Below are 138,160 nucleotides of genomic sequence, written 5' to 3' on the forward strand. Positions count from 1 at the left end.
ATCCGTAAACTTTGCGATTATCAACCATATCTTTCTGTGCCACAGCGTAACGGTCCCTAAAGTACTCGCAAGTGCGATACAAGAAGAACTCCACGATCCCAACAAGTGGCAATAATCTTACACCACGCAGCACCCAATTGTATACCTCGGCTAGGTTCGTAGTCATTAAACCGTACCTAGCACCACCTTCATCAAACAGTAAAGCCCATTTCTCTTTTGGTTCGTGCTCAATCCACTCCGAGAATGTCTTAATTGCCCTTCTCCTTTTGCGCCTGACATTCGGACCGTCCAAGCCCACGTCTTCAAGTGAGACCTAGTCGTCCTCCTCTGTATTGACAGATCTCTTCGCTAGCTCCGCCGTTTGCTTTTTTGTTAGCTCATCCAATTTTTTCCATAGGAAGTTGAATTTCCTTTCCTGATTCTGGCTGCATAACAGCTTGAATAGCTTCATAAGGGTTTTCTTCTTGAACTGGCTATGAAAGTTTGCCCCCATATGCCTCATGCACCACCTACTCTTTAGGTCCGGCCAAAGTGCAGTCCTACTACGCTCAGTAGAACCATTATGTATGTCATCGATTGCTTGTAATATACCCTTGTGCCGATCATGAATCAAACACATGTTCTCTACATTTTTGACAATCATCTGCTTCACCCTCTGCAAAAACCAATACCAAGTATCCCCTGATTCTTTCTCCACAAAGGCAATTGCCAAAGGCAACAATTGTCTGTTACCATCAGCTGCAACAGCTGTGAGGGTTGTGCCTTTATACCTTCCTGTAAAAAATGTCCCATCTATACAAATGACTGGCCGGTAGTGCGGAAACGCCTCAATGCAAGCTGATGGAGTACCTGCTTTCCAGGCTTCTGGGCACATGGATACGTTTTCAAGTCGTAATAGCTACCAGGATTTCTAAGACATATAGTGTGCAGCAATGCCGGCATATTGTGATACGAAGCTTCATACGTCCCCCACCTCATCTGCAGCGCTTTCTGTTTCGCTCTGTAAGCTTTGTTGTACCTAATTTTATATTTAAACTCCTCCTCAACAGCACAAATGATTTACTTAGGTTCATAAATAGGATTGTCCACGATCAAAGGGTACATGTAGTTAGCTATGAAACCTGCACTGAGGTTGCGGTGCTGTGGTTCTAATTGCTCAAGTAGGCATGTGTGCTCCACAATTTTTTTGACCTCCCAGAAATCCTGCCACTTGCCCATAGAAGCATACACCCTGAAAGGACATTCGCTTCTCACACAACGCACATCATATGTTCTCGGACTGCACTTGACAACTTTGAACTGTCTTTGCAAAGAGAGAGTCGACCAACGTTTTATAGCTTCCTTCATGTTGTCACTGTTGGCATACACCGAACCGATGCATACCTCATTTTGCCTGTACTCCCAAGGCACCGCTTCACCTTCATTTACACTTAATTTTGAAAAATCATACCCGGACCAGTTGTGTGGGACATGATAATCTTCGTCGTCATCATCATCATCATCATCCGAGGAGTCATCATTCATTGCATTGTGATGTTCTTCACCCTCCCTCTGAAACTCTTCAACTATCTCTGGAATGTTTTCCCCTTCATCAGCCTGACCAGTTGCTTCACGAGGTTCGTGTGCAGCATGTCTATCATCTTCTAAAATCTCGAGTTCACCACCTTCTTCATGAGGTTCACGCATCGTCTCAGTTTCTTCCGATACATCTCCCTGGCCTTCATGATCCCCGCCAGCTTCAGTTCTAAAACTAATCTTCTCGAATGCTTGAACAAACAACACAAGCGGTAAGCCTCGGCTACTACTTATATTGACATAGTTCCTCCAGTTTTGCGTCCCTCCAAGCGGCAATAGCTCCCAAAATACTGGTTCCCTATGACTGACCACTGTCATGACAGAGATCTCATGTTCATCTCGACTAAGGCTGAAAACTTTATATAGCCAATTGGATATTGAAATCCAAGTCCTCTCTCTAGCTCGGGGTATTTTTTTGTGATCGAGCTAAACTCTGACAAATCTATCCCTTCAAGGCCATATCTAACTTCTCCTGACCCATAGAACACTTGAAAATACAAATCATCTGACATGCTTGCCAATATTTACGACAATAATTACTTGTCCTTAGAATTTAATCAACGCTAATAAATAATTCTGCTATTTTTACATTTATCTTAATTGTTTCTCTACAATTTCTATTACTATTTACATCTATCTTAATTTCTATTACTATTACTGACATATATTCATAGGTTTTCTATGTAATAGAATATCAATTAATAATATTTTTATGACACTAATATGTCTGTTTGGACTCATTAATATTTATATATGAAATTATATTCGTCTGTAAACTAATATTTTCAATTTCAAGTTCTACGATTTCATATTAAAAATTATTTCTACATCTAAAACTAAAAATAAAACTATTTCTACATCTAAAACTATATCTAAATCACTAATATTTCTAATACTAATCTACAAATTATTATTAGTATAACTAAAAATAAAAATATACCTGACACTAGTGGGCGCGCGAACCAAAGGGCGAGCGCACGGCCGGGGGAGCGGGGGCCGCGCAAACCCCGGCGCGCGGGGGCCGGCCCTCACCAGCCGCGACGCGGGCGGCGGAGCGGACGGGCCGCGGGGCTGGCGGGTGGCGGCGCGCGAGAGCGAGCGGCGCTTGGCGGGCGGGCAGCCGCGCGGGGAGTGAGCGGGCTGGCGGGCGGCGCGGGCGGGATTAAGAGGGGGGCCTTACCGCCGGTTGGTCCGGCGGTAGGTTCTTACCGCCGGCTCATCCGGCGGTAAGCGCCAGCTACCGCCGGTTCAACAGGCGGTAAGTTATCGGCCCACGAAGGCCCATTGGTCTGGTCTCTTACCGCCGGATGAACCGGCGATACGTTGTCAGGCGGTGGGCCAGAACCCTTACCGCCGGTTCATCCGGCGGTATCTCATTACCACCAAACGAACCGGCGGCAGGGTGACATTTTTGCAAAAAAATTAGATATATATTTTTGATAAATCGAATAATAAAAAAAAACTCCTTACCAGCGGAGCCTTCTCTTGGGCCTCACCTCTCATGCCCATTAGAAGTGCCCTCCAGAAAAGAAAAAAAAAAGGCCCAGGAAAAAAAGGGTACGCGACAGGCGACACCTCTAGTCCCCTACTCCTCCCGGTCCTACATCGACGTCGCCTGCCCCGCCGCCGACGGTCGAGGCGACGGCTACCGACGGTCAGCCATCTAAAATTTTCTCCTTCGCCCTGGCCTGAAATCTGATCTGCTTCTCGCAGGCGCAAGCTGCCTCCTGCTGATCACGACGCCAAAGGTGAATCCGTGCCATTCACTTTTTTTTTTGCCCCTTCGTCCTGGCCGTCGGAGGCTGTACGTGGGAGTACGAGTCCGGTTCGGCCACGGGATCTTCCCCATCATCGATTCGATCGGGACTCCGTCTCACACCACGGATCGAGTCGGGACCACGGTTTTAATATCCGTCCGGTGTTCGGTAACCGCCGGCCTCCGGTACCGGTATACCGGTCCGGTTTGGTCGGTTACCGGTCGGAATCGGTGGAATTCAAATTTAAATTCAAATGGCATAGTTCAACCGGTTCGTACTGGTATACCGGCCGGTTTGACTGGTAACCGGTCAAATTCATTTTTTTTCTTTTTTGTTTAAATTCAAATGCCCTTAAAGTATACTAAATAAATGTTTGTATAACATATTTTAGTCTAAATGAACCCTCCAATCCTCTTTTATACTACTTTTACATTGTATTTGTATACTTTTGTATGCACGTTTTTTTTGTTTAACTTCAAATCCCCGCGAACTATACTAAATGAATGAATTTTTGTGAAAATTTGACACCATTAGATTCGTCGCACCTTGAAGTATTTTTAGGTATTTTTTGAGAATTTTTCATTTTTTTAAATTTAAATTTAAATTTTGAATTTGGACCGGTTTGGTACTGGCCCGGACCGTAACCGGACCGGTTTGACCGGTAACCGGTCAAAACCGGACCGGTTAGGTGAACCCTCGGGACAGCGAGATCCTCCCCAATTTAAAGACAGAGAAGAGGCCGAGCCAGGCGAGAGCAGCGCCAGATTGGTTTCCGCAATCTCGCCTCTGCCTGTGCGCGCACTCGTCGGCTTCGTGCAAGATGGAGTCGACGGCCACCGATGATCTCGCCTCGCTGGCGGCGTCCTTCCCGCTGCTGGTGTACGATCACGGCGAGCAGCCGGACAACTCTCACACCATGCTCTCGGTCGCCGACGAGTCCTCGCGCACCTGCCGAGTTCCGGAGCTGAGGAACAGCCGGTGCCTCGAGACTCCGTGCGGCCTGGTGCTCGTCGCGGACTCCACCTCGTCGCAGTGCTCCTTGTGGAACCCGCAGACAGGGGAGAAGATCGCGCTGCCGGCGCTGGACAGAGCGCTGTCGCAGTTCTGCCGGTGCCTGCTCTCCGACGCGGTCTCCTCTCCGGACTGCCTCGTCCTCATCAACGACGTCAGGCAGCTAGAGCTGTTGTTCTGCCACGTCAGGGGCGGAGAGGGGAGCGCGTGGGTCATCCAGCCCTACGACATTGGCTACTACACGGTGCCGGAGAGCCACTCCGCCCCCACCAAGAAGGAGATCTGCAACATGGCCGCCGTGCAGGGGAAGTTCTACTACTTCGTGGGGACAGTGGATGAGGTCGGGGTTCTCAGCCTCGCTCGCGATCCGGAGCCGCGCCTGGAGATGAGCAGCTTCGGCGCTGCCATGCCCAGGTTCGACGGTCACGCCGTGACGCTGGGTGCCACCATGACCTATCTCCAGGAGTCCTCCCAGGAGTTGTTGCTCGTCTGCCTCTTCTTCCTCGACTGCAACTTCGACCACATCGAGGAGGTTGGTGCCTACAAGATGGACTTCTCCAAGAAAGAATGGTGCAGGGTGATCGACATCGGCGACAGAGCGTTTCTTCTTGGTCCCCATAGCTTCGCCGCCTCGTGCTCGGCCGGGGAGCATGGTCTGAAGAGGGGTGCGTCTACCTTGCGTTCGACTTCTTTGGGGAGACCAACGATTTCTACATCTTTGACCTCAGGGAAGGCACTCGTGTGAGCTCACCGGGCCAGACCAGGACGTTCCGCTTCCCGCGCGCCAGATGTTTTGGATGGTTCCCGTATGCCCGTAGTGCTACTCTCTCGGTGGCGAGGAGGCGCCGCCACTGGACTTCCTTTTGCAGTGTAAGCAGCATGTCAGGGTAATACAATGCTCACGGGTCGGCATATGTGGATTGAATTTGCGATGCCTAGTTTATCATAGCATAGAAGAAGCACTGGACAAATGTATATGATCACAGAACAAAGGCATTCGGTCAGTCTATCGATGTTCAACAACAGGACTTCCAAGTTCCAAACAATACATTATGCAGCACCTCAAATAAAATAATCAGCTGCTCATGGCTACAATATTGTACATGACACTGACACACACGGCACCCTGAGGTCCGTTCAATGTTCATGCCGTCCCGTTGCGCTTATCCTTCCGCCACTCCCATGGTTTCTGCGGCTTGGACGACGCCCACAGGCCCTTCCGGCCAGTCTGTGCTTGTTTCTCCCACTGTCAGGGAAAAGACATTTATTTTTCAGATAACTTCAGTTGTAGATGCACGGTTGCAGAGAAATTCAGTCTGGGGAATAACTTGCTGTCTTGCTTACCTTGGCTAGCTCCGGGCGTTGGTCATAGGCGGTGTAGTGCCATGCAAATCCCTTCTTCAGCATTTGCTCCTACGAATGAACCAAGAAAAATTGATTACATCTTCCTTGAAGAAATTAGCGCTCAGCACTAAGAGCGTGACTTTTTCAGTTTTTTAGTATAGCACGCCCATTGCCGTGTGCTGAAATGTCCCCAGCTTTAGACTCATTGCGCATTGCAGAAGCAAAAAAAAAAACTATAATTCTAGCACAAGACTTGGTACAGCTGCTATTGAGCTGCCGTAAATTGCAAGAGCCAATGGAAGTTGGCCGTACAAGCCGACGGCACATGGTGCAAAACTCTGCACTATTTTGGCCCTGTTTTGTTCCCTTCTAGAATTCCTAGAACACACCAGTCGAGAAGGAAATCTTGCATGCATAAAGTACTAAATGAAGTCTATTTGTAGAACTTTTTCACGAATGGGTGTAATTTTTTACGATGAATCTAATAACAGTAATTAATTGATGATTGGCTACAGTGATGCTACAATAACTATTCTTTAATCACGCGATCAAAAATCTCATTAGATTTGGCAGAGTTCTTACGCAGGGTTCTGAAGTTGGTTCTGTATATTGCATTTATTTAATACCCATAATTAGTTGTCAAAGTGTCTTTCTATGAATTCTAGGAAGAAACGAAACGGGGCCTTTGCAGGGTTTCCGGTTTTTCTAGCCCTCGTTTAGATGCAGGCTGTAAACTTTTTGGAATGAAATCTTTTCAAATAAAAGTATTAAATATAGACTAATCCCAGAACTAATTGTAGAACTCGTCTGTAATCTACGAGACGAATTTATCAAGACTAATTAATTCGGCATTAGCACATGTTTACTATAGTAGTTACTGTATCAATTTAGTGCCTAATCATAGTTTAATTAGACTCATTAGATTCATCTTGTAATTTATAAGCAAACTATGCAATTAATTTTTTATTTCATCTAGATTTAATACTCTATACATGTAGATTCTCATTCGATGTGATAGTTTTAGAATTTTGAATTTTGCATCTAAACAAGGAGTTAGTGCAAAAACTGTGCCTCCCAACGGCAGTAGATGTCTCGGCAGTAGATGTCTGCAAGTGCAAACTGTGCAATCTTACCTGCACGAATACGCCATCGCAGTAGATGTCTCCGACGCATCTACCGTACCGGTCCTCGTCGTACACGTAGACCTTCAGGCTCTTTCCCTGGACAAGCTTCAGCAGCGCCTCTTTGGCCTCCTTGCCGTACGGCATCGCGCTCTCCGGCGCATCGATGCCCCTGCGCACATGCCACATTCAACTCTCGCTGCATCAGGTTTAACTGAATGGTCCTCTAAAAAAAGGTTTAACTGAAGGAATCAAGGCACATGTTCCTGATCATTGGTCAGCTCTTACGCATAGCACAAACCTTAGCCTGATCCTGTACTTCTTGGCGAGCACCTCTTCGCCTCTCGCGTTAGGGACTGGCCTGCATTGCAGAGATGTCAAACTTCAGCTGTCAGGACCTGAACCATAGGAAAGATGTCTTCTCGAGAAAAAAATGATAGCTGATGAAAGAAACCAACTGCTACTATGGTAGATAGAAAAGATGATCGATATGAAGTTCAACAAACCTGTATCCTGCGTCCACTATGACCTTCTGCAGCGCGTCGGCCTTCTGGTAGTTCTTAGCGGCCCGCGCCTTGGCCCGCTCCGCCGCCGCCTTCTGCACCTCGCGGGGCACGCTGCCAGACTCTCGGGGGTCGGCCGTGTCCACGTACACGTTGATGGTGTCGCCGTCGGCCACAGACTTGGGGTCAATCTGAAACCGGCAAGAACACCCGTTACTTCGTTAGCCCGGATACAAGACCATGGAAAGATTCAGGAAATGACTGATGGAAAAGGGAGCCGGCCGGAGTCTTACGGGCAGCGTGTGCAGCTCGAACTTGGCGCCGTGAGGTTTGGGCGGCGGGTGAGCAGGAGCAGCGGGAGCGCCTGCTGCCGCGTTCGGATGTGGCAGGCCGTAGAAAGCCAAGAAGCCCTGGGCGAACACAAGCAGAAACCAATGTTGGGTTATTGACCGTAGATCACCATGGTGGTTTGTGTCAATTGATGCAGTTTGGAAGCTTAGTTACCTCCACATCTGCTTTCTGGTGGTTCTTGAGCGTCTGCACAACGAAGCGCGCGGCTTCCTCGGGCGTCTTCGGCGGCGGCCGGGCTTTCTTCCATGCCACCAGCAGCTTCTTGTACCTTACGTGAACGCAAGCAATTTTAGCATCGCAGTAATTTACAAAGAACAGGATGTTGGTGACTGTTACTGCAAGCATTTTATTCAGTGTAACTGCATGGTAATTTTTCGAATAGATTGTAGACTAGTACTAGTACTCAGTACAAATACTTTTGACCACGTGTCCTGCTCAGACTTTGCCATATAAGGAAGCACTGAAATCCCTCGGTCACTAAAATCGAGCTGCACACTAAACTTTGACCACGTGTCACTAAAATCAAAGGAAGGCTAATTCCATACTGCCACTAAACTTTGCATTATTTTCAAAGAAAAAGCGTCGCTTTCATAGCTCCACTCGTCGAATCCCTCGGTACCACGGCAGCGATGTATACAAATCGGAGCAATCAAGCAAGAAGGAAAAACGAATAGAAAATCGAGCGCAGTTCAGTTACCAATTCGCCTGCGCTTTCTTGGAGGAGACGACGTGCCGGCTCAGCCCGTCCGGAACCTGAGAAATCCCATCCCCAAAGCGCCCCCCCAAAATTAGCGAAACTTTTAATAAGCTCATACCAGACTGTGATAACAGCAGATCCAGCACAGGGCACGCACGACGGCAGCGCTAGTGATCGAAATTCTCAGCTGGCAGCTCACCTGCGAGTTGGTCCCGAAGCTGAGGATGTCGCCGCCGAGCGCGGCGACGGCGGGGTGCGCGCCATGGAGCCCGTGCTCCGCCGACGAGGACGCGCACAGGCCGCACAGGAACCGGTATATGCTGTTCCCCATGGCCGCCTAGCTGGCTCGCTAGCTCGCTCGCCGCCATGGAGCCCGTGCTCCGCCGACGAGGACGCGCACAGGCCGCACAGGAACCGGTATATGCTGTTCCCCATGGCCGCCTAGCTGGCTCGCTAGCTCGCTCGCCGCCTCACCGGCGCGGCAGGACGACGAATTCGAAGACAGGATCTCGGCGCGGCGCGGGGTGTGCTTCCAGCTCTCTCTCTCTTTCTCTCTGGCCGGAAATCCGCCCCGGGATTTGAAAACCTCTGCGGCGGTTTTGTCTGTCCGTGGGTTGTGTGTGGATCTGCGCCGCGGCCGTTGCGACTTGCGAAGCCGTCCCGGGATGGAAATGGAATCGGGTTCACTTCCCCAAATTCCTCCAAATTTTTCAAACTTTACATCACATCGAAATCACATCGAAACATTAAATATAACAAATGACCCATGCATGAATACTAAATGTAGGTAAATAAAAAAATTAATTGTATAGTTTTGATGTATGTTGCGAGATGAATCTTTTGAGCATAGTTAGCCTATAATATGACAATATTTACCACAAACAAACGAAAAATGCTATAATATGCTACAGTGTCCGACATGGCCTTTTCTACCCCATTTTCGCATATCTAAACACAACCAGGAAGGAAAGCCAGGATGGGATGGGAAAGCTGTCGCAGCTGACCTGTTCATCGAAGCGAGATTTGCTACGTGGAGGCGCGCCATTGGCTGGCGGCGCCACCCGGGCCGGTGGGGGCGGCCGGCCGCGGATCCCGCGGGTTTGGATGGGGTGCTCACGTGTGCTCGTTGACGCCGATAGCGAACTACGTCTGCGTGTCCAGGGCGTCGGCAGTTGGTAGTTTCGCTGCGTTGCGAATGCTTTCGTAGTTTCGCTGGCATTTCGTAGCTGCTCCAGGTGGCACGCAGTGGGCAACGACAGTTTGGGTAGGTACCTGTACCACTTCTACGGTCGTGCCACGGTGCCAGTGCCGCCTCCAGGGACGTAGTAATACAACAATCATTGGATGCGGGTGGTTACAGCCATCCTTGCAGGCAAGTAATTTCAACATCTGCAGCGCGTGTTTGTTAATAAAAAAAGGGTCCGTCAGGGACACGAGTTTCAGTGGGCTGTCACGACTCGCAACGTGAACCGAAGAGTGCCACGATCATCGATCGGTCGGTCGGTGTGTGAGCACCAAACTTGCTGGAAGTAACCTACTGTATGCTGCATTGGGAATGCTGGCTCCTTCGACGCCTCGTCCCTGCAAAGCTGAAGCAAAGTTGTTCCAGGCTTGCAATTTAGGCTCACCTGCAAGCGGCATGGTGCGTTTTTTGCACCAATCACGCGCAATTTGGACAAGAGATTTGCTCCTTTTTGTTGAAACAAAAAAAAAAAGAAAGGGAGAGTCGGAGAGAGCATTTGAGGCGTTTGTTGGCTGTGGCAGCTCAGTGAGTGATGGGCCTGCAAAACGATTTGTTATCGGCCAAGTAAACATTATGATGAATGACACTGACACCTGGGCCTCTTTCAGCAGCGTTGCTTCCACAAATAACTTGGCGGTTTTTTCTTTTTTATATTTAAAAAAATTAAAATTTCAAAAATATATGTCCGTTTTGGAAAATTTCAAAAATATACCCCGGTCGCCCTATGGGGGGCGACAGAGCTCAAATGTAATTTTTTTCTTCTTCAAATTTGCAACAAAGTCCCTGGAGAAAAAAAGAGGGGGCCTGTCGCCCGTTGGGGGGCGACAGGGGCCTTCCCTTCTATTTAAGCCCTGGCCGCCATTCGCCGCCATTCCCTTTGTCATTTGAGCCTAAAAATTCAGGAAAAAAGAGAGGGGTGAGGAGAAGAAAAGCGGCGAAGCTCTGCCGAATTGCGTACTACTGATCTACAGGTAACTTCCGTATGAATCCATTGATATTGTATAACAATTTAATTTAATTAGTGGATTAGCTAAATTAGATTTGGTGCTTTAGAACACTGGTTTAGTATTACAATTTGAGTAATATTACAGACTTTTTCAAATAAAATAATTATACATTAGAATAGAATTATGACAGTACCTTATTGATATTGCAGAATAAGGCAATGGCTGCCTCAAATTGTGGAGGATTTTCATGGACCGAAGAAAAATCTAGTATAATACTTGATTTCATGACCCATCTTGTTATCAGTAAGAAGTTGGATCCGTTAGCGGATGGTACGATAGAGATGGTGTTGTCCAAAGTAGTAGAGTTTAAAGATTTCACATTATTTCGAGGTATTACGACGCAAGATGTAAATGGACACCTGCTAGAACGTCGGAAGATATACATGAGAGTATGTGAACTAGCAAATCATCCTAATATCATTGGATTCTTACAAAGTTCTTGTAAGATATGGATGCGGCCAGAGGTGTATGAGATGCACATTAAGATAACTCTCATTCAGTTCTAATCCCGTCCGTCATTTCAAATCCATATTTATGAAACAGTAACATTGTTTTTTAATTATATGCTAGGATTACCCCGAGGACACGGAGTTGATTAACAAAATGATACCAAATTTCCGTAAATTGGTATGTATCTTCGGTGGTGGACTTATGCCGCAAACTAGACGAAGGAGGCGGATAAGATCTTCGGGTGATAGTACTTGGCCTGCGCAAGAACAGATGCCCGGAGGTTCGTCGAGTCATGCTTCAGCACCTCAACCACCAACTTGTGTTAACTGGGATGACGACATGGATGACTTCATGCCCCCCAAACCATGGCCTCCAACACATGATGTTCCTCCCCCTGTACATGAACCTAGAATCAGAAAGGAGACAAAGGGAAAGGCAAGAGGTTCGTCAAGTCATGTTGCACCACCTGCAGCACAAACTTGTGTTAACTGGGATGACGACATGGATGACTTCATGCCCCCCAAACCATGGCCTCCAACACATGTTGTTCCTCCCCCTGTACATGAACGTAGATCCAGAAAAGAGAGAAAGAGAAAGCCAAGAGGTTCGTCGAGCCATACTACACCACCTGCAGCACCACCATCTGTCAACTGGGATGACGACCTAGATGATTTCATGCCATGATCTATAACATATGATGTTCATCAGTTTAAGATGTATTCGCATTTAATATTGTTAATGTTGTATTATGCTTGTTTGTATGTCTCGTACCTAACTTGCATTCACTGGACATATACATAATGTCGAGTTTGAATCGTACTTAGTCGTAATGGAGCATCGAAGTATAAACATACCATCTATTGTATGTAATGGAAAATACGAGAGTGATCAGTGACGAACGTTGAAGTGTATAAATAAGTGGTCAACAGCTAACATCACACAAATAAGAAATAAAAACTAAGAAATGCATTACGTAATGTGAACCACCAAATTTTACATCATAATACAACGACAATGAAAACACATCACACATGCAGTGGCATGTCAGAACCCGTTACAAACTACGGTAAACAGATTCTGGACTAACCTAACATGCCTTAGGTAATTTAAAAAAAAAACAGAACAAACACAGCGATGCAGCATGTCACTAGCACTAGAGAAGTCCTAGTAGCCGTACCCCCACGTAGCAAACTGCGTTGAGCCTTCTCCGCAGTATCCACCCATTGCAGGTGGTGCAGGCGGTGGTGCCGGAGGCGCAGGGCCCTTCTTCTTGTGACAAGGGCAGTTGCAGTAAGGAATAGTGCATGGTTCATCCTGTGAACCGGCTGCATTGCTGGTATCATCAACTTCGTCGTCTTTGTTACCCTCGCTCACTTCCTCATAATGGTTCACCTTGCATTCCAGATCAAAGATCTTTATCTGGAGGTACTCGATGAACTCCTAAACAGAATCAATTGGTGCAAGATCTACCCACCTAGTAAAACCACAGTTTTCTGGAGCATCGGAAGACTGCAAAACAAATTTCATGTAAGGTGTCTCATTGAAGATAAAGAAATGAAACAACCGAGTATTACCCATGCGTGTGGACATTTAAAGAAACGCCGACTGCCATCCATCCCGTCGGTGCACATCTGCACTAAGCAGTCCGCACCATGTCTGCATTTTGGCCACGGTTCTCTACGATTATCGTATTATCGAAGAGGAGTTTCATTGGTAAATTCACTCTTGTGCTGTGGCGGAAAATCAAACACTGGTTCCGGAAAGAAATCAGGTCCAAGAGGCCCCTCCCAAATTATGGGGTCTCCCTTTCTTCCCTCTTTTCCTTTCTCAAAACCATAGTAATTCTTCCCGCTAGACCCACCTCCAGACATTGGGTATACAATGAGGTTTGGTGTTTGAGTTGTGCTGGGAGTTCACAAACTTGGGAGTATTTATAGTCGCACAAAGGTCTGATACCCGGAGTGTGGAGTGTAAATGCACCTAAAAAACCTACATGACAACACAGTGAAGAGGCTAGCTGACCTAACACTGAAAAGGCTAGATTCGATGCTCGAAATGACTACTCGATGCATCTCTGTGCATGCAGACTCACAGCACTGCATTGCTGCCGCTCGGTCGATCGCGCCTAGATGCCGCCTTCCCCACTACATGCCACAGACCTTCGCTGTAGAATGACAGGTCCGTCGTCCTCGCCAGAGAGACTGCTTTGAAGGTGTGCTGGTGTGGTTGCCGTCTTGTCACATCTATTTGAAATGGTGGAAGAGCACTACTATTTGAAACCCGTGATCGTCGTGCTGAGCAGTGGCAACCTGTGATCTCGTACTCGCAGCTAGATACACTATGGTTCCTATTTTGAGCTATTCGAGCGTGTAGTCGTCATCATCGTCGGCGGGTGAGGTCTCCGGATGCTTTTTAGTATTCTGGTGACATCAAAATGTGTGCTTTTTAGCAGCAGACCATGATGTATTTCTTAGTTCTTAATTTTTATCGTTATATTAATAAAATGTGTGTTTTTTAGTATTCTAGTGACATGAAAAGCTCCTAAAATATTAAGGACAAGTGAAAAAGATTTCGTAGACTCCCGGCTACAACTACAAATTAATGGTAAAGGCTACAACACACAAAGTTAAGCTCTCAACTTAAAACATAAATAATTAATTGCAGTGGCATGTGCACGCGACAAGATAATTTCTTGTTGCATCTAAACCTACCATGCCTTATGGAATGTAAAATGCCGGGATTACATGGTACTACTCTACTGAGTGCACCTAGGATATTTGCCCTTCCTAATTGCTTCGGCCCTGGCTTCATTCGCACGACGTGCCCTCTCTCGCTTTCTCTCCTTGTCAGCTTCACGTTCGGCCGCCGCCTTACGATCCACCTCCTCAATTCTCTTGCGGATCTCTTCTTGCTCTTTCTTGCGCTTCTCCTCTTGCTGTTCCTCGTGCTTCATTCGGCGCCAACGTTCTGCAGCCCACCTTGCTTTTTGTTCCACAATGTCCTTTGCCTGCTGCGACTGCACGGTGTCGAACCACTGCATAAAATCACAAAGAGGCGGAGGAGACTTTGTCCAACACAAGTTAGAATCATAACTCAATGTTAGGTCACAGAGAAAAATAGCGTATGTTCTCCTGTTACTTTGGCCCGGTCTTTGCTGTATCGCTTAGGTGGATCATATTCGTAGTTCTCACACAAAGAACCTCATGCCGTAGTCATCTCCTAAAACCTCAGATTGCATGAACTTGCATAACAAACCGCAGAAGCACATTGGCACATCAATTCCTTCGAGTACGGTGGCTTTACACTTGCTCCACGGAATGTAGGTTGATCCTGACGAAGACATTGGCGCTATTGTGTGGTGCGCCAAATAAAAAAAAACAATGATTTAAGCAATGCACATATCGTATACCAAATCGATGCGTGAAAATATAGGTACTGTCATAATTCTATTGTCTTATACTGCAATATCAATAAGGTACTGTCATAATTCTATTCTAATGTATAATTATTTTATTTGAAAAAGTCTGTAATAGTACTCAAATTGTAATACTAAACCAGTGTTCTAAAGCACCAAATCTAATTCAGCTAATCCACTAATTAAATTAAATTGTTATACAATATCAACGAATTTATACGGAAGTTACCGGTAGATCACAAGTGCGGAATTCGGCAGAGCTTCGCCGCTTCCCTTCTCCTTACCCCTCTCTTTTTTCTGGATTTTTGGTGGATTTTTTGAGGTCAAATGAGGAGGGAATGAGGGGGGAGGCCTTATATAGGGAGAGCTGACCCGGTCGCCCTCGGGGGGGCGATAGGCCCCCCCAGTCGCCCGCGGGAGGGGCGACCGGCCCCCTAGCGCCTGGAGGCTGAGCCCACTGGTCGGTCGCCCCTGGGGTGGGCGACAGGGGCCTGTTGCCCGTTGGGGGGCGACAGGCCCCCTCTTTTTTTTTCTCTCCAGGGACTTTGTTGCAAATTTGAAGAAGAAAAAAATTACATTTGAGCCCTGTCGCCCCCCATAGGCGACCGGGGTATATTTTTGAAATTTTCCAAAACGGACATATATTTTTGAAATTTTAAATTTTTTTAAATATAAAAAAGAAAAAACCGCAATAACTTGGGCCTCAAAGAAAGAGGGGAACTATAGCTTTGGAAATAACTTTTATGCAATGTATGGGCGGCCATGTTAAAGAAAGTTGGGCGTAAGAACCGTAGGCGTCGCCGGCCCAATGATCACTCTTTTTTAAATTTGACGGCCCAATGATCACGAGATCCGGCATGGCCCGGGATGGCTCCATTGTTGTGTCACGGAACCTCGTGTCACGGTCCAACTCCATTGTACGGCTAGCCGGATACACGGCCCATAGCAGGGGACTCTACTGCACTCCAGAAGTCCTGCACTGCTGTGTCACCTGTCACAGAAATGTAGGCCCATGTCGCATCGGTTTGGTAACTGTGCTTTTTACTCTCTGCGCCTGTGCTCGGTCACCAAGCGCGGAGAGCCGGCCGGAGACTGTAAAATACTATTACGGAACGGGAACGTATGTAGTGCAAAACAAGCATCTTGTGTAAATTCGTGCAAATCTACTAAAAAATTTCAAATTTTTTTGAAAAAAATCATGAATGTGTTTCTCAGCTTACCTCATCTATATACAAAATTTTATGATCAAATTCATCTTACTCTAAAAGTAAAAGAAAAACAAATTTTCTGACAACAATAATGGTTCAAATGCATCTCAAATTTGTCTTTTTTGTAACTTTTAGAGTAAGACGAATTTGACCATGAAATTGTATATATAGATGATGTAATCTGAGAAGCACATTCATGCTTTTTTTCAGAATTTTTTGAAATTTTATTTAGTAGGTTTACACAAAATCCTTGGTTTGCACCAGAGATACGTTGCCTTATGGAACAGCTCGGCCTAGTCTGACACAACTAGGCATCCTCCAACGGAGCTTTGCCGCAGTTCCTGCTCCTCGCCTCCACCCTTTTTCTCGAGCGAAAAAAGGGCCTGATCTTGAGCAAACTGCAAACCCCCTGCTGCGATGCTGGTCGCGAGCACGGGGGTGAGGATCATGGAGTCCCAGCTCCTGTGGGAGTTCATCGCGTTCCTCAAGGCCCGGTGGTCCGCGCGCTCCCGCGTCGACCAGCGCCGCCGCCGCCTGCGCCAGCTCGTGGCAATGGTCCGCGCCGTCGCCGACGCCGCCGAGGGGGCCGCCGCCGTCCGAGACGGCTCCCTCTCCGCCTGGCTCCACGTGCTCCGCGCCGAGGCGCTGCGCGGGCAGCAGGTCCTCGAGGCCCCCGGTTGCGACGCCGCCGCCGTCGCGGGCTCCACCAGGCACTTCCTCGCGGGCCTCAGGGCGCTGCTCGCCTGCAGCGCGGAGCTGGACCGCCTCACGGACGCCGTCGAGGAGCTCGAGCGCCTCGCGGGGCCCGGCGGGGACCTCGACATGTTCGTCAAGGTGCTCCGCCTCGACACCGCCCGCGCCGACGAGATGGAGGTCGACGGCGACGCGCGCGGCGGCGCTCCGGACCGCCAGGAAGAAGGGAGCAGCAGCAGCAGGGCCGGCTCGGTCGCCGCCTGCGCCGCCGGGCTCCCCGCCACGGGCGCCAAGAGGAAGCGCGCCGCCTGCAGCTCCGGCGCCGACGGGGGCTCGGCGTCGCGCGGCCAGGTGGACACCGCGGTCCAGCTGCCAAAGCGCCGGGTGCTCGCGTGGATGCGGCCTCACCAGTGGCTCCCTGCCGCCTTCGGCGGCCTCGTCGCCGCGCCCCGCGAGCCGCCGGTGCCTCGCTCGCACCGCGCCCTGGCGGTGGCGAAGGCGATGTCGCGGGTCCGACGCCGCATCGGCAAGCCGACGAGGCGCCGGCAGGAGCTGCAGCAGAGCCTCGGCCGTCGCCTATCGCGCATTTCGCTTTGGTGGTGGCCACTGCCAGGATCTGCTCCTGCATTTTGGTAGCAGAGTGAGGACTCCCCCTGCAATCTGAGAGTTTCGGTCGATGCAAGTTCCTACTAGCTAGCTCTTCCTCCTCGAGCTTAGAAACATAGAATCCGTGAGCCGCCTAGAGTTCTTCGACGATTGACTTGTGATTTTGTCGTCTGGAAGCTGGAGTGGTGATTTCAGCCTAGTGCCAATCCTACATTTCTGCTAGTTGCAGTGGATGCAAATTACGAGCTACTAGTTCCTCCAACTTCTGTGAGCCGCCCGGAGTTCTTCGTCTCGACTTGTGATTTTGTCAGCTGGAAGCTGCACTGTGGTTTCAGTTCAGTGCTAATCCTACTATTGACCAACATGGAGGTTAATGTCGAGTTGCTTTGCTCTTCCTCCAGTAGAGGAGGAGCATTGCCGTCCGGGACTCTGGTCCCGCGAGAACTGCTCTGGCAAACGAACAAAGAGCACGCCTGCAGGCCTGGCTGCGCCTCGTCCGAGGCCTTGCGAGGAACGGTGCGTGTGACTGACAACCCGTCGGCGTCCTCGCGCTGCCTGCTTTTCCCTCGTGTGAAGTGTGAACGCTGAGGCCGTGGCCGACCGGTCAGCTGCCAACCCTTCCAGTTCCAGTCTTCCACCTCCTCCATTGACTACAGCTACCGTTGCCTTCGCGAATCGTGAGCTATGCGAGCCGAGCCCCCGGCCCAACTGAAGCCGTCACAGGCCTACCTCCTCCTAGCTGACCCGGCTTGTACAAGAGGTGGGCTTTGCGTGGTCGTGTCTTATTTTTGGGCCAGGGGATTTGCTCAACCAACTTGCTCCAATTCATCATTTAAAAAAAAACTGATTGCTGTTGAATTTTGTCAAGATTGCTAACAGACGTTGAGATTTAAGAAGGCAACAGCCCGTTTGTGCTTGCGCTAATGATGCGTGCCTTCACTATTAGCGCCCAAATCATTGCGCGGAATCTCAAAGGGGCGATCGAACTAACATTATTCCCTGCACCTGCAGTGCGGTGCTATGATCGGGATTGGTGGTGGATCCTCTTTCTGTTTACGAAAATAAAGTCGCAGATGAAAATGACACGTCGGGTACAATATAATGAAGCTTTTATGTACAAGTTCAGGTTTTGAATTAATACATGTTGAATTTGGCCTCTTTTTGTCACTGTTTCAGCTAGTTCCTCAAGAGAAAAAAAATCAAGAACACTCTTCACCACCAAACGAAATAAAAAAGAAATTACAAAAGATGTTCAAAAATCGACGCAAGAAGATCAACTCGCGACGTTTGAATTTACACTTTGAACGACAGAACAAGCAACCAATCCAGAGACGACACGGACGAAAATTTACATGGGAGAAGGAAACGGGAACCACGGCATCGACCGATCAAACCACGCGCGCGAACAGCTCCGACTCAGAGGTCCTCGGCGATGCAGGCGAGGTGCGGCTGCCACGGCGCGGCGTGGCTGCCGGTGCTCATGCGCCTCCGGTGCTGCTGCGCGGCCGTCCGCTTCTTCGCCGGCGCCTTCTCCGGCGGCGACGCGCCGGCGCCGGCGAGCCCCAGCTGCCGGTCGCTCACGACGACGCTGCCCTCGGACTTGCTGCGCACGTGCCGGGTCGGCGTGCCGCCGCCGCCGCCCTTCTTGGCGTCGGGCACGGACGCCGCCGGGATGAGGAAGTAGATCTCCCCGCGCTCGAGCTCCGAGTCCGGCGACACGATGAGGATCCGCCGCACCACCCCCTGCGGCGACGAGCAGGGCCTGCTGAGCACGTGGTTGGGGTGCGCCGCCAGCACCTCCCCGGCCGACACGGCGCGGCCGTACTCGTCGACGCGGCCGCTGAGGTGCACGATCCGCACCAGGTCCAGCGCGCCGCAGGGGAGCACGCACGCCAGGCAGCACCGCAGGCTGTTGCCCATGCTAGCCGATCGGCGCCGTGATCCCGCGACGCCCGCGCGCCGGCTTCCTCCTCCCGTGGCCTCCGTCGTCTCTTCCACCTCCTCGTCCTCCTCGCCCTCTCTCTCTCTCTTCACTGTGGCGATGTGGCCAGCACGTATATATAGTGGAGTTCAAAGAAAGGGTTTTTTTTATCCACGCCATTATAATTCTTCGAGTTTGGAAAAATACCATTACAATTCGAGTATTCTGAAATATGCCATTACAATTGTTGGACTCCCTGCTCTTTGCCATTTTCTACGTATCCCAGCCGCTCGGGCCCATTGTGAGGCCCCGAATACGTACGCAGAGAGCGTATGAACGCCGGTACGTCTACGGCGTTAAGAGCTCCGGATCTCTCCGTCCAATCCAGGGCGAGCGGTAGCATCCGGCGACCTCGGCGGCGAGACGAGCGTGCTCGTTGGGGACGAGGACGTGATGCCGGTCTTGGTGAGGGAGCTCTCGAACGCCTAGCGGCGGAGCGGCGAGCCATCGTACAACTCGGCGAGCGGCGACGGCGCGGCGCCGGGGGGCTGGACTGCTGCGGCGGCAGGACGCGGAGCTGGTCCGGCGTGTGCGCGAAGAAGCAGATGCGGCGGCGGCAGGCGGTGCCGTCCTTGCAGGGCTGCGTCCAGTAGCATGCCGGGCGGAGCCAGCACTCGAACACCCCATACGCGAACTCGCACGCGTCGCCGCGCTTGCACCAGCCCTTGCGGAAGTCCGGGCACGCGGTGCCGGAGTATTGGTACCGCCTGGGGTCACGGCGATGGGCCTTCTCCCCGGGTGCACGTACGGGCAGTCCGTCCAGTCGCTCTGCCCGCGCAAGCACCGGCGCATCTTGAACTCTTACATCCGGAACTCGTCGCAGGCGTAGGCGTCCACCGCGGCCGCCGCCGCCAGGGCCTCCTCGTCGTCCTCCTCGTACGCTGCCGGTGCGGCCTCGTTCGACGGCAGGTAATGCCGCAGCGCCGCCAGGAGGCTGTATGGCGACGTGTCGTCCCCATCCATGCCGGCGTTGGCCGGCGGCTACTGCTGCTGCCACGGCGGCGCGTGCGCGCCCTCTCCCATCATCATCATGGTCGGTTACACTTCTCGGAATGTCGGTGGCTGTTGCTTTGCTGGTGGTATGTAGCTGCGATCTCGAACTCTCTTTGAGGAGGAGAGGCTGCTTTGGCTCGGCCGTAGACGGGGAAGAGGAGGCCAAGGGAAGCCGCCGGCGCCCGTCGCTAGTCCCCCGCAGTAGGTGCTCCTCTGCTGCTCGCCCGCGCGCAGCCCTGCTGCACCGCGAGCCGCCACTACTACTGGACCTGCGAGCCGCCTCTGCTCCTCCTCTGCTCCCGCGCGCATGCTGCTGCAGCACGCCACTGGCCGCTCCCGCACGCGTCCTGCGCACCGCCGGGGAAGGCTCTGCCCGCTCGCCGCCCGCCCGGCCGCCTGGTCCCGCCGCCGGCTCCCCGCCCCCCTGCGGCCCCTGGTCCGCGTGCGCCGCTTGCGCAATACCCGCGCACGCAGCCCTGCTGCGTCGCTCCCGCTAGTAGCTCTGCCCGCGCCATCCGCCCGCTCGCCACTCGCCCGCGCGCCTGGTCCTGCCGCCGGCTCCCCGCTCGCCGCGCCACCTCCGTCTCCCCCCGTGCGGCCCCTGGTCCGCGCGTGCCGTTCCGCTTCCGCCTCCGACCGTGCGCGCCGAGCACCGCGTGGGGGGAGGCACCGCCGGAGGGGAGGAGGCGGCCGGAATTGGAGGCAGGGGAGAGGCACCGCCGGAGGAAGGGGGCCGTGGTTTCTCACATACGGTGATATACGGATACGACGCCTGCAAGTGGGTCCAAGTACGCGCCAAACGTAGAATATGGCATGGACCCGAGGGAAATAGAATTGTAATGGTAAATTTCTAATAAGGTGAATTATAATGGTGTTTCTCCAAACTTAAAGAATTATAATGGCGTGCATCAAAAAAACCCTCAAAGAAAAGGGCCAGAGGCAATTAACAAAGCTGATCGGGATTAACAGTTTGGTGAGGGGACAGTGGAGATGGGAACTCACCACCCATCTTATCTAGACTCTGAACCCTGAACCACACCCAAATTCATCAAAGGGGAAGGTATAATTAATGGTAATTGTATGATTTTTCTGCGAGGATTAATTATAACTTAATTAGTGCCCATGTTCTGGTGATGATTTTATTTTTCTCTCTCTTTTGGAGCTAGCGGATGCGCCAATGATTCGCACACGGCACACTCAGGCGCACAGCCATGCTGCCCTGCTGGAGCTTGGCTGTGCTGCATCCTTCCTTCCTCTTCCCTCCCCTCACTGATGATGTGTGTGGTTGGATTGCATGAGTAGTGCTGCGAGCGATGCAACGAGAGGGCTACAAGTGTGAATGCACGATTGGATATAACTAGAGAGCTTATTACCAGGTCTGAATTATTTTAGGGTCATTTTAAGCAGAATTATTTTTAGAGTGCAATAATTGTTTAATAGTGGTTCTGAAGTTGTGATTGATGTTTGGTTTGGTAGTGGTATACCTATACATACATATATGCTCCAAAACGAACCCGGCCGTGCAACGTCTTTTTCATGAGAGAGGGTGGTGATCACATTTCAAAAATGAAACTAATGAGGAGAGGGTGAATGGGGTTGGGGTCAAGCAAGGCCGGCGACTAAGGTCAGTTTCAGTGAAAGTTTTATGGGCACAGTTACCAAGATTGGAAACTAGATAACTGTGTCAGATGGGTTTCACTACTATAGAAAGTGCAAATAGTCCCGGTTGGTAAGGGGCTTTTGTCCCGGTTTTTCAACCGGGACTGCTCATCCGGGATAAATGTGTCCGACATTTTATCCCGATGGCTATGGAACCGGGACAAATGTAATTTTTAACAATAAAAAAAATTCAGCCTCCATCAGCCAGCCCGTACAGCCGCGGCTCGCCGGGTCTGTCCGCGCCGCCCACCGGAGTTTGGCCAGGCCGTCCACGGGGCTTTCATCCCCTCCCATTCCTCTTGCATCCCCACCAATAGTGTCGACAAATTATTCAAAGAATCAATCACCAAATATTGAATCGACCATACAAAATCAATAGATCCAGCAAATCATTCAAAGAATCCATCACAAGATACAATCCATACAATCCGATAAGCATCTCTATTTCTAAAAAGTAAGAAAAAAATTGACGGACGGCTCCCGCGGCGCCCGGCGCCCGCTGCTCGAGCGCTCCCGCCGCAGTGGCCGGCGGCGGCCCGCTTCGGCGCGCTCCGCGCGGCGGTAAGCTTCGCGCTTTGTGGTGGCGGCGGGCCCGCGTGCTTCGTGTCGGCGGTGGCAGCCGGCCCGCGGCCAGCTCCTCACGGCGTTCGCGCGCTCCGTGGCGGCCGGAGCCCTCCGCCGCGGCGCGGCCGGCGGCGGCCCGCGGCCAGCTGCTCGTGCGCTCCGCGGCTGCCAGCGGCCTCCTGCTTGCGCTAGCAAGACAGAGAGAGGGATAAGGTAGAGAGAAGTAGAGAAATAATAAGTGGCAGAGAGGAGTCACGGACTTCGAAACTATCAAGTGGGAGAGGCCGACCATCACCTTTTGTCCCGGGCTGTTGTTTCAACCGGGATAGAATCTTAGCCATTGGTCCCGGTTGGTGGCTCCAACCGGGACAAAAGGTCCGCGCAGTCTTTTGTCTCGGTTGGAGGCACCAACCAGGAAAAAGGCCCTCTTTTTGTCCCGGTTGGTGGCTCCAACCGGGACAAAAGGTCCCTGTCCCCCGCTGGCCCGGCTAGCCGTTGGACCCGGGACAAAAGCCATCTTTTATCTCGGGTCCAAAGACAGTCGGGACAAATGGCATGGAACAAAGACATGTTCTGTAGTAGTGTTTCATGGTGATGAAACTCTCTTCACATCCCATGAAACTCCATCATTCTCTCTTTTTGCCATGTCAGCAAAACTGATGATATTTAATGCTATGAAACCCTCCATGAAATTTCCATTGAGACTGACATAATACTTCTGTTGGATCATTGAGTAGCTAGGTAGCTCCGAAGCTGATCTATATAATTGTGCTGGAACTAATCGCGTGGTTAGCCTCCCGCTTAATACATGCCGACGAGCCAAGCTGGACGGAAATTATTGTGCAGGGTTGGTTAGCTAAGCTGCTTAGCTAGCTAGCTAGGTTGCTTGCTCTCTGGTCAACCCGGCTGGAGCTTCGGTGCGTGCTCATTGTGGCCTGCCACCGTGGACCTGCTAGATTGCGTTACTGGACAAATTAATTTTGTCGATCGTTTTGGTATAATAGAATTATAGATCGACAGGACTGACGACTCTTAGGTCTAGAGCTGAGTAACTGAGTTGAATGCCCTGTAAATGTTTTGGCCCCTGACAAAAAAAAAAAAGGTTTCACGATGTTCACGAACTTCTTGGGTTTATTCGAGGCGTCCTTTTAGCTGAGTTTGTTGTTGGCCTAATCCAATCCAACCGTCAGTCAGCTGCACAGTCAATTAAGTATCATTAGATTTTTTATTAGCTATATTTTTATAGTATACCTATTTGATGCCATAAATTTTTGTGTTTATCTCTATAATTTTGATCAAATATTGAGATAGTTTGACTCTCCAAAATTCTTAAAATGACTTATAATTTGAAATAACAAGTTGCAGTGCTGGCGTATGTGCTATAGTACGACGAGTGAACTCACTAGCTACTCTCTTCGTTGCCGTACGTGGGTACATTTGCACGTGGAGCCCGCACGTGGGAGCTTCCCACGGGAACAGCGATCGATCGAGGAGCGGAGTGGAGATGCCCCGTCGGGCGATCCGATCCGCCGCGGCCGCCCATCACGACACGTGGCCCCCGCGTCCACGCGGGCGCTGTCACCCCAGCCCGTCCATCGATTCGACGGGCCGGTACACCGAACACGTTCCCGAGTTCTCTCCTTCGCGAATCATGATCCGGAGGACTCCCCACCCATGTCCCACGGTGGGAGAACGGCCGACGACGACGACGACGTCACGACGACGGGTCTCTCTCTCTCCAAACCGGTCTCCGGACTCGCCGTGCCCCGTGCTCCCGAGTCCGGCGATGCTCCGCCCCTGCCTCCCCTCGTTCGCCAGATCGCAGAAAGGCGGCAGCCAGTTAGCTGGCTTCCATGACTCACCCTACCGTTCTTGGCTGCTCGCACGCGTTGCGTCTTCACGAGGGTAGCCATTTCTGAAGCGGTTGTTCGTTCCTCGATGGAGACGCGATCGGCCGGCCGCCTGTGCTATTTAACCTCGGCGCCTGCTTTCGCGAGTGCTCGCTCGATCAATCTCGTCTCTTTCGGCCGCTTGATGCGTCAGGTGCTGGACCTTTCTGCCTCTCTCTCGGCAGGTATTTACTCCGGCGGCGTCCATTGCCATCGACGACGGGTCGAGAGAGAAGCAGCTCGGGTGGAGTAGTACAAACAAGAGTAGTGAAGAACCTTGCTAGCTAGGTAACCTACTAGGTACTAGCACGAGCGTGAACGGCCGGGATCGACCATGGGCGACGGCGACCACGGCCGCTGCCGCGCGTGCTGCCTCTGCTGCTGCATCTGCTGCGCCAAGGCCATCTTCAACTGGTACTCGTTCCTCGTCGGGGTGGCGCTCACCGCCGTGCTCGTCGCGGCGTTCGGCGTCGCCCTCCCCGTCCGCGCCGCGGTCACCGACGCCTCGCTGGCCCGCCTCGACCTCATCGACGGCGGCCCCCGCAACGGCACCGCTGCCGCCGCCGCCGTCTCCCTCGCGTACAACCTCTCCCTCACCGTCGTGCTCCGGAACCGGAACTGGGCGATGCGCGCGGAGCTCGCGGCCCCGCTCGACGCCGAGCTCCGCTTCGCGGGGCGGCGCTTCGGCGTCGCCCGCCTGGCCGACGCGGGGAGGAGGATCGCGCCGCGGAGGGCGGAGGAGCTCCGCGTGGTGGCCGTGTCGCCGCCGCGTGGCGTGGCGCTGATCGGCCGCGGCGGAGGAGCTCGCGAAGGAGCGCTCCGCGGGGGTGTTCGAGCTCGAGCTGAAGCTCGCCGGGGAGGTCAGGTTCCGCCCGGTGCACGTCGGCCGGAGCAGGAGGCTGGAGGCGACGTGCCCGGTGAGGGTGCTGATGGCACCGGCGCCGCCGACCGCACCGCCGGGGACGGCGCACTTGATGGTGTCCGACAAGATCGTCACGTGCTATTAACTAGATACCTGCAGAAAGCACCAAACCACACAAGTCACAGGTAGTAGTAACGTACTCTTGCTTAGCTGCATTGGAGGACACAGATTAGGAAGGCATGATCGGATCTGCATGAACAAACCAACCTAGCATGGTTTCAGATGCATTGATTTGTAACTATAAAATCATCACATGTCTGCCATTCCCCTTCTAGTGATGATCGGCCTTCATAGCGTGCACTGTTCCATCCATGGAGCCACCTGCTCGTTCGTGCCTTCAAGATTCGGAGTAATTTTGGTCGACGAGCGCACTCGATTGTGAAACTGCGTGACCTGCTCGTCGCATTTCACCACCTGACTCGCTCGAGAGTAAAGACTGGGTGTTACGCGCACGGATTACTGAAGACCCTCCCTCCAAACAAGGATGTGGAACTGAAAACCTTCCCGTTTCGTGCTCCCAGATCTGGAGTGTGATCGTCGAGAGCGCCCACCTCCAGCTCCAGGTGTCGTAGGTGGGCAATTTTTAGCCATTGAACTCTCCTTGTTCTAGTGGGGGTGGCTACAACTATAACTATCCCAGACAATCGAAAATGTTCAAAAGCACCAAAGAGTTGGCGTGTACGGCTTCAGTTTTTGCCATCTTGGGCAAGTCATTTGCAATTCGTCTTTCCCTAGCTACGAAAGAAATTATGGGATGGGTCTTGACACATCATCGCCCATCTATTTCTCTATGAAGTCTCTCCTTTGTTGTCTTTTTGCGTGCATCCGAAGTACATGCTAACGTCATTTGCCGAGTGTTTGTGTTATTAGTTTATATTATTCAGGTTATTGTCAGCAATAAAGAGGCTAATGAGACGGAGTTAGGGCCTTGTTTGGTTTTCTAGAATTCCAGGAATAGTAATTTTTGACTGTTAATTACGGTGTCAAATAAAATCAGTTTACAAAACCAACTCCAGAACTAAGTTACTGTAGCATGAGACGGATTTAATGAGGCATTTGATCGCGTGGTTAGAGGATGATTACTGTAGCATAAATGTAGCCAATCATCGATTAATTACCGTCATTAGATTCATCGCGAAAAGTACACCCATCCCTGAAGAGGTTTCGCAAATAGACTTGATTTAGATCTTCATGCGAAGTCTAGAAAGACGCACTGTTCCTAGAATTCTAGGAAAGCAAACACGGCCGCCGGACAAAAACTTATTAAGCCATTCCCAGTGGAGGGTTTCAGCGTACTATTTCCAATATAGTCACATCATGTAGAGTACAATAAAACCATGGAGGAAATAATACCCTACAATGCATGATTTCAGTGTTGATGTTTTCTATATGCTCGGTGTATTTAATTGTAAGACACAATATGACTTGGAAACAGTATAGATAGGGTTTCATCTAGATGGAACTCCTTCCATCTTTTTTTCCTTTAAAACTGTGTCACGTCATTCAAATTGCTTATGCGGCACTCTATTAAATGTGTATGAAAGCTTATCAAACTTCCACGGGGAATGGTCTTAGTCACAATGAAGTTTATTGTCTGGATCTACAGCGATTTTAAAATTTATAGCAATACCTTGGGCCTACGTTGAGGAACGAGAGCTCATGGTAAACCAAAAATCATTAAAACCCCGCAATTGACATATATTTATCAACTTCGTATGTAAGGCACATTACTTGAACCTTTTGTTGTTCGATGCATTTTAGCGAGCCAAACCAAGTTCAGTTCGTTTGCATATATGAAAGTATGGAAGACAATTATTTTTCCATGCTATCATATTTTGAGCAGGGGATGATGAAGGTGAGTGGTCTACTCTTCCATTTACCGACACTTTGGCTCACTGTTTTTCGGTTGAGAGACAGACTATAGTTAAGTTGTGTGCAGGACAGATGAAAGGTCAAAGAAATTTTAATGAGTTTGCTTACTTATTTTTTATTTCTAAGAAGAGAGCAAGCTCGTTGAGCATCTCCAACAATTACTCATCACTCTTTCCAATTTTAAAAAATTAATATTTTGGTGATAAAGATGCTCTAACATATTACCAATCCATATCCCTATTACCTTAGACGTTTTTGTGATCACTAAAACACACCCCCTCTCTCCTAAATGACTAAATGTAGGGAGTTTTTTCTCTACCCCATTCTTGGCGATTGCATTTTGGTAGTCTGCTGCAGCAACTATGATCTAAAATACAAAAATAATTATTAGTAATAATGAAAGAATATATTTTGGATGTGAGATATGAATTATCCGGTAGAGATCAAGTTGTGCTAGCGCGGGTACTAGTGCCACGAAAGCGCAGTGCAGGTTCCTTATTCGCGGAACGGGCCCACTGGCAGTCCCCGTCGCCTCAAACGAGCACCCGCGCCCCTGCCTCTGCCTGCGGCACGTGCTGCGCGCAACGCATTTGTTTTACCCACTAGCCCGCACCACTCCACAAGAGCACACGACACGGGCGCCACCACAAGCGCCCGATGGTTGCTGCCTCTCGCCGCTGCCGCGCGCAAGCGAGCCGATCGAACTAGCGGCGGTTCTCAGCAAGCATCCCCGCGATCAACCCCGCTCCCCAGTGCCTGGGCATGTAAGCGACCCCTCCCCTCTTCTCCGCGCCTCCACTTGGGCCCGACTGGTGCTGGTTTCCCCACCGTCTCGGTGGGATTTTAGAAGGGTTTTGTGGTCGGGGAGGATGGGGCACGGATTGAGTTCGCTTGGGTGTGGTCGCTGCAGCTGGCGATCCGGCGCCGTTTTGGGTAGTTTGGGGGGTTGGGGCTAGGGTTTGTGGAGATGGGGGAGAATGCGCGAACCCGGGAAACAGCGGATTGAGGTGGTTTTGGATTTGCGGTGATTTGGGGTTGGAGGTTGCGAGCTTTGTAAGTGCGGAATTACGATTAGACGTCTTCCTACAATCCTACGAGGTGTGAGTTGGTTTTGCGTGTATTTTCTCTTGGTCTTCTACGCACTTGGCAAGGGGCGGTGCCGCTGATTGGGAAATTTGTGGATTATTTCGATTTTTTCAGACCTGCTTTTTGCTGTAACAGTTTGTTGCGTATGGCTCGAATGATTTTTAATAGCTTGGTCACCCTGAATTGCTAGGATTTTGGTAGTTTTGGATCTCGGAGGTTTGCGGCGGCGAGATTGTGTAACTGTTTCAAAATCCATATTTAGTTGTTTACTCATTAGTCTATGTTGCTATCTGTGATTAGTCATCTCTGTACCAATTTGTTTGCTCCAGTGCACCTGCATGTATGCATAGTCTAAATGTTTGCATTTTGCATATTTTTCATGATTTCATAGAATGGGTGCTGGAAGGAAGACTGAGACTTTCTACGCTGGAACACCAAATACAGCAATGCAAACTCAAACCAATTCATCGTACGGGACTTATTCTAATGCTGTTCGTAATCTCCGGGAAGATGAGCTGGGAGGAGTGATTTTTGGCTGCAAGAACAACACGATGAATGAATGTCTCTCTAAACAGTTGTTTGGTTAGTAAATTCCTTTCCCCTCTTTTTTTTTCCTTTTGAACTAACAGGTCCTTTCCACCTTATAATGTGCCATTACTGCAAAAAAAAAATCATCATCCCCATGAAACTATAAACTGTCATTGTCACATTAGTTCTTTTTTTTGGAACATTGATTTGTGCAACATCAGCATTTCATGCTACCTCTTGCCTGACTGGAATGGATTGGCTTGCTGTATTTTGTTCATAGGTTTGCCTTCAGGCCATTTCACATATGTGAAGAATGTTAAACCTGGCATGCCTCTATTTCTGTTCAACTATAGTGATCGGAAAATGCATGGAATTTTTGAGGCAGTATGTGCTGGCCAGCTTAACATTGATCAATTTGCTTGGAGTGATGGTGGTAGAATAAAGACACAATTCCCTGCACAGGTATCATCAAATAACAGCCCTTCCGTATATATGGCACCGTAAATTCATCCATGTATGTATGGTTAAGCTGTTCATAGTTTTATAAACTGACTGACTCGTGAGTGATTTATGTATTCTTCAGGTCCTCATCTCTATGAAGACTCAGTGTTATCCAGTTCCAGAGTCTCACTTCAAAAGTGTGATCAGTGACAATTATTATAGACCTCGGCACTTCTACTTTGAGCTAGACCATGCACAAACAAGAGCTTTGATATCTTTGTTTAAACCTGCCCCTGTTCATGATGTTACCAACAAATGGGATACTTCCAGATATCTTCAATCTCCAACAACTAAAGCATATCATAATCCTGGTCCAACGAAGTCAGAGTCTTATGCAAAAGATCTAGATCCTTTTGGTGTTTCTTCTGAATCACATTGCATTGCCCCTTACAAGTTGGTTGATCCAGATGACGAATGTGCTAGTGCTAGTAGAACATCAACGAGCCACCTTGATGAGGAGTATTCCAACCGGGATTATTTGGATCCTGCTGCGACCAAGGAAGGAACAGAATCTGTCAATGATGACTATCCACACATTAATCCACCATATGAAGAACAGCATGACACAGTGGCTGTTAGGCAGAAATTACAACAGCTGTTTGTTTCACGACAGCAGGAGGTCCAATCCTCCATGGACACTGTTGATTATGCTTCCGATAAATCAATGCCTCAAGAAGCACAATTTGGTGCTGCTCTCACAACAGACCCACCTGATTCCACCTCAAAGGATGATGCACCTATTGAAGACCTGACATCATTGGGACAATGTCACGGAAATGCTGAGGTGCTTTAAGCTAATACTCTGTGACTGCAATTCTTTTCATATTATGCCCCGTATTTTTAACTTTATGTTTTGTAAAAAAAAATGGCGATTATATCCTGCTATCTGACGTGACTCATTGTCTGTAGCTGCTCCACATCATCAATGAGTTATCCAAGAGGACCCAGGCAATAGAGAAAAAGCTGGTACTGCTCTTAGTGGTCGTTTGTATAAAAATCAATAGCACCATTATCTGTTAGAGAAGAAAGTGTGAATAAATGAAGCTACTTTCCTCATTGGTGTGTCCATGGTTTATGGTTACTTAGGTTTTGAGTCTAGCTCAAATGTTCCTAATTGTGGTTGTTCTTTGTACCAGGTTGAGTCAGATAAAGAAAAACTGTTTCTGAGGGAATCGGTAAAGGACACAGAAAGTAGAGTTCAGCAGCTGGAATACCAGTTTGAGAAACTACAATTAAACTATAACTCTTTAGCGCCACTCCTTGGTGGACCACATGATAATGTGGAAGGACCATCAGTATTCCTACTAGGTGGATACAGGGGTAGTACTTGCTTGTCATCACTTGATGCATTTTGCCCCAGAACAGACATACTAGTGCCTTTATGTCCAATGAGATCTGCCCGTGCGTATGCAGCTGTTTCTGCACTGAACGATCGTATCTATATTTTTGGTGGTGGGAATGGCAGCTCATGGTTTCACTCAGGTAAACATTCTAATAGTGTCAAGTACTTTATGTAAGTTCCAAGCTGCTGACAATCTGCATTTCTTTTATTGTAGTGGAATGCTATAGCAGGGAAAGAAACAGGTGGATGACATGCCCACGCTTGAAACATGCAAAAGGGAGCCTTGCTGGGACTATGTTGAATGATAAAATATTTGCAATTGGTGGAGGAGATGGATCTGCAGTTTTTTCAGAAGTCGAGATGTTTGATCCAGCACTTGGGAGATGGATAGATAGTCTGTCTATGCGGCAAAATGTATGGTGTCAGTCTCTCAGTCCCTATCACATTTGTTGTTTGGTTTAGTAGAGTATTCCAAACTTATCTCCAGTGTGATGTGATTTCAGGGCTTTACTATCTGTCTACTCTTTGTGATATTTAATAAGTTAATAAGGTTCAGGATCCATAAGACATCAGAAATAAAAAGGAAATTTTACCTAGCGAAGGTGTTTGAACTATCATATGAATTCATCATCGTTTACCAGTAGAATTTTTGAAAACTGTACAGCAGGGGAAGCTCCCTGTTTACCAGTAGATGTTGGCTGCTTTTACGATAACTTATCATATTGTCACAGCATTGTTAATTAGTATAGTAAGATCTGCACCAACCTAATGCATTTGAATACAGATAGCTATTTGAGCAATAGAATGATGTGTGTTGTATTCTAGGGCGCACATTATTTGGACAAATCTAATTTAATGTATTCTTTAGAACTAACATAGATCCTAGATAGTTTGGTATCCAGGATGTATCAAACTATGATCGCAAACTACAATGCATGCCAGCATATTTTCTGGAGAGGAGCCAGATCATGTGATTTCCACAGGATTTTGCGCTCTGTAGGATAAAGATACTCTGGATCTGTCGACAACTTTATCGTTCTGTGCTCATCAATTGATTCCTTTGTCCAGTTTACCCTCAATGGTTTTGATTTTGGAACTAACATTCGTGCTTTTGTGTGCTATGTTGTTCCAGCGATTTGCTCCTGCTGCAGCCGCATTTAATAGCGCACTCTATGTAACTGGTGGTTATGATGGCAACATGTACTTACAGTATGATCCCTAACCAATATCTCCATGTTGCAATTGTGGCTTAGATATCATTTTGTACTCTCCTATTGAACAAAATTGTTGCAATACACAGATCAGCAGAAAGGTATGACCCAAGGGAAGGTTTCTGGGCCCTGCTTCCAAGTATGAGCGTGAGAAGAGGATCCCACTCGGTAGCTGTCTTGGGGGAAGCGCTGTAAGACTGTCTCTTGACTGGATGCAATCCCTTCTATATTTTATCATATGTGATGTGACCTCACTGCTGCAACATAAAACTTGCATATTTGCCTCATTGCAGATATGCTGTGGGAGGGTATGATGGGAGCAACAGGATATCTACCGTGGAGATTTTTGACCCGCGCACCAATTCATGGAGAATAGGCAGCCCATTCAGCATCGCAAGAGGATATGGATGTGCGGTTATAATGGATGATAATTTGTTCTACATTGGTGGGGTCAACGATGCTGGAGAAACCGTCGATACTGTAAGTCTGTTTGCTGTTACTGTTTAATTGTTCATATTTATCGAACTTGGTAAATCTGTCTGGTGTTACTATTCCGTTCATCTTTCTTGGACTTGAAGGACCCTAAAACCCTTCCATTACTGTTTTTGCAGGTGGAAGTTTACAATGAGAGGCAAGGGTGGTCAATCTCCGGTTGCCGATCAGTAGGGAGGAGGGCCTTCGCCTGTGCTATTGCCATTTGACAGTACGACAGGCCCCATGTCCTGCTATCTTCTCCGGAATCATGGATCTGCCCCGGTTGTGTACATTGACCGAAAACCACTGGGTTGAGAAAAATTTTGCTCCCCCCACCCCTCTGGGTCCACTGATATACAGAACAAAGCCACTCCTTCTGTGCATGTTTCAGAACCGACAGATTTGACACCCGCAGTGTAACACCACCATGCGGCTAAGGCCACCCTTAGCATGCTTCTGATATGCGTCCGTTCAGATAGTTTGCTGATGTTGTGGCAGTTTTGATAAACTAGACATGGTATCTATAACATGTAGATGGCGAGGGAAGAAATTAAACTGTTCATGATCCGTGGGTGTTTCCAGAAGTTGGAAACGTGCATGACGAGATCTTTGCAGCATTTTGGAGCATCATTTCTTGCTCTGTAATTGCTGAATGCTGATGGTCCCTGGAACTGATGGTAGAATGCTCGTCAGGAGTCGTTGGGATCGCTTTTCAGTTCGTGACGGTATTGGTAGCATTTCTATTCTTCTCCATGACATTATAGTCTGAGCGGTTGGTGGAATCTGAGACTCTTGGCGCAGTGCTGGTTTGCTTGTGAATGAAATGCAACGCTGCTAAGCAAGGAATATGGTCCTAACACTCGTGGTTTACCCTGCCAAACTGCCTACCGTAGGACAATGATATGCTGTGCGACTGCGAACATGTTGCTTGTGCGAGATTTCAGAAGGATAGTGGAACTGATCCGTTCAGGGATTCCTTGGTTCAGGGATTCTTTGGATGCCGCGGAGCTTGATTGCGAATTTCTGGGTTTCCTCTTTCGCCTGACGATGCCTGTTTGCACAGGCACAAATAGAATTTCTGATCAACTAATCTTAGCTACGACTAAGACAAGAATGTGAGTTTCGCAGTTGATTTAGCAATGTGTCTGGGGGGAATGGTTATATTAGATGAAGGCAAATGATAAGCAAATGGAGCTGATCAACCTTGAAACCTTACAAAAGCAGAAAAAAGCAAGATGCTTCCAGTGCCGACTGCCAATCAACGGCACAAGTTTCCCGTACAAGACTAGCATAGCATCCATTCCTCGTCCAGAAAAGCAGAACCATCACGGCTCGTTCCTCCACCCATAATTTTGCAGTGCAACACCAGCACTGGACTCGAGCAGACGTACACACCAACCAAACCAACACTGGTCATCACTGCAACCAATTATCCAGGATCTGCACCAACTTATCCGCTTAGCACCATGCTTTCCCCAGCTTTTCTTTAAAGCAGTATATTCTCCTCATTTCAGACAGAATAAATCACCAATCTGAGTTTGAAATTCGTTGCAGCAATTTACCTTCTGCTCTGCACGGAAGTATAAAGAGAGATTCCTCAAGGTCCAATTGACAAAAGGAATTCTACAAACCAGACACTAGTTATCAACCAGAGAATCTGCTTTGCCCCCAAACTTTGCCAGGCCTTACTGGACTCAATCATTGAAGGCCAATATTTCATCCACAAAACATTGCCTTCATTCTCTATAAAACCTCCCTATTTCCACCACCGATCAAAGCACCAGCTTAAGTTTCCAAAACCAAAACAATGGCCTCCAACTTTGCTCCTGATGCATGGGCTTGGATCACCAGTCTCCCCCAGTTCTCCCAGTGGCGCACCAATGCCATGTCCCTTTGTATTTGCACCACACCATCAGCACTGGCGTCATCACAGCCAACGATGAACCTCTCTATTGTGAAAAACCCTCCCATCCTCCAGCCATCCTATGTTACCTTCTCCATCTTTGCAAACTACAATATGCCGATTTCCCTGTGGACGTCAAAACCAGTCCACCTGAAAACAAACACACAGCAAACTCTACATGAACAAGATATGATACAGGTGTTCGTTGACATTGTCAACTCAGTCCTGAGGTATGGTCCAGACAAGAAATCATCCTTTCGGTTCCCTGGGGCACAGCATCATGGCAACTTCAAGGACGTGTTCAACATAGTTTTCTTGTCCCTGGCCTTCCTGGTTTGCATCTACGAGGCTCCTCGTGATCTCCGCCCTGGATGCTTGGATTCACTGAGAGCCCAGCTTACTGGTTCAAAGTGCAGAGATGCTGCAAAGAACCTTGTTAAAATGCTTGGTGCAAACCTTGAGGATCAGTGGATGCTGACAATGAATCTTGCAGTAACTAACTGGGTCGTCGAGCTTAGATCCACAAACCACTCATTTGGAGTGCCATCGCCACTGTTCTCATATGCCCTCTCAGCAAGCGGGCTCTGGAAGGTGCAGCTGTACTGCCCAGTCATAGCCATGGGTATGGAAGAGCCTGCAGAAGCAACACAGGATGAGCGCCTTCTCTTCTCACTCGTTTATCAGCAAGTCGAATGTGTGATTCAGCTAGCTTACAGAATAGTCAGAAGGGACAATTGGATAGATGTTGAGGTGAAGGTGGTAACATAAGGTCAGTGATTTAACATATAAGGAGTTGGCTATTTTTCTCACATTAATCAATAAAATCTCTATTAACTTAGGAACCAATTCTCCATTATTTTGCTGAAGTAGACAGAACAACTTTGATCTTTCAGTAAAAAGGTCAAAGAATAATTAAACATTAACAGAGATAATTCAAAATTTGGTTGATCCCTAAGGTAAGGTAAAATTGACCTGGAGAAAGCAATCATGTATATTTTTGTAACATGTTCTCAGCTATGAACAATATAGATCTTAGTAAAAGTCATGCTTGACTAGTCTAAATCAGAGCTATCTAGAAATTCATTATCATACTGTAATCTAAAAGCTGGATTGTTTCACAGATTACGATTAACCATAGAAAGCATCTTTTACAGGGAAAAAAATACAAATAAAAAGCACCATTTGTCCACATACACGAACTTACCAAAAAAAGGGAAATAAAGTAAAGAACAACACTTACTTTTGGCTTCCGTCACAGGTGTGATGTGGACTCTTTGGTCTCTGAGACCCTCATGGCAGAACGCGGATATGGCTCCGAGGAGAAGCACTTCCCATCGCGTGTCATGCTGCAAATCACACCTATGCAACAATCTGATGTACTGTCTGTATCAGTCGGCAAGTCCAACGATAACCCCACACATGAGTTCAGTATTGAGAAGGGCTTTGAGGGTTCATTCGATCCCCCAAACTCATTTGGTCTTAAGGCATCTGTCACTGAAAGCCTTACACTAGCCATAAGACCCTGGAAATTTGAACAGTCTGTTCATGGCAACACTGCAACCTTGAATTGGTTCCTTCATGATGGTGGAAATGGAAGGGAGGTTTATTCTTCAAAGCCTTCAAAGCTTTCGCTGCTTCAGCCAAGAGCCTGGTTCCGTGACAGATACTCAAATGCGTACCGCCCGTTCACAAAGAAGGGGGGCGTCATTTTTGCACGTGATGAGTATGGAGACAGTGTCTGGTGGAAGATCTGTGGTGCAACATTAGGAAAAACTATGAACTGGGAGATCCGGGGCTGGATTTGGCTAACCTACTGGCCTAACAAACAAAGGACCTTTCACAGTGAAACAAGGTGGCTTGAATTCAGAGAAAGCCTGCAACTTCCCCTGACAAATTTTTCATAAATCACTTGTACTTTGAATAATTATATAGTGGTGTGGTATCTAAGCATTGAAAAATCCATGCATGTATCAGGCACAAAAAGTAAGATTGTCTATTGTAACTGAATGTGCCGTTACAGAGAAATAACTTCCTCATATGACCGGTTGAGCAATTTAATGCAATCCTAAAGTCTTATTTGGTGTTCTCACAACACCTTTTCCTGAGCTAACTTGAATTCTCCCGAGCAAATGTGCAATATTAACAACCAAGAGAGCTCATTAAACATGGACTCGTTTCCTACTATGGTACAGGAACTCAACACACAGGACAACTTCTTGTACTGGTTGGCTCATAGTATAACTCTATGACTCAGTAAGATGAAAACCACAGATGACTACAAGGCTTCAGGTTGAAGCGTTTCCTAACAGCTAGAACAAAGTTATTCCTACTGCTCCACATGGCCACACTTCTAATATGCAAAAAGACTAAATCCATCATCTCCACCGAGACATTCTTCATGTACTTCAATTTTTTTATCTGCATTCAATTCTATAATTATCATCTCAACAACTTCTTCAACATTGAAGTAATCATAACTTACGCTCCCTTCTTTTTGTAAAACACTCTCCCCTGATTGAAGTACCTCCACGGATGTGCACTCCACGTGGATACTTCCCAAGTCATTGTTCACTTGTGCCTTCACATCATGCACCTCAGTCTCCACAGATTCCACCTCATCCTTCTCATTAAACCCATGCAATGCAACAGCTGGTACACTAGACGCCAACAAAGAAAGTGCTGACGTGCAACCGGAGTTGGCATCAGGAGAGTTCTCGGAAAAGTTGACACGTGCCTTGGCACCATACATCGCCTTTGCCGCCTCATCGTATGCATGAGCAGCCTCCACAGCAGTAGGGAATGATCCCAACCATAGCCGCCTGCCACGGTTGGGCTCGCGGATCTCAGCCACCCACTTGCCCCAAGTCCGCTGCCTCACACCACGGTACGCACAATTCCCATTCTCAGGACCTCCTTTCCCTGCCATGCACCCTTTCTTGGAACCCTTGGCGGGCGCTTTCCTGGAGCCACTCTCATCCTGGAGCTTCTGGTTCTGCTCCTTCCACCACTTGATTGTCTCAGCAATGGAGTCAGGGCCAGTGCTTTTCCTCCTCGCTCTCTTCTTCCTGACCCAACAAGGCAAATAATTTCATAAGGCCCAAACCCAAAACATTAAAATGAAAATCATAGGATATGGAAGCCATCTATGATCTATCCAATAAGCTTCAGCGAAACAAAAGGAGTACTCCTCATTCATTTCTCCAAAGGCAAGTGGCCAGCAGCAATCAAACCCAACCAAAGAAGACAAATACGCAAACTGTATAGAAGAGGAGGCTTTTCTTTCCTGGATGCTGTGCACAAATCATCCCTTCCACCATAGCAGCATTCCAGGTAGCAATCGGCGTGCACCACCAAGAACACGAAAGACTTTCACATCCACTACCAAGGACAGTATCACCTCACTCAATTTCACAATCACACACCGCCCCCCAGATCTTTTTGAACTCTAATCCCCCATTCCCCAACAAAGCAGCTCGATGAAGAAACAATACCTCATCGAGGAACATCGTTTGGAAAGCAGAATATTAGAAGCATATACTTTGCAAAATTAGTTGCAGGAACGCAGGGAAGACCGGAGCGATTCGGCCTCACAAATCTACCCCCGCCGCGCGAAACACAAGCGAGATGGACAAAGTTCCAGGCCAGCACGAGCACTCCGCAACGCCAGCAGCTACCAAGCACCAGCGCCGCCGCAACACATCCACCGAATTCACTCAGTGCCCAGCTGCTCCCCGGCCAGCCGCAGCAGCACCGCCCCGGGGCCCAGCAATGCTCAGCAAGTAACTCGGCGCGAGAGAAAGAAGAACGTGAGGTAGAGAGAGACGGAGAGAGATGGAAGAGAGGGACGCTGCTCACCTGACTTGCCCCCCGGAGGAGTCCCCTTCCCCTCCCTGGCCGCCATGTCCCAGGTCCATGGAAGAGCGAGAAGGGAGATCTCCCCTCTCCCTCTCCCCCTCCCCGGCTCCTCCCTAGATTTCCTCCGGCTGCCCGCTCCCTCCCTCCCTCTCGCTGGCGGTGGTATCCTCGTTGTTTCTTCTATGGGCACCAACCAGATCTTCTACGGCCGGCGCGCCCCCTGGCCCTGGATCTCTCCCACCACCTCCACCTCACACCACCGCCCGCCTCGTAACGCGGCAGGTGTCGGTGTCCCGCACCCGCAGCGCAGGCCTCTTCCCCCTCCCTCCTCTGACGCTGCCGCCGCCGCCGCTTCGGTTTTGACGTGGACGCCAGCTCGCGGTGCGGCTAACCTGGCGGTGGCCGGGCGGGGTCAACACAGGCGTTTCCATTCCACCCACCAGCGTCACGCATCCGCCAGCCCGCCCGCCGCCCTACCGCATCCTCGTGCCAGACTGCCAGTCTAGTGGTAGGAGTATCTCTTCTTCTCTTCGAAGATCGTGTCCGTGCAACGAACTTTGGATGGCATTTTTCCATCGTAACATGGCCTTGGCTTACGAGTTACGATGGAGCCGCGGCTGATGGTGTATTGTGGTATCGTCAGATAATGGTCGTCAGATAATGGTTTCCATGGATTGCTTGGGGTGCTTACCACTCTACGATCGTTCTGGGCTTCTTGCGCGCGCGCGTTAGGTTCCATAACGTGGGAACGTGATTTGAAATTGTATGTACTAAGTAGCAATATATTATACTATATTTTAAAAAGAATTGTTGTTAAGTTTTGGAGGTACGGACGGCCTGTTCGGCTGGCTGGTTCTGGAACTGTAGCGGTTGGTTTTACAAGAGACTGAAATATTGTAGTGGCTAATTTATAGACTAGTTTGAATAGTAATATGTAAGAGGGACTGTTGCGGCGGGTGGTTGGACCAGCCAACCGAACGGCGCCAAAGTGGAAACGGATATACCGACAACAAATATGTAATGACAATAAGATTTTAGAACCACAAATAAGATAGATGCTCATAAAGATGACTTTTGTCGGTATTAACAATAATAGAAGCCGGCTGATACTAAAATACAAATGAGATTTTAAGGAATTGGAAAAGATATTCCGTTATAAAGGCTAGATATCCGGATCGGAGACGACCGACATAGCTGGTCCATCCGCGAAGTCAGCGGCTTTGGTTCCATCCCCGGTGGATGTGGTTTCGCTAGAGTGGAAAGTGGTGCGACTGGGAGCGAATTGGGAGCGAATGCTCCTAGTACCTAGCGTCTAGATGACGGCGGGTGGGGGGCCTTATTAAAAAAAAAGACTAGAGGTGGCATAAAAAAAATAAGGGTGTCTGAACAAAGTAATGGCCGTGTTTGGTTTAGACTGAAAAAAATTTCACGAAATTTTTTTGCACTTTTGATCACTAATTTAGAGTATTAAATAAAGTCTTATTACAAAACCACATGCAGAACCTCTGGTAAATTCGCGAGACCAATCTAATAAGACATTTGACATACAATTAAAGGATGGTACTGTAGCATCACTGTAGCAAATTATAGATTAATTACCGTCATTAGATTCATCTCGGAAAGTTATACCCATTCGTGAAAAGGTTTTGCAAATAAATTTCATTTAGTACTCTATGCATGCATTCGTCTTGTTGTGAAATTTTTTTCGTTGCCTCAACCAAACACAAACACGGCAAATAGTGGCGCATGAACGCGTTGATTTTAGCATAAAGTAACTTTTTATGGAACAAAAATAACTAACTGCACTTATCTTTATGTATCTATGAGATGTGATTTGAAGTTGTATATAGAGTTGTAGCAAGACAATAATTTTTGAAGTTAATTATCCAAGGTTAGTGAAGGTTGAAGGAATATATACACACCATATGTTACCTTATCAATCAGAAGTAGAAGCTGATGTAACGATATTGAATATGAAACCAGTAATATTTTTTGGAGCATCCAATTAGATATCTCCTCATGCAAGTAATACTTGTATGTTTGTTGGCATAGTAAGAATGTGGTACTTAAGAAAATATATGCAACTTGTATAACGTGTTATGTTTTGTCACGGGATCAGTAATCAATTGTTGACAGTTAAAATTGGCAAATACAAAAGCTGACCGGTCAGACCGGTCTTGCCTATATAATACAAGTAGATTTAGATTAAGTAGTTTAAAATCTTTTGTCAACACCAATGATAGATGACTTGCTTGAAGACGGAAGGAATATGAAATGAATAAAAGACAACACTGATATTTTCTATTTTTTAAAAAGAAAATATGACATGCTCCGATGCTCGTGTTAAAACTTCACGAGCCAAAACAACGGATAGGGTCAAGAGTTTTCTAAAAGTGTCAAATAATAATTGAATATCTTCATTCTTCCTCTGCACTCCGACTAACTGTTCTCCTCGGCTTTGGTGCCTCAACAATGGATCGTCTGATTCCCATGGTAATCAAGTTAGAGCAAGGGTTATAATTTACTCGCGCCGTCCTCAAATATAAAGTATTATAGGATTCAAAATTTATCCCCAAATATAAAACATTTTAGGTTGAGAATGGACCTAACTATCTTAATTGTGTTTCGTTTTCTGATTCTTCCCAACAGAAAAACTTGCATGGAGTCATGTAGGGGGAGATGCATTGGAAAGAGTATGATAATTTAATTAATACATATTTAAATTATCCAAATAGAGTTCCAATGCTTAATAATTATGGGTAGGAGAGTCTTTTCTACACAGGCATAATCTGTTCTAAAAAATCCAGAACACCTTATTTTTGGGAAAGGAGGAGCCTCCTATTAGATTTAAACTAGTGCCACATCACTTACAATCCACCTAACAGTCAACTCATATAAGGCTAATCCCAGTGCAAGGTTTCAATACACGATTACCAAGAGTGATATATCATCAAAAGACTTTTGAAACTATGGATGAAATGGGAACTCCCAATGCATAGTTTCATTTCACGATTTCATAGGCGAGCCATTGCATTCAATTACTATGAACGTGATTGGGTGAAATCAGATGAGATGAAATTCTCTAGCCCCCAATGCTAGTTTTATCAAGTCTCATAGTCTTGAAAACAGTGTAACCCAAGTTTCATCTAGATGAAACTCATTTCTTCTCTCTCTTCATAAATTTCTTGCCATGTCATTATTTTTGCATATGTGGTGCCTCATTTAATGTGCATAATGTCACAGAACCGCCTAAATTAAACCGGTTTAAGTGCGCTAACTATCATCTTAAGCATTAATCAAGTAAACACGCACTTAAAACAGTGTATTCCGGCAGCTTCTTGGGTTAAGAATCGAAAACACCGGAAGTCTCGCCCGAAGGCGAGCGCAGATGATTACAAGCAGACATAAGTTTCTCAAATTTAAATTACAAAACATAACTTCACAAAACAAGTTTAAAGTAATTATCAGAGTTAATATGCAACGGAATTTAGATAAAAGCTTAGTTTGAAAACAACGTTATCTACGAAGTCGTGAGAACGTCACATCGAGCCCACCGATGTGAATCCTGGTTAGCTTCAACCAGCAGTAGCTACCTGAAAATAGGGTAACAACAAACCCTTAGTATACTAATACTCAGCAAGTCTTACCCGACTATGGTATATACTTAGCCGACTCCTAGACATGCAAAGCTATTTGGCTCTGGAGTTATTTTGCTGAAAAGATACTAATAGTGGATCCTTACTTTCAGTATTTTAGCTCAAGTTTATCATACATATACCGACTAGATTTGCCTGAACATCTAGAGCACGCATGGTTGATCACATTATCCTTTCAGAGTACCACAGCCATAACTCATATTCTCAACTTTCCATTCCTAATTCCATCATTTACTACGATGTGACAGAGAGATCAAGGTTCTCATATCCGCGAGTCACGGCGAATCGATTCGATTTAACCTTGCAAGGTAGACCTAACCAACACGACACATGTAAACCCCGTCGGGCCACACGCATCAACTGTTTCCATTGTTACCACGATATCTGAATCGCGCCTGCTAAAACCCAGGTGTTGGGCCCCTCACGGTGAACTCCCAGAGAACCCGAAGGTGGCATCCATCCAACACCCGCCAACTCCCACGCCCAGCGTAGCAGGTAGGGATTCAAAGTATCGTTGTAAAGCGGTACACAGCTTACCGGTTTCGACTACCTCCTACTTCCGGCATGTGGTTAGTACTGTTCAATCCTCGATCAGTAGTGCCAACAACGGAACGGTCCTCAATCGACACAGGCGGAGACTCACTTTCCATACCTTCCATATCCATAACCAAATTCATCTCCGCCCGGTCTCCATTTTTCCTTTCTTTCCCAATGATTCATTCTCTAGTAACCCTTTCATAAGTAAAAAGGACCTATATCTCGCGAGTGACAGGAATCACTCGACTTCTATCGGGTTCCTACTTAGCACAACATTTCTAACGATACTTGTATACTAGTAGAGACTCATAGGTACCTAGGGAGAGACATGCATACTAGGGTTTCATTCAACTCCTAGAAAACTTAATGCACAATACTTAAATAATAACATTGAATACTGAAAGTAGGGGTTATGCTCCGAGGCTTGCTTGGGTTTGACACAAAGTCAGTGTTAGTTAGATGATACTCGCTTGGCGAGCATCTGCCTTCGATCATGCACATCGGGATCCATCCATCCATCTTCTGGATATGTCAACCAAACATCATCTTCGGGTTCGGCTCCGACTTTATCCTTTAGTTTCACGCGTCGTGCATCTAGCGAACCTATATGATATGCAACGATGCAAATGCATGAACATAAAGAAAACAACACACGATGCATTTAAAAGGCATACAAGATAAACCGAGTCACACCACACAGATTTAAGCACCAAAAGGTGTTTAATTAGATACTACTCAAATCTTCCATAGAAAAATAGCAAGTAACATCAAGTATGGTAGGCAAAGCACGAGAGAGCAACTAAAGACTTTATTTAGCTAACAAGCCAACATAAGCAAGTTTTATAAAAACCACAAACATACTAGTTCTAAATGATTTTACAAGGTTAGCACATGAACAAAACAAGTTGCCGCAATTATCTATGCAGGAAGACATTTCTTAGCAATAACAAAAGAAAAACTATATCTAGGAACCATATAAATATAAAAACTTGACATGCAACAAGAATATGATAGCACAAATTAAATAGCATGCTAAGATACTGATAGGGAGTGTAAAAAACAATTTGCCAACATTTGTTGATAACATAAAGTATTTATTTTGGTCTTAGCAATATAAGATGAATAAAAATAGATTTACAAACATGCACATTGCTTTTGGATCTAAAATTTTTACAGTGAACTAGGAAAGCAAGGATTAAGCTACTGCATTAATTTCATAATTTTTTAACATCCAAAACTACAGATATTAAATAAACAAAGTAAAACAAGCATTAACCATGATTAAACCAATACATCACAGAAACATTAAACAACCAGCAGGTTAAATATTTTTCCTAAGTTCTACATGCCAAAACAAAACTAACCCAACTGGTTTTATATTTTTACCATTTTTTTACTATTTACTATGCATTTTCAAAGCTTGCAACCACTTAAACTAACATTTAAACTAGAGAAAAAATAGTTTAGAAACTGAAGGTCAACCTGTAAGTAAAGTTGTAGATCTTAGAACAAGTAATCCAATAAATTTTATTTTGCATTTTTCTGATGTTTCTATGATTTACTATGATTTTCCAAAGTTTCAGCCAAGTTATTGCAAAAGAGCGCTTCGCAGCACTATTCATATGAGTCTATAGCTGTGCAGAAAACCCCCTGGACTTGTGTCAATTGTTGCCCGAGGTCCCTGGTCATGATTTGGAACAGAGGAGCGCACGGGGAGCTCGATCCCGGCGACGATGCTCCCCTGCGGCGACGGGAAAGAGGGGGAGGAGCAAGAGGAGGTCGAGCTCTACCCGTTGGTGGGTTCGGACGGGGTTGGGGGCGGCCGGAGAGGGGCTCTCTGCTGCGAGGTAGGGGCGGCGGCGATGGTGCTCCGCGGAGGCAGCGCTTCGGCGGCTCTGAGCGGCGGCGAGCGGGCCGAGAAGCTTCAGTGCGCCGTGGGGAAGCTAGCTTCGGGGTCGATTGGGGCCGAGGAGGATCGGGGAGGGGGTGCTCCATGGTGAAGCTTGGGGAAACGGCGACCATGGCCGAGGACGGCGCGCAAGGCGTGCGGGCAGGTGGCGGGTGCCGCAGCGCGATGCACATGCGTGGGCAGCGTGCGGCGGTGAGGGTAGGGCGGCCTCACGGCCATCATGGCCGGCGGAGCTAGGGCTCGCGACCCGCGCGGCCGGCAGGGCCGACGCGGTGCATGGTGGCGTGCGGCGACGGCGTTCGCGCGCGAGTAGGAGAGGCATGGCGTGGTCTGAGCGGCAGCGGCACGGCTCGGCTCGTGGCCGCGACGACCATGGTGGCGCACGCGCGAGAGAGAAGCGAGGAAGTGAGCGAGGAGGAGACGACGCCGTGGACGACTTGAACACAGGAACGTGCTGGCCGGTTCGGGAGACTTCGAAAACAAATATCTGGACCCGTAAATAGTACCCGATTAGCACTAATGATCAAGTTAAGCTCCCACTTAATCCTAATTAAGGTAACTAACACACGGGGTGTTACAACCCTACCCCCTTAAAAGAATCTCGTCCCGAGATTCAGAACGAAAGACTTCCAAGGAGAGAGGAGCAGACTAATCCTCAAAAGCGATAGAAAACACTTACTCCGTAGAGGATTAGAGTTGATGGCAGGAGAGGAGCGAGAAGGTCACTGTTGATGGTATGAGCCGTTTCAGATAAGGATTAAGAATTTATAGAAAGTTTAAGAAGCAAGGTATGAGAAACATGATATCTCCCACGATTTTATCCGATTGGTGACTTGTCCGATTTCAAGTGTTGTATGTCCTCTCGTTCCAACTGCAATGGCATAGGTAGCTTGATCATCTTGGCGAATTAAATAGAGTCGCTTGTTCACCACCTCTTGATGACGACGATGCTTTTAAGAAGGCACCCAAACTTGATTCTGACACGGCTCTTAAACCAGGACGAATACTTGAGTATGTAAAGTTTTCAGATCCAGAAGAAAAAGATAAATTGAACAAGGAATGATGATGAGATAAGTCGACCAAGTTCTCATAGAGCTGAGATCACGACATGAGAAAACAATTATCGTGAGATTCATCACAAGGCTTATCGATAGCCAATGAGTATAGCATGAAAGATAGGTTTAAAAAGGAAAGTTTTCGAACATCCTTGCTCAGGATTTACTATCTGAATTTGTTGCACGATGCTAATTGCAAAACGTGCTTGTTTATGCCAATGCAATGCCAATATGTCAAGGGATAATGACAAAATGCTTCAATTCAGAGTGCAAATGCTCGATACCCATGGCAATGATGCATTCATGAAACGGATGATTGCAATGCCAGTGCAATAAAATGATGGATGAAATGGTGCATATGACACGATGCGATTGCCATGATGCTAGCTCACTGATGCATACACCATGATGCAAAGATGATGATGCTCCTGTTTATGCCTGTATGAGATGCATAAAATATGATGCATACACAGATGAATTTGTGATGCACACAATGCAACACGCGTCTTATGACCGTTCCCTCGTGACTAACCTCGCGTTAACCCTATACCCTTGAGTAAGGATTAGAAGTTAGGACACTAGCAAAGTTGCATAAAAGGGGGTTGCTGTGAGTTATGTCACATATACCTAGACACCAGCGTGCTCCTAGTGGCTCAATCATGTGGCTGCAGCACACATGAGGCTCTAGGTTCCGTCGCGGCATTAGGGTCATGCAACTAAACACCACCACAAGAGAAATCAAGAGTAGCAACCCAACAGGCCAGAAGAGGCAAGATAGGTTAGAGGAAACCCAAGACAACCCACGATGTTACACTTGAACGCATTCCCGTTAGTCAATCTATGGATTCTCGACGATGATACAACACCATGCACTGACCAATGACGTGATGCATGATTGTTGCAATGACTATATACAAAAAGTTATTTTGTCATGAACCTTTTTAATTTATCCAAAACTACTGAGCAAGAATGGAATGTACAAGGTTCTGGTGTTAGAATCAAAATAGCCAACAATATAGATTACGACATCAATGATAGGCCGGTCATTGAACGATGGATTGAAGGACTTTGTTGGCAAAATCAAGGCTTAGCCACGGAAAGTAACATTGGTTTTGTTGGAATAGGTCCAAGACATGGATCAAGATGTTGATTAGAATGACAAGCTAAGATTTACTGGAAAGGTTCTCACATGATCCAAAGCCACTGAGGAAGATATTCTCAACCAAGGTCAGGTTAGCAGATTGTATAGGTCTCACTACTAACAACACAAAATCTAGGTGGAGAATTAGGTACAAGCAACACATTTTGGTAAACCGACGCAACAAGCATGACAATCAAACAAACTCAAGATATGTTATGATGCATACACGTTCTATCGTTCCTCACGAAACAATTGCCAATAACTAGGCATACGGGGACAACCGGTGGCACAATATGTAATCTCCCTATATATACTAGTCGTTCTTACGTTCAAAGCTTACGTAACGTGGTTAGCGTACCTGCAGACAAACACAAGATATAAAGATATATACAATTCCATTTCTGGACCCTTCGTGCCAGCACACACGAACGGTCCCCATGTGTCCTACGCCACACGGGTAACGCATATGCAGTTTCCCACATATTCACACATACATTACCATCTACTATAGAGATGGCACCCAAACGTTCGACGCTGAATGGGCAGCGCTTCATACGTTACCGGGGCAACGTATTCACTTTCCGTACAAATCGCCTTACGGGACACCCAAGGGTACACGTGTCCCAAGGTACACGGTTATGTCTAACCACATAACAGGTCTTCACCTCGTAACATTGCCTTACGAGATGGCCGTGATTACAATCACACGGTGGGAAATCCGCACTCCATATCAGGCGGCAGATGGCGACAGGCTCGTTTGAATTGAACCTTATCACCTCCTCGTATGCTCATCATACGGGACCCGCACACGTATGAAACACGTGAGCTATTCTAAAGGACTACCAAGAATGCTTACCTTGCTCACCTGAGCGTAGGTGCATCGTTACAGAATATTAGATACCAGTTGTGCAAGAAAGTAAGTTTTAATAGAATGTAAAACCTGAATAGGGCATACGAGCTATCTATCTTATTCCTTAACGCATCTAGCGTCAACTTTTCAAAACCACAAATTTGCTAGTTAAATATCAGTTTTAAACAAAATTAAGCATGCAAGTAATCTTCCCCAGTGCATTTCGGCTCTGATATCAGCTGTCACAGAACCGCCTAAATTAAACCGGTTTAAGTGCGCTAACTATCATCTTAAGCATTAATCAAATAAACACGCACTTAAAATGGTGTAATCCGGCAGCCTGTTGGGTTAAGGATCGAAAACACCGGAAGTCTCACCCGAAGGCAGGCATAGATGATTACAAGCAGACATAAGTTTCTCAAATTTAAATTACAAAACATAACTTCACAAAACAAGTTTAAAGTAATTGTCAGAGTTAATATGCAACGGAATTTAGATAAAAGCTTAGTTTGAAAACAACGTTATCTACGAAGTCGTGAGAACGTCACATCGAGCCCAACGATGTGAATCCTGGTTAGCTTCAACCACCAGCAGCTACCGGAAAATAGGGTAACAACAAACTCTGAGTATACTAATACTCAGCATGTCTTACCCGACTATGGTATATACTTAGCCGACTCCTAGACATGCAAAGCTATTTGGCTCTGGAGTTATTTTGCTGAAAAGCTACTAATAGTGGATCCTTACTTTCAGTATTTTAGCTCAAGTTTATCATACATATACCGACTAGATTTGCCTGAACATCTAGAGCACGCATGGTTGATCACATTATCCTTTCAGAGTACCACAGCCATAACTCATATTCTCAACTTTCCATTCCCAATTCCATCATTTACTATGATGTGACAGAGAGATCAAGGTTCTCATATCCGTGAGTCACGGCGAATCGATTCGATTTAACCTTGCAAGGTAGACCTAACCAACACGACACATGTAAACCTCGTCGGGCCACATACATCAACTGTTTCCATTGTTACCACGACATCTGAATCGCGCCTGCTAAAACCCAGGTGTTGGGCCCCTCACGGTGAACTCCCAGAGAACCCGAAGATGGCATCCATCCAACACCCGACAACTCCCACGCCCAGCGTAGCAGGTAGGGATTCAAAGTATCGTTGTAAAGCGGTACACAGCTTACCGGTTTCGACTACCTCCTACTTCCGGCATGTGGTTAGTACTGTTCAATCCTCGATCAGTAGTGCCAACAACAGTACGGTCCTCAATCGACACAGGCGGAGACTCACTTTCCATACTTTCCATATCCATAACCAAATTCATCTCCGTCCAGTCTCCATTTTTCCTTTCTTTCCCAATGATTCATTCTCTAGTAACCCTTTCATAAGTAACAAGGACCTATATCTTGCGAGTGACAGGAATCACTCGACTTCTATCGAGTTCCTACTTAGCACAACATTTCTAACGATACTTGTATACTAGTAGAGACTCATAGGTACCTAGGGAGAGACATGCATACTAGGGTTTCATTCAACTCCTAGAAAACTTAATGCACAATACTTAAATAATAACATTGAATACTAAAAGTAGGGGTTATGCTCCGGGACTTGCCTGGGTTTGACACAAAGTCAGTGTTAGTTAGATGATACTCGCTTGGCGAGCATCTACCTTCGGTCATGCACATCGGGATCCATCCATCCATCTTCTGGATATGTCAACCAAACATCATCTTCGGGTTCGGCTCCGACTTTATTCTTTAGTTCCACGCGTCGTGCATCTAGCGTACCTATATGATATGCAACGATGCAAATGCATGAACGTAAAGAAAACAACAAACGATGCATTTAAAAGGCATACAAGATAAACCGAGTCACACCACACAGATTTAAGCATCAAAAGGTGTTTAATTAGATACTACTCAAATCTTCCATAGAAAGATAGCAAGGAACATCAAGTATGGTAGGCAAAGCACGAGAGAGCAACTAAATACTTTATTTAGCTAACAAATAAACATAAGCAAGTTTTATAAAAACCACCAACATACTAGTTCTAAATGATTCCACAAGGTTAGCACATGAACAAAACAAGTTGCCGCAATTATCTATGCAGGAAGACATTTCTTAGCAATAACAAAAGAAAAACTATATTTAGGAACCATATAAATGTAAAAACTTGACATGCAGCAAGAATCTGATAGCACAAATTAAATAGCATGCTAATATACTGATAGGGAGTGTAAAAAACAATTTGCCAACATTTGTTGATAACATAAAGTATTTATTTTGGTCTTAGCAATATAAGATGAATAAAAATAGATTTACAAACATACACATAGCTTTTGGATCTTAAATTTTTACAGTGAACTAGGCATGCAAGGAGTAAGCTACTGCATAAATTTCATAATTTTTGAACATCCAGAACTGCAGATATTAAATAAACAAAGTAAAACAAGCATTAACCATGATTAAACCAATACATCACAGAAAAATTAAATAACCAGCAGGTTAAATATTTTTCCTAAGTTCTACATGCCAAAACAAAACTAACCCAACTGGTTTTATATTTTTACCATTTTTCTACTATTTATTATGCATTTTCAAAGCTTGCAACCACTTAAACTAACATTTAAACTAGAGCAAAAATAGTTTAGAAACTGAAGGTCAACCTGTAAGGAAAGTTGTAGATCTTAGAACAAGGAATCCAACAAATTTTAGTTTGCATTTTTCTGATTTTTCTATGATTTACTATGATTTTCCAAAGTTTCAGCCAAGTTATTGCAAAAGAGCCCTTCGCAACACTATTCATATGAGTCTATAGCTATGCAGAAAACCCCTGGACTTGTGTCAATTGTTGCCCGAGGTCCATGGTCGCGATTTGGAATAGAGGAGCGCACGGGGAGCTCGATTCCGGCGACGATGCTCACCGGTGGCGAGGGGAAAGAGGGGGAGGAGCAAGAGGAGGTCGAGCCCTACCCGTTGGTGGGTTCGGACGGGGTTGGGGGCGGCCGGAGAGGGGCTCTCTGCTGCGAGGTGGGGGCGGCGGTGATAGTGCTCCGCGGCGGCAGCGCTTCGGCGGCTCTCAGCGGCGGCGAGCGGGCCGGGAAGCTTCAGTGCGCCGTGGGGAAGCTAGCTTCGGGGTCGATTGGGGCCGAGGAGGATCGGGGAGGGGTGCTCCACGGTGAAGCTTGGGGAAACGGCGACCATGGCCGAGGATGGCGCGCAGGGCGCGAGGGCGGGTGGCGGGTGCCGCAGCGCGATGCACATGCGTGGGCAGCGCGCGGTGGCCTCACGGCCATCAAGGCCGGCGGAGCTAGGGCTCGCGACCCGCGCGGCCGGCAGGGCTGACGCGGCATGTGGTGGCGTGGGCGACGCAGGCGTGCGGCGACGACGTTCGTGCGCGAGTGAGAGAGGCATGGCGTGGTCTGAGCGGCAGCGGCACGGCTCGGCTCGTGGCCGCGACGGCCATGGTGGCGCTCGCGCGAGAGAGAAGCGAGGAAGTGAGCGAGGAGGAGACGACGACGTGGACGACTTGAACACAGAACGTGCTGGCCAGTTCGGGAGACTTCGAAAACAAATATCTGGACTCGTAAACAGTACCCGATTAGCACTAATGATCAAGTTAAGCTCCCACTTAATCCTAATTAAAGTAATTAACACACGAAGTGTTACACATAAAACCTCTATGAAACTTGCATTGGGACTGGCCTAATGGTTCCTTGTTGATATAAGCTACATCATTAATAAATGACCCACCTCATTCCCTCACAAGGCACCTTGGAATATGTGTCTTAGCTTGATGCAATTTTGCAGCCCACTTCATACAGTCTGTTTATATGGCCTTATAATATTTGCTCTTATCGGGCTCTCTAGTCGCGACTAAATTAAAGGGTGGTTGATTGTAACAGGCTACAATAAAGTACATGAAGATTTTAATTTTATGCGTTTACATATTAGTTAACAAATTTTTATGTGTATCTACAACTTTTGCATCATTTTGGTCCTATAAGATAAGCAACAATAAAATATAGATGTCAGCGATTTAACGTATCAACCAGTGAACTAGATTTAGATTCCAAATAGACGTCAAGAAGTCTTGCAGAAAAGAAAATTGCTAGCAGTATATTTTGTTGAAAAGTTTGTTGCCAGAAGCTAAAGAAGGAGAAAAGTGACAACATCTTCCATGGTACCTATTCATTTCAGACTCATAGGCTGATTCTCTTTTGTTTTTCTCATTGCACAATATGATAGATGCTTGCGTACTATCCATTCATAATTTTAAAATTTTGATGCACGTGTAGAGGATCTAACCACCGGTAATCAGGCAGGGGTGGTAAAAGATCTAACATTTTAGTCTAGATAATTAAAAGTCGAACTCTTATATTATAATGTATGATTTAAAACTAAAAAAAAATTAAGTTGATTGTAGAAAGATCATAAACCGTTACCACTCCTGCTGGTAACACCATCTATGTTCTCAGACCATCGAGAATCTTTTTATTTTTTGAAATAAACACCATGGAGAACCTTGGTGGTTCGTTTTCTCTCACATGGATAGCGAAAAACGTCAGTCTTTCTGTGATCTTGCGTCGGGCCTTTCCATGAGATCATCACCGCCTTTCCGTCATTGGTCGTCCATTTCGTCCTTGTACATCCACAATGCCGTGCCGGTAATCCAGGCTAGGCGGCGCTGTACTGGACTACTGGTGGCCTGGTGGGAGGAGTCACGCCGTCACGCACGCGGGACAGGTGGGAGAACAACAGCAGGCCGACGACGGACGACGTCAGATGCGGGCCGTGCGCCCGTGCCGCCCCTACCAACTTTTCCCTCAGCGGCGCCGGGATCGCAATTGAGCCCGCATCCGTGGGTTTGAGATTCCACCCGCGGATAACCCGCATCCATCCACAAACAAAAAAACCCAGCCCAACGTGTTTAGATATGGCTCAAACTAACTATCCTAACTATAAAATGAGCACAAAACTTATGAATTTGTTGTTAATTTATCTTTATTATTTTGAACTTATGAATTTATTGTTGGTTTGCCCTTATTATTTATAGAAATATGATGTTTAACTATTTAAATTGACTGGATTTGTATATTTTTATTATATATGTTGTCACACCCGCGGACACTCGAAACCCGCTCGAAATCCGCGGGTGCGGGTGCAGAAATGCACCCGCGGGACTACCTGCGGGCGAGTTTGTTCCAACTCTGCGGGTTTACCCACGGGCGGGTTTTCATCAAATCCGCACCCGCATCCGCGGGTGCCATCCGCCGAGGCCCGAGCGCCGCCGTGCGCGCTGGCAGCAGCTGGTTTTTTTTTTGAGTGCCTCTCATCTGGGTGCAGCTGTAGTATCTGCTCATACACGCACACCCACTCCACACACGCACGCCATACACACCACTCGTGTACAAACAGATCTACAACTACACACAGATCTAAATTGTGTCTTTTTTTAGATCACCGAAATCCACCGACTCCGTAGACGACGGGCGCGTCGCAGTCCTTTTGTGGTTCCACGCGTAATTGGCTGCAGACTTAACTGAAAACTAGGAAAAAACCCCTGTGCCACACCCGGTAATTCGTCCCAGACTGGGATCGAACCCGGGCGGGAGGCCTCCACGACGGGAGCTGCTGCGCGCGGTTTTTTCTTTTTTATATTTTTAAAAAATAAAAATTTCAAAAATATATGTCGGTTTTGAAATATTTCAAAAATATGCCCCAGTCGCCCCCCATAGGGCGACAGGCCCTAATTGTAATTTTTTCTTCTTCAAATTCGCAACGAGGTCTCTGGCAAAAAAAAAAAGGCCTGTCGCCCCCCACGGGCGACAGGGGCCTGTCGCCCGTTGGGGGGGGCGACAGGGTCCCTCCCCCCTATATAAGCCCTGGCCGCCATCCCCTTTGTCATTTCAGCCTAAAAATTCAGGAAAAAAGAGAGGGGTGAGGAGAAGAAAAACGGCGAAGCTCTGCCGAATTGCGTACTTGTGATCTACCGGTAACTTCCGTATGAATCCATTGATATTGTATAAAAATTTAATTTAATTAGCGGATTAGCTGAATTAGATTTGGTGCTTTAGAATATTCGTTTAGTATTACAATTTCAGTACTATTACAGACTTGTTTTTAAATTAATTATGATTTAGAATAGAATTATGAAAGTACCTTATTGATATTGCAGCATAAGGCAATGACTGCCTCCAATTGTGGAGGATTTTCATGGACCGAAGAAAAATCTAGTATAATATTTGATATCATGATCCATCTTGTTATCAGTAAGAAGTTGGATCCGTTAGCGGATGGTACGATAGAGATGGTGTTGTCCAAAGTAGTAGAGTTTAAAGATTTCACATTATTTCGAGGTATTACGACGCAAGATGTAAAGGGACACCTGATAGAACGTCGGAAGATATACATGAGAGTATGTGAACTAGCGAATCATCCTAATATCATTGGATTCTTACAAAGTTCTTGTAAGATATGGATGCGGCCAGAGGTGTATGAGATGCACATTAAGGTAACTCTCATTCAGTTGTAATCCCGTCCGTCATTTCGAATCCATATTTATGAAACAGTAACATTGTTTTTTAATTATATGCTAGGATTACCCCGAGAACACAGAGTTGATTAACAAAACGATACCAAATTTCCGTAAATTGGTATGTATCTTCGGTGGTGGACTTATGCCGCAAACTAGACGAAGGAGGCGGATAAGATCTTCGGGTGATAGTACTTGGCCTGCGCAAGAACAGATGCCCGGAGGTTCGTAAAGTCATGTTGCACCACCTGCAGCACAAACTTGTGTTAACTGGAATGACGACATGGATGACTTCATGCCCCCCAAACCATGGCCTCCAACACATGATGTTTCTCCCCCTATACATAAACCTAGAATCAGAAAGGAGACAAAGGGAAAGGCAAGAGGTTCGTCAAGTCATATTGCACCACCTGCAGCACAAACTTGTGTTAACTGGGATGACGACATGGATGACTTCATGCCCCCCAAACCATGGCCTCCAACACATGATGTTCCTCCCCCTGTACATGAACGTAGATCCAGAAAAGAGAGAAAGGGAAAGCCAAGAGGTTCGTCGAGCCATACTACACCATCTGCAGCACCACCATCTGTCAACTGGGAAGACGACCTAGATGATTTCATGCCATGATCTATAACATATGATGTTTATCGGTTTAAGATGTATTCGCATTTAGTATTGTTAATGTTGTATTATGCTTGTATGTATGTCTCGTACCTAACTTGCATTCACTGGACATGTACATAATGTCGAGTTTGAATCATACTTAGTCGTAATGGAGCATCGAAGTATAAACATGTCACTAGAATACTAAAAAGCACACATGTAATTAATATAACGATAAGAAATAAGAACTAAGAAATGCATTACATAATGTGAACCATCAAATTTTACATCATAATACAACGATAATGAAACACACATCACACATGCAGTGGCATGGAAGAACCCGTTGCAAACTACGGTAAACAGTTTCCGGACTAACCTAACATGCCTTAGGTAAATTAAAAAAAAACAGAACAAACACAACGATGCAGCATGTCAGTACCACTAGGTTAGTCCTAGTAGCCGTACTCGGAGTTTCTTGATCTGCACAATGTTGGATTTCATTTTGTGTCTTCTCCCGGATTTGAACAAGAATGGCCAGAGGCCACCCACGCTCTAGAGCTGCTTGCATGTACTTCTGCCAGTCATCAGTGTTGTGTATCATCATCAATTCCCATAATTCACTTTCTACCTCCCAATTAACAAGAGACTGGACAGTGATCACATGTGTCAACGGATCAACACGGAACCCACGCTGCAGCCACTTACATATGGAACCAAAACTCCTTTCCAGAGGTTTATCTATGCCGCTAGATGTGCACTTAAAGGCAGAAAGATCTACTCCATTTGGCCCATATATAACATTGTATTCACCATAAAATACTTGAAACTACATCTTGCTCGACATATCTGTATATCACATAATACTTATCAAGTTATACTCTTTACTTCACTACCTTATTCAATAATTCGTAAAAACTAAGTATGAAATTCAACTACAACGTATAAGTATTCATAACTACGTGATGACACTCAAATTCTATACTGCATATGCCAAATTCTATTCTAAATCATAATTAATTTATAAACACGTCTCTAATAGTACTGCAATTGTAATAATAAATGCGTAGTACTAATTTTCTAAACTAATTTACTACTACGTAACTACAAACTAAAGTATCATTAAACTCCTACTTAAATGGTTCTACTATACCACTAATTAAATTAAATTACTCACCCCTACTTAAATTACTCCTACTTAAATACGTAGTACTTAGATATAACAATATATAAACTAAATGTACTAACTTGCAGATCACAAGTGCTGAATCCGACAGGGCTTCGCCGCTTTCCTTCTCCTCACTCCTCTATTTTTTTCTGGATTTTTGGTGTAATTTTCGGACTCAAATGAGGAGGGAAGGGGAGAGTTGGATCTTATATAGGGGGGATTACCCCGGTCGCCCGAGGGGGGGGGGACAGCCCCCCTATCGCCCGCGCGGGGGGGGGGGGCAACAGGCCCCCCTGCCGCGCTCGTGGGCTGGGCCCATTGGTCGCCCGAGGGGGTGGCGACAGGCCCCCCTGTCGCCTGTGGGGGGGCGACAGACCCCCTTTTTTTTCCAGGTACCTCAGTTGCAATTTTAAAGAAAAAAATTACACTTAGGGCATGTCGCCATTGGGTGGGCGACCGAGGATATTTTTAAAATATTTCAAAACGGATATATATTTTTGAAATTTTTATTTTTAAAAAATATAAAAAAGAAAAAACGGCCTGCTGCGCCTACCCGGATCATTCCTGCGGGCGGCGGGCCGCGACCGCGGGTGCTGCTGGGCCGTGCGTGTCGCCCGTGCGGGTGCTCCTTGTGGCCCACCGAAAACGGCGAGAGATAAAGCGTCACGCTCACGCTAGCTGAAGGAATTCCACAGCTCCGGCGCCGCTCGATCGTTTCCCTCCCAGTTCTCCGCCAATTTCGAAATTATTTTCCTTCCCCCGTTCTCCACCGTCTCCGTCGCCGCGCTGCTCCGCCTCCTCGCCGCGGTCCGGGAACCATGCCGATCAAGTGGCAGGTCTGGACCCAGCCCGACGGCAGGCTCGTCTGGGTCCCCGCGACCGAGACGCCTCCCACCTCGCCCCCGGAGGCCCCGGCGACGGCGCGTCCGCCTGACCCTGCCCCTCCTCGTTCGCCGCCGCCCGACGGCGCGCCAATCGAAGGTTCGACTCCACATCCGTGTATACCCCTGCATTCGAGTTGGCCTCAATTATGGATGGGTTGCTAACCCCTGACCCTCTCTTCCCCGCCGTCAGAAAACCTAGGCGCGGACGGCGCCGACGGTGGCCGCTTGCCCTTAATGGCCAGCCTACTCCTCCAAGGTACCTGCCTTCTCTCCATACACGCGCGTGCGCGCCCGTTGTTCTGTGTCTTTGTGTGTGTTTGCCGCTTGCCGCGTGGAGCGGTGCGGCGTCTGACTGGGTGGTGGCCGCCTGTTTCCCTTGATGGGATCCGCAGCGCTGGACAAGTTGACTGAAGGAAATGGGAAGGATGCACTGACTGAGGGTGTCAACACGGGTGGATTGTTCTCCACTGGGTCGGGGAGGTTGGTGGCCGTCAGCGAGAGGGCCATAAGGAGAGCCAGTGCTTTGGTCGGTGAGGAGATGGAGGAGGCTACTAACAGTAACAGGAAGAGAAGTAAGAGCTTTTGCACCTGAATGCAGTTTGATTTGATTGAATTGGTGTGTATTATTGGATATTTGGTTGCTTGGAACTGACACTGTTTATGTTCACTTCTCTGTGCCTTCAAAGAGGTGACGAGTTTGTCAATTGCAGAGCAACCATTTGGTGATGATGCCGGTCTACAGGGTGAACAGACAAACTTAGATGTTCCATTGGGAGGTTAGATTTGTTTTGCCTTTTCTGTTCTGAAGATTAGATTGGACATTGCAACTAGAGATAAAGGGTGCAAGTTTTGATAACTTTTATGAAATTATGTGATTCCGTATTGATATAGTGTAATGTGAAATTTAGGTGGTGCACATAAAGATAACTTGCTCCCCATGTTCCAAACTGGATCAGGCAAAATAGTCCCGCTCAGCAAGGACTCGGTTCAGAAGTCAAGAGCTGTTTTAGAAGGTAGGAAGTGCTTTCTTATTTCGCATGTGATGATTTGATGGCATTTAGTATCCCTCTGTGGTTTATGTTTGTTTTATATTGTGTACTAGGCAAACATGTCATTAATTACAAAATACCTTTCTCTTGTTTTAAGAAAATGTTGAGAATGCTGCTGGTGCCAGACAACCAATGTTCCATACTGGTACAGGTAGATCGGTCCTAGTCAGCAAGAGCTCCATTGATAAGGCGAGAGCTGTTTTAGAGGGTCAAACAGTCGCAAATGAAGGTAGTTGATCCTAATAAGAATCTATATTAAGAAGTGTTGGAGATTTTTCTGAATGATTCCAGACATGCCTTATTTTGTGATTAACGAGCACTATTGCTGGAGATGCAGGAGGCATGGAACAGTTTCCAATGTTCCAAACTGGTTCAGGTAGAGCTGTATCAATCAGTATGGCATCTGTACAGAAAGCTAAGGCTGTGCTAGATGAAAATAATGTATATACCGGTAAAGTTGGTTATTGTACTGTTCACATTTATTATAAACCATTTACCTAATTACTTCGGAATGGGCGCTGTTAGAGTATATTGGATTATCTCCATATATGGTAGATTAGGATTGTGTATCCCGACTTGCCTTATCTCTAAGGGAGACTTCTTGCCCTCTAAGCAATGTACTCCTATATAATCCGCCCATGAGGCTCAGCAATACAATCATCCATCCCATTATACACCAATTCCATCTTCCTACATGGTATCACAAGTTTAGGGTTTCAGATCCTAGGCAACCTTCCGCTGCCCTAATCCTAGCGCCGCCGGCGCCCCTCCTCTCGCGCCGCTGCCTTCCCCCTGTTTCCCACGGCGCCCCTCCAGGGCGCCCCCTCGCCGGCCTTCTAGCGCGCCCCCGGGGAGGTCGCCCATGACCTCCACCGGGGGCAGCGCCCTCCATCGCGGCGGATCGAGTTAATCCGCCGCCTTTAGAGGCTCCGGTAGCAGCACATCGTCACGTACCTCGCCATCCGCCATGGAAACCGTCGACGGCGACCTCGACCAGCGCTGCCGTGGTGGTAGCTGCAGTCAACCGTGGCGCACGCGTCCTTCCCTGCACTGCCGTGGTGGCAGATCGGGCTTCCGCGCGCGCCCTCCACCAGTCGTCGACAGGTCCCGTGGCAGCGCCGACCCTCCATCCCGTCGATCCCGGCGGGGATCCGCGGCCGTGGAGCCACCCGGCACCAACCTGGCGGACTCCGCTTGCGCCCGTCGGGCACCGCGCCGCCCGCCAATTCGTAATCTTGCCTTATCTCTAAGGGAGGCTTCTTTCCCCCTAAGCAATGTACTCCTATATAATCCGCCCATGAGGCTCAGCAATACAATCATCCATCCCATTATACACCAATTCCATCTTCCCACAGGCGCTTCTGTGACATGATACAATTCGTCTATTTTTAGGGAATGTTGAGGGTCCTGGTTACCCCGATCAGTCTCTGATATTTGAAATTGGTTCTGGAAGACCAGTCTTGATCAGTGAAAGATCCATTGAGAGATCTAGGTCTGTGCTGATGGATGAAGGTGTTCAAAATACGGGTAAGATATTAAAATTGGACTACATGTATTTGCAGCTTTTAAAATTCAATCTTGACAATAATTGTTACTTCTTTGTGTGAAGGACAACGGGATACTGGCGACCGGCTCCCAATTTTCCAAACAGGAACGGGAAGGCCTGTTGCTGTAAAGCATGGCTCTATTAAAAAGGCAAAGGCAGTTTTAGAGGATGGAGATGTTAAAAGAAGTGGTAAAAACACTCATACAAACTTAATTTCTTTCTTTACTACTCAATGCCCAAATTCATTAATTTTGCTTCCTATGTGAGATTCAGGAAATGGAGACGACATTTGTGCTACATCTTTCCAATTTGAAACCCCGACGTCTGTTTTGATGAGTAGCAGTTTGATTATGAACGACAGAACTGTTACACCAAAGGAAAATACTTCAGTGCAAGGTATATATACCTTTTCCGACTTCACTGTGAAAACCTCTCTTTTGTGCCATTGTGTGTGCATCTATTCAATTTATTAACAGTATTACAAAAATGCCACTATTTATACATGTTAGATGTTTCTCACTTGATAATCTGTTTCCGTGCAGAAAAATGTTACGAGGGTGACGGGCACTTGCCATTGTTCCAGACTGGGTTAGGGAGGTCAGTTACAGTAAGTAAGAGCTCAATTAAAAGGGCAAGTGCAATTCTGGAGCCAAGGAACATTGCAAAAGAATTGGAAGGTACATCATGCTCAAAACATCACATATCATCATTTTGTAATTGCCGTGCACATGTATCTTTTTTTACCTGACAAACATGTTTTCTACTGTGATTTCCTCAGATGAAGCTCATCTAAATGATGTTTGTGCCACCTCGATAATTAAAACTGGACTTGGAAAGTCCGTCTTAAGCGAGAACTCAAAGGAGAATGCACAAGTTGTCTCAGAGGCTGTAAAAAGAGGTACATTTATGTTCTAAATTAAGAGTATCTTTCTCTTGGATTTTACAGTTGCTACAGATGGCTTTTGTGTAGCCTGCTAAATACTGATGTCTTGTGCAAACCAGTAAATAGTGACATTGGGGATGGCTTTGCTGAAACCCCAATGTTCCAGGCTGGAATACAACAGTTTTCACCTGAGAATGGAAGTTCAAGACATAGGGCCACCCTCTTGGAGAAAGGCAAATTAGCAACAAAAGGTATCTCTTGAAATACTGAGTTACACTGTAAGGCTTTTTATACAGCTGATTTTATTATAACTTTACACATTCAATTCCTTTGTTGACTTTTAAACTTTTGTTTACAACATTATTTTTGAAAGTTTATGAAGACTGTGGAAATTCATTGCCAATGTTTCAAACTGGCTCCGGAAAATCGGTCTTGGTCAGTGAAAGCTCAGTGCGGAAGGCAAGGGCTGTTTTGGAGGATGAAGGTGATGTAAACCGAGGTATTTACTATTTAGCATGCATATCATACTTTCCAGGCTACTTTACTGTGCAGTAACTGATATTTCATATTCAGTAACCTCATTTCTGACTTTTTCTTCTGTAGCATAGGTTAGTACTCCCTCTATTAAAAAATATATACAAGGAATATTTTTTATGTTTGCTGTTTAAAGTTAGATTTGTAAAAGCTATATATTGTGAGAGCATTTTGAGATGTGAACCTAGTTGTACTATACACCAAACATACTTCTTAATTTTACTAATTGTAGGTAAAAGTATCCAAAGTTTGACTTTCCCCAGAACAAAATAGGTATTGTATTTTTGAATTGAGGGGTTACAATTTAAGAAAGTTATAATTTTATAATGGCAATTCTGATGAGAACTCTAGCCACGTAGTTACCGTTTAGATGCACAAATTTTAAAAGTCAATTAAAAAAGATCAGACAGAGTATAGAACTAGAGTATATCGACAAAGAATATTTTCATAATGCACACCTCATCACCATTATGATAAGATATCATCATGGTTAAATCTGAGGTCATATTATTTCTTTTTAGTTTTGAAAATTAAGCTAGCAAACACAATTTACAAAACTGCTACCAATGAATCACCAGTTTTCTGGTTGCCGCTCGACCTGGTGGTTAGCAGCGTGTGGTGGTAGTTGTGGTCGCCTTATGTTTAGTACAGGCGCATTTGTAACTTAACCCCAGGTTGCCTGTGGGGGGGGGGGGGTTGTGTTTGTATGGCTATTTTAGCTTTTCTATTTCTGTCTTAATGCAATGATACACAACTCTCCTGCGTATTCAAGAAAAAAAGAATCACCAGTTTTTCTAGTTACCATAAAAAGAAGAAAGAAAAAATGTTCCATCTGTGTCTTTTTTCTCGAATACGCAGGAGAGCTGCGTATCATTGTATTGATAGAAGAAGAAAAGAGTCTTACATAGACCCGACACCCCCCCCCACACACACTCACATACTGAAAAAAAGAGGAACTAATCACCCGTTACACAAGAAAGAGCGACCACATTTAGGTGACAGCTAGCTAACCTACACCCTGAATAGAGAGCAGGGTGAGGCCCCTAGCACCTGCTAAGCGCCACAGCCGTGCTTCATCCATAGCCAAAGATAGAACAGTAGTTACATTTGGGACCGCCCCATTGAAGATGCAATCATTCCGGTGCTTCCAAACACTCCAGGCGCCGAGAATAACCAGGGGGTTTAACCCCTTCCGCATGTCACCCACAGCTGAAGCTTCCACCTTCTCCCACCAGTTGTCAAAGGAAACATCCTGAGGTTGTGGAGTGAGTGGGGAGAGACCGAACCGTCGAAGAAGAGAGAACCAGAATTGTCTAGTGAAGACGCATCCAACAAGTGCTGGATGTTCTCCTCTTGATCACAGAAAGGACATCTGGCCGGGTGGGGGAGACCTCGCCGAGCAAGTCTATCCGCCGTCCAGCATCGGTTGTGGGCTACCAACCACATGAAGAAACGACACTTGGGAGGAGCCCAAGATTTCCAGATCCTATGGGCAGGACCAAAAAACGTAGCACCTTGGAAGAGAGCATCATACGTTGACTTTGCGGAGTATTCTCCTGTAGTAGATAATCTCCAAATATGTTTATCAGGAGTTCCTTCCTGCAGTTGCACCGGGATAAGGAGGTCCCAAATCTTAAGGAATTCCACTAGAGCTTCAACTGAGATTGCCCCTTGGATATCCTCTACCCAGCTTGCATTGGAGAGAGCCTCACTCACTGTTCGCCTACTTGATCTTCTTTTAGCGACTAAGGCATATACCCGAGGTGCAAGGTCTCGAATACTTTGGCCATCCAGCCACTTGTCCCTCCAAAATAGAGTGTTAGACCCATCTCCAACTTCAGTAATAACAGCCATGGAAATAAGGCATTCAACTTCCTTGCTGACCTGAAGGGGCAGGTTTGCCCAAGACTTGTTTGGCTCGGATTTCCTAAGCCAAGGCCATCTTGCTCTAAGTGCACAGCTCAGTCTTTTCAGATCAGAGATTCCCAGTCCTCCTAGTTCACGCCTACAAACCTTAGGCCAAGCAATGAGGCAATGACCACCCTTTGCATCCTTCCGTCCTCTCCAGAGAAATGCCCTTCTGATCTTGTCAATGGCTTTTATTGCCCAAGGCGGCAGATCCGTCGCCATAGCCACATAAACCAGCATAGCGGTCAGGACAAATTGAACCTGCACCACTCTTCCTGCTCGGGTCATCAAGTCAGCCTTCCAGCCCGGCAATTGATCTGCTATTTTATCAATAATAGGCTGAAACTGTTCCTTGGTCAACTTTTTGATGGATAATGGCAGTCCAAGGTACTTGCACGGGAAATTCAGCACTTCACAAGGAAGCAGATTCTGTAAGGTAGCCAGGTCATCATTAGAGCATTGAATTGGCAACACATTGCTTTTTTGCACATTAGTCTTTAGCCCAGATGCATCCCCAAAGAGATTAAGTAGTTGCAAGGTCAGATTGATATCTGATGCCACTGGACGGAGGAAAATGGCCACATCATCAGCATAAAGTGAAATTCTGTGTTGAATTGGCCGTGTGGACAATGGTTGCAGCAAACCAGCTTCTGAAGCTCTTGTTACCATCCAATTCAGCACATCCATAACTAAAATAAATAGCATTGGAAAGAGAGGATCCCCTTGACGCAGCCCTCGCTTGTGCTGTATGAACTCCCCAGGAATGCCATTCAGTAGGACTTGAGTAGATGAAGAGGCCAGAAGCCCACAGATCAGATCACACCACCTTGATCCAAAGCCAAGCTTTCGAAGCACCTCCAATAAAAAAGGCCACGAGACAGAGTCGAATGCTTTGGTGATGTCCAATTTAAGGAGGATTCTAGGCTGTTTTTGAATATGTAAGAACTTCACAGTTTGCTGAACCAACATGAAATTGTCCTGGATGAACCGTTTTTTGATGAAGGCACTTTGGTTTGGTGAGACCATTGCATCCAAGCGACTGGCCAATCTATTAGCAAGGATTTTAGTTACCAATTTAGCGAAACTGTGCACCAAACTTATGGGCCGGAAGTCCTTTACTTGCTCTGCCTCAGATTTCTTAGGGATCAAGGTGATATATGCTAAATTTAGCAGCCACAGGTTCCTGAAATTTCTTCCCCAAATTGTGTGCAAGGCTGCCATGACATCTTCCTTAATTATTGGCCAACAAGACTTATAGAACCTGCCCGTAAAACCATCAGGTCCCGGGGCCTTATCCGATGGTAAATTCTTGATGATATGCCACACCTCTTCTTCTGTAAATGGCATATCTAAAGCTTCTAGATCATGGCTCGGTAAAGCAAGGTGATCCAAGTTGATAGACCGTTCCCTATCGCAATCCCATCTTTGTCATAATCTATTTCTTCAGTTATGCAAATCATTCATTCTGCCATGCTCATTTAGAGTGGTGACATTGATGAAGATGTTAGGCATAGAATCTCAGCTGGCTGGTTGAAATGACGTCAAGCTTCTGGTGTCCTCTGTGACAGAAGGGTGCCACAAAAGCTAAAAGGTAAGTTCTATAAGACAGTGATTCGCCCGGCGATATTATACGGTGCTGAATGTTGGCCTACAAAAAGGTGACATGTCCAGCAACTGAGTGTAGCAGAGATGCGGATGTTACGGTGGTTTTGCGGGCACACAAGGAGGGATAGAGTCCGGAACGAAACTATTCGGGAAAGGGTAGGGGTGGCACCAATTGAGGAGAAACTTACCCAACATCGGTTGAGATGGTTTGGACATGTCCAACGGAGGCCTCCGGAGGCGCCGGTGCGTAGTGGGGTGCTAAAGCGTGTTGATAAGGTAAAGAGGGGTAGAGGTAGACCTAAACTGACTTGGGACGAGTCGGTTAAGAGAGACCTTAAAGATTGAGATATCTCTGAGGAGTTAGCTTTGGATAGGAGCGCTTGGAGACTAGCTATCAACGTGCCTGAACCTTGACCTTTGTGTATTTTGGGTTTCATCTCTAGTCTACCCCAACTCGCTTGGGACAAAATGCTATGTTGTTGTTGTTGTTGTTGTACTTCACTATTTAGACAGTTGCACCATCCTTATTATAAAGGTCCAAATTGAAATGTATGATGTATGATCAAATTTCAAGTTCGTGACATGATCAGTTGGCAGTTAAATCAATTACTGAACTGCTGATATAGTTCTATGGCAAGATGATGATGCGTTGATTAATAAAAAACGTGTTCTGGGAGTATGTGTGCATTTTCCCTTTATTATTGCTGATCTGAGTTGTTCTTGTCAGAGAACTGCAAGTTGGTTAAAATGGACAAAAAGTTTCCAGTCTTCACTTCACCTCTCAAGACAAGCTGTGCAAGAACTGTAAATGTATCTTCAGCTGGTGTTTCTCGAGCTGCTACCTTATTGGGCTTGGAGGAGGATACCCTTTCAACACAATTTTTTGGACATGTGGGCGATAAGTTAGGAACGAAGATAACTGTTAAGCTGGAAAATCCAGAACGAATGCTTGATGTTACATCCGTACATGCAATTTCTGGTGGCCCTCATAAAGGTTTTTGTCCAACAGAAGAACCCATAGTTATAGAAAGTCATCAGCAGTTCGGATTTTCTAAAACTACCTCTGATACTGGTGGGCATTCTATCAGGTTCAGCACTGCTAGTGGCCGATCAATGGCTATTTCTACTGATGCACTACAGCGTGCAAAAAGCCTTTTGAGCGATTCAGGTTCAGAGGTTTCACCAAATGATTCAGTAGGCTGCTCTCTGGCATCAGCTAAAGAGAAGCAACCAGATTCAACTATTTCTCCAAAAGGAGATGAATCTAACTTATTGCACGGGACTAAAGCAATTGGATATGCTGTACCTGATATCCCTGTAACTAAAGGAAATGCTAATAAGTTTCATATGGGGAGGCAATATCTCTCAATCAATGAAATTCCAAAGGTCCCGAAGCTTCCCAGATATTTATCCGAAGGTGACAACGCAATTGACACCAAAGACAAGACCCAGAGGCACCATATGCCAGCTGGACCTTTGGTTGACATCACTAACTACATGGCTACTGGTTCTGGAAAAAATACTGACCACTTTGCTAATGGAAAGAGAGTAATCGGAGGAAGAAACTCCATATCTCCATTCAAACGACCCCGTTCTTCCAGGTCCTTTGATTTGCATCCTGTCTAGCAGTTGTATACTCCTTGATGTCATGCTTCTGATACATCCTTGATAAAACTGGCTAGGTTCATCACACCAATAAAAAGCAACAAACTTTCTTCTGCTGGTAAGCTGATAGTGATATGTAGTTAAGCACATTTTCGAGATTCATTCCTACTTGATGGGCTGGACTGTTGTTCACAGGAGAATCCAAAGTAGCATCAACTCAGATCATCCCCTGTAGGACAAAGCTGTCTGCTCGTTATCCTTTCCAACATCAAAGGAAAAGCTGCAAAGAATATTTTGGTGGTCCTCCTCGCTTCCTACAGGTGTTGTATCCTTGTTTCATTCCTGCAGGTGTGTCGTTTCCTCACTTTATTAACTACGAATCTTTCTTGTGACCAGATTGAACATGTAACTGATGACGTGAAGCTCATGGATGCAAAAAGAGCTGAGAAGTTTAAATTTCAGCATATGGGTACTGGAGCAGAAGATTTTCAGAAGATGCTGCTCACATGTGGTGCTTCAATATCATATGCAACTAAAGAGTAAAGATCGTTCTTGGATGTCATGCTCCATTATTTCATGCTGATGATACAAGATTGACCCTTCCGGGTCGTTTGAATTTTGGGATAGAAAAGATTGAAGGGTTCAACTCACTAGAAAAGAAAAATTCACAAGTCAAAATAAATGCTATGTTAGCTTAACTAACTTGATACTTGATACGGTGCTTTTTCTCAGTAAATGATGAAACAAATGTTTGATCATTAACTTTCCAGTTTATTTTGTTTCTAGTTAGGTTTAATTGATGAATTTTTTATGGACCTGTATATCTAATTCTTCCTTTTCTTTTGTTTCATTTCGGTCATGCTAGGATTAATATATACTGACCTAGATGTCCTACTTGCTGGATGGCAATAAAATTATGAGAATGTTTAGACATCCTGGATATCAAGTCACTTTTGATTTTCTTGTTTTAGATGGGTCAGTAATCACTATAAATGGATTGTGTGGAAACTTGCTTCACTGGAGAGATGCTACCCAACTAGAGCTGCTGGTAAATTCTTGACGGTTGACAATGTTTTTGAGGAGCTTAAGTACCGGTGAGATGATAGCATGCCATCTATTTATCGATTTCAATTGTATGGACACATCTCATTTTGTACATGAAATTTCATGGATTTTAGGTATGATAGGGAAGTGAACCATGGCCACCGGTCAGCAATAAAAAAGATTTTAGAAGGGAATGCCTCACCATCTTTGATGATGGTCCTGTGCATTTCAGCTATTTACTCTTGTCCTGACCAAAGCGACAATAAGTTGGAGGTTGACAAGATAGATAATAATGAAGACAGCAATGGCAATAAAAGCTTGTCAGCCTCTAATAGAAATAGAAACATGTCTGCAAAAATTGAATTAACTGATGGATGGTATGTTGTTGTGCTCACTCTATTGCATTGCTTTCAAACTGAAAGACATCAACAATTTCCAGTGTCTACATCTTCGCAGGTATTCACTTGACGCATCGTTAGATATGGCACTTTCAGAACAACTACAAAAAAGAAAGCTTTTCTTAGGACAGAAGCTTCGGGTACTATGCTATTTTCACTTCTCATGGGGACATGGCTATAATTAATTACTAACTTCTAATGTGTTTGATCTAATAATATGCATTCCACCTTGGCAGATATGGGGAGCTTCTTTATGTGGTTGGTCTGGGCCTGTGTCATTTCATGAGGTTTGCCTGATCCCCTGATCCATAAATTAGCCGTGAATAAGGACTAACATGTAATTATATATCTTTGTTGGCGCCATCATATTTTCAGGCATCTGGTACTGTCAAATTAATGGTCCACATAAATGGCACCTATCGTGCAAGATGGAATGAGACTTTGGGATTCTGTATGTGCCTGTTCTACCCATTCTTTTTAAAGAACAATATATCATTATGATTGCTTGTAACTGAATATTTGCACTCCGCATTCTGCTTATCCCTTATCAAACAGTCCTACTCTCTTTGATAACCATTCATACATATCAGGCAAGCATGCTGGACTCCCACTGGCATTCAAGTGCATAAAAGCTTCCGGTGGTAGAGTTCCTAGGACACTGGTTGGAATCACAAGGATATATCCTGTTCTCTTCCGGGAAAGGTATAGGACTGGATGCAAGCTAAGCACGCCACAATTGTCAGAAAAAGAACTGGGTCCAGGTGGGCTTTCTAACTCTCAATTGTGTACTTCAGGTTGCCTGATGGTCGTTCTATTGTGAGATCTGAAAGGATGGAAAGAAAGGCGCTGCAACTGTACCACCAGAGGTACTTGGTTATGTGACTGGTAAACAATATAAATGAATGCACTGAACGTCACAACTCCTCTAATAGCAGTAGATTAACTATACAAATATCGGAGCACCCTTACAATCAGTGATACTTGTTCGTCATGAGATGGAATGTCTGGCATGAATATTTATTGTTCAGTTTTGAACACATGATTTGACATATGAGGACTATGAAGTTATATTCTCTAAATGTACTTGTGCTTATCATCTACCTCTGCCCCTCATCCTGGTAGCTCAGGACAGGGTTCTCACCTACCATTGCCTTTTTGTGCAATTAAGACCACAGTTGACCTCTTAATATCTAATTAATTGTTTACCTCTGCTCATCCTGGTAGCTCAGGACAGTGTTCTCACCTACCATTGCCTTTTTGTGCAATTAAGACCACAGTTGACTTCTTAATATCTATTTAATTGTTTGTTAGATTAGTTAAGGTGCGCACTACTAATAATTCATGAACACTACTGAATTTGTTTATCTGAACAGAGGTTTTCCCTGATAACCAGTAGACAAGTATGTTGGGGGAGCTATGTTGCAAAATGCACTTGCAAACATTTTGCTTCCCAACAAGTGGCACCTTATAAATGTACACATGCACTCGTGCGTGTTGCCTGTTGGCACCATTGAATTTTCATGCAACATTCTCTAGTGTAGAAATTTGCTTTATTATGTCTAGATTGCTGCATAGAATTAGTTAAAATTCATTCCGACTAGAGCCTTGAAGTTCTTGGATCAAAGTTGGTTTCAATTTTATTGTTCCTTTTTTTTAAAAAAAAAAACTGTCCCCTTTTAGTGCCATTGCAGTAACATTTACTGTTCCTTGTAGAGTATCTATGATTGCAGAAGATATTATGTTTGAACAACAAGAAAACTGTGACAGTACAGATGATAACGAGGAAGGGGCTGAAATTTGCAAAATGCTAGAGCGTGCTGCTGAACCTGAAGTTATAATGGCAGGCATGACCTCAGAGCAGTTGATGCACTTCTCATCTTATAAAGAAAAACAGAAGGTAAGTAGATCTGGCTTCTGTTAGTTCATATTTATATGGAAAGTTGCCCATGCTATACTGTTATGCTGCAGGAGATTATGCAAAATGAAGTAGCTAAGAAGGTTCAAAAGGTCCTTGAAGTTGCTGACCTTAGTTCAAGAGATGTTACACCATTTTTGAAAGTGAGGGTGATGGGGCTTGTCAGTAAACTTTCTGCTTCAACATCCAGTAACAAGGGCGGGCTAATAACAATTTGGAACCCTACTGAGATGCAGGTATGGCACAATCATCTGCAGTGTATAAGTGCGGCAAACATGTTATTCGAAAAGGGGAGACAGGATTTTTGGTGAAAAACATTAAAGCGTCATCATTTCTATTGACAGAAAGCCAATCTTGTGGAGGGACAAATTTATTCTGTTACAGGATTGATGCCTTCGAATAATTGTACTGAAATCCTCTACTTGCATGGTAGAGGATCATCTACAACATGGAAGCCCTTAGCATCAACTCAGACTACAGATTTTGAGTAAGAAACATGGCTGCACTCCGGTTACATTGCATTGCATCATTTAATCTTAACCACATTTCTTGTTCCAGACCATTCTTCACCCCTCGTAAAGCCATTGAACTGTCAAAGTTTGGTGAGGTGCCACTTTCAAGGTCAGTCTAAGCCCAAATTTAACCTTCTGGATCTTCTCCCTGCACCAATGAACCTTTTGAATAATCCCTGTTTATTTCAGTGAATTTGACATTGCAGGTTTTATTTTATATGTTGGCAATATGTATTTATGTAACAACCAGAAAAGGCAGTGGCTCTTTATAACAGATGGATCTAAATTTATCTCCGAACAAAAGTCCGAAGAGCAAGATTGTCTTCTAGCAGTTATTTTTTCTTCCCCAACCACTGGCGAAGACTCTGCATTGTTTAGTAATACCCTCTCTGGAAACACAGTATGTGATATTTTGATTGTGGTTTCTGTATCTTATTTTGAAACCCCTAAATTGAACACCTACATTTAAGGTCATCTGCAGTAGTTATTTAGTTATTACATCTATTCAGCGTTCTCTCTTTCAAAAACAGCGTAGCTTTAGCTTAATTCTAGATCTGTTGCTCAGGTTGGTTTTAGTAATCTGGTCAAGCGACAGAAAAACCAGCTGAGGCACATATGGGTAGCTGATGCAACAGAGAGCTCTACCTACACTCTTTCTCATGAGATTCCTAGAAAATCTCACCTAAAAGAAGCTGCAGCTTCTGCTGAGAGATGGGCTTCAAGATCTTGTCATGTAAGTTTCTACTCCTTACAAAGACCACAGTTAGGTGCTACATTTTCTGACGATCCCAGTGTCACTCATTGTTTTGCCACAACGTGAATGGCAATTGCAGAAAATTCAAGAGCTAAAACAAAGGGTTTTATGTATAGTTGGTGACAGTGGTGGCTGAGTTATAATAAACGCTGCTGCCTGCTGTTTTTTTTGGAAATGATGCAAGAATTTGTTTGGGGGGTTTATAGCTATGTCAATATTTCTCACTGGTGGTAGTCACTGCTGGTTGGAGGCAATGTGTTACAGTACTGAACCAAGATGAAGCTTATTCCAGTGGAATGTTCATGGCCAGTGGGAAGAGAACAGGGTTGGAGAAGTGTAACGACCTAGCCCCAATGGTGATATTTCAGCTTATGTGTTACTTGGGCTATCAAATGACCACCCCTCATCTTCCTACACAAACTCAGGCTGGCCTCTTAACAATTGGCTCAAGCTCCACCACTGCTGATGGACAAGATAATGAACAACTACGATGCGGGGGCAAGTGACAAGGAGAGAGATTTCTTCACAGAAGGTGAAGTGATTTAACCATATCGCTTGTAGATCTCTATAAGTCATGATGTGCTGTGATGTACCACCACAAGATCAACAACTACTGCACATAACATGCACAAATTTCATAAGTTACATGGTTGTAACCACTTGTATTTTTGCACTTACAGGGCTTGCCATCGGGGGCTGGACATATCAGAGAAGTAACCAACCAGAGGAATCTCATGGGAGCTTTATGCAGCTCTCCCGGTTCAACACTCAGCAGGCTGCTGTGATCCGTGGGACCTTGGGCTGCCAAGTTTTTATGCTGCTTAGGCTTACATGAGCACCGCATTTTAAGCGAGTTGCCTAACCAGGCTCTCTTATTATTGTAATGATGTGCAGATACCTATATAATTTGATAAAAAGTTGTATAGCTGCATCAACTCTCCGATGCTATTGGAGTATTGGACCATCGGGTCCCATTTCCTCTGCATGACGCATGACGCATGTATCTGTTGTGGACTTTTGGTGTAATTGCCTGGTCTTGCTTGTTCCAAATTCCTACTGAAAACATATGTTGTTTTAGCTTCTCAATTTCTTTTAAGATAGACGTAATTCTATCTTCTCCCTATCTCTATCTTGCTCTTGCCAAAGAAATGTTATCACTCACAAATAAGTTGCACCCCTCTTTCACGTATTACAAATGAAGGGTATCAAGTTCTTTTGATTCACGTTCTTAGTATTATGCATATTTTGAATAATATATGCCCTTCAAATTAGAGTTGAAAATATACTTGTGTGCAACTCTGCCATGCACTCACGTTAAAGTTTGAAATCACTTGATTATTTTTGTGATGACTTCATATTACAAAAATGAAATGATAGCACAACTGGATTTTGTTGAGAACTATAAAATTGCAAAATACCATTGCGAAATTGCAAAATGAATTAACAGCTGTGTTGTAAGGCACGGCTGACCAACAGCAAGGCGGCATGCATTCCTACTGAACAATGGATTCAAGGAAGCTTATTGAAAACGCCATAAATTAAAATCAATAAACATAAATCAGCTATCATTTTTATCGAATGTCGGCTACATGATACATCTCCGAAAATGAACAGGGCAGGGACGACAAAAAGGAAAACAGAAAAAAGGTAATAGAAACAAAATTCAGTTACACATAATTCAGGAACAATGGAGACTAGTTGACGATTTTACAGGTGATCAGGAGTATATATCTTCATGCAGTAAGATGCTAAATGTATGGCCTTGGACATGATGATTGAGGAAGCGCATTCGGTGAACAAGAGCTGCCATTGCAGCAATTGTATTATTTCAGCCAACAGTTTAGGTGAAGGCATCAACATAAAATTCTTCACTCATGAATTATATCTGCAGAATGTAGAGAACAACATGAGTAAATCTTGGGCCTTCTAGGCGGGTTATCAAGAGAGAATTGCCTATTTGACACTATAAATAATGAAACTTGACTATTTGACACTTGAACTTGAAATCTTCCTTATATGTCCTCAAGTTGAGTTTTTATTGCCTATTTGACACTCCCGTCATGTTCTGTTACCAGCACCGTTAAGTTTATTCGCTGACATGCTGGCCCGCGACTTGCTACAGTGGACGAGCCAAGTGCGTGAGTGCAGCAAGCGGCGGCGGCGGGTACTCGCTGGCCGGCGGGGTCTCCGGCGACAAGGATGGAATAGTGAAGTTCAGGGAGATGGGGCGCACCTCATGACGCTGGTGGCGCGTGGCGAACGCATCGGCCGTGAGCCAGCGCCGTGTGGGCGGCCGCGGCAGCGGACGGACAGGGGCCAGCGAATGCTCTGGACTAGCGCGAGTATGTGCATCAGTAGCGTATGGAGAATCCGTTCCCGACTTTGGTTGAGGTGGGAAGAGGGCGGAGGAGGGGGCTCCTTGTGCGGGGTCGATGGCAGCCATGGAGGCACAAGCGGCGCAGGGGACGCGCGAGGCTCCGGGCGGCGGGCTGGGGGCGTTGGCGGGGGCGTGTGGGGGCCTACTGGCCGGAGGAATCGGGTGGAGGTGGCTCCGCCGCGGCGAAGTCCGGCCGGCGGCGGCTCTGCCCCGAGCAGAGCAGAGCGGGGCGCAGTGATGGGGTTCGATGGCGGCAGCTGCACTGCTCCTTGGTCGAACGCGCAGCGCAGCTAAAGCAGAGAAGAGCCGAGCGGCATGGTGCTGGCAAGGCAGACGCTCGCGAGGCTAGCGGCAAGGATAAGACCGACCTCCATCTCGGTGGTGGATGAGCAGAGAAGAGAAAATGCCTCTGTTTACTTGCTGCGATAGAGCAGGAAGGGGATGGGCTGCAACTCGAGCAAGAGATAGAGAAGAGAGATGATGAAGTGGTTGCCTGGCTCTGCTGTGTTGCCGTGGGGAAGAGGAACAGGTGAGGAGAAAGAGAGGAACGGCGCACCCAGTTTTGAAGACGGCAGCACGACAGGGCTGCCGACGAGTGAGGCCAGCACATGGGTGGGGTCCGGCGACGCCGGCATGGAGGAGCAACCGCGTGTCGCCGTTGCTTCTGGCGCGGTCGGCATGGCACTTTTGGAGCGAGTGGTGGCCGGTATAGGGGTAGGGCAGGTGTCAAACGGTGCTAGCTAACAGAATATGACGGAAGTATCAAATAGGCAACAAAAACTCAACTGAAGGACATATAAGATTTCAAGTTCAAGTGTCAAATAAGCATGTCCTATTATTTCTAGTGTCAAATAGGCAATTCTCTCGGTTATCAACTTGTCGTTCCCACACACTGAGGAATTTAAGGTTTTAGCTAGAAAAATTTGCAAAAGCCAGCTAGTTCCGGCGCTGTATATCCCCAAACTTAATCAAAGACATAAGCACATACATTATGGCAAGACAAGATACGGTACCTTGAACATTTCACCAAACAGTCCTTCTAGAGGGTTCTGGCGCTGGATATTGTAAAATTTTGCAGCTATTTCATCCAGCAACTGCAAGATGCAACCAAGCCATCTCATGAGTTGTAAATGTTTGCAATTTTTCTTTTAGTTTTGACATGATACTATGATAGAAAGTTAGTTCTAGCGATAGTTCCTCAAACTTTGTGAAGCAGGAAGCTACTCCGCCCATATCTTTTTATAGGGCATATTAGGATTCGGAAAAAAAAAGTCAGACTTCATAAACTTTCACTAGTAATCAAATTATATATACGCTTAGACTATGAATAGATTTACATTTCACAAATATTTTAATACAAAGCTGATTTTGTAACACTAGGGATCTATTGTAACTGAAATTGATGGCCAAAGTACACTTCGAAAGACTTCTTGAAATCTTAATACACTACAAAAAAGAAATGTTGTACTAAAACACAATACTAAGAAAGAATATTCCTAGAACTTTCAACAGATTCCTACAGGATCTAGAATCATATTTTACAAATGCTAAATAGCTGTTGTCCGGTTAGGTGTTATTGGGATGTCCCAAAACCACTTTCATGGATTATTGGGAGATGTTTTTACAATCACCCAATAATCCCATCCCAATACAACTAGTTGGGAGAGCAGAAATCATCCCTTTATTCAAGGGAAGTTGGGGTGAAATATTGGGATAAACCAAAAATTATTGGGGAAAGGGAGAGCTATTGGGAAACTGCTACAGCATGTTTTTTCTCAATATTGACAATTTATTGGGGAAAGGGAGACCGCTGGAGGTGCTCTTAATGAGCTACAAAACATTAGATAAACTGCATTACCTCCTGAAAAACAGGGTCACGATCTGTACTTGTCTTATACTTCTGTCGAAGTGTCCTAAAAAGCGGGTAAGCATCTCTTTCAAGCCTGTAAAAAGTGACACATGTAACAAATGCCAGATATGTACGCATCTCTTTTAAGCCTGTAAAAAGCGACACATGTAACAAATGCCAGATAATGCTGGAAACAAGTACCACGTTCCGTATACAAGTAACTGAATTTGAAACTACTATCAAATCACTTTGTTTATAAAGAAAACAGAGCCACCTAGCAAACCTCTTAAGATGGGAAAACATACCACAGAAGGGAGTCAGAAATAATAAAACGAAAAACATGATATCAGCACTTATGGACCTGGCATTCAAACACAACTACATCCTATTAGCTTCAGGAAGCATAGCATGACGCAATCTAACAACAAAACATTACCCACACGGAACAGTTTGAACTGCAGCAATAGAAACATAACCAAAGCTCACCATGAAGTTGTCAGGAGTGACGTGAAACTATTCTAAGAGAGAAAAAAAGGAGTGAAGCTACACTTGTAAGATTGTGATATTAACGTAGTTCAATGCCTTGCATACGTCATAAAACAAATTTGCTCGATCTTAACTATCAACAAGAACTTGTATAAATCCATGGTCCTAACTTTTTTTTTCTTATAGGGACTAGGACATCAACACATCAGTTAAATTGTTACTAATCGTGTCAAATCATCAAGATCAAGACATGAATCTTAGGTGGGAGGATCACATAAGACTAAGCAATCTACTCATTTTGCAGTTGGCAGTTCATATCTATTAATGTAAAACTGCAACATTCATCTTGCAATAACTTTTCCTGTCTGAAAGAAATGACATTGTACGTTGATAAAAGATGAATAAAGAAGAGCCCAAACTTACGTCGGTAACAGATACTTGATGAACTGAATCAGATCTGTTTTCGGAAATTCTGAGTTAGCAGATTTTAGTTGTTCCTTCATCTCATCCATAAGTAAATTTGCATCTCTTAGGTTCCCTTGAGATAGGTACCTTAACAAAAGAATATAATGTCAGAAAACTGAATATCTACCCAACACTAATATATTCCTCCACCAATGAAACAGTCTAGTTTGCTTTAGAGTACGCTTTTGCCATTTGGATACAACCTGAAGGGAGTTTGAGGTGCCACATGTCAGGATATATAATTGTCTATATTCAATCAAGACCGTTGATCCTAGGCAGTGTTTGATGGACTATGGATAAAAGCCCCCCCTCCCACTATAACACCTGGGTTTTATGATCGGGTTGGCTAGGTGGGACGCGCTAACATGGTATCAGAGCCGAGGTCCTGGGTTCGAACCCACCCGGCCACGCATTTCCGCTGCGCGATTTCCCCTGCGCCTCTCGTGTGCTGAGACCTGCTGCGGGCTACGCCGGGCACTAGAACCTGCTGCGGGCTACGCCGGGCTCGCACACCGTAGGGGGAATGATGGACTATGGATAAAGCCCCCACCCCTCCCACTATAACACCTGGGTTTTATGGTCGGGTTGGCTAGGTGGGGCGCGCTAACAGTGTTGATAATCACGTACCAATTATTTAACTCAGACCAATCTAGGAGGAACTAGGCATTGTAAATATAAGAAATAGGCACCCAAATTCAAGTTGAAGAGCATTCAAACCTGGGTGGGTGGTGGGAGTGTCCACCCACACCTCTCACTAACTGAGCTAAGTTCCCTAATTATGAAACTCTTCCTAACACTGTAAGATAGCAGAAACCAGGCATTTCCTGCATTGCAAATAAACTGGACATTTCCACTAATACATGGAAAGGAAATCCTCCCTCCCCCTAAAAACATTTATGAAAGAATATCTTACATTAAGACCCCGCGTGCAATTGCAGTGTCGTCTTCACCAGGGTAACACTGCACATTGCAAAAAAAAAGAGAGGGTATCATATTATGTAAAGGTGTAAAACTTATTTGTTAAGAACAATAACACTACCTTGCCCATGAAGTTCACCAGCATAGAGGCAAACTTTTTTGGATCATTTCCACGCACAAAATGACTTGAGACTTTAGTCATATCCTGCCATCAAGGTCCAAAACATTAAACCTTGGAGCACAATCACACAGTACTACAACTGGTAATGAGTAATGACAGCAGCAACTCATAAAAATTGCAACTCGGCAAGTTACCGTTTCTGGAGATTCAGAATATATGTATTCTGCTAACATAACGTGCAGCTCAGGACAACCATTTCTTGATGCCCCAAACTCAGCAGACCACCTTATAATAGATAAATGACACATTATTAGTATCTTATGGAGACAGCTTGATAAGGGGCGAACCATCACAATACCCAGTAACAGAGTAAGCATGACAATAGTTATTGCATTATAATATCAAACCACAAATATATTTTAGCATAAGCCAGATTTCTTGATATAACAGTATGGCCAACTCTAGAAACAGCAATATTACAATCAATTCTTAAAAGTACTCACTAAAACACATAAATGAGATACTAATATGGAAAATTATCTTTACATTTTGCCTAACCAATTAGATAATTCTTAATTTTCACAAGAGATGAGAGCAAATGAGTCAGAACCATGCATTACCCTATCACTATAATCTCAGTAATTCACTGATCTTATCTGCTAGGTGAACTATGGTTATGCACATAGCACCAGTTTGGATGAAACAATTTGATACTTTAAGTTTAATGGCATGTTTAGTTTCACTTGCATCTAACCAATTTCATGCAAGCCTACCTGATAGCAGCTCTCAGGAATGATGAACAACTCTCTGCACGCGCCTTTGCAGCAGAAATAGCTTCAGATAATTGATGCCCCTCATCATCATAGTCATCTCCCAGGAAATGTGGAACAGATATCCTGGGGAATGCCTCGTACATCTTTTTGATACGACCTAGTTACACAATACAGTTACTATCACAAAATGTGATATTCATTAACCAAATCATGGCTTCATTTACTAAAAAAGGAGTGCTTTATTCAGCTGATTCAGAACCATAAGAGGACCAATAAGATTTTCTGTACGTAAAGACAACAAAGAAGAGGAGCACTGAATGCGCTAAAATCATATTTAGAACTAGAGGTCACTGCCTTCACCAACATTTTAGGCTCTTCAATCTTTTTGCACAACGGGCTAAAAGTGAGGAGCAGCTAAAAGTGGCATATTGTACAAATGGATTAGCTAGGTAATTAAAGGAAAGACAAACTGATAGACTTTAGAAAATGTTTTGATGATCAATTAAAGGAACTTATGTCTTGCACTGCCTTAAAAGAAAAAAACTGACCAAAAGTTTCTTCATTATATGGAAGCTCTCCTGTCACAAGGGTGTCAACAAAGAGGACAGCAAGTTCACCACCACAAGTAACCTGAAATTGTTAATAATAATATAAACACATTGAGATCATTTACCAACAAGTAAAAATGGAAGGATTTCAATGTTCTACATGCTGCTGCAGTGCTGCTTCTACAATGGATTGGGAGGTTGCCACAAGTTCATAAACATAAAAGAGTGAAATTAGTCCCATTTTTCCAGAAAATCTAAAGCACCTCACTATGATATAGCATGGCTGCTTACTACAGCTGCTACCATAACATCTATCTCCAGTTAAAGAGTGAGATGGAATGCAAATTTGTAAAGTATGTTTTCTAAATTACTGCTAAAGGGCAAAAAACAAGGGAAAATAAACTCGAGACATTAGCAGATTGCTGCAGAGGAAGCAACTGCATGCATAAAATAACCTAGGTTAAGCTGTTTTTCTCTTTTTGGTTTTGTAGCTCCTTGATGGAAACAAAGTTGAAGAAATATGTGTTTAGGTAATTCCGAGATAAAAATAGGAAAACTCACATGATGAGATCAAAATAATGATTAATATTGGTAAAATTTGACATTTGCAATTAGCTGCTAAAAATATACAATTATATTAAAACTTGCACTTGTGCATCACAAGGAGAAAGTAACCTGCCCGTGCTTCAATTGTACCAAAGCGCCTGACTCAAGGATGTCCAAGGCTTCTGAATACTTCTGAGCAGCAATGTACCTACACGAGATGTGCTAAAAACAAAGTTAAGATGGTTTTATGGTATATTTTGATCCTTGACAGTTGACACAACATTCTCCCCTACCTGATTGTAGTAAAATTTAAGCATATTATTTGCCTCTTTATTTTTCTAAGGGGCAAAAGCGTTTCTACCCCTGGTTTGCAGCAAAATGGTGTTTTTACCCTCATTTTTTAAACTTTGTGATTTTACCCCTACGATTTCAAAACGAAGGCTGATTTTACCCCTGGTCTGTTAAGTCCCTCTAATGGTGTTAAATTTTGGACAAATGGACAACTTTGCCCATATGTTTTTGTTAGCGCGCCCCACCTAGCCAACCCGACCATAAAACCCAGGTGTTATAGTGGGAGGGGTGGGGGCTTTTATCCATAGTCCATCATTTCCCCTACGGCGTGCGAGCCCGGCGTAGCCCGCAGCAGGTTCTAGTGCCCGGCGTAGCCCGCAGCAGGTCTCAGCACACGAGAGGCGCAGGGGAAATCGCGCAGCGGAAATGCGTGGCCGGGTGGGTTCGAACCCGGGACCTCGGCTCTGGTACCATGTTAGCGCGCCCCACCTAGCCAACCCGACCATAAAACCCAGGTGTTATAGTGGGAGGGGTGGGGGCTTTTATCCATAGTCCATCAGTTTTTACCCCTGTTTCTTATGATAATTGTGTGTTTTACCCCTGTATTAGATCATATAGTTGACATTTTGAATACGTGAATTGTAGAAAATTTTGACAGCATTCCAACTGACAATCCATATAAACAGAATTAAATATCACACAACAAACTAATTTGACAAATATTGCATTAACAACAACAAACCAAATCCATATAACATACCATCTTAGGATCATGTTTGATGACTACATAAAGGTTTAGAGAACATGTCAAACACCAACACATAGGTCCAAATGACATGTCAAACAAAAGTAGGTACTACTAGTGGGTTTCTTAAGCAACTAGTAGTGAGCTACATATCAAGCATTGAAACCCAACAAAGTAGCAAGCCTCCCAGAAGTTGCTCCTTCCTGTTCCCCTTGTTGATGCAGGTGCAAATTAGCTTGCGGTGTTCAAAGTAGGATTGATTGGTGTTCCGCAGTGCAAATTTTCTCCAGTCACACTGACAAAACATGGTAAATTAGCTTGCGGTAGTATGGTAAATGTTAAAGAGGTTTTCGCCCAAAAATGATCCTAATTGAAGTGGCAATTATGTCAGTAACAGTGAGTGACCTGACGCCAACAGTTTACAACATTACTTAACCATTCCGAATCAATTCGAAGCAACAAAAGGTACAAACCCAAAGCTGAGTTCATCCATGACTGTCCTTCCGATGCAGGTGGCCCCCTGCTTCAGCAGCATTGTGATAGTTACTGCTGTCCTTCCGAAGCAGAGCACGGAACTTCCTGGCGGCGGCCGTGCTGGCGCCTGGGAGGTGGCCCCGTGCGCGCGACAGCGCCGCCGGGTGGGCGCGCCGGCTCCTGGGCGGCCGTGCGGGAGGGGCGCGACGGCGCCTTGGCGGCGGCCGTGCGCGGGAGAGGCGCGACCTGGGGAGGGGCGCGACCTGGGGAGGGGTGCGACGGCATTGATGGCGCCAAAGGGTGGGGAGGGGGAGCGCGATGGGGAAGGGGCCACCGGACGCGGCCGTCAGGTGGCCGCCGGCCAAGACCTCCAAGCCCTACTGTCTTTATCGGATTTGTGAGAACCCCATTTCTTTGTGAGACCCACAGGTGAAAGGAAATAAGGCCAGGGGCATAACTGTCTTTTCCTCTAGGTGATTTTTCTTTTTCAATTTTTTTCTTCTATTTAATCCCTACAAAGCAAACGGTGTTACATAGTAGGGGCAAATGGCAGCTTCGTTTCAAAATGACAAGGGTAAAATCACAAAGTTTGAAAAGTAAGGGTAAAATCACAATTGAGCTTTGAAGTAGGGGTAGAAACACTTTTTTCTAATTATCTGGTACATTTTGATCATCGAAATTGCATTGTTTCCCATCTAGTTGAATCTTGCTAGCAACTTACATATACATTCCCAAATAATATTTCTTCAGCTTAAGAAATGCATGCAAAAACCTTGTTCCTTATTTTACTCGAAATGCATTACATGTGCATTCTGACATGAGCACCTTATATGAGCCAAACTAATATCAAGCCAATTCAGCTCTTGCTTAGGGAGTCAAATTCAAGTAATGTAATTGTGCGGAACGTTGATCTCCATCATGTAATAAGAAATTTTGAAATATTGACTGAAGCAAAAGTTTGTTGAAATGGTGCAAAAGGGGATAAAAGAGAGACAACCACTCCTTATTAAGTTACATTGTATGCATAGTACCTTGCACTGGTTGACTTGTACATTTGTTGAGCTTCATAGAAATTTCCTCCATCCACCATAGCCTCAAGCCTTTCAATCGTCTGAGACACACGAGTCACCATTATTAATTGATTAAAAATTCTACAGGATCTGTGCACAAATACAACTTAGAACTGCCAAAGAAGCACAAGCTCGCACAAAAGCTAACGCTAAAAAAGGTGCCGGGAAATAATTTAGAGTAGATAGGACAAGGTTTATTGCTAATCCATTCTCTTTCCAACCTTAGGCAATAGGCTCTATAGTCGCATCACACAAGCCACAAGGTGGCAAGCACTTATGAATATTTTACTCCATTGAATTACTTTTCAAAAATGATGCTACCATCTTAATAAACGACTATAGCTACCAAAAATTCATCAGGTAAACTGAAACAGAAATGTCGAAGGAACTTTCAGAGTTTAGACAGGACATTGGATAAAAGAATATTGGTTCAAGGCAAAAATTGTGCTTAGTTATGTTCCAACAAATCACGCCAAGCTCGAGAAAGAGAAAACACCAATGTCACTTGCTAGGTCACTATAATGTGGCAATCTGGTGGTAAAAGCATCATCATTGGAATCTTATGAAGGATTAATCCTTGCTACCATTTTTAATTGAAATGAGAGAAGTGCGCAGTATCCCGTTTGAGCAGACAACTAGGCTCAACCGAGCAAAACCTAACATTGTTATTGAATTTTTGTCCTCTCGCATTCGTGTCCATGCTGCCCGTGCATTGGAGGCCTTCAGCACGAACCGGTACTTGAACCCTAGTTCCGACAAATTGGACATGAGAGGCGACACCCGGAGGCGCCGGAGTTGGAACCCCGAGATCCAACGCGCCCATCGCGCACACACCTGAAAAACACGAGCGCTCGCACTAATGCGTACGCGCTCACCGGACGCCCGGGGCTCGAGCAGAGAGGCCAGAGGGAAGGAAGGGGATGAAACGCGGAGAAGGATCCCTCACCTTCTCGGGAGGAGGCAGGTCGCGGCGCGACCTCATGCTCCCCCTCATGCTCAATGACCGCGACATGGCTCCCCGGCGGGCTAGCCCCGGCGCCGGCGGCAGCTGAAGGGAGGAGGACGGCGGGCCGCGGTGGTGACGGGGGGCAGCAGCGCCAGGAGCCGGCCGGCGGCCAGGAAGCGGGCGGTGCCAGTGAACTGGGTGGCGGGGTCCTGGCGGCGGGCAGGGAGCCGGCGGCGGGAGCAGCGCCAAGGAACTGGGTGGCGGCGGCCAGTATGCGAACTGGAGATCGATGGAAGGATCCGGCCAGGTATCCTGTGGATTGAGGGGCAATTTCGTCTATATGAAAAAGCTTGGAGGATACATACCCTGCATGTGGGTTCAAGGAGGGGATTGAGATATATCTCAAATATGGTGAATTGTAGTAACATATTTTTAACTTATGAAAGTTGTAATGGTACCAATTCAAATAACTTTTTGTAATTTGGGACTCAAATGGTTCTATTATTTGGGCTGGGGCTGGGGCTGGGGCTGTGGAAAACGCCCTGGCTGCCTGGCTGGAGTTATTGGCTTCACGTTGAAGTTAGGCTGCCTGGCTGGAGTGAAAACTGCAGAGGAGCTGGGCATATCCAAAGTCACTGCTGAAACTGACTCCATGATGTTGAAGATGGCCATTGGGGGTGCCGACTACTCCCTGGCTCCAACGGGAGGCCTGGTGCATGAGATCAAGGCGATTGCAGCTGCAAGTTTTTCTTTGTGTTTCTGTTAGTTTCTGCCCCCGCACTTGTAATAGAGTAGCTCACGAGCTAGCAGCTCACGGATGTGCATGCCCACCAGGTTCTGAACTGGTTTGGGACGGTGTACCTTCGGGTTTGGAGACTTTGGTGGCCGGTGATTGCACCCAGGCGCGGAGCTGCCCTTTGTTATTGGGGTCCGCCGATCCCGATGGATTTGTGAAAACTCTATAGAAAACATTGTGCCGCACTGTTCCTCCAAGACAAAGATCTCGGCTCGCAACAGACAAGACTCTGGTGCCATTTTGATCTGGCTTCGCCCCTGATTGCACCGTGCCCTCGGTTTAATGAAATGCGATGTTGAGTCAAAAAAAAAAGTTATCACACCCATGTAAAGATATTTTTACATCTGTGCTATTTTAGGGTGGTGACGTAGAAGAACATAAAGGGAACGATCAAGCATTGCCGTTGCAGTTGCGTCTGCTGAACAAAATGAAGAATGCTCAAGAGCTAGCCTGAGTTCTCAACTTGCCGGCAGTTTCACTCCAATTTCCTAATTAGCGGCGGATACGCTTTATGATCGACGAGCTTCGTTTTGGGCGAGCAAGAAGCGCCTGAACCCACCTTCACGGATCACAGAATTCGCCTTCAAAGCTGGGATACGTATTAGCTGCCGAGCCGCTTATAACCCTTCGTTCTGCGCGAGCAAGAAACGCCTAAACCCTAAGCACAGTGTTCCCCAATCCCCATGGCCGCGTCCTCGCCGGCAGCGGCGGCGGCCGCACGGGGCGCGTTGACGGAGCAGAAGTTCTCGGAGATGTCCCCCGCGTTATCCGCGGAGGTGGTGGAGGCACTACGCAGCGGCGGCTTCCGGCGTTGCACGCCGGTGCAGGCGGCGACCATCCCGCACCTGCTGTCACATAAGGACGTTGCAGTCGACGCCGCCACCGGCTCCGGCAAGACCCTTGCCTTCATCGTTCCCGTCGTCGAGATCCTCCGCCGCCGCTCCTCCCCGCCCAAGTCCCATGAGGTTGCCTCACAGCTCCTGACATCCCTGCTCTGTTCTTGTGCTATTGAATAATCAAGAAATGGCGAAATTGCATCCTCCACTCACTTTTGAAGTTCTGACCAATAGTCCAATTGATTTTTTTTTGTCGCAGGTTCTTGCTGTCATCGTCTCTCCCACGAGAGAATTATCCTCGCAGATATACAATGTGGCGCAGCCCTTCTTCGCAACACTGAAGGACGTGTCGTCCATACTCCTGGTTGGTGGGCTGGACATCAAGGCAGAGCTCAAGAGAGTGGACGAACAGGGTGCAAACATATTGGTGGGCACTCCCGGGAAGCTTTGTGATGTTATGCAGCGAGAAGACACTCTAGATTTTAAGAATCTTGAGGTGGTGTTGGAGATGACGGAAGCTTATGTGTCATTCTTTTTAATATGAATTTGGTGAAAATGTTGCGGGATGCTGATGTCGTCTCCATTTGTTTTTGTGTATGCTTGGAAGCAGATTTTGATTCTGGATGAGGCTGATAGGCTCTTAGACATGGGGTTCCAGAAACAGATTAATTTCATACTTTCAAAGTTGCCGAAGCTTAGGAGGACTGGGTTGTTCTCAGCTACACAGACAAAAGCTGTTGCAGAACTTTCCAAAGCAGGGTTGAGGAATCCTATGAGGGTTGAGGTTAAGACAGAAGCAAAGCTGACAAGCAAAGATGCTGGTCAGCAAGAGCTTGGTCCATCCAAAACACCATTGGGGCTTCGGTTGGAGGTATCACAAAATATTTTGTAAAAACAGCTGGATGATTTTCAAAAGTTGCCACTGTATATATGGCTATTCATAATACTCTTTGTTTTTTGTAATGATCATGCCTGTTGCCTTTCTCGATTCATAACTGTTTCCTATAAAATCATATGCTTGTTTTTGCAGTATATGATATGTGAAGCATCAAAGAAGTCATCTCAGCTTGTTGATTTCCTTGTACAGAATAATGGAAAGAAAATAATGGTGTAAGTACATTTTGAACTGAATGTACGCGCTCTTATCTTCTTTGTAGTGTGTGTAGCAGTACGCTAACTTTTGAACTCCTCTATCCCACTTGATTGCAGATATTTTGCAACATGTGCTTGTGTAGATTACTGGGCTGTGGTTCTTCCACTGCTTAACTCACTAAAAGGTTCTCCAATAATTGCCTACCATGGGAAGATGAAACAGGTTATGTCAAAGCATTTTGTTTTCATTTACTGTACTATCTAATATTGATATGGATGCTTTCAAATGACTTACTATCCAATGATTTTCTTCATACTGATTGCCTCCATCCTTCATTTTCTAATCTGTAGAGGCCTCGAGAGAAAGCTTTGGCGTCATTCTCTGCTCTTTCAAGTGGTATTCTAGTCTGCACTGATGTTGCAGCAAGGGGCCTTGACATACCAAGTGTTGATCTGATTGTGCAGGTTAGATTCTACTCTTTCTTCTCTATAAACTGAATCTTTATGTTTGGGCATCAGCTGATAGTAAATGTGCATATTTGTTCATCCAGTATGATCCACCTCAAGATCCCAATGTTTTCATACATAGAGCTGGCCGAACCGCACGTTATGATCAAGAAGGAGATGCTATTGTATTTCTCTTACCAAAGGTATTTTTTTCTGCATTGAGTTTTTTCTTTAGTGTTCATTATGAGGTGGAACTCAGTAGGTTTATTTATTTCTCTATGCATGTCCATAGAATTCTTATTTGGAGAAAAAGAAACTTAAGGCTACTTTGCACTGCAGGAGGATACTTATGTTGAGTTCTTGAAGCTTCGAGGTGTTCCTCTCACAGAAAGGGAATGTCCCTCAAACATTGAAGATGTTGTAACACAGGTGGTTTTTTTCCTGTACAAATTAGGCATCTTAGTTTAAGTCCAGATACCACTTGAAATGTCAGTCATATCATGCTGTCATCATATAGAAATGTTACTCTACTTAGGAGGGCAATTATTGATTAATAACCTTCCCTACTTAGGGGGCAATTACTTATTAGTAACCTGTATATCACTTTGGGCTGTAGATTAGAAGCGCTGCACTTGAAGATCGCAATGTCATGGAGAAAGGACTTAGAGCATTTGTTTCATTCGTTCGAGCATACAAGGAGCACCACTGCTCTTACATTTTCAGATGGAAAGATCTTGAGATTGGAAAGCTAGCTATGGAGTATGGTTTACTCCAGATCCCATCCATGCCAGAAGTGAAGCATCATTCTCTTTCACTGGAGGGATTTATTCCTGTTGATGATGTTGATGTTACACAAATCAAGTACAAGTAAGAGCCTATCCAAGAACATAACATAATTTGCATTCTTTTCAGCTACCCTGTTTTTTAAGTAACAGCTAATTTGCTGCCTGTGTGAGAATGGTCGTGCTAGCCAAGGGGTGTTAGATCAGCTGGTCAAAGCACTTCCAAGGCACCCCACAGGTGGGGGGTTCGAATCCCCAGTGGGGCAGATTTACCCCACCTGTGGGACCCCCCCTCGCTGTGCTCCCCAGCTTGGGATGACGACCTGGCACTAGGTAACGGTTTCCCGCCGGCCCGTGGCTGAGATGTGGTTACAGCCTCGTAGCAACGGATATGCCAGGCTCAAGCTCGGTAAGAGCCGGGGTTTGGGGTGTTTCTCGGTCGGGTCTTAGGACATCCTTCTTAATAGAAAATGGTGGGCGGTGGTCTTCCCCCCACCGACCGAGTTTTTATGGTCGTGCTAATTTTGGATCCATGGAATATCCATACTTTGAGTGATAATCCATGGAATTTCCATGTCTGAATAATAATCTGTGAAATAAGACTTATACCTGACAAAATGAAGATCTCAAATATTCTGCGCCAGTGTTTGTGGTTTCAAGTGCAACTATTGTGGTTGTTTTTCTTTTTCCCCATGAGTACACCGAGCCTAAGAGAATCAGCATTTTGTTTCCTATAGACTATAGTTGAAAGCCATTGGTTCTACTTCACATTGGGGTTGACCTGATTAACGTGTTTACCTTGCAGGGATAAAGCCCGAGAAAAGCAACGCAAGAAGGCATTGAAAAGGAAAGCAGAAGAGGAAGCTCAGAACCCAAAGCCAGAGAAGAAGAGAGCTCGGGAGAAGCCTGAGAAACCAAAGCGAAAGAAGACAGGCAAGCAGCGGCAATCCATCCAAACCAAGGAGGACCTGGATGAGCTGGCGCATGAGTACCGGCTCTTAAAGAAGCTGAAGCGTGGAGACATCGATGAAGACGAGTACGAGAAGCTCACCTGGTTCGGAGACTCTGATGGTGAAGCCTCGGATGGGGACGCGAGCGACTTGGACGAGAAGAAGGAGAGGGGCAACAAGGCACAAAAGAAACTCAAGCAGAGAGGGAAGGATAGAGGAGGGTCTAGGAAATTTGAAGGGAAGAGTAAAAGGAGGAGCAAAAGGAGATAGAATTACATACAATGTTTTTGGGAAGACCATTTTTCCGGCAATCATGATTAAATCTTTCCACTTTTCTGATGATGCTTGCGCAGGCAGTATGCATGTTCCGCGACGAACAGATGCAGTAGATGCTAACTGCTAACTGATGGGTGGAGTCGTTGGGAGATTCAGGGGAGCCCCTGCTGGGAAATTTATCTGGCATAGTGGCTTCTGTAAATCTGTTAGTTTAGCTAAAAGCTGAGCGAAAATACTGAAAAGTATGCTGCTCTGCTTACATGTTAAAGTGAATGCTACTCCTGAAATATTACTATTCTGGGTTGCGTTGCCGATTGAAACTTAGGATTGCTAGCAGACAGATAATACTGAATTCAGCTGGTGTGCAGCTTCCATTGGGAAAGAGAAATGAGATGCTGCTGGTTTGTTCAAAACGAGGACGGGTAAAATGGTACGTTCAATAGGAGTTGAAATCCTAAGCTGACTGGGTGGTGACGGGTTGAGCCAATGTGGCTGAATTCGGCTACTTTGTTTTTTTCTCGAATACGCAGGAGAACTGCGCATCATTGTATTAAGAAGAGAATAAAAAATTGTTTACAACCCGCAGAACACACGGAACACATTAGGCACTAATCTAGCGCTAAGAAGCAGACAATACCCTAGGCCAACCCTCGACAGACTACTCGCACTTAAAACAACCCAAGCGACATGAGCGGCAGCACGGGCACATCACTCAGCAGTGAAGCCCATGACCGAGGAGCTGTGAAGCGCTGGCAGGAGGTCTCTCATAGCTTCGAAATGGCTGGCGTCGAGCTTCTCCTTGTACAGCTCCGTGTAGGCCTTCTTGGAGTCTGAGTTCGGCGCAGCCACCTCAGGGATGATGCCGAAGCGGCGCATCAGCATCACCTCAGCGCGCTTGGAGGAAGCGACGCTGGCCAAAGGATGGTTTGCCAAGCGCTCACTGCGCTTCGGCAGCCCAAGTTGGCCTTGCTGAGGAGGGATGGGAGCCCTCTTGGTCTTGACCGGCCGTGGTAACAGAGGTGAGGGGATGGGACACCCGACCTCCTCAATGAAAATCTTGAGCCGATGCTCATGGCTCGCAGCATCCTCCGCCGCGACGTAGCTAGAAGCAATGGGCGTTCGCGGTTCCTCGGAGCATGAAGTGATCTCCGTCTGAAGATCAGGAAGATCAGCACAGGGTTGGGCAATATCCTCCAGTGTTGGATTCATTGCCACTGTAGTTTCGGCCTCCAAATCATAGACTGGGCGAGGCTCCAGCGTTGGCGGCCCAACTGGTGCTCCCTCAGCGGGAGGCACAGACACCGTCGGCTCAGCACGCAGACCCGGGTCAGGATGACGAGCGGCCCAGGAGAAACTTGGCGGAGACAAGCTGGCCTCCAGCAGCATCGGATCCTGCAGTCGGGTAGCCCGCTCCTCCCTGCACCGCAACAACTCGAAGCGGATAGCCTCAGCCGTGGAGGCAGCATCAACCAACACAAAACTGCTTGAAGCCACTCCAGGAGAGCGCTTTTGTAGTGCATGATTGTTGCCGGGACGCGAAGAATTCCCGTTAAGAGCCACCGCCTGCACGTGGCCCGAGGTGCTGCCCCCAGCACGCCGTCCAACGTAGGCACCAACCATTGAATTGTATTCCTGCCCTTCCAAATAAGACAAAAAGGAAAATGTATCACAAGTATGTAACCCTACAAAATTGACCAGTTGCATTCTTCGCTCTGTCGAATATATAATCTGCCCTTCCAAATAAGACCGAAAGGAAAATATATCGCAAGTCTGGAACCCTACAAAGTTAACCAGTTGCATTCTTCGCTACGTCTTAAAATGTGCTTCCCACTAATAAACTCAATTGTAAAATCATCTATCGTAGCTACGCACCACCCATTGTTTGCATTCTGGAGAACTGCACCAAACAAAAAAAAAAGTATTCAGGACTACTTCCACATGGAAGAGATGAGAATACAAAGAGTCATGTCATTTATTCTCCTTACATAATTTTTTTTAGATAGTATCCTATTCGGCTGGCCGGAAACGGCCGGCTGGGGCTGCAGCTGAACCAGCCAGCAAGCCAGCCAACTCCAGTAGCCCACCGCCGCATGCAGTACAAGACGGGTGGGGGGGGGGGGGGGGGGCTGCCGGCGGAGCAGCGGAGGTGCGACGCTCAGCCCAGCCAGCCAACCCAGCCGTTTCGAGCAAGCCGAACATGCAAATAGATTTTTTTTAAAAGTACCATCTTGAATTTGCTGCTTTATGAGCTTGATTTATCTAAATTGTCACAAATAGTCATCATAAACAGTGTGATGTATGATGCACATTTTTTTTCTTTCACAGTATAAACACAGATGTTCGTACAAATAAACCTCACAAAAGCACATTTGTCTTTTACTCCAAAACACATGTTGCTGAAAATTATACCCGAACCTTGTTAGCATGATGCATGGATAATTCCCCAAAAAGAATTAGGGGAAATTTTGCATACTCTGTGACTATATTTTCAAGAATATTTCAAACTTTGTGACCGAGGAATTTAGTTATTCAACTATGTCACACCACAGTTCCATATAATTTTCCTATCATGCTTATTGAAAACGCCTTCCATAGCTAGATAACCATACCTTATTGAAGATGCCTTATATAGCACGATAACTAGATCTCATTGAAGATGCTTAATCTATTAAGTCTGTAGCTTCACTCCTGCAATGTCGATTCATAGACTCAGTGACGAACCCAATAAACCCAATATAGACAACTTATCATGTTTAATAATCATGGATTTTGTTTTTGAGCCAACCAGGCAAGCATGAAAAGGAACTCAAAGTTTTTTTATAGCCTAAATTTGGAAAGGCGATCCAAAGATTTTGGGACTAATCTTGCTGGCAACATATCATTTGCCAAACTTTTGTGGCAAACGTTAGTGATTTTCATATATTATTGTGCATTTTGTGACAAAAAGCTGAAAATCTTCACAAAACAATTGTCCAACCTGCCCAGTCTGTTGTGACGAAGCTGTAAAATTCACATATGTTACATTATCTATGACAATTTGGCTTCTTGTGATGAAGGTTTTCACCATAGAAGGCTGGATTTCGTTGTAGTGCCCCCTTTACTCTTTACCCCAATCTGAATCTTTTCCCTCCATCCTTCAAGAGGCGAAAATTGCACAAGTTTTGTTCACTAAGAGGTGCCTTTTTGAAATAGGCAATTTTTTATGCTGGACATCACGAGAACGCTTATTTGGCTGGAACACACCGCCAACCGGAATTTTGCTGAGTACCACTACAATTTCGCATTTGTTTGCCAGGGGACACCGCATCGATTAGAATAAGCGTTTCCAGAGATCGGGTGAGAGAAACTTTCAAAAAAGACTGCTGATGCCCCTGGACCGCAGTTGGTCGAGCCAGACCCGCACTTGGTCGAGCCAGCCCAGCGCCGGCGACTGCTCCCTCCGGCGGCGCCGGCCCTGGCGCCCCCCTTCCTGCGCCAGCTCCGGCCCAGGGTGGTGGCGCGAGGGCGGCGGCGCAAGGGCGAATCGGATCGGGCCGAATCCGCGCGCCCCCTGCTCGAGCGGATCGGGTGCCGGCAGGCCTCCATGGCATCGACGGGGCGTTGCGGCGGCGGATCAAGCTCCCCGGCATGGATCGAGCTCCCCGAGGCGAGGCGTCGCGCGGATCGAGCTCCCAGGGGCGAGGGGGATCGAGCTCCCCGGCGTGGATCGAGCTCCCCAACCACTCCTCTTTCCCCGCGCTGGCTGCCGCAACAACGCCGCCGACAAGCGCGCCTTGAGCTCGAAGTCGACTTCGACGAACAGTGCCACCAGGGCGTGCAGCTCTAGATCCGCTCGGCCATGGGGGACGACGCGTGAAGCTGCCCAGATCTCTGCTCCGACGAGGCCACCGCGTGTTGGAGCGGCGAGCGGAGTGAAGGGGGCTGAGCTTGGGGAGAGCATAGGGCGGCGGCGTATGGTACATTACCGCCTCCCTAGGATACGCACTCGTGTTGGTCGGTCCCCCCTCTTCGCCAGCTCTCATCCCGCTCCCCACACCGCCGTAGCACCATGGCCCTCGATGGCGCCGTGGAGCGGCTTCTGGGGCGGCCGGGCCGTCCTCGCCGGCGGCGACGTCTACCGCGGCGGCACGCCAGTCGTCGTCAAGATGGACAACCCCAACTGGTCCATCTCCGAGATTGACGGCGACGACCACGGCGCCGGCTTCTTCCTCGGCGAGCGGAGGCTCCGGAGGAGGGGCAAGAACGCGAAGCAGATCACCTGGGTGCTGCTCCTCAAGGCGCACCGCGCCGCCGGCTGCCTCGCATGGCTCGCCTCCGCGGCCGTCGCGCTCGGGGGTGCCGCGCGCCGCCGCGTCGCGGCCGGCCGCACGGACGCCGACGTCGACGGCGAGGACGAGGACGAGGCGCCCGCTACCGCGCCCGTGCCGCCGCGGCATTCCCGCCGGTTCTACGCCTTCATCCGGGCGTTCCTCCTGCTGTCCGTGTTCCTCCTCGCCATCGAGCTCGCCGCCCACGCCAACGGCCGGCGCCTCGCCGCTCCCGCCGCCGTGTCCTTCGCAGCTCTCCACGCGGCGTGGGTGCGCTTCCGCGCCGCCTACGTCGCCCCGCCGCTCCAGCTCCTCGCCGATGCCTGCGTCGTGCTCTTCCTCGTCCAGAGCGCCGACCGCCTTGTCCAGAGCCCCGGCCGTCGCCGCGCCATGGCTCGACCAACTGCGGTCCAGGGGCATCAGCAGTCATTTTTGAAAGTTTCTCTCACCCGATCTGGAAACGCTTATTCTAATCGATGTGGTGTCCCCTGGCAAACAAACGCAAAATTGTAGTGGTACTCAGCAAAATTCCGGTTGGCGGCGTGTTCTAGCCAAATAAGCATTCTCGTGATGTCCAGCATCAAAAATTGCCTTTGAAATATCATAGTGTGTTTCACTGTAGAAATTGGGTCACTAAATTTAGCCTTAAAATATAGTTAGATTCAAGGATGACCTGTTGCATTGGGATTAAGAAAACATTACCACTAATGTTAGTATCTACGCATGCAACCACTACTGAGCATGAGTTGCGTAAGAGATGATTTTCAGGTCGCGCGATCGCGGGTGATAGGATTTTTCAGTCATGTGAGGATTTCTTGGTCATTCATAGCTCGCAACTGTTGAAGCCTGCAATCCTTAAAAAAAAAAAGACTAACTGTAGAAGCCTGCACCCTCTCTCAGTGGTCAAGCATGTTTTCATCTTACTGAGCTACTCATCATTCATCAGAAGTTGAAGTTCGGAACATCACACATTTCATACACACTTGTGATCTATCCTAGATTATTAATGCGAAGAAGCAACACCACGAAAACATAGATGGCAGCAATAGTATTGATCTAATTAACCAAAAGTGATACTGCTAAAACATACATGTTGAAATAAAAATTGTTAAGCAGCACTTTGATTCTATGAACTATAACTTAAACTACTCTGCTCTACGGAGCACCAGACACGAGAGCAATTCTAAGACAAGACACGACGACAGTGATACATGACTAGCAACAGACCAGACGAAACAATGCAAAAACCATAGAACATGACCCAGACACAGATCACCATGCACGAATAGAACTGGCCATATGCATGCATGGATGGTTGGGGTTGGAGCCTGAAGCAACCTTCTCACTCCATGGGGGAGAGAGGGAAAACATCCTGTGTCCATGGGAAACCTGAGCAGAAATCCAGGTTGTGAGGAGTCTGGGTCATGTCACCTCCGTTGCTGCTGGGGCTAGCGCAGCCGTTGCTGGTACTGGCGATGGCGTTGCAAACCACATCCCCAATCCCCCCATCAGCTGGGGCCTGAAGGTCCGTGGGCCAGTCCTGCTGCAGTGGCTGGAGTTCCTCTGGTTCTGCCAGCATTTGCATCTCGGTGTGGGAAGCTTGTGGTTGTGGATGGGCTGAGGATGACGCCGGATGCTTGGGGAGGGCTACCTGACTGGCGATCTGTTGTTGGAGCAGCTCCTTAACCCTGGCCATCTTCTTCTCCACCATCCACCTGAGGTTGGCAAGCTCCTCGACGTTGGAGCAGATGAGGCCCGGACGACCTCCATCCATGCTCTCATGGAGGAGCCGTGAGGTCTCGTGCTCACGGTTCGCAAGATCCAGCTTGCATACCTGGTCGCGGAGCTTGGAGATGCGGCTCTGGATGAAATCCTCCTGGCTCTGCGCCTTCTTGAACCTGCCGACCTCCGGCATGGCCTTGAACTTCTGCAGGACGCGCCTGGCCTCCGGCGGGGAAGGCCACACCTCCGGCTGGGCCCCGCCCTCCCCGTACACCACCACGCAGGCCTTGACGCCGCAGAGCGTGGCGAGCTCGCTCGTCTTCTTCATCAAGCCCTTGCAGCGCTTCTTGTACGCCGCGCGCCGGGCCGAGTCGTTGGTGATCCACTTGAGGTTCACCTTCTTGCGCGCCATTGGCGGCTTAGCAAGAACGACCTACTAGCGAAGCGAGTGAGCTTCGAGCCTATGGAACTCCACAAATGAAAGGGAAAGATTGCTTTGGTGGCGAGGTGAACGGATGGGAACGAAGGGTATTCCTTATATAGATGCTGAGTAGCTGAAGCCTAAACGAATATGTCGTGATGACAAAATTAGCAATAAAAGTGATATCTTGGCAAGCATTTAATTACTTCTTTACAAATCTAAGGAAGGTTGACAAGTAGGAGTAGATTGTTAAGCATATTTTTGCTTCTTAATTGTACCCTTTAATAAGACGAAATATAATGCATTCCTTACATACATCATGAGCATTGCGTGGTAGGGCTAGCTAGAGCGCGGGCCAAATGTTTCATACGAGGGCTCTCAACAAATCACGTGAACCAGCAAGGTGGTATCCCTTAAAATACGTATTTCAAGTTGGGCCGCGTACCGTTATAGTGGTTTCGCCTTGTTATTCTAGAAGAACCATAACCTCTGCTTTTGTTGGTAGCTCTCAAACCCCATCAGCTAAAATTGTGTGCACTTTGCCTATCTTTCACGTGGTCGGTAGAAGTTGAGTAGTTTAGTGGTGGAGGGATAGCCATCTTCCCTTCTTCCTCCCTCCCCTGTCTCCTCTTTCTCCTCTACTTCTTTTCTCTTTGAAAAAATGTGAATCGTGAGAGCCAGCCGACGTTTATTTCTCCTCTACTTCTTTCCTCAGACTTCTTTCGTTGGCCAATTTATGGTTTGTTGCATTGCACTCCAGTCTCCAGAGCTTGGAATGTTGTATGCCTACTGCTAGGCTCGTTTATTTTGATCGGGGATAATAAATGGTGGCTCGAGCTGCCTGAAAAATCCCTTATTTGGTTGGTACAACTGGTGGAAGGAAAATCTTGTTCATCACATAAACGAGGAATGAGATTTACAACTTCAACTCCCACCAATATTCCCATTGTCTGCCAAGGGTGTTCCACCGTTGAAGGTATTACTAGAATATTGCGCGGCGTTGCCGCGCAGAATATGCCCTCCAGTTCAGTTTTATTTTAAAAAATTGAACTACAAAAAGTTCGGAGAGATTTTCGTAAAATTGGTAGACTGCGAGGGTTATTTGGTAAATTTGGCGTCGACGGAGTACCAGTCGATTACTGAAAAGTTCAAGGGGTTTTTCATAAAATTGATGGACTTCAGAATCATTTTAACAAAGTCTAGGATTTTTTTTACAAAATTCACGAAGTACGGCGCGATTACTAAAAATTCAAGGTTTTTTTTGTGTGAAGTAAGGCTCCACGAAGTCGGAGGGGTTTCCCATTAAATTGGTGGACTCCGTGTTTATTTTGACAAAGCTCGGGATTTTTTTTTGCAAAATTTACGTCCCTATCTATTCCTGGCCGTCGGATCGTGATCCGACAGCCGATATTTTCGGAGCCAACGTGGCTGGCCTCCCTGGCCGCGAGCGCGACGCGCTTTCAGTATTAAAAGATAAGCGGAGAGGGAGCATATGTAATGATCCATTGATAGCGTCGTAGCGATGGCTGTATGGAGGCAGCACGCAGCCAGATTCCAGGCGCTGCCGCTACCCTCTCTTCTTCTCTTCTTCCCCTGCAGGGATGGGGCGCGCCTGTGCAAGAGGTATCCGAGCTCGATTTTGATCGCACGCTCCCTGCCACCATTTTCCCCATGCGCGCAGCCACTTTTCTGGCGTCCGCCTCCAAGGCAACACCATAGTCAGCCAAGCCGCAGTGAGTGAGACACCACGATTGGAAAAACGCCTGGCACCTAGGCGACGCCATAACAACCATGCGTACAACACACACTTTGTAAAAAGTCAATCAAGAAATGTCATACAAATAAGAAGCCGAAGACATTTGTTGATGGATGATCTAAATAAAAATACCAAGTAAAATATGCGACTTCAAGTTATCTGACCACTGTCCAGAACAGGAGGTGACTGAAAATGGTCAAAACTCAAAAATGGCAATGCCTTTTACGTTTGAATCAGAACCACCACTTTCTCAATGAAAAGGGCGGATAACGCAGCAGTATAATTGCTGCCAAATTGTGTTGCGCAGATATGGTGCCACACAACGATGCTGTAGCCTCACAACTGATCCAGCAGTTACGTGTACACTGAGGTTTTCTTTACTAGGGCAGCATGAAGTAATCAACACCCAAATGAGAATGTTCTTTCCGACCAAAATTTTTACCAAGACGTTCCTACTATCTACATGAAATAAAAAGTTAGCAGGAACCTAAACTGAGTAAATGCTACATTCTAGTTCAATCCCACGTCAATGTGAACTGCAAAAGATTTGGTGCAGTCTAGTACGCTACTTGATACGTTTAATATATACGGAACCCAAACCTATCACATAACAAAAAAGGTCCTGCCTGTTCTTCGCAGCAAAATCCAAAGCTTACAGGAGTGATCCACCGGCTGAGGTACCATGTGGAATGTAAGCATTAGATAAACACAGAGAAAACACAAATATATAGGTAAGCAATCATAACAGTTCGGCACTCACCTGAAATAACATCTCAAACCTACCAGCATTTGGAGCTTATATCCATCTGCCTCTATGCAAAAATTCACATAACATAGATCAATCACTTTTGGACAAACAAACATCCGACCAAGACTGGTGTATGACAATTTAACATAAGTCTAATAAAGAAAGCAGACAACCTACCTTATGTGCTTGTATGAGAGTACAAGTCCGTAGGGACAGGAATAGAAATGGTTTCACAGGAGACAATCATAGTTATAACATTGGTTGTTTTCATTAGTAAGGTCGTGAACGTGAACCACCACCCTGGTTTCTATTGGGCCCATGCCCACCACCATCTCGGTAATTGTCCCTGCGACCGCCACCATAGCCACCACCACGGCCACCACTGCACACATCACACAGTACGACAATCGTGATTTAGTACACATAAAAACACGTTAATCATGCAAACCAGTTTCATTTCCCCTTGCATAGCAATACATTTATGAGATAGCAATCATAGTTCACATAATATCATTTGTTGCTGAAAGATTTGTTGCAAATGGCAATCCCTAGACCATGTAATTCAAATAAAACATACTACTTGATTCAGAAAAATGTGCACAAGTTGAATCAAGAGGCATTCCGCAATTCAAACCAAATATGAGGTACTTACTTACCCATGACCATAAGAGGGTGCTCTGGGTACTGATTTCTCAGCCATTGTAACGCTGATTTTATAGCCTCTCATGTCATAATCTGGAAAATGAACAAAATAGCTGCATTAGAAACTGAACTGGACTAATGCAGTGGACAAATTGATATCATTACACAGTGCAAACTCGACAGTTATCTTACTGTTATAGAATCCACCAGCTGAATGAGCAGCAGAAGGATCTTCATAAGCAAGGCAAGCATCTCCTTTGGCTTTTCCAGAGTCATCAGTGTAGATTTTTATGTTCCAGGGCCACTGGTCTTTATAGCCACGTTTTTGCTTGATCCTTCCAACCTTTCAAAAGAAATAGTTGCAGGCATTCAAAAAGCAGAACCATGAATGCAAATGACAAAACAAAGATGAATGGCAAAGAAAAATAAAGAAAGATATTGGTTTCACAACATAACAACTCATGTAAAAACAAGATGCAGCACTAAAAAACATATGAATTAACTACTAAGGCTCCGCATAATGTAAAATCAACTGTATTCAATTCAATAAAAAAAGGAAAGAGAAGAGAAAAACTAGTTCTATAACATAGAATCCATACAGTAACAAAATGAAATTCTGAAGAGTATTATAATAGTTAGTTACCAAGGATGCAGTGAAACATTAAAACCACCTTTAATCTACTCAATAAGATTTTTCAATCATTAAGAGTTACAGAACTAATCAATTCAGTTGGAAAATTATGACATATACCAGAGAGTAATCTCGTAAAATATATAAAAAGGAAGTCAAGTAGAATTAAATTATACTTGTCCGATTCCTCCAAATAGCTCCTGTAGTTCGTCAACAGTGACATCAGGGGGCAAGTTTGAGATGTAAATTCTTGCGTTGTCACATGTCTCATCACAGTTTGCATCGCACTGCTTAACCTTTGCAGCTGGCTCAGGAGCAGCACTACCAGTATAACCGCCGCCGCCACCGCCACCACCACCTCCACCGCCATGATAAGGTGGAGGTGCACCACCAGAACCTCCACCCCCAGGCATGGACCGACCACCATAGCCACCATCATATGTAGGAGGGAGACCCCCTTGCCCCCCTGGGGCGCTACCACCATATTGGTTTGGTGGAGGGGCACCATAGCTTGGTGGGTATGAGGCTGGGCCACCGCTATAGCTATTAGGCGGTGGCACTGCAGAGTCTGAACCGTACGCATTGTTGCCTCCATAGGAGTTTGGAGGTGCTGTGTAGTCACCAGCAGGCCCACCATAGGAAGGAGGCCCTTGCGGAGGAGCTTGTCCATAGCCACCAGCATTGTAGCCACCTTCACTGCCCCTTTGGTTTTCCTGATCTCGTCCCCCATAACTGCCACCTCTGCCACCACGGTGGTCATCAAAACCACGGTCATTACCACCACTTCGGTTGTATCCTCCTCTACCCCCACCACCAGCACCATCTCTGTCAAACCCACCTCCTCCTCCAGAACCGTAATCACCACCGCCACGGTTGTATCCCCCACCACCTCCACCAGATCTATTGTAACCGCCGCCACCGCCGCCTCCACCTCCAGCTCCATTTGGGCAAGGTGTTCCACACTTGTTGCACTCAGTTCTTCTTGCAAAGTTCACATTGCCACAGCTGCATCAAGAATTCAAAATCTCTTAGGAAGAAGAGACATAGAAGAACCACTTATACTAAAACATTTAAGCTTTCTGCACCATGGAAGAAGTAAAGCTTCATATAGCTATGTTCTGAAAAAGAAAAACTAGAGGTATATACAAAAAAAACGTGTATAAGAAACTATATTCATAAGAGAAATCCTAAACCATTCTTATAACCATAAACAAGCTTATACATTTGCGAATCACAACTGCCAGAATGGCATCCAATTTGAATAAATTTAGAAAACCACTAGAATCTGCAATTAAAATACCACAACTATTTTTTTTAAAAGATAAACCTCAACTATTTTTCCCCCGAAATTACAATCACATCTAGAACCTAGGCTCCAAAATAAACCTTACATGCATGGGTGCAAATGTGCAAATCAAGCCAAAGAAACATAGAGCTAGTTACTATGCACCATCTCGCATACAAATCATTATTGTGGCCAAATAATTTAATCACCAAAACACCGCATAAAAGAACGGAAACAATTAAACCAAACCTCAAACCTGACAGACCATAATAACATCATTATATCAGTCTAGTCTAACAGAGATCGAAGAGCAAGCAATCCTAAACGCACCTCGCATCAGGGCAAACCCAGTCGCCCTCGCGTCCTCCCCCGCGGCCGCCACCGCCACCGCCACCGCCTCGGCCACCTCCACCTCGCCCTCCGCCACCGAAGCCGCCGCCGCCGCCGCCGCCTCCACCTCTACCGCCCCCGCCGCCGTAGCCTCCACCGCCACCTCCATAGCCTCCTCCATCGCCACCTCCATAGCCTCCCCCACCGCCACCGCCATACCCTCCACCACCCCCGCGCCCGCGGCCGCCTCCACCGCCACCTGCACAAGCGCAAACACTCAGACGCAGATCCAGAGAGACAGAGGCACGCACGCAGGCCGCAGGATCCAAACGCGACCTCGGCCGCCGTATCCGCCGCCGCCGCCGCCGCGGTAGTCGTCGGATCCGTAAGACCCCGACATGGGCTCAGGTCGCGCCTAGGGTTTGGGACCGCTCGAGAAGAGGGTTCGCGATGCGGACGGGTGGTATGTGGAATTGTGGATTAGGGCAAAAGGACGCCGCAATTGGAGCAGGGGATAAATCCCGCAAACACTAGTGGGCTGCTTTGAGGCCGTTGCAGTTGGATTCGGTTTTGGGGACTATAAGTGGGCCGACTCCGTGGTTGGGCCCAGAGTGTCACTCTCGTCGTCAGGAGAGACCCAACTTGTTTTCTGGGCTTTAGATTGCTTCTGTTTGGCCCAGCAAATATGACGGTCGTTAGATTTTTTTTATTGTTTTTGTAGCTTTTTATTTGATAGGATATTGTTTTTGTAGCTGACGGTCGTTAGACACAACACGTCTGGCACAATCTTCGAAAAGCTACACATCTCATTATTGGATGCCGGCAAGCATATTTCTATTTTCTTGATCATCGACGACATGACTTAACAATGTATACAGTATATATAAAGTCTGCAGCAATGGATCAAGTTCATTATGATGAGCACACAATCTTTTTGTTAGATCAATCATTGTCTCTATCTGCAGTGCAACGTGACGCAGTCTCCTGATCTCCAGTCGAAACAAAACTGGGCTTCACGTAGTGCACTGGCCGACAAGGCGGCCACGACTGCTGATCACCCACCGCGCCACGACATGGCCGCACGTTCGCGCCATTTTTTAACATTTTGACCCTCACCCTGTCACGTATATAAACCGTGCGCCTCCCGTCATTTCCACGCAACCAGAGCTCAAACGATCTCCCTCCTTGGAGCGCTCGATCGAGCAGAGCAGCAATGGCGGCCTTCCTCCCCATCGCCGTCCTCGTGTCCCTCCTCGCCGCCGGCGCCACGGCCGACGGCTACGGCGGCAGCCCCAGCCCCTCGACACCGGCGCCCTACACCCCGCCGCCCGCCACGCCGAAGCCCGCGCCGTACACCCCACCGCCGGCGCCCGCCGCCCACGGCGACGGGAAGAAGCTGGTGGTGGTGCGCGTGGAGGGCATGGTGCTGTGCCAGAGCTGCGCGCAGCGGGGCTCGCAGAGCCTCGACGGCGCGGCGCCGCTGCCGGGGGCCAAGGTGACGGTCACCTGCCGTGACAAGAAGAACCGCGTCATGTCGTGGCGGTCCCCGGCCGCCGACTACAACGGCTACTTCCACGCGGAGTTCGGCGTCGAGCGCGCCGGCGACTACTTCGGCGGGGACCCCCGCGCCGCCTGCTTCGTGCGCCTGCTCTCGTCGCCGGACGCCAAGTGCAACGGCGTCACCAACATCGGCGGCGGCATGGAGGGCGCGCGGATCCGCGACGAGGGCAAGCGGTGGACCGACCAGCGCGGCATCGAGAACGTCGTGTACGCCGCCGGCCCGCTCGCGTTCAGGCCGGCGGTGTGCGCGCCCACGCGCCACTACTGAGCGTCGAGAGAGCAGCGTGACACGCCATTGATGATGAGCACGCGTGGGAACCCCGCCATTGATTATTGATGCGGGAAATATAATGTGATTCGTGTGTCGTTCCGAGGGTGATTTCCAGTCTTTTCTTCTGTTTTCGTTGGTGTCGTTTGTGTGCAGCATGACATTCTGTGTAAACTAATTTTGATTTATTGGTATGTGAGAAAATCTTAATTTTTAAGATTTGATTTGAACTGCGCTTTGCACTCCGGCCGGTAGATTTGTTATAACTCTAACGATTGCTGTCCAGCACTTCGTTCAATGGAACTCGCAACAAAACACAAGAGGAGGTGGCCATAACGAATCATGCTTCCCACAACTGAACTGTGGCTAAGTTTTTTTAGAAAAGTTTAAAGCGCAGAGACGGCTGAATGTGTTGAATCTGCTGGGACTCCTATCAACGGAAGAGTTTGTCACCTGCGGGGTTCCCAAGTAATCCCACTCCAATGGAATCCTGTCCCATGTGACGCTTGAGGTAGCTGCCATTGTAGGAATATTGCTATCTTTTTTCCATACTCTGGAACTGGCCGATGCCATTGCAAATACGGAAAAGAATAGCAGCCTTGTGCAGTGAAAGAAAAGGCTCGTGGAATCATCGGAAGAAAAGGCTCATGTGGTGAATGATTAGGTACTTTGCCATGCTTTGTCTTCGTTTCAAGAATTTGAATTTTGAGTAATGTTTGATTGCTTATTTTATTGCCTTGGCTAATAGATTTTTCTCTACTGTTACAGGGCCTAAATTCAGGGTCTCAGGAATTTAGATCGTGGTGAATAAACTCTCCCGTACCAGTTTTGTACAGATCACACAAAATAGTTTGAGTTATAAGTTCAGCTAATCTCCTCGGCTACGGTATCTGTTGCTTTACGAACTTGCAATAGCAGTACATGTTGCCGATTTTTTTCGAGATAAAATAGCAACAAAGGTTTACAGGACGTCAAGACTGTCTTGATTGCGTATCCCCTAACATGAAGTTTATTTCATTTTAATACATCATGGAGAATGGTTTCATATTTCTCAAGTTCATTTCCTAACAGGAATTCTCCATGCCACTACAATTGCAACTGCAAATCCAACACCAAATCTTGTTCCAACAAATAGGAATAATATAAAGTCTAGATATTTCTTCTTCTTGGAAGGCACCACATTTGACTTGCACAATTTTGACAATGGAGGCCCGCACAAATCTTCATTTCCAAGAAATGAACTGTTGGAGAATGTCAAGAAATGAGGTGATTCTGGTATGCTTCCCACCAGCTTGTTGTTGGACAGGTTCAATGTTGTGAGTGAGTCCAACGATGCTAGCTCCCATGGGATCTCCCCAGAAAGCTCATTAGAGGACAGGTCCAAAGATTCCAAGTGTGCCAAATGACCGAGCTGAGATGGAATTGGCCCTGTGAAGGAGTTGTGTGACATGTTGAGCTCGTCCAACAAAACAAGCCCCCCGATATCTGCGGGGATGCTTCCCTGGAAAGCATTATTGGAGACATCAAGGAATCCAAGGGTCCTCCATGTCTTATCAAATTGTTGGTCTAACCCTTTCCATGTGAGTTCAGTGCTAAGCTGGTAGACTTCATCTTGATAAGCGTAATACTCCATCACCAATGTCTCATTACTAACTTTGACTATCATGCCCATTAATTTTGAAAGCCATTCTTTGTTCAGTGTGCCTGAGAAGTTATTGTAGGATAGATCCAAAATCCGTAGGCTTGGGAATCCGCAAGTGATTCTGTCTTTGGCGCTAGATGGTATCACCAATCCAAAGAAATTGTTGTGTTTTAGGATGAGAACTTGAAGTCTGGGGAGTGTACTCATCCAACATGGGAAAGAGCCAGTTATCTTATTGTTTGCGATAGCAAGGACCTCCAATCTTTTGCAAGCCACAAGAGATTTAGGCAACTGCCCTTCAATACGATTGCTACTAATGTCTAGCAACTCAAGAGTGCAGTTTTCGTTGATAGTGTCAGGAAGCTCTCCGTCAAGTTGATTTCTTTTGAGATTTAGAACTCTCAATGGATTGGCATCCTCCATCAGGCAAGAGGGGACTGAACCATTAAAGGTATTGTAAGAGAGATCAAGAAATTCATAAACCATACAAAAAGATGTTGGAATATTCCCCGAAAGGTTGTTTTGAGACGCCTTGAAAACATAAGTATCTCCAAGTTGAGTAGAAAAATTATGTGGCATGGATGAGAACATGTTGCTAGAGTAATCAAGCACTTCCGCACCAGTATACTGGGGTAGGGGTATTGGCCCCTCAAACATGTTGAAACTGAGATCCAGAATTCTTGCATAAATAGGAAGAAAGGTTTCGTAGCCAACACTAGTAAAATTATTGTGTGAAAAATCCAGAAAGAAAAGGCCACCATGTGGGCCAAAGGATGGGTCGGTGGACCAATTTTCCCATAGCCACCGGGGTATGCTCCCATTGAAACGAACATGGCACCATTTATGCCATTTCGAGTGATTTTGGTGATCGAATGACAATACAATCAATGGGACTAATATGATTGTTAAGATGACCATTCTCAGGCGTTTAGGCTCAAGTGATGACAAAGACAAGAGAAGATAGGCGTAGCTAGGCCCGAAGAGCCGCCCCTACGGGGGTTCCGCTACCCGGTTAGCGGACGGGGGTCGAGGGGAAACCGTCCCTCGCGGGTCTCAGGGCGCTCTCTTCGGATCAGGAGCACCGGAAGAACCGATGCCTAAACATCGGTGTATCCGACGCTTGTCGGAAGAACCAACGCTATGATATTTGGTGCAGAAGGGAATCGAAGCCAAGTCAGCCTATAGGCACCGGTTGAACCGACGGTCCAAGAAAGGGCATCGGTGCATTGGGCGTACTGTGTACCAGAGACGATGTCAAGTGCCCAAGAGAAGTTTCTTCAGCACCGGTTCAACCGACGGTGCATCGGAGTATTGCGTCGGTGCATTGACGTCAGCAGAAGAGAAGAGCCCAACAAGTTGCTGTGAGAGACCGGTTGAACCGACGCCATAAGCATCGGTTTAACCGATGGTCCCTGGAGTCGCTGCAACTGTGTCAGAGAAGCCAACGGCTACTTCAATTGCTTAGAGTGACCGGATGAACCGACGCTACCCATGCCAGAGGCACCGGTTCATCCGGTGATGCGCAGTTTTCTGCTGACCGTTGGAGCAACGGCTACAAGACTTGGTGGCCTATATATACGCCTCACCCCGGCCATTTGAAGATTACTGGAGTTGCTGGACATCCCACACACACCCAAAAACATCTCCAAGCCATACAAAAGCATCAAGATCATATCCTTAGCCCTTAGCACACTTTGAGAGTGTTGTGTAAAGGATTAGCTCTTAGTGAGTGAGATTGCAAGGCTTTGAGCCTTCGTGCTGTGGTTCATTAGCAAACCAAATCAAGAGCTTGATGCGCCGACACCTTGGAGCGTGAAGCTCGCCGGCAACGTCATCGACCCTCCAACTTGGTGTGGAGCGGCGACGACATCTTTGTGCGGGGGACGTGGAGACCCCCATCCTTTGTGGAGAAGCTCCTTTGTGGAACCCGTGGCCAAGGTGACCGTGATTGTGTTCACGGAAGAGACTTGGTGGCCGAGTAGCAATACTCTTAGTGAGTGCTACAACAACGTGGATGTAGGTGTGCCTTTGTGGCTAACCGAACCACGGGATAAACATCCGCGTCAAGAGTTTGCTATCTCCTATCCCGCTCATTAAGCTTCCGCATTTCTTACTAGCAATTTGTGTGACTTTACTTTCATAGAATAGTTTCTTGATAGGAAAGGCTATAGATTGATAAACTCTTTTGGGATAGAGGTTTCACACTAGAACTACCTAGTTGCACATCTAGATATCATGTTTTAGTTTATGTTTTGTGCAAACTAGTTGGAGCCATAGGTCTACGTTTTTATTAGTGCCTAATTCACCCCCTCCCCCTCTTAGGCTAGAGCACCCGATCCTTTCACCCATGCATTTGATTATTTGAAAGGTCAAGCCCTATGCAATCATTTAGATGCTTTAAAATGGTAGGGAACTTAATGATGCTACATGACGCCAATTTTAAGAAATTTATGTCAGGGAAGGATACCATTGAAGAATTTTCTTGTCCCTCTAGTACAATTATCTTGTTGTTTGATAGGTCTAAGAGGGATAGGTTTGGTAGTCTCCATAACGAGTTAAGTTCCACTGTCCCTGTGAAATTGTTCGAACCAAGGGCTAGTTCTTCTAATTGTGTCATATTAAAGATGTGTTGAGGTATCCCCCCTGAAGCTTCACATTGTATGAATGCATATGTTTTTAGTTTGATCAAATGGCCTATGGAAGAAGGTATTGGTCCATATAAGCCACATTTAGAAAATTTAAGAACCTCTAAGGAAGTTAAGTTTGTGATCCATGATGGTATAGGTCCTACTAGATTTAAACCTGATACCTTCAATGTGTTCAAGGATTTGAGCTCGCCAATTGATGAGGGCAGGTTTCCAGAAAATCCAGGTGCATCAAGGCCTAGCCTTTTCAAAGATCTCATTTTTCCAATGGAACTTGGTATTGTACCAGAGAAGTTGGTGTGACCAACCAGTAAATTTTGTAGACAACTATCAGCTGAGATATTTGGGAGGCTGCCGGAGATTTTAGGATTACGGTGAAGATCGATAGTCACTAATTTCTTATGTTCAAAAATTTCGGGAGAAACCCATCCTTCGAGGTCATTGTAGCTAAGCTGGAGAACACTGAGCAAGGAATAGTTGGCAAAGAAATCTGGAACTTGACCAGTCAAAGAATTGTACCATAGATCAATCACAGATAGTGAGCGTAAAGCAGAGAGTGTTCCACATATTGGCCCGTAGATATTGCAAAATGGCAACCTAAGGACACGGAGATTTCGAGCGTACATGGATAGAGCATCACACCAATCATTTGACTGGGACAGGTCGACATAACCAAGATTAAGCTCCCTCAAATTGCCGAGGTTTGCAACTAAGGACGTGAAGTTTGTCACGGCTAGCTCCCCAATGTTGTCAGGGAAATCCACCATATACCTATTCTCGTCGGCCAACTCTATGATTTCAATGGAAACGGAGAGGTCCAGAGAGACCAAGTTGGTGAGACGGCCTATGTTGAGAGGAACTTGACCAGAAAAGTTGGTGTTGGGAAGGTTGAGACTGGTGAGATTGGTCAATCGCTCAAACCCGGTGGATGGGAGTTCTGCCAAATTGAAATTGTTCCAGCCAAGGTTGAGGTACCTGAGGGAGGTTAGATCGAAAAGCGCAGGGTCGAGACCTGCGCTCTCCAGGCCCCAACTCCCCAGGTCGAGGGAAGTCACACGACCGTCGGCGTCACCGCAGTGCACGCCTGCCCATCCGCAGCAGTTCGTGCCGACCTTCCATGACCGGAACGCCCTGATGGAGTCGGTGGTGGCGGTAAACGAGCGTTTGAGTCGAAGCAGCGCCGTCTCCTGGTCTCGCAGGCACGGGAACTGCCGTGCCACGGTAGCAGCAGCAGCAGTGTTGTTGCCGGTGAGCGCAACGGCTGACGAAGGGAGGAGAAGCGAGCACAGCATGACTACGAGGTGGATTTGTAGCAGCAGATGTAGCGCTAGTACTGCCGGTGGCCCGTGATGGGCCATGGTGGTGGGCATATGGCAACTGGCTTTGGCTGGCTAAGACCTGTTAGTTGTGTGTGATCGATGAGCTGCTTCTGCTTTTGATGTGGCGAGATTCTTACCATGCCTCGGGTTATTATATAGCAGTAAACCTGCGGTGTAACCATCGGGCGCGCCGTTAGTACCGTGGGCCATGCATGCAAGTTGCGTTGGCCGATAATGATTGACGTATAAGTATATTGCCATGTAGTGCAGTAAGCGACATGTTCAATCCCATTCAGGGCTTGAGTCTAACGTTTGTGTGTAGTATTATTCAAATTACGTGGAAGAACTACTGGTGGCTAGCTAGTATTTTTCAGGCCGTATGGCTTGGTTCGATCTGATCAGTCAACCTCATGAATACAACATGACTAATTTAGCTACTAATTTTCTTCTAGTTTTTTCTTCTGAGATTACAACACCGTGCCCGTGCTAAATTCGGCTCAATCTTTTCTAAAAATAATTGAGCCGAATTTAAATAGATCTTGATACCATCATGAGACTTGACAAATCGAGATTCTTCTATTCTATATATCTAGAATATAGAAAGGTATAATACAATAAACAAATAGAAATCAAAATAAAAAAGTGGGAATTTGCTCTGATATAGATTAGGGCTCGGCCTTCTCACCTAAGTGCAATTACGATAAAAGAAAGGATATGTAGATAGGTGGATAACTAGATTGGCAAGTAAATAAAAAATAAAGTAAATACTTTATTTTAGGATTCTACAATGAAATCCTTTATTTTCCAGTAATTCTATACTACTACGAAACAAAAAAGAACCTTCAAATTCATTTTTGAAAATGAAACTAAGCGTGCTATTCTAAATAGTGATGCCCCTGTCGTCTAGTGGTTCAGGACATCTCTCTTTCAAGGAGGCAGCGGGGATTCTACTTCCCCTAGGGGTAGGGAGTATTATAAAAAGAGGTTAATCATAGATGTCGGTACCCTGTAGCAGGGATACACACTATTACTGCAGCAAGTCAGGACTCGTATAGTGATCCATAAATACGCCATAAGGGGCGGAGCAGCCGGGCCCCACGGGTCAGGCTCTGACCTCACCGGGCCAACGGCCCCGGACCCGCTCCCCGCTCTGGGACGGGTCCGGTGACGCCACATGTCCCTAAGGAAGGGAAGCTCCGAACCAACAGCCAAGGGCTCGGACCCCCCGCGTCCATCCGGACCTCCCACGCCCGGAGAACCAGCATACCGCCGGGGGGGGGGGGGTCCGGAACCGCCACGTGTTCCGCAGGCACGGGCGCGGGCGCGAGACTTCCATTGGAAAACTCGCCCACCCACCGCATTCAATGCGGGTGGTTGAGGCGTGCTCTGCCGCCGCGGCACGCGGGGCAGCCTTTGTCAGGCCTCACTGTAGACCGCATATTACCGAGGTACACAGTGTAGCCGCCTGCGCTGCGGCTGCGCAGAGCCCGTCTACCGCATTAATTGGATACGACGGCATGGCACTTTTCCATCATGCCGCCTAAGCCGCAAGCTACATGGCCCGTTCGGCTACGTTACAGGCGACACCGCACACTACACCCTGACGCCGTTTCGACAAGTTAGGGCAAAGCATGCCGGTCGAAAGATTCCCACGGACAAACCATGGAAATCCGGGGATGAGATCTCCTTCGCCTGCAACGCCATAATGTATGAATAATACGTTATTTTATACTGCATCGTTGGGCCCATCTGTCGGGGTCCCAACGGCCATCTACGCGCCTCCCTTGAGATATAAAAAGGAGGCGCTCGCCGCACACCGAAGAGGGTTTTTCCAAGCTCACCCAGACTCAAGCAATACAACACACAGTGGACGTAGGGTATTACGCTCCGGCGGCCCGAACCACTCTAAACCGGCTGTGTTCATCGTGTTCTTGAGCGAGATCGAACTAGTCCTACCTAACCCCCGAGTACTCACCCTCTGGGCTTAGGCGGGTGCATTCCGCCACCCAGCTGTGGTTTACCACACCACGACGCCAGTGGCCCCCGGGCCCACCTCGGGGGAGGTACGAACCCGCAGGTGGGCCCATTATCGTGATGTGTTCTGGCGCAACTTGGCTATGTTGGCGTGCTCATGTCGCGAGCGGGTGCTCCGGACCACCTAAAGGCCGTAACACTTGTTGCCAGGTTCAGGTACTATAGTGCTCTCCGTAGGGCGGCGAAGATGTAGGCTTAGGGTACGGAACCAAGCTAAGCGGCTGCACGGACCTCGAACCGCCCAGGGAGCAAGCACCACTTCCCCGGACCCGGCTCCAGGCGTCCGTGGCGAGCGGTCTCCGCCGGAGCGGGCCACCGGAGTGGACTTGAGCGACCGTGGCGAGCGGTCTCCGCCGGAGCGGACCACCGGAGTGGACTTGAGCGACCGTGGCGAGCGGTATCCGCCGGAGCGGGCCACCGGAGTGGACTTGAGCGACCGTGGCGAGCGGTCTCCACAGCAGCGGGCCACCGGAGTGGACTTGAGCGACCGTGGCGAGCGGTCTCCGCCGGAGCGGGCCACCGGAGTGGACTTTGAGCAGTTGCCATCGATCCACCGAGATATGTTACCAGACCTCACGGTGGGGCATAGGAAACCACGCCTTACACTAGAAAGGTGTCCGGACCCCTAGTCACGACAGCCTCAGATACTAGGGTACTCGTAACAGGGCAGTGAAGTGCGTAGGCTTAGGGTACATTACCAAGCTAAGCGGCCACGCAGAACTCCTCCACCCCAAGATACAAGCACCACTTCCCCGGAGCAGGTTCCTAGGAGTTCGGTCTACCTTTCAGCTAGAAGGGGTGTCTCAACCTAACCACAAGCCAGCAACTCGATTTGGATCGTTAGTAACAAAAGAAAAAACTCCGTTCGGGAGAAGGAAACATGCAAGCTGAATGGACAAGTGCTATTAAATTAATGTAAAGATAGGACTGAGAAAGTAAATCTCCTTCATTACTTGATTCGTGGTGTACATCAGAGGTCGGGATTACGAGGGCGGACCTCTACCGCTCTGGACCACTTGCTGGTGTCGCCTGTTTGTGCGATGAAGCCAGAAGTCGGGTTTACAAGGGCGGAACTTTACCGCTCTGGACCACACGTAGGTACCACATCATTACAAAGGAGAAACACCCTCAATTCTATCTAGTGGTAACCTACAGCCGTCGTCCCGTAAGGCATGCACGTTCCTGGCCGGAGTGGAACTGCCACCTTGGAGGTTCCTCTTAGTCGTTGGGGGCAAAGGTGCCCTGGATGTGCCTATACAGCATCATCCAGCATCACCTCGGGAGCTTGCAGGGCCCTCCTTAGCACAAGAGTTGTTTCATGCTCAGATAGCATGAGAACAACTTCTTTGGCTTTGAATGAGAGTGGCCCTGCCGTTGCCAGTTGCTGTCGGAAGCCAGCCCGATGGCCGCTCATAGTGAGCTGAAGCTAGCTTGTCACCCTGGCGCAGCGGAAGGATGGGTGTTCGTTTGGACGAGCACGGAGCGTGGAGAAGGGCGGTCGTTCGCCTGCTCCACCTTGGTGCTGGCACAGGGCCTCCGCGCCTTGCGGCGGAGGTCGACGCCTGTCTGCAGCAGCTCCAAGGGAGGCTTGAGCCAGGCGAGGGAGAAGGCGACAGACATCTTCCCGAGCCATAGCCGTCGGCTCCAAGCTCCATTTTGAGAGGAAACATTGAGCCGACGCCGTGCCGCCGCAGGGGACCCCCGGTGGTTGCTTGAGAGAAAACCTTGAGCCGACGCTAAGGTGTCGCAGGGTGACGCGCAGCAGGCGTCGCCCCTGCGCGCCACCGTGCCGGCTCTGAGGTGTCGTAGTGGCGACGCACAGCAGGCGCCGCTGCCGTGCGCCACCGCACCGAGGACACTGCTGCCTCGGTGTCAGGGCATGCGGCGTAGGTGACGCCATGCCACTCTTCATCTTCTCGTCGTCGTTGCAGAGGATGAGCTCAACCTCAGAAGCTAAGAGGTGAGCGAAGATCTGGCCAACGCTTGCACTCCCCACGGACAGCGCCAGATGTCGTGGCTCAAGGAGGAGGGCCACAGCCGGGTGGCGTAGTGCACCCGCCTAATCCCAGAGGGTGGTTACTCGGGGAAGTGCAAGCGATTCGACAGATCTACTTATCAAGCAAGAACACAAGAAGGACTTGAGTTCCCTGTTTCGACTTGAGTTCTTCTCTAACGGGCGTCTCTCTTTTATAGCGCAAGGAGGACGCGTACACAGACGTTGGACTCTGACAGGTGGGTCCAACAAGGATGTATAGTCTACCACGAAAAAGATATTGATGGTGCTATAGTGATGGAGAATCTTTTGCCGGATACGCTTCATCGCCCTGTAGACTCTCTGACCGAGGGGGGTCTTCACCTGTCCCATCGGCGAGGTGTCCGTTGAGGTGGTGTAGGTTGCGGCATAGACTGTTGGGTCTACCGCGTAGGTGTTATGATACTCCATCGCCGAGCTGTCGTGTCTAACTGGCGTTGCAGACTGACGCTCGTGGCGTGGGTGGCGCCAACGGCTGTAATGTGCGCCTTGGTAACGCGCAATCAACAGTACAGCCTGGCAAAAGTCACATCGGGCTCTGTTGTGGCAGAGTGCACTTAACGCCTCCCGTACTGAATGCGGTAGGTGGGCGAGTCTTCCCGAGGAAGCCTCGCAGCCGCGCGCGCATGCCTGCGCCTGCGGATACGTGGCGGCTCCGGACCCCCTAGGCGGGGTGTCTGTTCCCTCCCCGCTGAGGGGTCCGGATAGTATATGGGGGTCCGGGACCCCGTGGGGGGTCCGGGCCCCCCGACTGTTTTGGCTGAGCGCTCCCTTCTCCGGGACACGTGGCGTCACCGGACCCTTCCCTAGCAAGGGACGGGTCCGGGGCCGCTGACCGGGTGAGAAGGGCCTCGGACCGCGAGGGCCTGGCTGCTCAGGTCGTGAGCGCGTAGTCAAGGATAACTATGAGGATCTTGTCTAGACACAGCAACACCTCTAGGACACGTGGTGACACCGGATCCGTCCCCGAGCGGGAAGCGAGTCCGGGACCGTTGGTCTGGTGAGATGGAGCCGGATCCCAGGGGTCCGGCTGCTCAGCCCCTTAGGGCGTAGTTACGGATAACTACGCGAGTCTTGACACAGCAAGAGGGGGTACCCTAGTTCAGAGGTACCGACAATAGATTATCGAAAAGCCTAGAAAAAATTCTTCCTGGGTCGATGCCCGAGCGGTTAGTGGAGACGGACTGAAGTTTGATATAGAATCCATTTCTCAAAGTAATGGAAACCATTCTCTTATAGGAAATGGTTCGAAAATCGCTATTCCACCTTTTAGGTTTATGTATCGTGAAAAGTGATACTTGTGAAGATCGTGCATTTCAGTCACATTCAGATCCTATTAAGCAGAGAGAGAAAAAGTAGTGATTACAAACCCAACGTTGAGGACGCACGCACCCAACACCCCTGTTCCAGCACAAGCGGCCAGATAACAGACCTAGCCTACTCCTCACGATTCAAGCAATATAGCCAGTGGCTCTAGCATCCACCCAAAGCTTGACCTCCAACTTGATAGACTCGAGCAGCTCTGTGTTGGAAGAGCGCGATCAAACAGCCTGGCGTTCCTCTGGAAGAGCTACTCTCTGTTGGAAAAGCCTACAATGTCGAAGTCATTATCATCTATCTATTATCTTATCATTTGGCCAACAATCGGAGCCTCCACGTTCGCTCTCAAGGTCTAGAAATTCTCACGTTAATTAGAGAAAAATAGAAAAATAAAAATTACCCACCACTGCCATTACAATAAAAATTAACCTAAAATATCACTGTGACTAATTAAAAATCACCCACCAACACCATTATGAAAAATTAAATATAAAATATCATTTAGCTATGTATAAGTTACAAATATATACTATTATCTTATTATTTGGCATTTCAAGGTCTTAAATTCCCAGGATAAAAATAGAAAAATAAAAATTACCACCACTGCTATTACGATAAAAAATAACCTTACCCACCACTGCCATTACGATAAAAATTAGCCTAAAACACCCATGTGCCTAATTAAAAATCACCCACCAATACCATTACGAAAAATTAAATATAAAATACCATTTAACTATGTATCAGTTACAAACATATACTATTAATAAAAATTAAAGATAACAACAATAACACAAAATACAAAGAAAACAACAATAATTATATGCATAATATTGTTAAAGCTAAACAAATCAAATTGTTATTATAGGTAGATCATATTTGAATTGTTTTAACCAACAATAAGACATAATTTACGATAATGAATAGTTTTGGGTGAATTCTGCTCACACTTTAATTCAATCAGTTATTTCATCATCCGACGATCAGTAGTCAGGCAACCCCACGCGAATAGAAAATATGTATAGCCATGGACCCTACCAAAGTACCACTGACAGCGAGTCCGACCTCATCTGTGTACGACGACTACTAAGTCAGCCACCCATTAACGGTCGTGTTGCTTCGCACGACTTACTTACTTCGGTCGTGAATAAATAAATAAAAATGAAATTTCACATCAATTTCATTCTATTAAGCCAGATAGAATTTACACGCATCAATCTATTCCGCATCAAAAATGAAATTCGGAATAGGAGAAGGGAGGCAGGTAAACGAACGTGCAGAAGCCACCGAGCGGTGACATCTCGATCGGAGACCATCGGAGTCCTGAGCAGTAATCGTGCAATATCGCAGAGCGAGCCACAATTGTCCACCGAGGCTGTTATCTGCCAGTTAAAACCAGAAAATGATACTAGTAGATGTTTACTGGCTGCCGTGCAATCGAGGCTACCGCCACTGGCCACACACTCTGCATGCTGCACGGACAAGATCTAAGCCGTGGTCTCCTGGGTGACTAGCTCCTGACATTTTTACCATCATTACTCCTCTTAGCCATCCAACAAAACTGGATTAGCACGAAAGAAAAATTGAAGTATTCCCTATTTTCAGATGAGCTGAAAGGGCTTGTCGCCGCCTCGCCGGTCACCAACCGGTCGGGCTGAAAATAAGGTAAATTTGCATATTGGCGCCCAAGCTGACTGAAAGCAGTAAAATCCCAATTGACCTACTTTTATCACTGTAATTGTACAATTTGCTAGCGTTTCAACAAATAAAATGGGTTTGCTTGTATTTCTAATATATCAAAATGATACACTTGCAATACCCTCATACAGGGAATTTCAATTAATCTCGATCGATACACAATTAAGGGGACCTCGCTCGTTCCTTCTCGATCAAGATCGCTTTCTAGTGGGGATTATTCCACATGACATTACAACTGCAATTACAAATCCAATACCAAATCCTAGTCCAACAAAGAGGAATAACATAATATCTACAGATCTCTCTACGGAGTGACGTGACATTGCTGGTGGTGGTGTTGTGCTGATGCACTCTTTTGATAACGGAGGCCCGCACAGGCCATCGTTTCCCAAAAATGAGCCATTGGAAAATGTCATGAAATGAGGTGACTCTGGCACTCTGCCTTCCAACTTGTTGTAGGAGAGGTTCAACATGGAAAGAAAGTCTAGAGATGCTAGATCCTGGGGATTGTTCTTGAAAGTTCATTGAAGGATAGGTCCAGAGTTTCTATCTGGCCCAAACGGCCAAGCTGGGACGGAATTGGCCCCGTGAGTGAGTTGCGTGACATGTTGAGCTCATTTAATATAACAAGCTCCCCGATGGATTCAGGGATACTACCACGGAATGCATTGCTTGAGATGTCAATGTACACAAGGGTCCATAACGTATTAGAAATTGTGAAATCAAATCCTTTGTATGTGATCAAGGTGGTAATCTTATATATATCATTTGATGGACCCACAAATTCCACCACCGGCGTCTCGTTTTCAATTTTACCAATGATGGACTTCAGTTTTGTAAACCATGCCTTTGTTAGTGTACCTGAAAAGTTATTGAGGCTAGATCAAGAATCCGTAGACTTGGAAATTCACAAGTGCCTTCCTCATCAGCAGCAGAAGGCACCAACTTTCCATAAAACCTGTTTGAGTTCAAGACAAGAACTCGAAGTCTAGAGAGTTTATTCATCCAACATGGAAAAGAGTCACTTATTTGATTTTTTCCGATATCGAGGACCTCCAAGTTTTTGCAAGTAACAAGAGATCTAGGTAGCTGCCCTCCAATCCAGTTGCCACTGAAATCTAACGCCTCAAATGAGCATCCTTCCTTGATATTGTTCGGAAGTTGCCCCTTTAGCTGATTTTCTTTAAGTTTTAACGATTGTATCCCGTTGACATTCTCCATTAAACAAGATGGAATTGGACCACTGAAGTTGTTGTAAGAGAGATCGAGCATGTGTATATTGATTCTATGACAAAATGATGATGGGATTTTTCCAGATAACTTGTTTCCAGAGGCCTTGAAGATGTTAACTTCATGAATATGAGAGCTAAAATTAGAAGGTATCGACAAGAACCTATTGTTTGAGTAATCGAGCACCATTGCTGGACCTCGGGGTATAGGTATGGGCCCTTCAAGCCTATTGTTGCTGAGATCAAGCAACCATGATTGCCCAGGGAGGAAAGGACCACCGAAACTAGTAAGTCTATTGTTTGCAAGGATCAGAATAGAAGGAAAATTTGAAGTCTCCAAAACCCATTGTGTTACAGCCCCATGAATCTAGTTATCTGAAAGGTCGAGCCATATGATTTGATCTTGGTGCCTCAAGAAACCAGGATACTTACTTATGTTACAACCTGATAGAGATAAGTAACCAAATTGGGGTGATGATGCTAATGAAGAATTGTTATCTCCTCCCTCAACCACAACTAGATTATTATCGGAGAGATCCAACATAATAAGGTTTGTCATTTTCCTAAAAATGGTAAACTCTATCTTGCCGATGAAATTGTTTGAATATAGCAATATTGTTTTTAGTTGCACCAACGTTGAGATATATGAAGCTATTTCCCCAGAAAGCTACAGTTACACAATGCTAGTTTATGCAATTTAGTCAAATTGTGGACAAAGGATGGTATTGGTCCAGATAAGCCACAATCAGAGAATTGGAGAACCGTTAGAGCTGTTAGGTTTGCAATCCATGATGGCATGAGCCCTTCTATTACCATCCCAGAAATCTCTAATTCACTCAAGGATTTGAGCATACCGATGGATGAAGGAAGCTCACCGGAAAAGCCTGTTGCACTAAGGCCTAGCCTCCTCAAAGCTGTGAGATTGCTAATTGAAGCTGGTATTGTGCCTGAGAAATCAGTTTTACCAACATCCAGATTCTCCAAACTAGTACGAGTTATGAAATTTGGCAAGTAACCAGAAATTTCAAGATTATTGTAAAGATCAATTGTCACTAGTTTCTTGTGCTGAAAGATTGCTGGTGAGATCCATCCTTGAAGCTTATTATGGCTCAGTTGAAGAACACTTAAATTGGAGAAATTGGTCAGGAAGTTTGGGATTGGACCAGACAAATTATTTAACAGTAGATCAATAACTACCAATGAGAGCAAGGTATGCAATGAACCACAAATGGGTCCAGAGATCTGACAATTTGGTAACCTAAGAACACGGAGTTTAGGACAGGACTTGGTTATGATGCTGCACCAGTGCGACTCACTGAGGGTGCGCTGATCATGGGTTTATAACGAAGTGTCTCAGAAAGCTCAAAGCTAGTAGAGAGGTCAAGGGATATGAGATTTGTCAGGTGTCCAATGCCATTTGGCACCTTGCCAGAAAAGCTTGAACTCGAAAGGTTCAGATGGGTGAGTTCAGCGAGCTGCTCAAACCCGGTGAATGGGAGCTGAGATCCATTGAAGTCGTTAGAACCGAGGTTCAGGTACCTGAGGGAGGTCAGATCGAAAAGCGCAGGCTCGAGGCCTCCGCTCTTCAAACCTCGGTCACCCAAGTCGAGGGAAGTCACGCGGCCATCAAAGTGGCCGCAACGCACGCCTGTCCAGCGGCAACAGTCCGTGCCGGCCCTCCACGACCGGAAGGCAATGGCAGAGTAATCGGTGGCGACGAAGGATCGTTTCAACCGGAGCAGCGCCGCCGCCTGATCAGGCAAGCATGGAACTGGCGGTGCCGCGGCGGTGTAAGCCCCGGCGGATGAAGGGAGCAGCGAGCAGGCTGTGATCGCGAGGTGGATTTGTAGGAGCAGCTGCGATACTGCTTGTCTTGGCCTGTGTTGGGCCATGGCAGTGGCCGTATTATTGGCAGCTAGCTTTGGCCTTTGCATTGGCTTGGCTGGCTAGGACTTTCTTGCAGGTGAGCTCGGCTTCTACTTTTCGGTGAAGAGAGTTTCTCACCGTTGGTTTATGTATACATTACGCGTCTGATGCCCGTCATCTTACTGGTTACTAGTTACGGTCAAGATTGCCAATATGCATGGTTCAATTAGTCGCCATAATCTTGCTTCTATCTTCTATCTTTGAATTTTTTTAGGGAGGTTCTGACTTCTGAAGCATCACGCTTAGCTGCAATAGGTCTGGTTTTGTCTTTTCTCCTTTCATCCTATCCTCAGCTAGTCATCATTCAACTTCACGTGAAACGAAAACAGGAACAAAAAGTCCTGCCCTCTTTTTTTCTTTCTTTCAATTTTCTTATTTGCGCCCGTTCTTCGAGAAGCACTGAAAGCCCTGAATGAAGAAAAAAAAAGTGAAAGAGGTTGGTCAGTCCCCTTCCCGCAGTGTTGATGAGGAATCAGGTTTGATCGTAATGGACCGATGCTCAGGTAGGTTGTGATGTTAGCCCATTTGCATTCGAGTGAGATTTGAGAGACATAAGATGGCATTTTGAAAAAGTTGCAAAAACGTGTAGCCCGTAGCTGGCCTTAATTATCAGGATCTGAGCGTACATGTTACCACTCCGCGTACATGTTAGAACCATCAGTATGCTGCCTAGCAGGCTTAGAATTAGGAAAGCTCCCCTTTGCAGGGCAGGATGACAGATTTCAATGTGGAAAAGGAAAGCTGCCCAGCCATGCTCTACCTCCCAAGTCCCCAGATGATTCACCTGACTTCCCGTTTGATGGCAAGTCCAAAGACGTGCACCAATGCAATTATGCAAAGGCTGTGTTGGCACACGAACACGACGCAGCGTTGTGCCATGCGCACCGCCAGCGAAAACATGCAACGGTTTGACGACACTGACGAAGAGTTTACCACGGCACCGAGTTCCGAAATGGTGTCCGAAGCGGAATACTGAGCAGATGTACCTTCGTTGCGGCGTCGGAGCTCACACGGATGAGTGGATCCAACGACACATTTGATGCAACTAGGGGGAGACGGCTGTGCTTGCCTAAACAACAGTAAACATGAACTGCATACATAGGTGGCCTGCACCTGCGCCAACACTGGGCAGGAAGAGCTCCGCGTAGCATCAACCTTGGGCCATCTGCACATGAACATCAAGGAATCAGAATTTTTACTGCAGCGAACCACAGGCTATTTTGAAGTTGTCGAAAACAGGTTGATTGCTTCTGACAAACTCGCGAGCCCATTTGTTGTAAGATCCTTTGTTTTCTCAAATATTATTATTGAGTAGTGGGCACAGTTTAGTGCAGGAACAATAACAAATAAGTCTGAAATGATTTTTTTTTCTATGCCTCAGCATAAGGACCTTTGGAAATCATAATCTTCACTGAATAACCCAATTAATTTATGAAAACTTGCTCATCATGGGGTTTTCTAAGAAAGCAAAGGTCGCCAATAAGTTGCAAAAGGGACTATGCAACCTGGTACCACATGTGAAAGGACAAAGCATATAACTAAAGGATTCATGAACTGGAGTTTACCAATTTTGCAGCATTTCTGTTCTTCAGTGTCAAAAGTGCTGCTTCAGCAAAGGCCTGTGCAGCTTGGGCCTCTGCTTCCGCAACCTCTGCCTCTCTCGCAGCTGCTTCAGCTTCTGCCATGATAGCCTCTGCCTCTGCAACTGCACGAGCAGCAGCTGCTGCTGCAGCCTCCGGGGTCATAGTTGCCATGCGAGCCAATTCATCATCAACTTGAGATCTTGTAAGGCTTTTACTAGCATCATTCATTACTTTCAGGGGCTCCTTTTGCACATCTTCCAGCAGCAACATTTTGGGGCTTCGGCCCTCTAAGCGTGGTGAACTAGGTGCTATCCTGTACTTCCGATTCACCTGCAAAGTTCCGTTGGGTCACATGCTGAAATACTTGGTTCTTAAATTTGAGAGCACGTGACTTCTAATTGGATTAAAATAAGAACTTCAGCAGTAAAAGTAGGTCATGGATATCATAGTGCCCACAAACCAAATACTGCAGAAAGTAGCAAATTTTGTAGTAAACCCAAAAAAAGGCAGTTCAACAAGGATCCGACATGGAATTGAACAAGAAATCAGTATGACATAAACTAACAGTAATTTATGGTGTATAATTTAACAAGCATCAGCTAGTGCCAATACTGACAAATATGTATGGTGCATGACTGAACAATTGGATGGACCTTTTAGAACTCATGCATATGCCCAAAAATATAGATCTGGTAAACCTTCATATATCCTGTTTTCACAAATATGGCATGTGAATTGTTCCAGTTGGATGAGAACTAGCCTTTTGAGGGTTTCATGCAAAGGTTATAGTAGTACCTATCTATTTCAGTAGATGATGTCATTAATTTAATTTACCCATTTACCCACGTGATACCACCTGGTAGTTTCACCTTTGAATTGCTTATATTTCTGGCATAGGCATAGCATAAGAATGATGTAGGCAGCTAAAAATGATAATTACCTTTATCAATTTCCCACTGGAGGCCAAGTCCTTCAGTTTTGCAGATAATAAGTGATCAAAATCACTAGGTGGCCAATATTGCTCCTACATAAAAATAAAACCAGGGTAAGAAACTGAATGTGCACGCAACAAATAAGACAAACATGGCTCAGTTCACAAAAAATTGTTGAAACAAAGCAAGTGAAAACATGAAATAATTTCAAAATGGCATCACAATTCTGCAAGAAGACAATGTAAAAGCTTTTGAGCAAGCTGGAAGAGAGTTAAGAACAAGAGGTCAGTTGCCATTCTTGCACGAAATGGGGATATCTTGTGTGACCAGGCATGTATTAAGTATTGGATTCTACTAATTTGATATCTGCAATAGCTCATTTTGATACAATCAGGACAGATATAGTGGAAATTTATTTCCGGTATGAAACCGTATTTGCAATATATTTAGGTATTCGGCAGTAAGGGCAGCTCCAGTGTGCGGTAAAATTGAATCTTGGGCTATCCAAACCGAACAACGCACATAGTGACGACCGACGTTCTGTTGTCAGAGCGAAAATCGACCATAGGACTCGATTCGACTCGAGGGCAATAAAATACTGCAGTGAGGAACGAGACATGGATGGGTGCTGGCCGTTTTTTCTGTCAGTGCGAATAGAGAATGGACGGACATGGGTAATTGAGTTTTTTTTTTAAAAAAAAATCTGCATGGGTCCTACGAACCGGTGTCAACACTGCAGCTGTCGAATTGAAGCATTGTTCAACTACCATGGCCACCTATATCTGTTGCAAGGATCCTTATGGAACCATCCATCATCGACTAAGAAGTTGCATGGTGCCACCTGATTTGTGTTTTTATACACTAGAAACATTGAACCTACATCTGACAATCTGTCTGGTATGTAAAATCTTTGGCTGACCAAACATAGACACAAAGTGGAAATAGCATTTGACATTACACTAAAAATAAAAGGCAATGGTCTTTGTATAAAGAACATAAAACATACTATAACTCTAGTCCTAAGAAGATACAAAAACAAAAGAAGGATGCACACCTCTATGTAATTAGCAATAGTAGTTCTGTGTGACCCCGTAGGCTCATTCAAGTTCTTTATAGCCTCCATTATAATATTGTCTAGCCTGCATGAAAGCCATTAAGCTAAAGAGGAACATTCAAACTACCTAGTTTTCTATTGATAAGACAAAGAGAAAAAAGAGCTAAATTCCAGAATTATGAATTACACTTCTACAGATATACCTCGAGTGAGATTTCTTTGATGTAGAAGTATTCCACGCTTCAGCAGACACTGATGCTATAGGCTTTGCATCAACAATCTCATCATCAGCATCAGAAGTAACTGTGATGATTGCTGCCGTGTGGTCATTGTTCTTAGGAGCAGCTCGGGTTTTCTTCATGGCAGTCCTTGCCTTGTCACGAGAACTCGAAGCGGTGACAGTTACATTCATGTTACGCCACTTGTCCTAAGTAGTAATTAGTACAAAGAATGGATAAGGATTTAGAGTGAAGATCAATTCTGGGAATTCGACTGGAATACAAAAGATTGGCAGTCCCTTCAACAAGCAAGCAGAAGTGGAATCAAATCAACAGCTTTAACCTTTAGGTCAACATTCGAGCGGTAGCGCAATGTGGAACTAAGTTCTGGATCATTCAATATTGTGCGCCAATTTCCAACTCCATGTTTTGCGACTCCAGTTCTAAGAGCAGCCTCTTCCTCAGAAGTCCACCTCTGCTTTGGAGCCCCCATGCGTAGACCTAATCTCCTCAGTCAGGTACAGTACAAACCAAACACGAGTGTGCTCCTTCTGACCTGCTTCGTCCACAAACAGCTGAAAGGAATATATATATAACCAGTGCTGAACACATTTGGTTAATACTTGCAGGAAACAGTAAACAGAAATAAATTATTCTTATAATATGTACAAGATCCTGCCATCCATGGCTAAAGCAGCAAATCAGGTTTGCAATACAAATAGCATATACTAAATAATAGGGGCCAAAAATTATTATAAAAAACATTTTCTCTATTCACTCTCAGAGTCTACATTATCATTCACAAAGAATACAGCCTGTCTCATTCACTCACAACTAAGTGGAGTTTTAGGACTTCAAACAAGTCCTTAATACACAACTTTCGCTACTAATTATTGTTGTGATATACTTATGAAACATAGCAAAATTATACCATTATTAATCTAATCATCAAGATGAATCTAATTTTTTCTCCAACAACGCAGAAGAGCTGTGTGTCATTTCATTAAGGGTGAAAGAAACATACAAAGAATCCGGTTAAGGACCCAAAAAAAAAACAGCACAAACCCACACCAACGCACCTGACAGAACAGATGAATCTACTCATATTATTTTCAAATTGTGATTTAGGTTTAAAGATTCGTTGTTTCAAGACAACCCAAAACACATCACTTATTTGTCACTGGAGTAATGGAGTTAATATTGGAGAGAATAATTGCCTTGTTTCCTCCAAACCCTAGAAGGGTGGGATATATAGATCTTATACATGGACCTCTATACATGGGCTCACATATACACCAACACCCCCCGCAGTCTGAACTACCGGCGCAGCGGTGTTCAAGACTGGAGAAGAAGAGAGTACAAAGGGAGTACAAAGGGCAAATACCCCCCGCAGCCACAACTAGCCACCGGATACGTTGAGGCTGGATCGAAACTCCGAGAAGGTCGAGGAGGGCAGTCCTTTGGTGAAGATGTCAGCAAACTGGGAGGTAGTCGGGACATGGAGTACCCGAACATCGCCGATGGCGACTCTGTCGCGCACGAAGTGTAGGTCGATCTCCACATGTTTCGTCCGCTGATGTTGGACGGGGTTGGTGGAGAGATACACGGCGTTGACGTTGTCGCAGTAGACGAGCGTGCTCTTGGCGAGCGGGTTGTGGAGCTCCGCCAAGAGCTGTCGTAACTAGGACGCCTCCGCCACGCCGTTAGCGACAGCCTGGTACTCCGCCTCAGCACTGGAGCGGGAGACAACCGGCTGGCGCTTGGACGACCAGGAGACCAGGTTGCCGCCCAGGAAGACGGCGTAGCCGGAAGTGGAGCGACGAGTGTCCGGGCAGCCAGCCCAGTCAGCGTCGGTGTAGACCACCAGCACAACAGGAGACGAGCGGTGAAGCACCAGGCCGAGGTCCACAGTGCCACGGACGTAGCGGAGGAGACGCTTCAGCGCAGAAAGGTGTGACCCCCGGGGATCATGCATATGGAGACAGACCTGCTGAACAGCATAGGTGAGGTCCGGCCTAGTGAAGGTGAGGTACTGCAAAGCACCAGCCAGACTCCGGTAGGTAGTAGGATCAGCCACCGGATCACTCAGATCAGCAGACAGCTTTGTCTGAGTGTCGACAGGAGTGGAGCAGGGCTTGCAATCAGTCATCCCAGCCCGCTCCAGAATATCGAGTGCGTACTGCCGCTGGTGAAGGAGAAGACTAGACGAGCAAGGCTCAACAGTGACGCCCAAGAAGTGGTGGAGCTGACCCAGATCCTTCATAGCAAACTCCTGCTGCAGAGAGGAGATGACACTCTGAAGCAACTGCTGACTGGAGGCTGTGAGCACAATGTCATCGACATAGAGCAGCAGATATGCAGTCTCATCCCCACGGCGGTAGATGAAGAGAGACGTGTCAGACTTGGCCTCGGTGAACCCCAAAGTCAGCAAGAATGTGGCAAACCGAGAGTACCAAGACCGAGGAGCTTGCTTCAGACCATAGAGGGACTTGTTGAGCCGGCAGACCATATCCAGACGACTCGAGTCCACAAATCCCGCCGGCTGAGAGCAGTACACTGTCTCTGACAGAGTGCCGTGAAGAAAGACATTCTTCACGTCCAGCTGGTGCACAGGCCAAGAGCGCGAGATCGCAAGCGAGAGGATCGTGCGCACAGTAGCAGGCTTCACCACAGGGCTGAAGGTCTTATCATAGTCCACACCAGCCCGCTGAGTGAACCCCCGGAGAACCCAGCAAGCTTTGTAGCGCTCCAGTGTGCCATCAGTCCGACGCTTATGCGTCCAGATCCACTTGCCGGTGTCCACATTGCAACCAGACGGATGCGGCACGAGGTCCCACGTCTGGTTGGCAAGGAGAGCCGCGTACTCCTCTTCCATCGCGCGACGCCAGTGAGGATCCGCCAGGGCGTCGCGGACAGAAGAGGGTACCGGAGAGACCCGTGGCTCTCCCTCGGTGGCGGAGAGAGTCGCGGCCTGAGACGCCATCCGCCGAGTCACCATGGGATGGATATGCCGAGGATCCCGATGGACGACGGGCGGGTGGTACACCTCCGGCTCGACTCGAGAGCGAGTCGGCGGAGGCGTCGGCAGCTCCGGTGTAGATGGCGGTGGCGACGACTCCAGTGTAGGCGTCGGAGGAGCCTCCGGAGCCAGAGTCGGCGCCGGTGCCGGCGCCGAACGACGCCGGTACACCTGTACCGGCTGAGAGTACCGCGGCGGCGCCGGAGTCGGCACCGGACGACGCTGGTACACCTGCACCGGCTGAGCATACCGTGCAGGTGCAGCGGGAGGCACCGGCGCCGCGCGTGACGCGGCAGGAGACACCGGGTCCGCGCGCGGCACGACCGGAGGTGCGGGGGCCGCGTGTGGCGCGACCGCGGGCACCGGGGCCGTGCGTGGCGCAGCAGGGATCACCGGCAGCGGTGCCGGTGTGCCGGGAAAACATGCAGGGAAAGAAAAGACAGGTAAAGGTGGCTGAACCACCGGGTCAGTCGGAAACAGGGACTCCAGCTCGGGGTCAGAAGGTGTGGAGGAGGTGGAGTAGGGGAAATCCGACTTGTCAAAGACGACGTGTCGGGAGATCAGGATGCGGCGAGAGGTGAGGTCAAAGCATCGGTACCCCTTGTGGTCAGGGGAGTAACCAAGGAACACACAACGAGTCGAGCGGAGCGCCAGCTTGTGAGGAGCAGTGGCAGTGGTGTTAGGGTAACACGCACACCCGAAGACCCGAAGGTGGTCGTAGCGAGGAGGGGTACCGAAAAGAGCGTGGTGTGGAGTGGGAGCAGGAGAAGCAGTGGACGGAAGACGGTTGAGCAAGTAGGTGGCGGTGTAGAGGCTCTCAGCCCAGAAGCGCGGGGGCAGAGGCGCCTGGATCAGAAGGGTGTGCACGACGTCGTTCGTCGTGCGAATCATCCGCTCAGCCTTGCCGTTCTGAGGAGAGGTATACGGACAAGATATACGCAGCTGAACACCCCGAGAGAGGAAGAAAGAACGGGAGGTGGAGTTGTCGAACTCCCACCTGTTGTCACACTGGACGGCCTTAACGGTGAGGCCGAACTGAGTGGATACCCAGGCAAAGAAGTGGAGGAGGGTGGGAAATGTCTCAGACTTGGCGCGCAAAGGAAACGTCCAAGAGTAGTGCGAGAAGTCATCGACCACCACCAGATAATACTTATAACCAGAAAAGCTAAGTACAGGGGAGGTCCACAGATCACGGTGAACAAGATCAAATGCATGTGTCGTATGCGAAGAAGAAGAAAAAGGGAGCCGAACATGACGACCGAGCTGGCACGCATGGCAGAGGGGCTCAGCAGGAGCCCTAATGCCAGGAACATCGGCACTACAACTGAGCTGAGCCAGAACGTCGCGGCCAGGGTGACCAAGACGGCGGTGCCAGGTGGTGGAAGACGGCATCGCGGCAAAAGCGGCAGACCAGAACGGCCAGGGCGAAGAAGAAGGCGAGAGTGGTGCAGCAGAAGAAGGAAAGCGAAGGGTGTAAAGGGCCCCGTGCTGTCACACCGGAGTAGCGGACGCCGGGAGGCCGAATCCTTTACAGTGAGGCCAGAAGAATCAAACTCGATGGAACAAGAATTGTCAGCTGTAAACTGACGAATGGAAAGAAGGTTATGAACCATCTGCGGAGCAACAAGGACATTGGGAAGCCGAAAAGAGCCAGGAGCAGAACCCACGGCGGTGACAGGAAGGCAAGACCCGTCACCAACCATGATGGAAGAAGGACAAGAGGGGTGTGGGGGTCGGACAGAAGAGAGGATACCAGCATGTGGGGTGGTGTGAAAGGAGGCACCCGAGTCGGCGATCCACTCGGTGCTGACCGGCGGCGTCCGCCCCATGGCGCTGAAGGACTGCGCCAGTGCGGCCTGGTCCCACCCCCCAAGCCAGATCGGCTGCTGGCTGGGTGGAGCAGGCGGGGTCCAGGACGGCGTGAACAGGGGAGCAGCCGCGGCGAGCATGACCGCCGGCTGGGGCTGAGGACGAGGCCCCCCTGACCCTGAAACGGCCACATCGGGATGTGCCCTGGCCATGGAGCGCTGAAGGATGGCCAGAGCGTACCTCCAGGGCAGGGAGCAGGAGTGGGAGCCGGAGTCGGGTCCGGAGTGCCCCGAGCACCACCACCACGTCCCCTCCGCCGACGACGCCCTCGGCCTCCCCCACCCCGGTCTGGCCGGTGAGAGGAGCACCAAGGAGGGGGTCGGGCGCGGGCACGTGCACGAGAAGTCGAGGCGGCGGCGGCACCCTGGGGAAGGCGGATCCGGCGGCCGGGGCAGCGGCGGCGCCCTGGGGCAGCCACGCGCCGGGGGCGGCGGCGAGGGAGGCAGCGGCCCGCGCAGGGTCCCTGGGTGCGACGGCGGGCGCGGCGGGTGTAGCGGCGGCCCGCGCGGCGTGCGCGGCGGGCGTGACGGCCTGTGCCTCGAGCTTGGCCTCGAGGTCCCGCAGCACCTCCTGCGCGCGCTCGTGGGCCTTGAGAGCCGCCAGGGCGGCGGCGGCGGCGGGGCCGGGCGGCGGCGGAGGCACACCGGCCCTAGAGGGGTCGCGCGGCGGCAGCCACGCGCCACCAGCGCCAGAGGAGGCAGGGAACTGTAGGGCCGCACCCGCGGTCGCACCCCTCACAGCAGAGGAGGTAGGGGCGTGCGCGCCACCCGCACAAGCTGTGCCCGCGGCGTGTGCGGCGGCGTTGGGCGCGCCCGCGCCTCCCGCGCCCTGGGCTGCGGCGGCGGCGCTGGGCACGCCCGCGCCCGCGCCCCCCGCACCCTGGGCAGCGGCGGCGGCGGCGTCTTAAGCCGCGTGCGCGCCCAGGGCCGCGACGGCGGCGGGCGAAGGAGGTGAAGGACGAGGGGCCCGGCGCCCCTCCGCTGCGGCGCCGAAGGCGGCAGCCTCTGCCCAGGCGCCCAGAACAGAGGAAGCGGCGGCGCCCAGAACAGAGGTCCACGCAGGAGCAGAGGAGCATCCGCCTGGAAAGAAAGAGAGGGTGGAAGAGGAGAGGGAGGGTGGCGCCGGGGCTGGAGAGGGAGGAGAGGAGAGGGCGGCGCGCCAGGCCGGGGCGGCTGAACCAGAGCCCCGGGGGCCTGCGCCCGCAGTGGCAGGGGACGTCCTGCCAGATCCCGCAGTGGCAGGGGACGTCCCGCCAGATCCCGCAGCGGCAGGGGAGAGAGGGGGGAAGGAGAGCGCCGGCGGCGCCGGCGGCCGGCCGGCCATGGCGGCGGCAGGAGGTGGGAGGAACCTAAGCAAATGATACCATATTGGAGAAAATAATTGCCTTGTATGCCTATAAACACTAGAAGGGTGGGATATATAGATCTTATACATATGCCTCTAGATGGGCCTCTATACATGGGCTCACATATACACCAACAGTTAATATGAGTCAAAATGGTACTAAACTCAACAATGGCCTCTGTAATTTGATCAAACAAGACTGCAAATTAGATCATACAAAGCAACTTCAGAACTAATTATTTATAACAGGAAAGTGGCAATTGGCAAGTCCAACCATCTCCAATGAGTTTATGCATTTGATGCATGATAATTCCATTAATATGCCATCAACATCATTCTGCAACATACTAAAATAAACCAAGAGAAATATTGATGCCAAAAAAAGAGATGAAATGGGATGATTTAAAAGGAGATGGAAATTTCTTCACTGTCACTTTTTCAAAAAAAAAAATCTTCACTGTCCCCATGATGCTATTCCACAAAAATCTCACCATCTTGGCAATATGCATGAAAACTGCTTCCTCATAGCTTAAGCTTTTGTTACAGTGTAACAAACACTGCAAATTCTAAAAGCAGAAGATGATTCTCAACAAATCCTATCTGACACATTCCATCATCCTTGTAAAAAAAGATACGATTCTGGCACTTATAAATGACTAGTCTGAGTAGTGAGTATAAGTGCATGCATTGTGAACTTTAGTGCCTACATGACTTGGTCCTGCAAAGCACACCAGGATCAGCATACCATATTAAACAACGTCCCAGGTTCTGTCGGAATCGATCAAGCTAAAACAGGAAAGAGCATGCTGAACTATGAGCAGAAATGAGCAGTGGACGCTGGAACTTGGACAGGTGTTGCTGTATTTTTTCCTATTCAGAAACTAATCAAATATGGCTTCAGAGAGCATAGCTGATTTTAGCACTTGACACTGCATTAGAAAAAACAAGGCAGATGATATCCTACAGCACAACAGTGAGACAAACTAAAAAATCCCGGGACTAAACATCATTCAGCAAAACCATTTTCCCAATCAGAGCACAGCACGCACAGACCACAGTCACATACCACACAGTGGAAACGGAATTACAGGAGAAAAATCATCCAAGGTGCTTGCTTGGGCCATCCTTTTCTTTTGTTTTGTGAAAATATACTGCGCTGGCAACTTTGCCTACATTATCCTACGCGCTGTCGACGCGCAAGGGGGGATTTCAGCTGGATCACGGGGGTTCAGTTGGAACCCCGAAATTTCTGGAAAACTAAACTGCCCGCACTCCATCCTAATCGAACCATGGATGGACGACATGCAACAGATATGTATCCGAATGGCGAGGACGGAAGGTTTTTGGGTTTGGTTGAGGATGAGACGAAACCATCCATTCCGCCCGCGGGGAATCCATCAAAGCAAGCAAGCGAGGATTACTGACCAACGCGAGCGGAGCAGACCCCTCGCCTGCGCGGATCTCCGCCTCCACCAGACAGAGAGAGGAGCGGCGGGGAGGGAGTGACCGGCGGCGATGCGTCTCGGGAGCGTCCGAGCGAAGCGTCCCCCGGTGTTGGTGGTGGCGACAGGTGACGTAGCTAGGTGGCCGCAGGTGGACCGCTTCATCCGGCCTAATCGCCCCGTCGAGATGGCCGGAGCCGGGCCGTTTTTTCTTTTTTATATTTTTTAAAACTAAAAATTTCAAAAATATATGTCCGTTTTGAAATATTTCAAAAATATCGTCCGGTCGCCCCCCCATAGGGCGACAGGCCTTAAGTGTAATTTTTTTTCCAAATTCGCAATGAGGTTCCTGGGAAAAAAAAGTCCTGTCGCCCCCCCAACGGGCGACAAGGGCCTGTCGCCCAGCCCACGGGCGACCGCCACTGGGCCCAGCCCACGGGCGCGGCAGGGGGGTCTGTCGCCCCCCCGGGCGACAGGGGGGGCCTGTCGCCCCCCCCCCCCCCCCCCCCCCCCCCGCGGGCGACCGGGGTATCCCGTATAAAAGCTCCCGCCCTCCCCTTCCCTCCTCATTTGAGCCCGAAAATTCCACCAAAAATCCAGAAAAAAAAGAGAGGAGTGAGGAGAAGGAAAGCGGCGAAGCCCTGTCGGATTCAGCACTTGTGATCTGCAGGTTAGTACATTTAGTTTATATATTTTTTCATTTAAGTATTACGTATTTAAATATGAGTAATTTAAGTAGGGGTAAGTAATTTAATTTAATTAGTGCTATAGTAGAACCATTTAAGTAGGAGTTCAATGATACTTTAGTTTGTAGTTACGTAGTAGTAAATTAGTTTAGAAAATTAGTTCTACGCATTTATTATTACAATTGCAGTACTATTAGAAACGTGTTTATAAATTAATTATGATTTAGAATAGAATTTGGCATATGTAGTATAGAATTTGAGTGTCATCACGTAGTTATGAATACTTATACGTTGTAGTTGAATTTCATACTTAGTTTTTACGGATTATTGAATAAGATAGTGAAGTAAAGAGTATAACTCGATAAGTATTATGTGATATACAGATATGTCGAGCAAGATGCAGTTTCAAGTATTTTATGGTGAATACAATGTTATGTATGAGCCAAATGGAGTAGATCTTTCTGCCTTTAAGCGCACATCTAGCGGCATAAATAAACCTCTGGAAAGGAGTTTTGGTTCCATATGTAAGTGGCTGCAACGTGGGTTCCATGTTGATCCGTTGACACATGTGATCACTGTCCAGTCTCTTGTTAATTGGGAGGTAGAAAGTGAATTATGGGAATTAATGATGATACACAGCACTGATGACTGGCAGAAGTACATGCAAGCAGCTCTAGAGCGTGGGTGGCCTCTGGCCATTCTTGTTCAAATTCAGGAGAAGACACAAAATGAAATCCAACATTGTGCAGATCAAGGAACTCCGAGTATTCAAAGAGAGACCAATTATGTTGAGCAAGATGAGTCAGAAGAGACAGAGAACCAAAACATGGGACCACAGGGCCTTGCTGATGAGGAAGAGAGGATACATAGCATTGTGGACGAGATGGAGGCAGAAGACCAAACCGCAATAGAGATGGAAGAATATGAGGACTCATCTGATGACGAGCAGTACTCATTGCCAAAAGAGTGGAAAGAGCATGGTTTTGGCAGTCATGTCGCAGAAGATGTACGAAATCAGGAGTGGGAGTACAGAGGGAACGAGGTAGTGCAAGGTGCAACATATCCAAACATTGAAGCCGTAAAAGATGCTGTGAGACTACGGGCAATCTCATTGAAACGAGAATTCAGAGTCGTAAAGTCTGGCAGTAAAGAATATAAGGTGAAGTGTGTGAATGCTGGATGTCCATGGTGAGTACATGCATTCAAGGGAAAATGGAAGTCAAACTGGAAATGTTCCATTGTCACAGAGCACACTTGTTTGCTGTCAGAAGTTCTTCCCTCGCATCGCAATATATCATGCGACTTTATTGCAAAGCAAATGTATGAGTTTATTATGGACAACCTAAATTATGAGCCAAAAATGATTGTTCGACACATTGACCAGACTTACCAATACACCATCAGTTATTTGAAGGCATGGCGGGCTAAACAAAGGGTGTTCGGCACATACGAGGCATCATATGATAACCTACCTCGTATGTTATCCCAGGTTGCTGCTAGAAATCCTGGAAGCTTTTATGACACATACCTTGTACCAGCCGTGACTAGAGGACAAAGAATTATGCAACGATCCTTCTTTTGCATAGGTGCTTGTGGTAGAGCATTTCAGTTTTGTCTTTCGGTGATCTGCATTGATGACACATTTTTGACTGGAAGGTATAAAGGTCAGATACTCACCGCAATCGGTGTAGATTGCAACAACTAAATTGTTCCGCTCGCATTTGCATTTGTTGAGAATGAGAACATAGACATGAACGAGTGAAGATTCATGTTGTTGCTGCACGTCCAGATGTGTGCCTTATTAGTGATAGGCATGCAAGTATCCTGCAATCAATACTGAAATTGCAACGTGGAACTGCGACAACGCCTCCATTATGGCCTGATGTCCAAAACAGGTGGTGCATTAGGCATATAGGTGCAAACTTCTATGAACACTTCAAGAACAAGGATCTTAAGAACCTGTTTAAGAGGTTGTGCACCCAAAATTAACAGAGAAAATTCAATGCATTATGACAGATGCTTGATCAGTTTACTGCAGAGCTAGTGAAGGTAAGGGCATCAGGAGCAGGCACGAGTCAGGCTGCAGAGGCTAGGGATTCAATTAAGAAGCCGTTTTCACACTGGATTCGAGGTGCACCTAAGGAGAAATGGTCATTCCTTTATGATACCAACGGAATACGGTATGGTATTCAGACAACGAACCATGCAGAGTGTTTCAATATGGTTATGCGTTCTTGTCGTGCCTTTCCACTTGTGGGAATTGTTGAGTTCATCATGTATGGGTGCATGAAGTATTTCAGAGAGCGTTACACGGCTGCAAGCATAAACATCAACAACCCCCAAATTCAGTTTTGCAAAAGAGTGACACAATATATGCAAGAGAAGATTGAAAAGGCCAAACTGCACCGCGTCATATCCACAGGTACAATGGAGCATAGATTTGAGGTTCTATGCAAGGATAGAAGTGGTCGTGGTATCCGTAGAGATAGGGTGGTACATGAGAGTTTGATTACAGTTGATGGCAAAGCCTTCTGCTCTTGCATGAAGCCTAAGTTATTGCATATGCCATGCTCCCATCTCATTGCGGCATGTGCAGAGTCTGCGTTACAGCCAGGACTATTTGCTTCACCGTACTTTAGCAAGGAATCAGCTGTATCCACATGGGGACATGAGGTATACGGGATTGGAATTGTGGGGCCTTTCACTCAGGATAATGAGAATAGGATGTTTATTCCTGATCCAGCCACTAAGAAAGGCAAAGGCCGCCGTCAGACACGTCGTATTCGGAATGGTATGGACGAGTCGGAAGCAAGCAAGGCACAAAAGCGTTGCAGCCAATGTGGAGCATTGAGTCACAACTACAAGAAGTGTCCTCAGAATGCACTTCACGATGCTGCTGACGTCGATCCTTCCGAAAATCCCAGAGATGGAGCACCTCCTACGTTCAGACGAGCATCGGCGAGAATTGCTCGTGGAAGGCATTCGGTGTCATGATCCACAATTGTATTTCATTATTTATAATATGTAGTAATGAAATATGGCAGGTATGTAATGAAGTATTATTGTATTTATGTGTCCAGTTTGTATGAAATATATATTTACCTATGTGTTCTCATATATTTTTGAATGCAGGTATGGAGATGGACTCCTTGCTAGACCCAGTGATCGACTCGAGCCACAGGTCTTACTTTGCAGCTGTTGAGCACCGAGCCCTAGAGGTGCTACGTCCTCGTCCACCCGGCGAGTCGATCTCTATACACCACGATTGGTGTGACCGGTATGTAATGAAATATTATTGTTTATCACTTTTGTATTCGTCGGTATTCCTTTGTTTCGACATTTTTTGTTTTTTTGCAGGTTACGTGAGGCCGGCCTACTGACTCTGAGCCATCTTGTCGAGGTTGGGTCTATTCAGCTCGACCGATCCCTCCTGACGGCGCTCATTGACAGATGGAGGCCGGAGACACACACGTTCCACCTCCCGTGTGGGGAGATGACTCCTACGCTGCAGGACGTGGCCTACCTCCTGGGCCTCCCTATCATCGGGGAGGCTGTAGGTCCGCGTGTGGTGGCGGCCTCGTGGAAGGATGAGCTGGAGGCCCGTTTTGCCCTGGTTGACCGCGTGGACGAAGCAGGTCCGATCAATCTTCTCTTGCATATATTGTGTCACTCTTTTGCAAAACTGAATTTGGGGGTTGCTGATGTTTATGCTTGCAGCCGTGTAACGCTCTCTAAAATACTCCATGCACCCATACATGATGAACTCAACAATTCCTACAAGAGGAAAGGCACGACAAGAACGCATAACCATATTGAAACACTCTACATGGTTCGTTGTCTGAATATCATACCGTATTCCGTTGGTATCATAAAGGAATGACCATTTCTCCTTAGGTGCACCTCGAATCCAGTGTGAAAATGGCTTCTTAATTGAATCCCTAGCCTCTGCAGCCTGACTCGTGCCTGCTCCTGATGCCCTTTCCTTCACTAACTCTGCAGTCAACTGATCAAGCATCTGCCATAATGCATTGAATTTTCTCTGTTGATTTTGGGTGCACAACCTCTTAAACAGGTTCTTAAGATCCTTGTTCTTGAAGTGCTCATAGAAGTTTGCACCCATATGCCTAATGCACCACCTGTTTTGGACATCGGGCCACAATAGAGGCGTTGTCGCAGTTCCACGTTGCAATTTCAGTATTGATTGCAGGATATCTGCATGCCTATCACTAATAAGGCACACATCTGGGCGTGCAGCAACAACATGAATCTTCACTCGTTCAAGGAACCAATACCAACTGTCTATGTTCTCATTCTCAACAAATGCAAATGCGAGCGGAACTATTTGGTTGTTGCAATCTACACCGATTGCGGTGAGTATCTGACCTTTATACCTTCCAGTCAAAAATGTGACATCAATGCAGATCACCGGAAGACAAAACTGAAATGCTCTAACACAAGCACCTATGCAAAAGAAGGCTCGTTGCATAATTCTTTGTCCCCTAGTCACGGCTGGTACGAGGTATGTGTCATAAAAGCTTCCAGGATTTCTAGCAGCAACCTGGGATAACATACGAGGTAGGTTATCATATGATGCCTCGTATGTGCCGAACTGCATCTCGAACACCCTTTGTTTAGCCCTCCATGCCTTCAAATAACTGATGGTGTACTGGTAAGTCTGCTCAATGTGTCGAACAATTATTTTTGGCTCATAATTAAGATTGTCCATAATAAACCCATACATTTGCTTTGCAACAAAGTCGCATGATATATTGCGATGCGAGGGAAGAACTTCTGACAGCAAACAAGTGTGCTCTGTCACAATGGAACATTTCCAGTTCGACTTCCATTTTCCCTTGAATGCATGTCCTCGCCATGGACATCCATCATTCACACACTTCACCTCATATTCTTTACTGCCAGACTTTACGACTCTGAATTCTCGTTTCAATGATATTGCCCATAGTCTCACAGCATCTTTTACGGCTTCAATGTTTGGATATGTTGCACCTTGCACTACTTCATTCCCTCTGTACTCCCACTCCTGATTTCGTACATCTTCTGCGACATGACAGCCAAAACCATGCTCTTTCCACTCTTTTGGCAATGAGTACTGCTGAAGCGCCCCGACCCGAAGATCAAGGCTAAACCATGTATTAACTACCGAATAAAGTCTCCGGCATAATACATGTTACATCAAGTGGAGTCCAGAGTCATACGGAGCTTTATTTAACACGTACATGAGGAGTAAAGTGGCAACACAAAGCTACACAGAACAACCATAGGATAACAACTAGCATAGCGACATGTAGGACTAGCTCTTCATCCATCACGGCTCCACCCGATCAGCTTGGGTGCGGACACGATCTACTCGTAGTCTTCTGGCACAAAGTCAGGATCCTCTGGAGAAAAATCAACAAGGGTGAGTACAAAAGTACTCAGCAAGCTCCACCTCACCCTACGGGAGGGGAAATGACATGCACGACGCATAATAAGCACATTCTACTAATAATGCAGCTAATGGTATGCAACTCTTTCCGACACAACACACAATAGGTAGCTCACTAGTTGTCAGGACCACACCGTAGCCTGTCCATACCGTGGACACGGACCATTCGAATGGATTATACACTCTGCAGAGGTCGTACACTGTACCCACACGCTCGGCTGCCCGAACGGACAACCGACATAGCCGACACCCAGCCGTGGCTCAACCCCGACTAGTCGCCCCCAAACCCTCGGGTCTGGACCAATCCAGGTCTCACCCCAAAACATATCCACCTCGGACGACTACCAGGTTAGCCAGTGGGATTAGGCTAGGGTTTGCCCATACAAACTCATGTGGTCGTACTGAAAGTAAGCTAGGTGAGATGTCAAAACAACTCGGTCCTTATGGTTCACCAGGGCAGCAATCATCCCTCAACATATCAACTCGAGCCTACCACCACGGTAGCGCCGGCTCCAGCATACCCAGCTGCCCTAGCCTCATCCAAAACCCTTCATATCCTAGTCTCAACTCTGGATATGCATAACTACTCATATGCATGTATGAGCACACTCAATCACTCAAGTACTAGTATATGTAATCGATCCTAGACCCAGGCTACAGCTAAACGTCCTCACATGGATGCAACCGCTCACGTAGGGGTCGATGAAACTTGCCTTCGCTTGCGTACGCGTCGTCGGCGGCGGCTTCCTGCTCGTGGTACGGGTCTTCTGGCTCCTTGGCGGGCTCCTCCTCGGTCACTCCGTGATCTACGGGCGAGAACGACACAACCGGCAAACAAACACAAGCAAGCAATAAGCTCAAATGGAGATGAAAATAGGAGGAAAAAGAGTTACGTGAAAAGGAGTTGATATGAAGGAGATTTTGAGTTTACAGTATTGATTGGTAGAATGATTTGGATTAAGTGCTCACGGCCTGGGGGTGTTTTGGGCCTTTATTAGTGGAGTTAATGGTCGGGGGAGTTGCCTGCCATCTCACCTTGGCGTGGAACAGCTCGAGGAAGAGGATCAATTATTGGAGCTTCGTTTCGTGAGTGAGCTGGGCTCGGGAGGAGTGGTTCAGCTGGTGGAGCGAAGCGGCTCGGTGCGCTTGGGCTGGTGACGGGGCTCGTCACGGCCTTGCTCCTTTTATAGGCGAGGAGAGCAGCAGCGGCGTCGCGCAAGGATGGCGACGGCGTGGGCTGCGGTAGCTCGCCGTCAACGCGAACAGTGGCAGCACTGAAGGCGCGAGCGCCGAGGCGGCAAAGCCGGTGAGGGCGCTGCAGCGGCGTGGGCGAGGTGGGGACGTGGGGGTGGGCGGCACGGCATGGTGCCGGCGGCAGTGCGCGGTCCCGTCGTGGGGCCGGCGTGTCGCGCGTGCGCGAGCGAGGGCGAGCGGGTGAGGCGGTTCGGCGGAAAAAAGAGTACTTGTTCTTGATGGTGACTGCATTCAGATCACGATAGTCCACACAAAGTCTCAAGCTTCCATCTTTCTTCTTCACAAAGAGCACTGGGGCTCCCCAAGGAGAAGCAGCGGGTCTAATAAATCCCTTTTGTTGAAGCTCTTCAAGCTGTTTCTTCAACTCGGCAAGCTCTGGGGCTGCTAACCGATATGCATTCTTTGCTATAGGCTTGGTTCCAGAGACTAAGTCAATAGTGAACTCTACATCTCTTTCTGGAGGCATACCGGGTAATTCATCTGGGAACACATCTGCGAACTCCCGAACTACTGGCACCTCTTCTGGGGATTCTGCTTGGATGTGGTTCACCATGGAGTCTGACAGGCTAGGCTGGATTTGGCATGTGACTGTTAACCCTTGGCGGTTGGTGACTGTGACTGCTCTCTCAGCACAGGCTATGTTTCTGCGGTGCTTGGTGAGCCAGTCCATACCGAGTATGACATCTATCCCTTTGGAAGTAAGGACTACTAAGTCGGCAAGGAATACTACCCCACTTAGGTTTATAGGGATATCTAAGACAACTAAGTGGCAAGGTATATGACCTCCAGGGGAACGGGTTATTAGTGGCCTCTTAAGGGCTATAGTAGGTATATCATGCTTTTCCACAAAGTGAGAGGAGATAAAGGAATGCGATGCTCCAGAATCAAAAAGCACTGAGGCTAGAGCTGATTGGACCAGAAACTCACCGAGAATCACTCCTGGTGCATCCTCTGCTTCTTCAGCATTCACATGATTCACTTTTGCCTTGCCGAAGGACTGTTGCTGGCTCTTAGCTGGTGTTGCATGGTTGGCTCCAGTCGGCTGCTTTGGTCCTTGAACAGAGTTGGAGAAAATAGAAGGGGCGGGCTGATTGAGATACGGACAGTTGGCCTTGTAGTGTCCGGCTTCGCGGCAGTGGAAACAGGTCTTCACATTGGTTACTTGACTTCCGCCAGTCTGTTGGGTGTGGAAGGTACTCTGGGTCTTCATAACAGGAGCTGACTGAGTGGGCTTCTGGAAAGAACCGGGCTGCGCTTTGAATGAAAAGGCACCCTGGCTCCTTGGGCCTGAGTGAGCCGGATACTGGGTCCTTTGGAACTTCTCCAACTGCTGGGGCTTCTTGCTTTCAAACCGACGTTTGCGCTCACTGAGTTCTGCCTTCCTGTTTCTCTCAGTGGTGATGGCCCTGTTGACCATAGCTTTAAAGTCACTGTGGGTGGTGACTTCAACCAAGGTCCTGATTTCAGGGTTAAGCCCACCAAGAAAAGCTTCTTGCTTCTTCTCGTCATCATTGATATCCTCTGGTGCATAACGAGACAATTCTGTGAACTTATGAAGATACTCTGTCACAGTCATACCACCTTGACGAAGCTTTCTGAACTCATCCCTCTTGAGCTTCATAACACTGCTGGGAATGTGATGTTCTCTGAAGATCTTGACAAAGTCAGCCCATACCATCTCATTAGCGTTTTCATTTATTTCCCGGTAACTCTGCCACCAAGCAAGGGCTGGTCCCTTTAACTGCTGTACTGCGAGCAAAACCTTGTCTCTATCATCTGCATGTACCACTTCAAGCTTCATTTCAATTTCTCGCAGCCAATCATCTGCCTCAATAGGGTTATCAGATCCTCCAAACTTAGGTGGCTGCAGGCGGTTGAAATCTGCAATTCTACTGCCATTGCCATTATGTTGCATTGCAGGTCTATTGTTGCCAAGATTGCCTTGAGCTTGAGCTGTGAGAGTGGTCACAAGAACTTGAAGGAGTTGGTTCTGCTGTTGCAGTATGGCTGCCAAGTCAATGGGTGCTGGGGCACGGGGAGGTAGCGGCGGTAGTTGTCCATTTTCTGGTGCTTCTGGGGCTACATTCAGAGGGGCTTGGTTTCTCGGGTTGACCTCGTCACCGTCTTCCCGAGCATGGAGTCCCTGGACTCGGCTCGAGCGACGAGACATCTACGGTCAAGGAGGGCAAGATTAGGTGACTCCCCTAGTATAATGCTGGGGTATATTTGTATATATAAAATATTTTGTACCGCGCAATGCACACAAACAAATCACTCAAGCACCACACAAGCATTCATTCAAACAAGCAGAGATACAAGACACGACGGATTACAATAACGCGGCTCGACTTTTAAGGGTCGGCCGGGACGACTCGACTACTGAACCCTACAACACGGTCTTCGGGGTCACTATTTTCGGGATCTCGGGGAGATGCGGGAGGCGTGGGCGGCACTGATTCACAAATCCTCCTGCGTGGTTGGGATGAGGAACATAGCGGAATTCCCTCTAGGATTGGCAGCTCCACGGCAGTCCTGGGATTGCGTTCCTTGCGCTTGGCACGGTCCACTAGGTAGACACCCCTAAGGAGCTGACTGTGGCGATCTGCCTGCTCCCTAAGGTTCTCTTCGGCCATGGCAAGGCGGCTTTCAGCTTCGGCTGCTCGGGCTTCTGCCTGGGCTACGGCCAGTTTAGTCCTACGCCAACGGGACTCCGCTTCCTCAGCACGCTGGATTAAATCTCTCACACGCTGATGCAGTTGGTCGCACAAATCATCGAGGCTAAGCAAATAGCCAGACATAGCGACAACTGTGGGGTTCTTCTCTGTCCTTGCGGGGCTCTCCAGGTTGCGGATCCTCGTCGCCCAAGCAGGACGGCTACGGTCCAGCGGTGGAAAGTACTTCATGGGAGTGGAACCCAAGTGCCATTCAAACATCTGGCACAGGTACCGCAACGCCTTGCGAGCTGCAAGTTGAATGGTGTCAGGCATACGGGCTCCAGTGGCGGTGACGCTCCAGGGTTGCATCTCCAAGTACTTATCACTGGCACCAATATGGATAGTGACCTCACAACTTTCGGTGCCATGCTCCACGAACTCGCGACCCACGTACTCCGGTCGTTCCGGAATACCAAGTCGCACCGTGGC

The 138,160-nt window shown here is 47.1% G+C and overlaps 15 protein-coding genes, 1 long non-coding RNA gene and 3 pseudogenes across 30 annotated transcripts; 7 read left to right on the forward strand and 12 right to left on the reverse strand.

Annotated features, from left to right (window-relative positions):
- Window positions 1–4,035: 4,035 nt before the first annotated feature.
- LOC120675878 lies at window positions 4,036–5,359 on the forward strand. Its single transcript, XM_039957090.1, has one exon. It carries the CDS (start codon window positions 4,153–4,155, stop codon window positions 5,086–5,088), a length of 936 nt encoding a protein of 311 aa, XP_039813024.1. The 5' UTR covers window positions 4,036–4,152; the 3' UTR covers window positions 5,089–5,359.
- Window positions 5,321–9,051, reverse strand: LOC120675877 (probable staphylococcal-like nuclease CAN1). 2 transcript variants are annotated; one of them, XM_039957089.1, is made up of 10 exons: window positions 8,819–9,051; window positions 8,559–8,710; window positions 8,360–8,415; window positions 7,816–7,930; window positions 7,605–7,721; window positions 7,315–7,502; window positions 7,110–7,169; window positions 6,821–6,980; window positions 5,688–5,756; window positions 5,321–5,589 (listed from the first exon to the last, which is right to left on the reverse strand). In XM_039957089.1, exons 2-10 carry the CDS (start codon window positions 8,688–8,690, stop codon window positions 5,488–5,490), a joined length of 999 nt encoding a protein of 332 aa, XP_039813023.1. In that variant the 5' UTR covers window positions 8,691–8,710; window positions 8,819–9,051; the 3' UTR covers window positions 5,321–5,487. The 2 variants fall into 2 exon arrangements, with proteins under 2 accessions (XP_039813023.1, XP_039813022.1); XM_039957088.1 differs by having other exon boundaries at window positions 8,559–8,696; window positions 8,801–9,051.
- A 6,908-nt stretch (window positions 9,052–15,959) lies between these two features.
- Window positions 15,960–17,243, forward strand: LOC120672073. Its single transcript, XM_039952363.1, has one exon. It carries the CDS (start codon window positions 16,100–16,102, stop codon window positions 17,009–17,011), a length of 912 nt encoding a protein of 303 aa, XP_039808297.1. The 5' UTR covers window positions 15,960–16,099; the 3' UTR covers window positions 17,012–17,243.
- Window positions 17,244–18,108: 865 nt separating this feature from the next.
- On the reverse strand, window positions 18,109–19,025 carry LOC120672074. The gene has a single exon (XM_039952364.1). The coding sequence runs from the start codon at window positions 18,899–18,901 to the stop codon at window positions 18,398–18,400; it is 504 nt and encodes a 167-aa protein (XP_039808298.1). The 5' UTR covers window positions 18,902–19,025; the 3' UTR covers window positions 18,109–18,397.
- A 233-nt stretch (window positions 19,026–19,258) lies between these two features.
- LOC120674471 lies at window positions 19,259–19,994 on the reverse strand (annotated as a pseudogene).
- Window positions 19,995–27,442: 7,448 nt separating this feature from the next.
- LOC120676946 lies at window positions 27,443–32,695 on the forward strand. Its single transcript, XM_039958296.1, has 11 exons — window positions 27,443–27,625; window positions 28,339–28,529; window positions 28,756–28,937; window positions 29,059–29,760; window positions 29,886–29,942; window positions 30,113–30,458; window positions 30,533–30,732; window positions 31,451–31,527; window positions 31,619–31,720; window positions 31,823–32,009; window positions 32,141–32,695. Exons 2-11 carry the CDS (start codon window positions 28,340–28,342, stop codon window positions 32,228–32,230), a joined length of 2,133 nt encoding a protein of 710 aa, XP_039814230.1. The 5' UTR covers window positions 27,443–27,625; window position 28,339; the 3' UTR covers window positions 32,231–32,695.
- Window positions 32,696–33,119: 424 nt separating this feature from the next.
- LOC120676949 lies at window positions 33,120–35,354 on the reverse strand. The gene is made up of 2 exons (XR_005676047.1): window positions 35,147–35,354; window positions 33,120–34,540 (listed from the first exon to the last, which is right to left on the reverse strand). It is a non-coding gene; the product is annotated as an uncharacterized LOC120676949 (long non-coding RNA).
- LOC120676948 lies at window positions 33,776–35,998 on the forward strand (annotated as a pseudogene).
- LOC120676947 (dehydration-responsive element-binding protein 2A-like) lies at window positions 35,875–38,197 on the reverse strand. The gene is made up of 2 exons (XM_039958297.1): window positions 37,762–38,197; window positions 35,875–36,971 (listed from the first exon to the last, which is right to left on the reverse strand). The coding sequence occupies exons 1-2, from the start codon at window positions 37,818–37,820 to the stop codon at window positions 36,257–36,259; spliced, it is 774 nt and encodes a 257-aa protein (XP_039814231.1). The 5' UTR covers window positions 37,821–38,197; the 3' UTR covers window positions 35,875–36,256.
- A 17,738-nt stretch (window positions 38,198–55,935) lies between these two features.
- On the forward strand, window positions 55,936–70,963 carry LOC120673967 (protein BREAST CANCER SUSCEPTIBILITY 2 homolog A-like). Of its 12 annotated transcripts, XM_039955017.1 has the most exons (34): window positions 55,936–56,211; window positions 56,305–56,370; window positions 56,507–56,686; window positions 56,801–56,890; window positions 57,023–57,127; window positions 57,261–57,392; window positions 57,492–57,614; window positions 58,556–58,690; window positions 58,773–58,898; window positions 58,983–59,105; window positions 59,252–59,386; window positions 59,488–59,607; window positions 59,712–59,843; window positions 59,966–60,091; window positions 64,367–65,240; window positions 65,322–65,362; window positions 65,440–65,564; window positions 65,641–65,783; window positions 66,216–66,338; window positions 66,423–66,665; window positions 66,745–66,826; window positions 66,923–66,973; window positions 67,062–67,137; window positions 67,277–67,388; window positions 67,481–67,552; window positions 68,400–68,583; window positions 68,655–68,837; window positions 68,946–69,088; window positions 69,160–69,222; window positions 69,303–69,513; window positions 69,679–69,846; window positions 69,947–70,203; window positions 70,293–70,399; window positions 70,548–70,963. In XM_039955017.1, exons 1-32 carry the CDS (start codon window positions 56,049–56,051, stop codon window positions 70,001–70,003), a joined length of 4,707 nt encoding a protein of 1,568 aa, XP_039810951.1. In that variant the 5' UTR covers window positions 55,936–56,048; the 3' UTR covers window positions 70,004–70,203; window positions 70,293–70,399; window positions 70,548–70,963. The 12 variants fall into 12 exon arrangements, with proteins under 12 accessions (XP_039810951.1, XP_039810950.1, XP_039810953.1 ...); XM_039955016.1 differs by having other exon boundaries at window positions 69,947–70,399; XM_039955019.1 differs by having other exon boundaries at window positions 59,966–60,076; window positions 69,947–70,399.
- A 416-nt stretch (window positions 70,964–71,379) lies between these two features.
- On the reverse strand, window positions 71,380–81,785 carry LOC120673973 (protein GET4-like). Its single transcript, XM_039955033.1, has 12 exons — window positions 81,477–81,785; window positions 80,492–80,571; window positions 78,080–78,158; window positions 77,405–77,486; window positions 76,857–77,013; window positions 76,278–76,368; window positions 76,084–76,167; window positions 75,958–76,004; window positions 75,003–75,131; window positions 74,103–74,187; window positions 73,258–73,338; window positions 71,380–71,752 (listed from the first exon to the last, which is right to left on the reverse strand). Exons 1-12 carry the CDS (start codon window positions 81,540–81,542, stop codon window positions 71,747–71,749), a joined length of 987 nt encoding a protein of 328 aa, XP_039810967.1. The 5' UTR covers window positions 81,543–81,785; the 3' UTR covers window positions 71,380–71,746.
- Window positions 81,786–82,906: 1,121 nt separating this feature from the next.
- On the forward strand, window positions 82,907–86,975 carry LOC120673634 (DEAD-box ATP-dependent RNA helicase 18). Its single transcript, XM_039954579.1, has 10 exons — window positions 82,907–83,237; window positions 83,368–83,604; window positions 83,719–83,979; window positions 84,139–84,218; window positions 84,318–84,423; window positions 84,552–84,665; window positions 84,752–84,850; window positions 84,987–85,076; window positions 85,264–85,514; window positions 86,235–86,975. Exons 1-10 carry the CDS (start codon window positions 82,956–82,958, stop codon window positions 86,647–86,649), a joined length of 1,935 nt encoding a protein of 644 aa, XP_039810513.1. The 5' UTR covers window positions 82,907–82,955; the 3' UTR covers window positions 86,650–86,975.
- Window positions 86,976–91,995: 5,020 nt separating this feature from the next.
- On the reverse strand, window positions 91,996–93,764 carry LOC120672154 (agamous-like MADS-box protein AGL80). The gene has a single exon (XM_039952448.1). The coding sequence runs from the start codon at window positions 93,094–93,096 to the stop codon at window positions 92,305–92,307; it is 792 nt and encodes a 263-aa protein (XP_039808382.1). The 5' UTR covers window positions 93,097–93,764; the 3' UTR covers window positions 91,996–92,304.
- Window positions 93,765–95,044: 1,280 nt separating this feature from the next.
- On the reverse strand, window positions 95,045–98,985 carry LOC120673244 (transcription initiation factor TFIID subunit 15b-like). The gene is made up of 8 exons (XM_039954002.1): window positions 98,834–98,985; window positions 98,498–98,756; window positions 97,059–97,887; window positions 96,444–96,594; window positions 96,266–96,344; window positions 95,787–95,991; window positions 95,622–95,673; window positions 95,045–95,533 (listed from the first exon to the last, which is right to left on the reverse strand). Exons 1-6 carry the CDS (start codon window positions 98,895–98,897, stop codon window positions 95,880–95,882), a joined length of 1,494 nt encoding a protein of 497 aa, XP_039809936.1. The 5' UTR covers window positions 98,898–98,985; the 3' UTR covers window positions 95,045–95,533; window positions 95,622–95,673; window positions 95,787–95,879.
- Window positions 98,986–99,665: 680 nt separating this feature from the next.
- On the forward strand, window positions 99,666–100,542 carry LOC120674440 (non-classical arabinogalactan protein 31-like). Its single transcript, XM_039955625.1, has one exon. The coding sequence runs from the start codon at window positions 99,711–99,713 to the stop codon at window positions 100,323–100,325; it is 615 nt and encodes a 204-aa protein (XP_039811559.1). The 5' UTR covers window positions 99,666–99,710; the 3' UTR covers window positions 100,326–100,542.
- Window positions 100,543–101,237: 695 nt separating this feature from the next.
- Window positions 101,238–106,046, reverse strand: LOC120674439 (receptor-like protein 54). Its single transcript, XM_039955624.1, has 2 exons — window positions 104,313–106,046; window positions 101,238–102,784 (listed from the first exon to the last, which is right to left on the reverse strand). The coding sequence occupies exons 1-2, from the start codon at window positions 105,980–105,982 to the stop codon at window positions 101,383–101,385; spliced, it is 3,072 nt and encodes a 1,023-aa protein (XP_039811558.1). The 5' UTR covers window positions 105,983–106,046; the 3' UTR covers window positions 101,238–101,382.
- A 7,106-nt stretch (window positions 106,047–113,152) lies between these two features.
- Window positions 113,153–114,434, reverse strand: LOC120674473 (annotated as a pseudogene).
- A 991-nt stretch (window positions 114,435–115,425) lies between these two features.
- On the reverse strand, window positions 115,426–116,383 carry LOC120672261 (receptor-like protein 6). The gene has a single exon (XM_039952579.1). The coding sequence runs from the start codon at window positions 116,176–116,178 to the stop codon at window positions 115,534–115,536; it is 645 nt and encodes a 214-aa protein (XP_039808513.1). The 5' UTR covers window positions 116,179–116,383; the 3' UTR covers window positions 115,426–115,533.
- A 360-nt stretch (window positions 116,384–116,743) lies between these two features.
- Window positions 116,744–127,786, reverse strand: LOC120672956 (single myb histone 5-like). Of its 3 annotated transcripts, XM_039953600.1 has the most exons (7): window positions 127,615–127,779; window positions 120,301–120,532; window positions 119,943–120,166; window positions 119,740–119,824; window positions 118,694–118,777; window positions 117,736–118,083; window positions 116,744–117,335 (listed from the first exon to the last, which is right to left on the reverse strand). In XM_039953600.1, the coding sequence occupies exons 2-7, from the start codon at window positions 120,448–120,450 to the stop codon at window positions 117,321–117,323; spliced, it is 906 nt and encodes a 301-aa protein (XP_039809534.1). In that variant the 5' UTR covers window positions 120,451–120,532; window positions 127,615–127,779; the 3' UTR covers window positions 116,744–117,320. The 3 variants fall into 3 exon arrangements, with proteins under 3 accessions (XP_039809534.1, XP_039809532.1, XP_039809533.1); XM_039953598.1 differs by lacking the exon at window positions 116,744–117,335 and having other exon boundaries at window positions 117,703–118,083; window positions 127,615–127,786; XM_039953599.1 differs by lacking the exon at window positions 116,744–117,335 and having other exon boundaries at window positions 117,718–118,083; window positions 120,301–120,513; window positions 127,615–127,786.
- Between the last annotated feature and the right edge of the window lie 10,374 nt (window positions 127,787–138,160).

The sequence above is a fragment of the Panicum virgatum genome, chromosome 5N (genome assembly GCF_016808335.1).
Source record: "Panicum virgatum strain AP13 chromosome 5N, P.virgatum_v5, whole genome shotgun sequence".
Classification (NCBI taxonomy): domain Eukaryota; kingdom Viridiplantae; phylum Streptophyta; class Magnoliopsida; order Poales; family Poaceae; genus Panicum; species Panicum virgatum.

Bases quoted from the DNA above. Each gene is read 5' to 3' on its own strand.
- LOC120676946 (XM_039958296.1), top strand. From the start codon at position 28,340: ATGGGTGCTGGAAGGAAGACTGAGACTTTCTACGCTGGAACACCAAAT. The intron at 29,943-30,112 runs GTACTGCTCTTA...TCTTTGTACCAG, and splicing joins AGGCAATAGAGAAAAAGCTG to GTTGAGTCAGATAAAGAAAA. The intron at 32,010-32,140 runs GTAAGTCTGTTT...CTGTTTTTGCAG, and splicing joins CTGGAGAAACCGTCGATACT to GTGGAAGTTTACAATGAGAG.
- LOC120672154 (XM_039952448.1), bottom strand. From the start codon at position 93,096: ATGGCGCGCAAGAAGGTGAACCTCAAGTGGATCACCAACGACTCGGCC.
- LOC120673967 (XM_039955016.1), top strand. From the start codon at position 56,049: ATGCCGATCAAGTGGCAGGTCTGGACCCAGCCCGACGGCAGGCTCGTC. The intron at 59,608-59,711 runs GTACATTTATGT...TGTGCAAACCAG, and splicing joins CTCAGAGGCTGTAAAAAGAG to TAAATAGTGACATTGGGGAT. The intron at 65,784-66,215 runs GTAAAGATCGTT...TTCTTGTTTTAG, and splicing joins ATATCATATGCAACTAAAGA to ATGGGTCAGTAATCACTATA.
- LOC120674440 (XM_039955625.1), top strand. From the start codon at position 99,711: ATGGCGGCCTTCCTCCCCATCGCCGTCCTCGTGTCCCTCCTCGCCGCC.
- LOC120675877 (XM_039957089.1), bottom strand. From the start codon at position 8,690: ATGGGGAACAGCATATACCGGTTCCTGTGCGGCCTGTGCGCGTCCTCG. The intron at 8,416-8,558 runs GTGAGCTGCCAG...GGGATTTCTCAG, and splicing joins GCTTCGGGACCAACTCGCAG to GTTCCGGACGGGCTGAGCCG. The intron at 7,503-7,604 runs GTAAGACTCCGG...TGCCGGTTTCAG, and splicing joins TCGAGCTGCACACGCTGCCC to ATTGACCCCAAGTCTGTGGC.
- LOC120672073 (XM_039952363.1), top strand. From the start codon at position 16,100: ATGCTGGTCGCGAGCACGGGGGTGAGGATCATGGAGTCCCAGCTCCTG.
- LOC120676947 (XM_039958297.1), bottom strand. From the start codon at position 37,820: ATGGACCTGGGACATGGCGGCCAGGGAGGGGAAGGGGACTCCTCCGGG. The intron at 36,972-37,761 runs GTGAGCAGCGTC...TTGTTGGGTCAG, and splicing joins TCCTCCGGGGGGCAAGTCAG to GAAGAAGAGAGCGAGGAGGA.
- LOC120674439 (XM_039955624.1), bottom strand. From the start codon at position 105,982: ATGCCCACCACCATGGCCCATCACGGGCCACCGGCAGTACTAGCGCTA. The intron at 102,785-104,312 runs GTGAAAGGATCG...TCGTTTCAATGG, and splicing joins TCAAATAATCAAATGCATGG to GAGCATACCCCGGTGGCTAT.
- LOC120673973 (XM_039955033.1), bottom strand. From the start codon at position 81,542: ATGTCGCGGTCATTGAGCATGAGGGGGAGCATGAGGTCGCGCCGCGAC. The intron at 76,168-76,277 runs GTAACTTGCCGA...CCTTGATGGCAG, and splicing joins ATTCTGAATCTCCAGAAACG to GATATGACTAAAGTCTCAAG. The intron at 75,132-75,957 runs GTAAGATATTCT...TCTTTTGTTAAG, and splicing joins ATTGCACGCGGGGTCTTAAT to GTACCTATCTCAAGGGAACC.
- LOC120673634 (XM_039954579.1), top strand. From the start codon at position 82,956: ATGGCCGCGTCCTCGCCGGCAGCGGCGGCGGCCGCACGGGGCGCGTTG. The intron at 83,238-83,367 runs GTTGCCTCACAG...TTTTTGTCGCAG, and splicing joins CCCCGCCCAAGTCCCATGAG to GTTCTTGCTGTCATCGTCTC. The intron at 84,851-84,986 runs GTATTTTTTTCT...TTTGCACTGCAG, and splicing joins TTGTATTTCTCTTACCAAAG to GAGGATACTTATGTTGAGTT.
- LOC120675878 (XM_039957090.1), top strand. From the start codon at position 4,153: ATGGAGTCGACGGCCACCGATGATCTCGCCTCGCTGGCGGCGTCCTTC.
- LOC120672261 (XM_039952579.1), bottom strand. From the start codon at position 116,178: ATGCAAAGGCCAAAGCTAGCTGCCAATAATACGGCCACTGCCATGGCC.
- LOC120672956 (XM_039953598.1), bottom strand. From the start codon at position 120,450: ATGGGGGCTCCAAAGCAGAGGTGGACTTCTGAGGAAGAGGCTGCTCTT. The intron at 119,825-119,942 runs GTATATCTGTAG...GCTTTCATGCAG, and splicing joins TCAAAGAAATCTCACTCGAG to GCTAGACAATATTATAATGG. The intron at 118,084-118,693 runs GTAATTATCATT...GGAACTTTGCAG, and splicing joins CCAGTGGGAAATTGATAAAG to GTGAATCGGAAGTACAGGAT.
- LOC120673244 (XM_039954002.1), bottom strand. From the start codon at position 98,897: ATGTCGGGGTCTTACGGATCCGACGACTACCGCGGCGGCGGCGGCGGC. The intron at 97,888-98,497 runs GTGCGTTTAGGA...TTCTTGATGCAG, and splicing joins TGGGTTTGCCCTGATGCGAG to CTGTGGCAATGTGAACTTTG. The intron at 96,345-96,443 runs GTAAGATAACTG...TTCATTTTCCAG, and splicing joins AGCTGGTGGATTCTATAACA to ATTATGACATGAGAGGCTAT.
- LOC120672074 (XM_039952364.1), bottom strand. From the start codon at position 18,901: ATGGGCAACAGCCTGCGGTGCTGCCTGGCGTGCGTGCTCCCCTGCGGC.